The 127,907-nt window shown below is 36.8% G+C and overlaps 3 protein-coding genes and 2 long non-coding RNA genes across 9 annotated transcripts; 2 read left to right on the forward strand and 3 right to left on the reverse strand.

The window, feature by feature from the left end:
- The first annotated feature begins 10,470 nt into the window (after positions 1–10,470).
- On the forward strand, positions 10,471–15,885 carry LOC127835147 (uncharacterized). Its single transcript, XM_052361452.1, has 3 exons — positions 10,471–11,707; positions 12,496–13,493; positions 14,040–15,885. The coding sequence occupies exons 1-3, from the start codon at positions 11,373–11,375 to the stop codon at positions 14,378–14,380; spliced, it is 1,674 nt and encodes a 557-aa protein (XP_052217412.1). The 5' UTR covers positions 10,471–11,372; the 3' UTR covers positions 14,381–15,885.
- Positions 15,886–20,973: 5,088 nt separating this feature from the next.
- LOC127835148 (uncharacterized) lies at positions 20,974–24,375 on the reverse strand. Its single transcript, XR_008028381.1, has 2 exons — positions 24,054–24,375; positions 20,974–22,888 (listed from the first exon to the last, which is right to left on the reverse strand). It is a non-coding gene; the product is annotated as an uncharacterized LOC127835148 (long non-coding RNA).
- Positions 24,376–25,088: 713 nt separating this feature from the next.
- Positions 25,089–82,730, reverse strand: LOC127834030 (integrator complex subunit 6-like). The gene is made up of 19 exons (XM_052359589.1): positions 82,468–82,730; positions 82,283–82,360; positions 75,900–76,049; positions 73,725–73,814; positions 70,146–70,335; positions 69,170–69,343; positions 68,420–68,634; positions 67,230–67,382; positions 62,347–62,479; positions 60,826–60,920; positions 54,004–54,114; positions 51,645–51,724; positions 51,081–51,230; positions 50,540–50,646; positions 48,087–48,232; positions 38,636–38,753; positions 35,071–35,202; positions 31,550–31,822; positions 25,089–30,874 (listed from the first exon to the last, which is right to left on the reverse strand). Exons 1-19 carry the CDS (start codon positions 82,576–82,578, stop codon positions 30,693–30,695), a joined length of 2,688 nt encoding a protein of 895 aa, XP_052215549.1. The 5' UTR covers positions 82,579–82,730; the 3' UTR covers positions 25,089–30,692.
- On the reverse strand, positions 48,240–50,449 carry LOC127834031 (uncharacterized). The gene is made up of 3 exons (XR_008027770.1): positions 50,230–50,449; positions 49,672–49,857; positions 48,240–49,609 (listed from the first exon to the last, which is right to left on the reverse strand). It is a non-coding gene; the product is annotated as an uncharacterized LOC127834031 (long non-coding RNA).
- An 18,695-nt stretch (positions 82,731–101,425) lies between the features above and the next one.
- On the forward strand, positions 101,426–126,087 carry LOC127834684 (peptide methionine sulfoxide reductase MsrA-like). 5 transcript variants are annotated; one of them, XM_052360707.1, is made up of 6 exons: positions 101,426–101,534; positions 110,775–110,911; positions 114,357–114,452; positions 116,820–116,884; positions 122,066–122,194; positions 125,069–126,087. In XM_052360707.1, coding segments are annotated over exons 1-6 (762 nt in total). In that variant the 5' UTR covers positions 101,426–101,532; the 3' UTR covers positions 125,402–126,087. The 5 variants fall into 5 exon arrangements, with proteins under 5 accessions (XP_052216667.1, XP_052216670.1, XP_052216669.1 ...); XM_052360710.1 differs by having other exon boundaries at positions 101,502–101,610; XM_052360709.1 differs by lacking the exon at positions 101,426–101,534 and adding an exon at positions 106,007–106,123.
- The last annotated feature ends 1,820 nt before the right edge of the window (positions 126,088–127,907 follow it).

Genomic DNA, 127,907 nt, shown 5'->3' on the forward strand with positions numbered 1-127,907 from the left:
CTAGTAAGAAAGGTCTTATATTAAACTTAACTTTCAAATGCCTCAAAATACGTATCTAAGAGGTAAAGGGTTAAAGGGCAGACATTTGTTTTAGATATCAGGGCCACTTCATAACCTCACAACCTCATCAATAAAGCATATTCATGAGACATTACTTACCCTAGGTTGATAAAAATTCATCCAAAAACATCATTTTTAGCTCCACTGGCCAGAGGCCAGCGGGGCTTATGTCATGATCCTGTGTCTGTCGTGCGTGCGTGCGTTAACTTTTTCTTTAAACATCTTCTTCTCCTAAACTACAAGTCCAATTCTGATAAAACTTCTCACAAATGTTCCTGGGGTTAACCTCTTTCAAATTTGTTCAAATTATGCCCCTGGGGTCAAATTTGACCCCGCCCTGGGGGTCAATAAATTGAGCATATGCTTATATAAAGCCTATTTTGTGCAAACTTTAAAAATCTTTTTGTCCATAACCATTGGGCCTATTTCAACTAAATTTGGTATGTATTAAAATCTTTAAGTTCTCTACCAAGTTTTTTTTAAATTATGCCCCTAGGGTCAAATTTGACCCTTCCCCGGGGGTCACAAAAATGAACATATGCTTAAATAAGGCCTATTTTGTGCAAACTTTAAAAATCTTCTTGTTCATAATTATAGAGCCTATGGCTACTAAATTTGGTATGTAGTGACATCTAATAGTCCTCTACCAAATATGTTCAAGTTATTCCCCTGGGCTCAAATTTGACCCTGCCCCAGGGGTCACAAAATTAAACATATGCTTATATAAAGCCTCTTTTGTGCAAACTTTAAAAATCTTCCTGTCCATAACCATTGGGCCTAGGGCCACCAAATTTGGTATGTAGTGACATCTTCTAGTTCTCTACCAAGTTTGTCCATATTATGCCCCTGGGGCAAAATTTATGTCTCGAAGGCTCCCATTAAAAATTTGTTCAAGAAAATTTGATTCGTCAAAAAACATGGCCACAGGAAGTCGTTGCACTTTGCATGTGTATGCGTTTTTGCTATTTATTCATTATGGGATGAATAAACTACTGGTATTTTCTTCTCAAACTAAAAGTTTATCAAAATACACTTGGAATAACTTTTAATTATAAGAGATAAATGCATACATGTCGAGCGTAAAAGGTAGACCAACATCTTAACTATTCATAAATGTTAACCCTTTACCAAACGACACATTTTGGACTGTCCCAAATTGAAAGAGATTGCAGACGAGAAATAATATTGTAAAGGACTATTTATAAATTGGCTGGGTGGGGTTGAAATCATTGTGATAAAAGGAGAAATTTCTCCTTTTTGAAACCGGAAGTCCTGTTTTCAAAACAAAAACAAACTCTTCAGAAGGAGTTATGGTCTATTGGAAGGTCGAGAAAGGCATTTGGTACTTAATCATCCCATATCTACAAAGAAATTAAATGTATATGAAGGAACTTTCATTAATCTTGTAGAACATGCGTAGATTTGATCTTCAGCATCTAAAAATATGTGAAATAGAAAGAACGACAATATCTTTTGGAGAGATAAATGTACCAACGTTATAAGAAAAGGACCTGTGCGACAATTCCCGGGTTTTTAGTCTGTTTAGTTAACACCGTAGTAACGTTTTCCATATATAAAAATGCTCACCCTTCCAACTTTAAGCGCCCAGTGGGACGAGGGATAGAAAGAGAAAGTCACATGCTTGAGTACATTTCAACCCATGTGCATTGCACGCTTTTTTCGCATAAAAAAACAGTGGAGCGATACAGGGCCATCATGGCCCTCTTGTTTTAATATAAATATGGATTCAAATTATAATAAGGTAGTCCAAGAGATGGCTATATCCCCCACAAGATTCCTTTGACATTTAAATGGTTACCTTGATTATCAGACAGCGTTATTGATTCCTGACTCGTAACATGTTCTGATTGACATGAATTTTTTATGAGAACACTTCATAGGGTATTGATCATAGTAAGCTGAGACTAAACACAAGAACCATGATGGTCCTTAAGGGCTCAACTGAGTTTGGGGTAAACCTATTGTAGAAATACAATCTGGTGACCTTAATTTTGAACACATGTGACTTAGGCTAGGTATTGTCCAAACAAAAATCGGACCAAGTTTCCTCAAGATTGAGTCATAAATGTGGCTTCTAGTGTGGTGACAAGATTTTTCCTTTATTTGACCTAGTGACCTATTTTTTGGAAAAAAATGACCCCAAAAACAAACTTCACTTAGATACTGTCCAGATAAACATTCTTATCAAGTTTCATTAAGATAGTCATTAATGTGGTCTCTAAAGTGGATATTTTTTTTTCTAAAAGGTGACTTTGACCTAGTCTTTGGATGACCGAGATCCAAATTCACATAAGATTGAATCTTAAATGTGGCCTTGATAACAAGGTTTTCTAAGATGTGACTTGGTGACCTTGTGTTTGGATGCACCCACACCTGCATACAAACACAGCCTAGATATAGTCATGATAAGCATTCATTCACAAGTTTCATACAGTTTGAGCCATAAATGTTGCCTTTAGTTATCATGTTTTTCTCTGATTTTACGTTATGACCTCATTATGTGACGCGCATGATCAAGATTCATCGTTCCTAAAAAAGTTGTCAATCTGTTGCTCTGGTATCCTTCCTACCATTGAGTAATTAAGTGGTAATTAAATTGGATGCGTTTCAATTCTCTTTTATTATGCCCCCCTTCCAAGAAGAGGGGGTATATTGCTTTGCTCATGTCGGTCTGTCGGTCCGTCCACCAGGTGGTTGTCAGATGATAACTCAAGAACGCTTGGGCCTAGGATCATGAAACTTCATAGGTACATTGATCATGACTCGCAGATGACCCCTATTGATTTTGAGGTCACTAGGTCAAAGGTCACGGTGACCCGAAATAGTAAAATGGTTTTTGGATGATAACTCAAGAATGCATACGCGGCCAACAGGGCGAACTCTGAACAATATAATTGAAGCAACTGGTCTGTAATCCTAAATCTATAATTATCAGTCCAATGAAACATCATCCTTTGAGTAAAATAAAGTGGATCAGTAAAAATATTATCAGAATATGTTGTTTTTTTTGTATATTAAATATTGTGTTAATGTTTAATTTTGTTGATTAATATAAATATAAGCAGGACAGGGGAGGTAATACACTATTATATCTCTCTTATATACAGGGGAAACAAATGCAATAAATTAAAATTTCATGTTTAATGAATAGAGGATATCACCCCCCCCCCAATTTTTTTAAACATCATCTAATAAATTACCACACCCCACATTAAACCCCCCTCTCCGCCCCACCCCCCTACCCCCCACCCCCCTACCCCCCGACCCCCTATTTTTTTAAACATCTAATAAATAACCCCACCACACATTATACCCCCCTCTTACTCCCCCTACCCCCACCCCCCCCAATTTTTTTTAAACATCTAATAATTTACCCCACCCCACATTATACCCCCCTCTCACTCCCCCCTACCCACCACCCCCCACCAGCCCCCCCCCCAAATTTTTATTTTTTTAAACATCTAATAAATAACCCCACCCCACATTATTACCCCCCTCTCACCCCCTACCCCCCCCCACCCACTTACCCCCCCCCCACCCCCCACCCCCAATTTTTTTTTAAACATCTTATTAATTACCCCCCATTTTTTAATTTTTTTTTTAAACATCTGATAAATTACCCCACCCCACATTATTACCCCCTATCACACCCCCACCCCCCCTACCCCCCACCCCACCATTTTTAAAAACATCTTATAAATTAACCACACCCCACAGTATAACCCCCTCTCACCCCCACCCCCCTACCCCTCCCACCCCCCAATTTTTTTTTAAACATCTAATAAATTACCACACCCCACATTATACCCTCCTCTCACTCCCCCCCTACCCCCCACCCCCCAATTTTTTTTTAAACATCTAATAAATAACCCCCACCCCACATTATTACCCCCTCTCACCCCCACCCCCCAATTTTTTTAAACATCTAATAGATAACACCCTACATTATTACCCCCTCTCATCCCCCCTAACCCCCCCCTACCCCCCACCCCACACCCCCCCCCATTTTTTTTATTTTTTTTAAACATCTAATAAATTACCCCCACCCCACATTATTACCCCCTCACACCCCCCTACCCCCCCCACCCACTTACCCCCCCCCCACCCCCCACCCCCAATTTTTTTTTAAACATCTTATTAATTACCACACCCCACATTACACCCCCCCTCTCACCCCCCCTACCACCCCACCCCCCCTACCCCAACATACCCCCCATTTTTTTTAAAACATCTAATAAATTACCACACCCCCACATTATTACCCCCCTCTCACCCCCCTACCCCCCCACTCCCCTCACCCCCCCACCCCCAATTTTTTTTTAACATCTTATAAATTACCATACCCCACATTATACCCCCCTCGCACCCCCCCTACCCCCACCCCCCTTACCCCCAAATTTTTTTTAATTATTTTTTAACATCTAATAATTACCACACCCAACATTAATTACCACCCCTCTTACCCCCCCACCCCCCCTTCCCCACCCCCAATTTTTTTTAAAACATCTTAAAAATTACCACACCCCACATTATTACCCCCTCTCACCCCCTACCTACCCCCACCCCCACCCCCCATTTTTTTTATTTTTTTTTTAAACATCTGATAAATTACCCCACCCCACATATTAACCCCCTTTCATTCACCCCCTACTACCCCTTCACACCCCCTACTCCCCCCCCCCCCCAAATTTTTTTTATTTCAAACATCATATAAATTTCCACACCCCACATTATTAACCCCCTCTCACCCCCCCCACCCCCCCCCTAACCCCACCCCCCACCCCCCCCATTTTTTAAAACATCTTATAAAAATTACCACAATCCCCACAGTATAACCCCCTCTCACCACCCCACCCCCCTACCCCCCCCACCCCCCAATTTTTTTTTTTAAACATCTAATAAATGACCACACCCCACATTATACCCTCCTCTCACTCCCCCCCTACCCCCCACCCCCCAATTTTTTTTAAACATCTAATAAATAACCCCCACCCCACATTATTACCCCCTCTCACCCCCACCCCCCCCAATTTTTTTTAAACATCTAATAGATAACCCCACCCTACATTATTACCCACTCTCATCCCCCCTAACCCCCCCTACCCCCCACCCCACACCCCCCCAATTTATTTTTTATTTTTTTAAACATCTAATAAATTACCCCACCCCACATTATTACCCCCCTCATACCCCCCTACCCCCCCACCCACTTACCCCCCCCCACCCCCCCACCCCCAATTTTTTTTTAAACATCTTATTAATTACCACACCCCACATTACACCCCCCCTCTCACCCCCCCTACCACCCCACCACCCCCTACCCCAACATCCCCCCCATTTTTTTTAAACATCTAATAAATTACCACACCCCACATTTATCCTACCCCCTCTCACCCACCCCTACCCCCCCCACTCGCCCTCACCCCCCCCCCACCCCCAATTTGTTTTTAACATCTTATAAATTACCACACCCCACATTATACCCCCTCGCACCCCCTACCCCCACCCCCTTACCCCCCAATTTTTTTTAATTATTTATTAAACATCTAATAATTACCACACCCAACATTATTACCCCCCACCGCCACCTTCCCCCACCCCCCAATTTTTTTTTAAACATCTTATAAATTACCACACCCCACATTATAATACCCCCCTCGCACCCCCCACCCCCCTACCCTCCTCTCACCCCCCACCTCCCCTACCCCTCTCTCAACCCCCACCCCCCCCTACCACCACACCCCCTACCCCACCCCCCCCCCCTAATTTTTTTTTCTAAAACATCTAATAAATTACCACAACCCCACATTATAACCCTCATCTCACTCTCCCCTACCCCCCCACACCCCCATTTTTTAAAACATCTAATAAATAACCACACCCACATTATTACCCCCCTCTCACCCCCACCCCCCTACCCCCCAACCCACCCATTTTTTTAAACATCTAATTAATTACCCCACCCCACATTATTACCCACTCTCTAACCCCCCACCCCCCCCATTATTTTTTTTAAACATTATAAATTACCCCACCCCACATTATACCCCCCTCTCACCCCCACCCCCATCCCTCCCCTAAATTATTTTTTTTAAACATCTAATAAATTACCACACACCACAGTATACCCCCTCTCACCCCGTCCCCCCTACCCCCCCCCCCAATTTTCTTTTTTAAAACATCTTATAAATTACCACACCCCACATTATAACCCTCCTCTCACTCCCCCCTACCCCCCCACCCCCCCCCCAATTTTTTTAAACATCTAATAATACCTCCCCACCCCACATTATTACCACCCTCCTCACCCTCCAACCCCCCCACCCCCATACCTCCACCCCCCCCCATTTTTTTTAAACATCTAATAGATAACCCCACCCCACATTATTACCCCCCTCTCACCCCCCTAACCCCCCCCCCCTACCCCACACCCCCACACCCCCCCCCCCCCCACCCCCAATTTTTTTTTATTTTTTTAAAACATCTAATAAATTACCACAAACCCCACATTATTACCCCCCTCACACACCCCCCTACCACCCCCCCACCCACTTACCCCCCCCACCCCCAAATTTTTTTAAACATCTTATTAATTACCACACCCCACATTATAACCCCCCTCTCACCCCCCCCCTACCCACCCACCCCCCCTACCCCCCACCCCCCCCCCTCCCCCCATTTTTTTTAAACATCTAATAAATTACCACACCCCACATTACCCCCTTACCCCCCCTACTCACCCCCTCCCACCCCCCTACCCCCCACTCCCCTCACCCCCCCCCACCCCCAATTTTTTTTTAACATCTTATAAATTACCACACCCCACATTATACCCTCCCCCTCGCACCCCCTACCCCCCCACCCATTTACCCCCCCCAAATTTTTATTATTATTTTTTAAACATCTAATAAATTACCACACCCAACATTATTACCCCCCTCTTACCCCCTACCACCCCCCCCACCCCCCCCCCCCACCCCCTTCCCCCACCCCCCACCCCCCAATTTTTTTTAAACATCTTATATAATTACCACACTCCACATTATACCCCCGTCTCACCCCCCACCCCCCCCCCCACCCCCCCTACCCTCCTCTCACACCCCACCACTCCCCCTACCCCCCCCCCCCTCTCACCCCCCACCCCCCTACCACCAACCACCCCCTACCCCCCACCTCCCACCCCCCCCCAAATTTTTTTTTTAAACATCTTATAAATTACCACACCCCACATTATAACCCTCCTCTCACTCTCTCCCCTACCCCCCCACCCCCCCCATTTTTTTTAAACATCTAATAAATACCCACACCTCCACATTATTACCTACCCCCTCTCACCCCCACCCCCCCTACCACCCCAACCCCCCCCCCCCCATTTTTTAAACATCTAATTAATTACCCCACCCCACAGTTGTATTACCCCCTCTCTCAACCCCCCACCCCCCCATTATTTTTTTAAAACATATTATAAATTACCAGCACCCCACATTATACCCCCCTCTCACCCCCACCCCCATCCCTCCCCTACATTATTTTTTTAAACATCTAATAAATTACCACACACCACATTTTACTTACCCCCCCGCTCACCTCCCCCTACCACCCCCCCCCAAAAAAATATATATATATTTTTTAAACATCTAATAAATTACCACACCCCACATTATACCCCCTCTCACCCCCACCCCCACTCCCCCCCCCCCCATTTTTTTTTAAACATCTTATAAATTACCACACCCCACATTATACCCCCCTCTCACTCCCCCCTTGATCATGACTGGCATATGACCCCTATTGATTTTCAGGTCACTAGGTCAAAGGTCAAGGTCACAGTGACTCGAAATAGTACAATGGTTTCCAGATGATAACTTACATTAGGTCAAAGGTCAAGGTCACAGTGACAAAAAACGTATTCACACAATGGCTGCCACTACAACTGACAGCCCATATTTTTGAATTGTTTTTATTTCCTCTGTCACATGTTCAAGTCAATTATATATTGTAGAACACTTTTCATTTGGAATTTCAAACTAGGTTAGCAATTTCTTACTGACCATTGTAGGTTCCATGTCACCCTGAGATTAGATGTATGTATGTTTATGTGTTTATTATAAGCTTTTACTCATTTTCATCTAGTTTTGTACATTTGAACTCATCAATATGCTCACATGTAAAATGTAGAAAATTCAGTATGGCTTTTCTGGTAAATGTGGGTACTCTTGATTGTGAAGCAGGACCTTTTTATTTTCACTTGTGACCCTTTTGAATAATTCAGTCTCATGTATAGTTTTAATTATTTTTTTGATAAACCAAGTCAAGAATATTTCATTACCCTTTTTGAATTCTTCGGATTCATGAAAAGTTCTTCATAAAGTCTTAAAAAAGGAAAAAATATTCAATATACCTTTTTTGAACCACATACTTTTTTCAAATTCATGAAAATTTCTATATCAATTATTTACCCAAATATTTCTTTTTTTTTTAATCATTACATTTTTCAGATTCATGAAAAAAACCTCATTAGTTCTTTAAACAAAGTCAAGAATGTCTTATGAACAATTCATGAACCACATAATCTGTTAAGGCGCATGAATCATTCATCATTAGTTCATGAACCAAATCATGAATGTTTCTTGAATAAATTATGAAATCGTCTTGTTCATGAACCATTCTTCACTGGTGCATGAATGTTAGTTCACGAATCATTCATGAACTTTAGTTCATGAAGTGACTCTCATCAATTTCATGGATTTATCATGAGCTGTTCATGAACTGTTTGTAAAGTTCATTAATTATTCATGAATTCACGAATTTCATGCCACAGGGGTTTACTTCCGGTCGTGGGTTATTTAACAACAAACACTATAGTAAACGAATTATTTCGATTCTAACACGATCTTTACTAAAGATTTATACAATGTATATTATTTTTCTTGTGTACTATTTTATGTGAAGTTCCGACCATAAAAATAACTTTCGGCTGTTTGGTCGATCAGATCCGCGACTTTCATACATTGCCGGGTTATTACGCTGGTGGAAAATGTATCGGCATGTTTTGTTATTTACAGCGCGTGCTTTCAGTGTATAAGGTCCGCCCACAATTATTGCAGAATATCCGATTTTCTTCTTTGTTTGTATAAAAGTTTACTGTATCATGCATGAAATGCACAATTTCCACGAGGATAACATCGAAGTTTTCAACTTCGAAGTAACTGTCAACGATTTAATCGTGGACGAGTACACATTTAGGAACGATAAGTGTGCTACATTCCATATATTAAAGTAACCCATAATTCATTTCGGCATAACCGACTGATGACTTCTGGTTAAACGTAAACATTTATTCTTCTTGCGCAATAACGAAAATCAACTTCGGTGAATACAGTATGTATCAAAATAAGCCAGTTAAATTATCGATTGATATTGACACGGGGGTTATTCACACATGACAAGTACACAATTAACCGCGCAAATCTTCGCTGCTTGGAGTCGGGGTTATACTCGTCGGCTGACGTGCAATAAACTGGACCCGACCGGTGTAGCTGCAGCATATGATTTATCCCACCATATTCGAGATAAGAATGTATTTAGGGTGCGTTAGCATCTGCACTGTGTAATCGATTTCATGACATGGGAATTTTAGCAAACAGGATCAGACCGACCGTTTCATGACCGCAATCAGTCTAGGACCGGCAAAACCGAAAAAAATATGATCCCTGATTATAGCGATGATTTAACAGAAGTGCATAATTCTCTGTCACCTAAAAACGTATTTAATGGAATCTTTTCATTTGATCTATAAGTAAACCACAAGTGACCTGTTGGAACTTGTATATTAGACAGCCTTTTTGCAGCAGATACAACCAGCTACTGGTTAAATTAGATATTACTAAACATAAGGTTTTAATATAAATATACATTCTCTGTTGGAAATATTTTGAATGATCAAAACTTAATAGTCAAAATTATGTGCCTAGAAATGAAATATTTATGTTTCATTTAGTACTGTTATTCTTCTGAAGTCCACCTTCTCTGATTAATTTAGTTCCTCTTGTCTTAATGTTAGCACCTTAGGGACCATGGTTCTCATATTTGTAATTTTCATGTAACTAATATTCTTCATTTAACGACTTAAAATGTTTTATTGCTGGTTGATTTGGCAATGAACATTAAAACACTAGCTTTAAACCCAATATTGGCCTATTAACACATTTAAGTAGTCCACAGATGAACGAATCTTGTTTATACTCATGAAATCAAGTTGACCAGGTTATGGACTGAAAACATTCCTTGAAATGAGATACTTCCTCTTTGTATGCACACATAAACCAGTTGTCACTGCCTTGGGTCGGTATGGTTTAATCTTACCCTACTTGTCACATGACTGGTGACGTTAATACTTTGTTTGTTGTAGAAATAAACTTGCCAACAAACTTCAGTTGATATTTAGTTGACTTTATTTGTTTAGCTGAACATTGTGTTGATAGACATTGGACAATATCTAGATTGGTGTGTTTTATTAAGTGTAGTAATCAATGAGTTTTACACAGTGCCTGTCAACTGGACAGGCTGATGGAAAAGTAAGCCTGTCCGGACAAAAATTCACCTGACCGAACAGAGTGAGTTTATAACTGAAGAATTTAGGAAAGTTTAACTCATATTTATTGCAATGTGCAGCCTGTGTGGACAACTATAAGTAATTGATTTTGGGACATATAACATCAAATCATTATGTGTTCTTATGCAAATGTAAATCACTGTAATTTTAAAATATGTGATTCATTCAAGCACATTTCCGTGTTATTTCATGCGTTCCGACGATACATAAAGCAAAATATTGCTTACATGTATATATGATGATGACAACTTCAAATTTGACAATTTCGATTTTTTGTATAAGCATTTTTTTCGTGTGTAGTTTTTTGTTACAACCTTTGTAATTGGATAGATGGTTATATGTCGGAACAATGAAATGGACGTTTTCGAAAAACAACAACAAAGGGAGAGTACTCTTAGGAACAAGTAACGCGTTATTGTTCTTAATGACAAAAAGGCTAGAAATTCACGTAGAGTGATTCCAATTGGATGTAATCGTTCTTATGGCAAGTACTAGACTTTTCGGTATTTAGTCATATTTTGTTTGGCCTGTCACAAGGACCGGCAATATTAGAAACTTCGCCGGACCGTAAAAAAATTCGCCGGGCAAGACCGGAGGTCCGGCCTTTACAGGAAGCCTGGATACCTTTTTATTTATACCCGAGTTCTTGAGATAAAAAGCGTCAGTGGTCTACAAAATGGCGACTTTTTTGCAATCCTCCATTGAAAAAGGATCTGACATTGTCAAAGACTTCTTGTGTTCGACCTGCGAAGAGGCGAAACTTGAAGAATCGGCTGATTATTATTGTGAATCTTGCGTAAAGTTTTACTGTGGAATATGTATTCACTTGCACAACCAATTGTTTAAGAAACACACCCCTCATGGAAGGAGTGATATGAAGAAATGGCCTGTTGCCAAGAAGGTGGAAGATTTCCTTTTTAAATGTGATGTTCATAAGGAAGAAAACTTGGCAATGTTTTGCAAAGAGCATAGCATGCTGTGCTGCAATAATTGTGCTTTCCTTAATCACAGGTATTTTATCATTTGTTTTGTTGTTTTTTTAGGAGAAAAAGCGTATGGTTTTTAACTACGTTGAAATGAACTTAAAAACTTATCCAAAAATCAAGTTAATGATATGAATAAAACAAATGTTATTTAAATAAACAGCCATTTGCTGTGCAATTTATATAGTAGTTAACTTTCTTTTAAGCATATTATTATTTTAGTCTAATCAATGATTAAAGTAGATTTTGAAAATTACATTTTCAGGGGTGAATTCAAATTTTCAGGAGTCAAACTATTTAGATTTAATTTGTTTCTGTTTATTTGTCAAATGCCCTGCAAATGTTGTTTTGCATAAACTTAATTAAAATACAAGACAAACAACACAATTGTATGATAAAAATATATTTTGGGGTTAGCTTTTTGGTAATGTATGCGTCAAAATGATGCAAGGGAGATTATGCTTCATTTGAAACCCCTGCTTATGGACTCAAAACTTGGTTTTAGATTACGAAAATGTTAATATTCGCTTCAGTTAAGTTAGAGGTAAACCAAACCAGTAAGATGGTCCTGCTTTAACTGGTGAAATGATAAACTAACAGCCTTAAGAGATAATAAAAGCCATGATATTTGGATAAGTTAATATATTGTAAAAAATAAATAAAAGAAATAATCATCAAATACATAATTATGGATAATAAATGATTTTTTTAATTACACATTTACCAGATTTGCATTGATTAAGATGTAAAAATTAGTACTTATTCTTCATTTATTAACTATTTGTTTTCATTAAAACTGAATCTGTTTTCTTACAGGCAATGCAAAACAGTGATGCTTTTATCGGACTTGGTAAAAAATACCTCCACTGACCTCAAACAAGTATCAGTTACTATCCAAACTACTCTGGCAAAACTGAAGAAGCTTCAAGACAATCAGGAGGCTAGCATTCATTCTGTGCAAAGTTCATATGATGAGCAGTTACACAAAATACAGGAAACTCGGCAAAAGATACTTGCAGCCTTAGAAATGCTTGAAAAGAAAACATTGCAGGAAATGAAAGATACACTGACCAAACTGCAAGCCTCTCTCAAAAGTGATGATGACAAATGTTCCACACTTGGAAATGAATTAAAACAACTTAGAGACGCTATTCAGGACATAAGCGATAAAAGCAAGCAAGAACTATCTTTTATAGCCAGCATTAAATGCAAGGACAAAATACAGCAGTTTGAAAAATATCAAAAGAAGAACTTTGCTCAACTAAAATTGTCAATAACTTTCCAGCCTTATAGTGAAATAATGCAGTATCTTTCCCAGTTGTCCGGTCTTGGGAAGATTGAACACTATGCTCAGTCATTGACTGCAGTGGGAAATGCAGACCAAATCATAAGGATTGATGGAAAGTCTGAGTATGATGTAGGCGTACAGGGTGATTCAACTTGCTGTATCAGTGACATATGTGTTCTCCCTAGTGGGCAAGTCCTTGTTGTAGACCAAACTAATAAGAAAGTCAAGCTGTTGAACAAGCAGTACCAGGTTGTGAGTCACTATAATGTTTCTGATACGCCTTGGGACATGTGTCAGATCACACCCAGTGAGGTTTGTGTTACTGTTGGTAAAGAGGTCCAGTTTATCAAAGTCAACAACAACCAGCTGGTGAAAGACAGAAAGCTCAAGTTTCAACATAAATGTTTGGGTATTGCCTCCCACCAGGGAGACCTGTTTGTAACCTCTGGTACTGAACTATACAACTACTCGCTGGATGGTAAACTAGTCAGCAAACTTCACGAGAATAAGTCAAATACATATACAGGTAAGAGTCATATTGGATTTATCTCTATGATCAAGAACATATCATTATAGCAGCAAGACCCTCCAAATTCTGCAGTATTACTCATACAAATAGTTATTAATATATATTGACTGTCACTCCATGACATGTCTATGAAACGAAAGTGCATGGCTGTGAAAAGAATAGTTTTTGACCTGTTCTCTATATTTCGTTGATATCAAATAAACATGGTGTAATATGGTATGTAATTAAGATTGTTTCTTTATATTATATACTTATTATTATAAACTTAAATTTGTCTTTTATTGATGCAAACAACATACAAGAATTAAAAAACAATACTTAATCTATGAGATGATAATTTTAAGAGGTTGCTTTTGTAATATGTAAAAAAGTACTAGACAGGAAAGTTTCATTATTGTTTCTTTTTCTACATTATTTTCCTTAAGTGAAAGTAACAAACGCAACTTAATTCATGATTTTTTACACATACATGTATGCACTATGCTTGTCTGATTTCACTCATAATTATGACAAAAGATTATAATCATGTATTCTGTCTTGCAGTCTACAGTTGTGCAGTGAGCCCGACAGGTGACACGTTGTATATCACAGACTACAAACAGCATAAGCTCCTCACTCTGGCCAGGGATGGATCAGTCCTTTCCATCTTCACAGACCCTGAATTGAGATGCCCATATTGTGTACAGGTGACACCTGCAGGCCAGGTGCTGGTATGTGGATGGATGTCCAATACTATCCTACAGATTGACAGTAAGGGCAGTAGGAAGCTGGCCACTCTTGCTACAAAGATGGATGAGCTAAGGTCAGTCTGCTACAACAGCAACACTGACTCCATTATTGTGGGAATGGAAGATAACAAGATCCTGGTGTACAAAGTGAAATAGCTTATCATTCTTGTTTCTGATGTGTAATGATAAGTCATATAAATAACTATAAAGTGATATAAATTACTAAAGCTGCTAGTCATTAAGTGCTATGTTACACATATATATAGTTGATGTGTTGTAATAAGTCGAAATAAATGACAATAGCTGTTTGTGTAATAGTGTTATGTTACAATTCAAGAATGAATTTGAAGTGTACATACTTATTTTTTTCTTTAAATAATGTTATTACGCATGCTATGTTTAGAATGTGATATATTAGATTTGTAACAATGTATTGATTGATTAATTTTTTGCTCTTTAAGTGGCTCTGATATATTTAAGTCAATGGAATACTTATGGATCAATAATACAAGCGGATATTTTGTCATTAATAGATAGTTTTACATGAAAACAACTTTGAAATGCGTTGTTATTGTTTTACAGCTTGTATGATTGTTTTCCATCATTTTGCGCTTTGCTTTGCTAATCATAATTGTGTACCAAACCCCGAGTGGGTAGAGAAAAACAAGTAACTCTTTGTTTGTTTTGTATGATATCAGGCGAGGCTTAGAATAAAATAATGGTGAAGCTTGCCAAACCTTAAGTTGATTCTCACCAAGCCTGATATATTACAATACGATCAGGCAGTTATCTGTTTTTCTGTTCATCATAACTTCGTCTTCATTTTGAAAGAAATAATGACATTATCACTGAAATGCTGCATTTTTAGCGGGAATGAATATGATTTGTGATGTTTGACTACTTAATAATGACGTCATGAGCACTTGTGCTTAATACTTGTAAAATATGTTTTTTGCTGTGTTTGTAAATGTTTCTGTCAAAATATATGATATCTTTGTATCAAATTGTTGGTTTCGTTGAATCTGATTATATTGTACCAAAAATTGATAATCTAACAATTTCCTGTTGAAGTTATATAAAACAATATATCTGGTAGCGTTTTATCAGGCAGATATCAATGTAGTGTATAATAAAGAGTAAAAAAGAATCAATAATGGCCAAAAGGGGGATGATGTATTCAATTAAATGTGAAATCATAATGCCAAATATAAATCTGCGAGCAGTCACTCCAGCCTTGAACCAGTTATTTTGAAACTATTTCTAATCCGGGGCCGCAAAGCAAGACATGGTATTAAAGTTAATTCCTCAATCTGTTCGTAACACTTTTGAGTCTGCAACACTTTTGTGTCCGTGATGTTGTTCTTATACCTTTTCATGGATGTTCAAGAAACTTGCATCAATTGTTAAGGTCATGAAGCAAACAAAAGGGATAAGTCAGTCAAGCAAGGTAAAGTTCAAAGTCACACTTTAAGGTCAAAAGCCTGTCTATTTTTGTGTCTGATCGAGTTCTCCTATACTGCAGGGCTTTTTTCCTTTTGTGAAGTTCACAACTCAACTGTTCACAATTTTAAGAAGTTTGTGACTCTAATCTTCACACTTTTAGAAAGTTTGCGACTCATTTTTTCACAATTTTGAAAAGTTTGCCACTCAATTTTTTTCACAATGGTGGGATTCTGTTTGAAGCATTTGCATGAAACTTGGCTAAAAGGTGAAGGTCAGGATTACAGTCAACTCGTACCTAAGTCAACTAGCACGGTAGTCAACTCGCTCATTTTTTGGTCAACTCGCACAATAGTCAACTCATACCTTAGTCCAAATATTGACCTGTTAATGAGTTCTAGATGAGTAATTTATGCAAACACTCAAATGAAAAACACTTTCAGAGTTTAGTTCAATAAAAAAATCTATATTTAAAAAACACACACTTTATTGTATTCTTCATATATCTTTTTTTAAGATTTACACCAAAATGATTAATTTCAAGATAAATTAACTTTAATTGAATCTTGTGCCGTATACAACACCTTTTACACCATTATCCGTGTTGTGACAAACATTACAGCAAAACTGATCTATTAACATACCAAATAACTTTCATTGATTATATATATAATGTTTGGCAATTTTAATTAATGGTCGTTGTATATAACACACCTCTTACACATATTACCCTTGAAAAACACCGACCACAATTAAGTGTAAAAGAAACGTTAAAGGGACATTTCACAGTTTTTGGCATGTGTTGAAGTTTGTCACACACATGCTTTATATTGACAACAACATAACCCTCTAAATAATTCAATCGTTTGAGCTTCAACACTTTATAATATTTAGGTTTTTAAATCGTCAAAAGATGCATATAATGAATGTTTTAGAGCATGGTAAATTTTTAGTATTACTCAACTGTTTCCTCACAAATATCATAACTACAACGAATTTCTTTATCTGAAACATTTTTTTTAATTTTGCCAATTTACCAAAACGTCAGGTCGCTTTCATTTTGACAACCATATATTCAGATAATAAAAAAACATCATGGCTATTAACTTTAGTAAAAATATTACTGAAAACATTCCTATTCGCAATTTGAAGCATTATTGGCAAAACAGCAACAATACTTATTTCCAATTTTAGTCAAAACGCCACGAAATTTCCCAGTTCAAAGGGACCCGGCCCATTACCAAAATGGTAACAAATCCACTGATTTACACTTATAAACTAATGATCATAATATATATATATATATATATATATATATATATATATATATATATATATATATATATATATATATATATATATATATATATCCTACATCTATTTCTGAATAGTTTTTGGGGGTGCGAGTTGACTTAACAAAGTGCGAGTTGACCAAAAAAGACTGCGAGTTGACCAAAAAACGTGAGAGTTGACTACTGTGCGAGTTGACTTGGGTACGAGTTGACCGGCACCCGAAGGTCATTGAGACAGTGTGCAGCAGGTCAAAGTATTGTGTCCACTTGTTATATCCTAGGACATACAGAGTGGACACAAACCTTTGACCCTCTGCACATTGTCTCCATGACATTAACTTTTCATGCACATCCTTCAATCGTTTTATGCAAGCCCTTTTGTTCTTTGAAGCATTTTCATGAAATTTGACGAAAAGATCATGGAAAAGATTTGCAGAAGGTCAAACGTTTGTGTCCACTTGTTATATCCTTTAACTATGTAAGGATGGTAATGAAAAGTTTATGTCATGGAGACAATCTGCAGAAGGCATTAGTTAAATCACTTTAACTTAAAAGTCCAGACCACCTGAAGGTCAAAAGAGTGGCAAAGTGGAATATAGCTGTCTCTTGGACTGCCTTATTTCAAAAGGAAAGTGAACTTTGTTTAACCTGATAAAGTATAAAAAGACCCAACCTGAAACAATCATGAAATATATGATAATCAGTTATGTATTTTGGAGTTTTACTTTCACTTGATCATTTAAATGAAGTATTTATTTTTGTTCTAATAATTGAAGGTCTCGGTTTAAAAAAATCATACAGCAGAAAAAATCTGGTAACCTTATTCTGATTTAAAAAAAATATGGGTGATTGGTTGGTTTTGTTGATTTTATTTAGTGTTCTAAGCTTACAATCTTTTAACTCAATTCAACATCTAAAATTGAAATAATTGTACAGTTTCGTATCATACACGATCAATTTAAACAATGTTAATTTGGATGCATTTTAAATAGATATAATCACCAATAATAAAATTTTAATACAGCTGAGTTTTGAATAAAGGCAGACTCAGTAACAATCTCTACGCAGAGTTGTTGTTTCTTGCTCTCACATACAATCTCTGCCATCGCAAGAAAATCCTACCAGATTTGGTCGGATTTTATTTTTTATATCCCAAGATCGAATTATCAGGGGGTATATTGTTTTGGGCCTGTCATTATTGTATGTGTGTGTCTATCCTAAAACTTTAACATTGCTCATAAAATGAAAACTTTTGGGTCTATGTTCTTTAAACTTCACATGTGCATGCATCTCATTGAGATCTACAATCAAACATGGTTTGAGGTCTATAGGTCAAAGTCACTGTGACCTTTACATTAAAAATATAACCTTGTTTCTTAAATAGCTGCTGTGCGTCTTTAAAGCGGAGTATTGGGCATTGTGTTTCACAAACATAGTTCTTGTTATTGTTCTATTCGAGTTGCAATGCTATGAGGTAAAAATTTATTTACACTTATGTGTATCATGAATTTTGCTGGGCCAAGTATAAGATTGAGCGCTCTAAAATCGGTTTAAACCCCCAATGCTTTGCATTGACCGTTCCAAGGCGATGACCCCAGCTTTATTCTTCTATGTGTGTATGTTGCTTCATATTGTGCTGTTTCGTACTGTTTTGGCAATTGGTCACTTGCCTTAAATAAAGGACCAACAAATTGTATATAATAAGAATGCAATACTGCTCCAGCAGCTAGAGTTTCACTTCTTTATATTGGTATATAAATTCTCAAGATTGACATGCTGACCAAGATTGAGTCATACTTGTGGCATCTACTATGAAAACAAGGTTTTATAAGATTCGATCTGGTGATCCAATTTTCGTACACGCAAGATCAGGATTGAAACTCATCATACAATTTTTAAAAATTCTGAGCAAGTTGTATAAGCATTTGATAAAAATGTTGCCTCTAGTGCGATACAAGTTGATCACACACAATGCAGGTAAGCCGGACACGTGTAGTTCAATAGCCTACCATAAGCATTTTGTGCTTGGGTAAGCTAAAATATGTAAGGGCTTACTAATGACCTTCAAGTGTGACCTTGATCTTCAGCCATCATGACTGACTTATACCTTCGACACTTCTTCTAAATGACCATTAGATAGATTAAATTCGGAACTCACGCACTGTGGGTTTTTCCGATTTCTGAGCGCGCGCTGGAGGTACAAACATTTTCATTAAAAACAGTAATGTCCAGTAACGTCGATATCCGATTTGCTTCCCATTCAGTAGTGGATAATAAGTATTTAAATGACAGTAGTGTTGTTTCTTTTAGGTTATGTCAAAATTCAAGTCTTTTGTTGTTATTACTATAAATATTATTATTAACAAGAGATTGCCAAGCAATATTGTCCCCTACCGGTGAAACTCCACCATTGTCAGTAATTTTTATTTAATTTTTTTATTTGTTGCCATAGCAACCAGAATTCTTGACGTAGGAACAAAATGAAATGACGTGCATAATCTCCATATTGCCATCTATCCATGTTTCAAGTTTCATGAAAAAATAAGAAGAACTTTTTAAGTTATCGCAGGATCCAGAAAAGTGTGACAGACAGACAGAGCGCAAACCATAGGTCCCCTCCGGTTTCACCGGTAGGGGACAATAATTACACATAACAAATCTAATACTGATATACATGTATGTCAAACGTTTAATACAGGATTAAAGTCTATAAAATACACCGTTCAGATGTACAGCCGCCTATACGAATGGGTCCAGTAGCTAACATCCTTAAAAGACATGAAAAACAGACTTTGTCAGCAGTATGGTAATGAAGGAACCTATACAAACAGCTTGACATATGCAATATTTCTTCTGAAAAACATTATATTCATGTTCTTGTTTTTCTGCATGCTTTATAGATCAAAGATCTATTAATATACCATGTATAGTAATAGATCTTTGTATAGATATAGCAAATAAGTCATGTACGGTAAAGCTCGTTAGTGATGTGCCTTCTAATCTTATAAGGTCTTAGTCTTTAGTGAATAATTTTCTTTACTATTTAGATTAAAGAAAATCATCACAATAGACATATCAATACCGAACTGATATGAAACGATATATTAGTGCTAGTACTACGAATTGACAGAGGATAGTGAGTTTTTTTGTTGTTTGGTACTTGTAAGATTTTAAATATATTTGAATAGTATAATATATATACAATGGAGTCAATGTCTTGGTAGTTTAATTGAAAAACTTCCATTAAACCTGTATGCCCGTGCCTACTCACAGTATATGCAATGACATAGTTACGTGACCGAAGCTGTTTACATGTACATGCAGCATTATATCGTTTTACATAGTATTCTTACAAATTAAACACGATCGAGATTAGTTCATCTAAAGAAACAGGATTAAATCATGGCATTTTTATAAACTGTAACGAACGTTTGAGAAGAACAAGTGGTGTTTACGCTAGTCAGCTTTTATTTTTACCAACCCCGCGTGCTCAAATATTGGAAAAACCCAGACTGGAGAGTTCCAAATAACAACTATTGCAGCCACGTTTCAGGAAAACCCCTCAAAATCTGTGGATATATGGAGCAGATACAAAATGGAGGCTCAACCATTTGACCTCTAAATGTGACCTTGACCTGACCTATCGTGTCTTGTACAGTCAGTGTATCTATTCCGTCACACCTTACGCTTTTTCGCTGCAAATTTCTCACGTGCGATAGACACATTTCTCTGTTTTCGTATGATGAGAGACACTTTTTTTATCGATAATTTAAGACTTACTTGAATTAAATCGAGCACGTGTAAGTAGGTAAAACCACGCGTGTAAACCTGCACCCGACGTGTCCGTTTGCGATAGCAGAGAAACTATTCCGAATCGCATATCTATTTTTAGATGTGTGCTCTCGGGGGTCATCTCAAAATGATTTTTGACTGTCACTTTGAGCAGATTTTTGTACAAAAAGGTATCGAGACATTGTTACAAAATATGGGGTGTAAATAAAAAACACGATTAAGTAATAATTTTACAATTTTATTTCTAGCAAATCAACTGCCTGTTGAAATAACACTTTCAATGCTGGATATTTTTTGCGTGTCTTATCAACAATGTGTTTCAAAGATAACACACACATTCGTGTAGTTGAATCTTTGTTACAAACTGTCTCAAATCATTTTGGCTATTTTGGAAGGCTGAGCTAATTGGATGCAAGTGCTTAAATCCAGTCCATAGACACATTAATTCCAAATCTTGAAATGCAGCATTGAAAGGTTTAAAATCAATAACAAAATAAAAATATATAAAAATATATAATTAACAAACAAGACATAAAGGACTAGCATATTCATTGAGTATATTATCACATATTTTGTGGGGGAAAAAATGAAGTTCGGTGTCAACTTGTTACCAAACAATACATTTGGAATGTCCTAAATTCAATGAGGTTGCAGAAAAAAATGGAACTTTGATAGAGAAGGAAGAAATTGATTTGGTAGGGTAGAAATCATTATGATAAAAGGAGAAATTGCTAAAATGAGTAAATATTACTTTTATCCTAGTGATGTCCTATGTCATCTGCAACAAACATCTAAAATATCTTTATTGTTTGGTTATGTGTTAACTCATTCATACCTGTTACAATTTACAGCAACAATTTAGTTTAAACTTAATAATTTTACAACATTTGGGAAAAAGTTCTTACAGCTTAAGCCAAATATCAAGTCGGTATGTTAATTAGTGCAAAAGTGTGAATGAAATGAGCGAGTTTGACCCATGTATTTGACCTGTGCGACCTTGAAGGATGACCTTGACCTTGACCATTCACCACTCAAAATGTGCAGATCCATGAGAGAGACATGCATGCCAAATATCAAGTAGCTATGTGCAATATGGCAAAAGTTATAGCAAATGTTAAAGTTGGCGCAAACCAACAGACCAACAGACAGGGCAAAAATCAATATGTCCCCCAGCATATACTGGTGGACATAAAAATGTGCTGTCCATACATGCAGAAACTATTGAGTAATTAAGCGGACACTCAAATTATATTTATATCCACAATGACCTTGACTAAATTCTAAAGGGATTTTCATGTAAGTACCAGCTGTCTATACACAAAGTTTGGTGTTCATTATGCAAGGGTACTTAAGTTATTTAGCAAATCAAACTCTGAAGCCCACCCACACACCAGCTACAAGTGATCACATTATACAACCTGTCATAAATGACAGGCATATTCAAATGGCCACAAGTATATTTTGAAGTGAATCATTAAACAAACCTACAGGCAATTGTGGAGTACTGTATTGCATATTAGTATAACATATCATTTGACTCTGTTGAATGGCCACAAAGATTTTCAACTTTTGTTTACAGACACTGGACCAACCCACCGATGTGAATCCAATTCAGCCCCATACTTTGTACATGGGGTAAAATAAAAAAAACTAAATCCTTTTGTGTTCACCTTGTTGCACAATGTGATCAACTGATCATGTGAGAAAATACCACATGTACCATACTGTATTCATTTTTATTACAGTTCATACTGTATGTAACCTTATATGTTTACATTTATTAAAGGCAAATATTTCCTATGATATCATAGTTTATTTATACAGTACTGCGTGAGTATAACATACATTTTAATTTATAGCTAAGTTAAGTATGAAACTGTGCTCTGTATTCAATGAATTTGAAAATGGCTTTAGGAAGTTCACAACTAAGATACACACAGCAATCAAAATGGTATTTAAGTCAAAATTGTTATGTGTACCATTATAAGATGCACATTATACTTTGAAATATTTTTTACCGCATAACTATTTAATTGATTAAGATAATTAATTACCCGCTTTACAGATTTTGCTGCCTCTACAGCTGGACTACAATGTACTGATGATCTGTTTGTCTTCTGCTTTCCCATGGCAATTGTATCTGCAAATGTAAATGATATAACAAGTGTTAACCCTTTACAATGCAATAACAGGGTTTTACAAGATTTTGATGATGACACTAGATATAATTGTGATAAAAGGAGAAATTGCTCAAATTTGAGCAATTTCCCTTTTTATCAAAATGATATATAACCTTCTAAATCAACTTTGTCTTATTACATTACAACTTAGTGTGTTATCTGCAACCTCTTTCAGTTTGGGATGGTCTAAACCTAAAAATTAAGGTAATGCGGGCTACACAGAATGTTTCATGAACATTTAGAAATCCGCCAATTTATTTGAATTAATATTATAACTTTATCTTTATAATAATATCTGTCAGCATATACTCTTTAAATTTGTTCTGAGACAGCATACATTTAGCATTTCCCTAATGCAAAGAATATTATTCAATGCATTGGATAATTTGTGTAAATATTGTGACAAAATTATAAACTGCTCATTAATGAGCCTGCCGCAGGGATATAGTGAACACATTGTGACACACTGTGAATAATGAGACCAATTATTTGAAAGAATTCATCATAGCTTTTGTTTATAATAGTGTTCATACATGTATATGTGTGTGTGTGTGTGTAATCACATGAGCTTGAAATTCTATCACTACATAAAGTCTATGCATAAATTATTAAAAAAATACCCCACCCACCCCTCTTCTCTATATATAAAAAGACAAGCTGTCTTTTTATATATAGAGAAGAGGGGTGGGTGGGTGGGGTATTTTTTTTAAATAATTTATGCATAGACTTTATGTAGTGAAAGAATTTCAAGCTCCTGTGGTGTAATTCTGACAGTTAAGACAGTTTGTCTGACCACTGAAAGTTTATTTATTTTCATTACACATTTACAAATGGGAGAAAATATTGCAAACATTTTATTTCAAGGCATACTGTGCATGTCAACCAAGTTTAATGACGAACTATAGCATTAAACAACAGACCAAATCCGCAAAACATGCACCAAAAATGTTTGTCGAAGTTACGGTAATGTTTATACGGCCCCCGAGTTATGCATCCAGGTGGTACGGAATAGATACACTGACTGGCCTTTATATAATGGTGTTTATCTTTCTTAAATGAAGGTGGAAATGCATATTGATGACTGTAACGAGTAAAATATATATAATTCAAGAAAATAACACGAACCTTTTGGTAACCTCGGTCATTGAACAGATTAATGTTGTCCACCGACTTTTCAGACGTCCGAAAAAACGCGCCGGAAATTCAACCGATCTGAAGCCTCGTTTTGGAAATCCAATCGCTGGCAGACCAAGAGTTCATACATTTTGTAAACATCCATTCAGTAGACAAAGAAATAATTACTTTACATGAAACAACAGACAAAATTAAGTTTCTAAACATACTCTCTCCGTACCAGCCATTCAATCTAGAAATATGTCGGAATCGGACAGGAGCCGGAATAGATAAACTGACTGTACACATGATGACATCACCTCAGAGACCTAAATATTGTATTCAGGTTTCATTAAAACAATTTCATGGGTATTACAGATATGGATTGGACACAAAAAAGGATGTGCAAACCTTTGACCTTGAAGTATGACACGGACCTGGATCTGACTCATGCCTATTGGTTTAGCAAATGTTTATGAAAACCCTTCCAAAGAAAATGGAAATACAATTGTATGGAGCTGAAATTAAAATGGAAGCTCAAACCTTTGACCTCGAAGAAGCATCTTGAGTCAGCATGACGGACTCGTGGCCTCAACATTGTAGCCATGTTTCATGAAAATTCTTCCCTAGGTATAGAAGATTATTGAGACGCAACAAAAAATATAGGCTTCAACTTTTTACCAGCATGAATGACTCCAACCTTCAGCTAATCATCTCAATGACCTTCAGATATTACCTTCAAAGATATGGAGTGAACACACAAAGAACATTCCTTAATTTAACCCTTTACCACTTAGATACGTATTTTTTACGCATTTGTAGTCCCATAAAAAGTTAAATTGAATTAATGACCTTTCTTACTATATTCAAGTTTTAAAGGCTTCATTTAAACCCTTAGATACTAATGAGCAGCAAACAGCATAAAACCTGAACCTGTTCTGGTTTTAAGCTGTTTGCATATAGTCATTTTCACTTTGCCTCCGAGTGGGAAAGGATTAAATCCCCCACCCACTTTGCAATGGGTGATATAAAACAACAAACAGGTGATGGCAATTCGATTTGTTTTAATTCATGTTTCATTTTTATCAACTGTAAAAACAGCATTAACATGTACAGAGATTCACTGTAAAAGTGACATGCTAAAACAAGTAATTTCTAACAACAGACGCACTTAAAAAACATTTGTTCTAACGCACCAAGATCTGCACAGAAAATCTCATTTAAGTAATACTTTTTCATTTTTCCTAGAAATATTGGTTGACTCGCACAATTGCATTTTTTTAGCCAAGTTTAACTGTCAAATTCATGCCAAAGATGAAAGAATTTATTTTAAAAAAAACTTGGTAACTTAGTTAAACCAGGTTTTAACATTAAAGTCAACATTATAACCAGGGTGTTCAACTTTGTTTATCAACAAATTATTTATCAGTATTTCTAGTTGCAAAAACAGTCAATGCTCAAATAAACTACAGTGACAGACTTAATTTTATTTTGATTTATAAATTTAGCACAAATAATGTTATTTAAACATTTATGCAATTTAAACATGGTTGCTCTTTAAAAAGATAATTTGTTATTCTTCTCCATAGACAAGAAACAAAGTTTGTCATTAAAAAAAAACCCAGATGTTCCTTGTAACAATCATTAACAAATTTATAGAGAATTTAGGTACAAATATGCCATAAACAAAATGTCAAATCTTCATTTGTTAAAAAAAAAAACTTTCAATAATAATGTCTGTTCTAACAAATCACTGAAAATAAGGTCTTAACTCCAAAGTATAGCAAGTGCATTCATCAGTCACATTTACACTACATTTAACAATGGTACAATACAAAATGGGCATGAAAAGGGGAAGTAATGGGATGATTCATGAGATATCACAACCCTGCTTGAATGACAAATTTGTGTCGCAATGCTACACATATGCATGTATGAACATCTAAATGGATAATTACTTTGTACACAAATGTCATCCATGCAATTAGTTAACTAGCGTCTAAAATTAGATTGTTTAAATTTTTTGTAATATTGCAAAGTGATGGAAGTTAGTGCTTGCTTTTGTCATTGAAAAGACTTGTGCTTGGGTGACAAATTTATGGTTCAGTTAACAACTTTAAATCAACTTTATTATATGACCAACACTTTGAAAAGATGTTCATTCTCTTAGATCAATTTTATTACGTTCCTAGGATTGTCAGTAACAGTTCGAATTTATTTTCTAGAGTTGGCATGAACGAGTAGGTCAGACCATCAACAATATTAGACTCGTTCTTTTAACACCTGGCAGCCTGTGCATACAGTGTTGTCTCAGATTAGCCTGTGCTGTGGTCACAGTCTAATCAGGGGCAACACTTTCCTCTATATTTTTGTTTGAAGAGACCTCCGAAACGAAAAAATTCCACAAGAGAAAAGTGTCATCCCAATTAGCCTGTGCAAATGGCACAAGTCAATCTGGAACAACACTTTATACAAATACGCATTAAGCCCCGTTTTCCCATAGCAAGACATATTTTATCATAGAGGATTGGCATGAAATATGGTAGGTCACCCCACCAAAAACTTTTTCTTGATCTCATATACACAACATTGCACTTAGTTACCATACAACTTGAGTGGGGAGATGGATTATTCTTATCATAATGGATATATTACCTAAATTGGAGAGAACTATTTCAAACTTAATTTTAACCAGTTAAAAAGCAATTACAGCTACCAATAAAACAATTTAATAATAGCACTTTAACTATACAATTTCAATAGACAATATTAAAGAATATTGGATCACATCAGATCTCCAAAGTGTAACTAATTGGCTGATTAATAATATAAATGTATAGTTACTTCTTAGTTCTATGTACCCACAGATAGCGAGTTCTAAACAGTTTTGTTAAATCAAATGGAAGGACAGACATTAACACTTAACAATGCACACATGTTTACACAGAAACAACAACGATTGAAGCTGATTTTTCACTTAAAAAATTATCATAAAACAAAATCTCGGGTTCAAGTTAATTAAGGAAAGCGCAAAGGTCTAAGAACAGTTTTAACTGGGTTATCCAGGACCAAAATTCATAAAAGGTTAAGTGAAGGCCTGACATTAGTCTTCACCCATTGCATGCTGGGAAATTTGTCGTCTGCAAAAACGTCGTCTGCGGAATTTCTAAAATTAGCATTGTCTTTGATTTTTTTTCAAAGAATACTATCAGAATAGCAAACAGTTTGGATCCTGATGAGACGCCACATTTTGTGGCGTCTCATCTGGATCCAAACTGTTTGAAAAGACCTTCAAAATTCGGTTCCAGCACTGTAAGAGTTAACCCGCTCAGAAGTAAAGTGAAAATGGCTATGTGCAAACAGCATAAAACCAGAACAGCCTGCGAGTAACTCGTAGTGTGGTAAGGTTTTATGTTGTTTGCTGCTCATCAGTATTTTTTTGGTCAGATATGAAGTCTTTTAAACTTGAATGTAGTAAGAAAGGTATTGCGTTTCTGAGAGAGTTAACTTCTTGATGTTTATAAGAGATGGTGTATAGGCCGAATAACCTGGAAAAAATTAGCTTCAATCTTGTTTATAAGTATCATTATATGTACAATATCACAGTCTACAGTTAATTACAATAGTCCTAAACAAATACATCAACATTAAATAAAAGCATTACTTGTGAATGAATTCGGCAATGTATATGTTAAGCTGCAACTTACTTTTTAAAAGCCTAGAGTCAATGAAAAGCTGCAAACCAAGTTAAGTCCTATGCATTGATTGATTGCAAACTATTTCATCATCAGTATTGCAAGAAGGGTTGCACATTCTTAGAAATTTTGAGAGCAGTTCAAACAATCTGCACAATTAAAAAACAATAGCTGAAAACTTTGTGGTTGTCATTTAGCTTTATTTTTAATATAACCCAATTCTTTTTGTATTAACTTTTGGATTAAAATTTACCACGTATTTGTAAACTTATCAAACAATATGCATTATATGTCCATGCTTACGCAACTGCAGCGCGCCAACCATTATCTTAAAAGGGCCTGGTGTAAAAAAGGCACTTGTGCGAGCTGTCATTTTTTTTCCTGTTGCATATTTCAATATAACAAGTGTTATATATGTGAATTGAACATTGCTGCAAAGGGCAATTCAAAAGGGCAAGGTAGGGGTCAAAGGAGACCCCGCTGGGTGAGGGGGGGGGAGGGAAGGGGGCCTTGGGGTGGCCGATGATGACTTCTTCCTGTTAGGCAAACTCGAGCCCTACTAAACTGTATACGAGTAATTTGCCTCTTACTGGTCTGAACTGCAAAGTACGTCAAGGGAACAAACTTGTATACAATGTTATTGTAAATAAATAATTGGTTTATTAAATCCCAGCAAATGTGTATGCAATCATCTGTCAATATGTGCCTTAAATAAACATAAAGGAACAGTGGTAAACACTACAGTCGCTATTGTCGCCAAATGCAACAAATTGTAAAAAGTGGCGATTTTGTTTTGAGAATTTATTTGCTACAAGCATTAATGTAGATTGGTAAGGTGTATTACAAGAAATCTTGTTTGGAACATCACAAGAGTATATTTCTTCACTCCCTCATCCCATTTCGTACAAACAAGCCCCAAGGACATTTTTTGTTATCAAATCACTTATTTGCCTTTTGTTGCAGATGAGAGTGGCATGCTGTGAAAGATGATCTCCGACGTCACAGCCTCTGTTTCATGCTTGGTTAGGCACAAACACACTTCTTTGAAATCAGCATTACTGATTGATTAATGGTCTGAATTCTTTGGTTATTGTTTTGTTTGCAATATATTGATTTTTAATTCCAAATACCAATGCATATAAAGAGGTTACGCATCTTTTTTTGATGCGGAAATTTGGTTTCCTTTTTTCCCAAATCGAGGCTGAATTTCAGAATGAAACTACAGTGCCTGGATGTGATTTCTTAAGTTTAAAAGCCTGTCCTGAATCATGAGGAATTCTAACATGAATAGGTGCAAAACAGTTGCTTTTTCAACAAAAAATGATCTTGTTTAGGAGGATTTGGCACGCAGCAGGTTAAGCGTTATTTTGATGTCGTCACATTTTTTATGATCAAATGAAATCGTCAAAAATGTTGACACTAGTGAACTATCTAAAACAAGGGACAAAATTGTCACAAAACCAGGTTTTCATTGTGAAAAAAAAATCTGATAAAGGGAGAAAACTGAAACTGAACTTTTGAAATAAACAAACAAAAATTAACCCCCTTTGTAAGTTTTTTTTTTTTTTTTAATCTATTTTTAGTCGTGGCGACCTTGACATTGGAGATATTGACGTGATTCTTTCGTGCGACACACCGTTCCATGATGGTGAACAAATGTGCCAAATGATTTTAAAATCTCACAATGAATGACATAGTTATGGCCAGGACAAGCTCATTTATGGCAATTTTTGACCTTTGAACTCAAAGTGTGACCTTGACCTTGGAGATATCGACGTAATTATTTCGCGCGACACACCGTCCAATGATGGTGAACAAATGTGCCAAATGATTTTAAAATCTGACAATGAACGACATAGTTATGGCCCGGACAAGCTTGTTCCGCCCGCCCGCCCGCATTCGCCAATCTAATAACCAGTTTTTTCCTTCAGAAAACCTGGTTAATAATATGTTGTTCAATAAATAATTTATAAACAATTGAAGATGGGTTTAGGCTTTTTTATGGTGACAATGATGTCTAATTAGATTAGACAAGTGTCAAAATAAATTATTATGATGAAAAAAAATTGCCTCCCAACGCATTTCATGCAACAGAATTTAGTGGTAACAACTTTTTTTGTCCCAGTAAAACCCATGAAGAAACAGTCAAGCAGTACGGTAATACGGCAATATTCTGTGATTTCAAATTTCTTTTAATGAGTATGAATAAATAAATAAGCACAAAAATGTGTTTTTAACAACAGTAGAAAAGCGAAGCACTATCATTGTTCAAGGCAAAATTTGTCTTAAATATTTAAAAAGATCCAATTTTGGTATAACTTACATTTTCATTTTTTGACAAAGTACCATAATGATACAACTGAATATGATGTACAGAGTTCAGTTCAAATACATGAATATATCTAGTACTTCCTCATTATACTAAATAAAAGCTGCATTTCTTCAAATTTTTAAAGCCACCTATTCCTCATGGCAAATAAACTTCATTACCAAAATATATTTTTTCGTTCATTTGATAACAACAAAACATTACTCTCTTTACTGACAAAAACAAGGCGTCAATTATGAAACAATCTCAAAATTGTGTATCCTGATTTATATTTATGCAATTTCATGATTTTCGTCCTTATTCCTTTATATATTTCAGCTCAGAAAATGTTGTTTTTAAATACTGTATTTTATGGATTTGGTGGCTTAAACAAAATAAAAATCTAAGAAAAAAACAACAAAGTAAGCATTTAAATAGAATCATTTATGGGTTTAAAATAGTAAAGTGAAACATGAAAATGATGTCATCACAGATTTCAATGATGTCATCACAGACTTCAATGATGTCATCACAGAGATGGATAAGATGATGTAAGTTAATGATGTCATCACAGGTTTTGATGATGTCATAATGGAACACATGCGAACACAGTGGTAAATGACACAAACAACTATGTCTGCACAAATATTATCTGTGCTTGTTTTGGGTCTTCGAATGTTTAATAAGAGACTTTTCAAATTGTTGTAGTAGATCTATCAAAATCTTCTTTTTGAATCTTGCTGCCTCGTGAATTATGCATTTCACAAACGCGTGCTTCATTTCAAATGTCCCCTGTACTTTGTTCATATGCTCAAACAACAGATCATATTCTGAAAATAATTAAGAAAGACATTTTAACTACGTCTAAAATAGAGTGTTACATTAGGGCCATGCTCTGTGAAAAGGGGATTTAATGCATGTACGTAACATGTCCTTCCAGATTAGCCTGTGCAGTCCGCACAAGCTTATCAGGGACAACACTTTCCGCTTTTATGGTATTTTTGGTTTAAAGAGTCTCTTTTTAGCAAAAAACCAGTTTAGGCGAAAAGTGTCGTCTCTGATTAGCCTGTGTGGACGACACTTTACGCACATGAATTAAACCCCCCTTTTCACAGAGCACAACCCATTATATTGAAAGATTAGATATTGGGATGCAGTTTTTTAACAAGTGTGCCATTTTCCTTGAAGATAAAGATTGGTCACATTCTCTTCAAACCTTGGGACATGCTGGTCACTACTGAACAAAATCTTTAATTTGGTCAAGACTATGTTTTGACGTTGATTTGTGATATTGACCTAGGAACCTAGTGACACTGCTTCTCATCTGGCTTATCACGTATGCAAAGTGCATGTGAAAATCAATCCATGCTGTACAAAGATATGCTCCTGATAAAGTGCCTACGGTAAGTTTCCTAAATTTGACCCTTGACCTTAAATTGTGAACCTTACCTGGGGTCAACTGACATAATTTTGGGGCACAAGAAAAAATAAAAGTATGAACTTACTTTTCCCAGGTTTTCGTACTTCTGTCACAACTAATTGTCTTAAGTGTTCATTAAACGTCCATGGATTTGAATCTTTTTTAATAGTCACTTTGTCTCGTTTGTGATTTACAACTGGCTTTTCATCGGTAGGCGACTCAGGACTACTACGTCCATTTTCTTCCTCTTTCACATGATTGGTGAATGAAATGTCATGTGACTTTTGATCAACATGGTTAATCTCAACAGGTTCTGTTTTGATTTTCACCGTCACTTCTTCGACAATGGATTCCGAATCTGAAAACAAATATTGTTAAATAATTAAACATTAAGGAATGATAAAGCAGAAGAATGATTTTGGAACCAGGAGGAACCCCCCCCCAAAGCAGGTCAAACAAGAGATTGCAAAGCAATATAGTCCCCAACTGGTAAAACTCCACCATTGTCAGTATTTTTTTTTTAAATATTTGTTGCCATAGCAACCAGAATTCTTGACGTAGGAACAAAATGATATGACGTGCATAATCTCCATATTGCCATCTATCCATATTTCAAGTTTCATGAAAAAATATGAAGAACTTTTAAAATTATCGCAGGATCCAGAAAAGTGTGACATACAGACTGACTGATGGACAGAGCGCAAACCACAAGTCCCCTCCGGTTTCACCGGTAGGGGACAATAAAACTGTTCATTTGCATATAGATCCAAAAGTTAATGACTATTTGTAAAATAAGATTGACATTGAAAGGCAGGAAATCAGCTTAAAGGAAGAGAAATCAACCCCCTGATAAAGCATGTTGGTGTGCAGATGAATACAGACATAGGCGCTGCACATAGTTATGTGTATTTAAGCTTCGTCATCCAAAAATGGGTCTAATGCCATATTGGACCAGCATCCTCACAGTCTGGTAAGGATCTAACCTTTCCGCTATAAAGTCACGCAAGATTTTATAGTCCCATTGAAAAAATCAAATGACAGTCTCGTACAAACATTATTTTTATCATGTCAGCAGAGGAACAGCTGCCTAACCTCCTGGCAACCATGTATTTTATCAATAAATGTGGCCTATGGAGTGTTTACAAGGTATATGTTGACTATAAAACGCAGTACAAACAACAAACAACAGGTGATCACGAAAGAAAATAATGAGCATGGTATGTTCAGGTGCGGCTAATTGTAATACAATTGCATGTATTTTTTAGTTTACTGCTACTATATAAATTTTTAAACAGCCTATTAACTTACAAAAAAAAATATTTTTTATAAAGTATAAATACATGTTAAAGAAGAAAATAAGGGCTGTAAAACATGCATGCCCCCCATATGGGCATACGGTTTTTGTTACTGTTACCTTGACCTTTGAACTAGTGACCTGAAAATCAATAGGGGTCATCTGCCAGTGATGATCAATGTACCTATGAAGTTTCATGATCCTAGGCCTAATTATTCTTGAGTTATCATCAGGAAACCATTTTACTGTTTTGAGTCACTGTGACCTTGACCTTTTACCTAGTGACCTGAAAATCAATAGGGGTCATCTGCCAGTGATAATCAATGTGCCTATGAAGTTTCATGATCCTAGGCGTAAGCATTCTTGAGTAATCATCCGGAAACCATTTTCTATTTCAAGTCACTGTGACCTTGACCTTTGACCTTTTGACCCAGTGACCTGAAAATCAATAGCGGTCATCTGCCAATCATGATCAATGTACCTATGAAGTTTCATGATCCTAGGCGTAAGCATTCTTGAATTCATCCGCAAACCATTTTACTGTTTCGAGTCACTGTGACCTTGACCTTTGACCTAGTGACCTGAAAATCAATAGGGGTCATCTGCCGGTCATGATCAATGTACCTATGAAGTTTTATGATCCTAGGCGTAAGCATTCTTGAGTTATCATCCACAAACCATTTAACTGTTTCGAGTCACTGTGACCTTGACCTTTGACCTAGTGACCTGAAAATCGATAGGGGTCATCTGCCAGTGATGATCAATGTACCTATGAAGTTTCATGATCCTAGGCGTAAGCATTCTTAAAATTTTGAGTCACTGTGACCTTGACCTTTGACCTAGTGACCTGAAAATCAATAGGGGTAATCTGCCAGTCATGATCAATGTACCTATTTAGTTTCATGATCCTTGACAGATGATGACATACACAACGTTATATTAGTTTGGCTCTTTCTGAACACAGTTGGTAATAAAATACTGAATGCAGAATTTTTTTTTAATTAATTCACAAACAATTTCATCTTTTTTGGAACTTTTTTTCCTGGTGTCGGGAAAACTGAGCCTGTGCACTTTTCACAGGCTTATAAGGGAAGACACTTTCAGCTTTAACTAGAGCTTTGTCACAGACGTGACGTATACCCCCACATGCCGCATTGACACAGACTATTTTGCATGCTGTCTTCACAAAACAAGACAATCTAATTTATGGCGATTTTTAAGAATTATTATGCCATTATCATTTATAGCCATTTTGACCTTTGAACTCTTGAATTCTTTCATATGACATGCATTTCATTTCAAAATCTCACAATGAATGACAAAGTTATGGCCCAGACAAGATCATTTATTGCCATTTTTGACCTTTGAACTAAAACTGTGACCTTGACCTTGGAGATATGGACGTAATTCTTTTGCGCCACACACCGTTCAATGATGGTGAACAAATGTGCCAAATGATTTTAAATTCTCACAATGAACAACATAGTAATGGCCCGGACAAGCTCATTTATGGCCATTTTCGACCTTTGAACTTTTAAATGTGACCTTGACCTTGGAGATATCGACGTAATTCTTTTGCGCAACACACCATCCAATGATGGTGAACAAATGTGCCAAATGATTTTAATATTTTACAATGAATGACATAGTTATGGCCCAGACAAGCTCATTCATGATCGTTGAACTCAAAGTGTGACCTTGACCTTGGAGATATCGATGTAATTATTACGCGCGACACACCGTCCAATGATGGTAATGATGGTGAGCATATTAACCGAATGATTTTAAAATCTCACAATAAATGACAATAAATAATAATAAGTTATGGGCCAGACAAGTATTTGACCTTTGAACTCCAAGTGTGACCTTGACCTTTGAGATATCGACGTACTTTTTTCACATGACACACCGTCCCATGAAGGTCAACAAATGTTCCAAGTAATTTTTAAATCTAACGATAAATGACATAGTTATGGTTCGGACAAACTTTCATTTTAAAACACACTAAGTGACCCCGTGACCTAGTTTTTGACCTGGCATGACCCATATTCAAACTTGACCTAGACATCATCTAGATACAACTTCTGACCAAGTTTGGTGAAGATTGGATGAAATTTTCGAGACAGACAGACCGACCGACAAAGTGACTCCTATATACCAATGGTAATGGGGGTATAATAAAAATTTTAATTCAAAGAAAGTCTCTTCTAAGCAAAAATCCAGTCAAGGCAGAAAGTGTAGTCCCTGATTAGCCTGCGCAGACGGACTGCACAGCCATATGAGCCTGATTGTAAAAATGCCTGTCATCCTACCAGACTCTGGTTCTGACACCTCGGCTATGGGAGACAGTGGTGGCGTTACATCGTCCTCTACTTTCAATCTCACTGATGAACCTTCCAGTCCCGTCTTTAAACGTTTATACGAGAACATCTTCGGTAAAGGCCCTGATAACGTGAAACAGAGGTATATAATAATTCTTATATGATAAAAAAGTGTGCTAAACCTAAAAAATGCCATGTTCTGTAGTTACAACTATCTACACATGACAAAGCATGACTGTTTTGCACCTGTAAAATAAGGAGTTAGAGAGCTGACAAGGTTTTATAGGCAAATGTTGGGAAAATTCAAACACCATAATTAAACAGTACTTGAGCAATTTGTCTGGTTATAAAACTTGTCCGAGGTTTTATGCCTAAAAACATTTCATGATAATCTAAACATTAAATGATAATTAAACAAGAGTGCCAAACTGTCACAAGATACGACGCCCATTTGAAGGTTTTGGACAACTTGATAACTTTACCATGACCCATATTTGAACTTGACCTACATATCATCTTGACACAATTTCTGACCAAATTTGGTGAAGATCGGATGAAAACTACTTCAATTAGAGAGCGGACACCATGCTAAATCCTTGAATGCACTACACAATCCCTTGACCTAGTTTTTGACCCGGCATGATCATATTCGAACTTGACCAAGATATTGTCTAGATACAACTTCTGACCAAGTTTGGTGAAGATCGGATGAAAACTACTTCAATTAGAGAGCGGACACTAGGGCTGTCACGATTCACCGGTATACCGGTATATCGCGGTGCATGTCGTGAAAAAAATCGCACCGCGGTACGGCGTAGCCGCACCGTTTTTTTTAAATATTATTATATTAGCACATATATAAATACATTACATAATTATTTTGATATAGATATCGTTTTGAAAACTGTAGAAGCGATTCAAAAGGGCTAAATAAATAATCCGTTAATATCCAGGTCAAGCAAGCGCTTCCACTGGTAGATGTTTAACTTTCACGTTTAAAATACGGCAATGTATGGGTCCGTACCTTTTTTTGAATTTGGGTTAGATTTCCTTTGCAAATAAGTTCATAATTATCCAAAAGATGTTTACTCTATTTCTTATTTTCTTTCTTTAGAATATCGATCGTTCAAAGCATGGCACTTACAAATCATGTTATCTTAAGATTATGAATAAGTCGAGGAAGAATCAGAACGCTACGGATTTTCAATACTGGGCCTGCTGACTCCGCATTTTAAACATGCCCTTGAAGCGTTCGATTTACACAGGTCGTAGTCACAGCTATTGTAAACAACATGGCGGACATTTTAGAAAAAGACGCGAATAACAATAACAATAACAATGACTACTTCTATCAAGTTTATTACAGTTTCTTTTACAGTTTCAAGTCATACTATGATACCCGTGTTTTCTGATTATTGTGTTTAATAAAGTTTGTAAACTGTTTTCTTTACAGATACATATTCTGTAAAATATCGCGGTACGTACCGCGATACAGTGTTGCTGTACCACGATAAACCGCGGTACGCTCACGGCGTATCGTGACAGCCCTAGCGGACACCATGCTTAATCCTTGAAATGCACTAAGTGACCCTGTGACCTAGTTTTTGACCCAGCATGACCAATATTCGAACTTGACAAATACAACTTCTGACCAAGTTTGGTGAAGATCGGATGAAAACTGAAAGCTATTTGAATTAGAGAGCGGACACTGCCGTGGATGCCGACGCCCGCCCACTGCCCGCCAAGGGTGAAACTATAATATGTCCCGTTTGAAAAAGGACAGAAAGTAGAGAGAAGATATTATTCTTGATGCTAATGCCTGCATTTATATTTCCATAATATGTGCAATATCTCAAATGGGTGAATAACTATGATTTTTTTAAAGCAAATAAATGAAACCACTTAATTTTATGAAGACTGGCCGACCAACTGACATACTTACTCCAACCGACTAACTGACATACTTACTCCAATATACCCAATCTAAAACTGTAATAATTAAATTTGTGTCTTGTTCTGAGAAAATTTGGCTTAATGCATGTGCGTAAAGTGTCGTCCCAGATTAGCCTGTGCAGTCCACACAGGCTAATCAGGGACGACACTTTCCGCCTAACCTTGATTTTTGGCAAGGAGGGACTTCCTTGAAACTAAAAATACCTTAAAAGTGGAAAGTCTAATCTGGGACGACACTTTACGCACATGCATTAAGCCCAATTTTCTCAGAACACGACTCAAATACACTGCCCAAGAGTCCGTGCAAACTGCAGCCATGCATGTAAGAGCTACCACAGGAATCAAATTAAGCAATTCCCTGCAATTCCGGCACTAGTAAATCTTGAACAGACATGCTAAGATTGCCTGCAAGTGTGGCACTGGTAAATCTTGAACAGACATGCTCAGAATGCCTGCAAGTGTGGCACTGGTAAATCTTGAACAGACATGCTAAGATTGCCTGCAAGTGTGGCACTGGTAAATCTTGAACAGACATGCTAAGATTGCCTGCAAGTGTGGCACTGGTAAATCTTGAACAGACATGCTCAGAATGCCTGCAAGTGTGGCACTGGTAAATCTTGAACAGACATGCTCAGAATGCCTGCAAGGGTAACTCTTGTTGTACAGACATGCTTAGATTGCCTTCAAGTCCGGCACAGGTATATCTTGAAAAAACATGCTCAGATTGCCTGTAAGTGCGGCATTGGTAAATCATCTCAGTTTCAAAACTATTGACAAACATGTAACATTGTTGTGGTCTAATTATAACATAGGGTTTGATTGGTGGGACTGTTTGAGCCTCATAGTGATAAAAACAAGAGATGTGTTTGTGAGAAACACAATGCCCCCTATTGCGCCGCTTTAAAGCCATAAATTCGACCTTTGAGCTTGAACGATGACCTTGACCTTAAGCCACTCAAAATGTGCAGCTCCATGAGATACACATGCATGCCAAATATTAAGTTGCTATCTTCAATATTCAAAAATTTGTGACCAAACTCTAACGAATGTTTAAGTTTTAGGAACGAAAAATACAATGATATTTGACCTTTGACCTTGAAGAATGACCTTGACCTTGACTTTTCACCACTCAAAATGTGCAGCTCCATGAGATACACATGCATGCCAAATATGAAGTTGCTATCTTCAATATTGCAAAAGTTATAAAACTTTAACCAAGGTTAAAGTTTTGTGACACACACATACAATGACTGACTGACACAATGACAGACAGGCCAAAAACAATATACCCCTGATCTTTTTAGATCCGGGTGCATAAAAACTTGGCTTAATGCATGTGCTTAAGTTTTGTCCCAGATTAGCCTGCTCAGTATGCACAGGCTTATCAGGGACAACACTTTCTGTGTTTATGGCTTTTTTTTCTTCTTAAAGAAAATGCAGTGTAAACAGACTGTCATCTCTGATTTAGCCTGTGTGGACTGCACAGGCTTATCTTGGATGACACTTTACCCACATGCTTTAATTAAGCCCATAACGAGGCTAAAATAATAATTTGTGCTTGATTGATTACACATCTTCTTTTAATTTAGATGATTGAACCCACCAGGTTTGCGTTTCCTCTCGGGTCCGAGAGAGAAGGGCGAACTCTCTGGGACCGGTTTCTTCTTCTGGGACTGCTGACCGCCCAGCATGGAGTCTTCTGCTTCATCCACCATGATGTTCTGTGCAAAAGAAAAACAGAGTTTATACTTCTCTAGCTCATTCTGGCTGTGATTTTGGTAACACCTACATGTAAGGGTAAGAAAATAACCTTTAAAACAAGAGCACCGCATAACGGGTGCAAACGCTCGGCTGCGGGTGCAGTTTGGAATAAATGAAAGCTCGTCAGAATTTTTTTTTTTTTTTTTTAGGTCACAGTGACCTTTACTTTTAACCTAGTGACACCAAAATGGGTGTTGCATGTAGAACTCATCAAGGTGCATGTAGATATGAAGTTTCAAAGTTGTAGGTGGAAGCACTTTGATTTTAGAGGCAATGTTAAGGTTTTAGCACGGCAGACAGCGTAAGACACAACGAGCTGGCTATGACAATACCTTGGGTTTTTCTCCGAAAACAGCCGAGCTTAAAACTATTCATTTTTTAATAGATCCCACCGGCTGGGAAGTAACCGGTTTGGTCCCCACTGTGGGAGCGTTCTTTAGACCTCCCCAAATGACATCAAGTATTGGCTCTGCCCAGGAAACGGACTCTTAAGCATTTCAATACGCCTTAGGCTTTTAATGCAATTGAGTAAACTCAAATAGCTTTACACTAAATAGTTGCATTAAAGTAAAAAAGCTATTCGTTTAGCAATATTGGCATTGAAAAGGAGGAAACCGGCTGGAAGAAGGTCAAATCACACCACCATTCATATTTCAGATAATAAATCTATTGTAGGTAGTTAATATACACAGACACACACAAAATGTGAAGCATAAAACCATTTTTTTAATAGAAATACAAAAAGAAAGGAAAAAAACATGTTTATCTTAAAGTATATTTTCATAGTTTCTTGCAACACAAATTGCAAAATACTTAATGGAGAAAGAACTGCACCTTTTAGGCTGTTAAAGGCCTACTTAATGTTTATGGGAATTATTTCATATGTTTAAAAAAAAATTAAAGCCTTAATAAAATGCTAGAACTAAACAAAATATTGCACATGTTCTCCTACTTATTTCCCTATAAACATCCCTATAAACAAACGTTCGTACTTTCATCTTGGTTGAAAAACTACTTCAAGAGGCCGAACTTTCAGCGCTGAAGTCAATTTGAAGAAACACTTCTTCAGAATGAATTCCAAATAGCTTTTCTCACTGGACATTCATATTTTTTCCGCCCTCAAACATAAGATTCAATGAAAAGGTCAGAGCAATATTTGTTTCAATGTGACCAGGTCAAAACCATGATAAAATAAATGTATAAATTGAAGCAAGCAAATGATTATCGTGTTTACTCTTACATATACTACTAAAAATTTGCTAAGAATCACTTTATTTTCACATAATTTTCAATTTAATTTAATTAATTTAAATTGTTGTTTTGCAGGTTTTGATATAAGAATGTGTGGTTTTGATTTTCAGGGTTCTCAATAAGAGCCGGCCGCCGTTTGAAATCAGATTTTGGCCGGTTGAAAATCGCTCAGATTCTGAAAATTGGCAATTAACTTTTCGAAATTTGCATGTCTTTTTGGTAATTTTCTCCTTTTTGCTATTAAGCAAAGACGTCGCTTGATTATCTTCCTAAATGCATTACAACAACAACAACAACAATGAAAAAGGCGCAAATTGGAATCGGTTAAAAAACAGTCAAATATTTTGACATTCTTTTCATCACATGGCGTTTTTTGTTTCTTCCTGATTGCTTGCGTTTTTTTAGGTTAATGCAAAGTTTTTGTTGTGAAAGTTTTTTTAATTCAGTTAGGTTTCAAACTATGTGTCACGCAAAATGTGCATGGCAGACTGACAATCAGGCCTTTTCCGCCTATTCCTGTAGGGCCAAATTTCGGCCCCATTCCCTATCCAAAATTTAAGTTTTTTTCTTATACGAATAAAATGTCCCAATTGGAACCTTGTGCAAAAATAAACTTGAAAATTTTACAAAAGTAATAAAGAGCTTTTTTATTTATCTTTTGCTAGTTAAAAAAGCTAAAATTCATAAAATGCACAAAAATGCTCAAATTTAAGTGCCTTGTTGACCATTAAAATAGACATAAAATAGCCCAAAATGCAGGAAATCAAGTGCTCAATTTTAAATTTCCCCCCCCCCCCCCCCCCCGGACCTCCCTAGAAGGCCTGTTGGCTCAAATGTTATTGACAACCCTGGATTTTAATGTATTGATTTATCATTGATACATGACGCTGGCTGACTCTAGCTAGGGTTGAACTTCAAATTACACATACTATAAAAAGTGATCCTTAGCAAATTTTGAGTAGTATATATGTAAGGGAGACAACACCTTGTTTTAAAAACCAGGTTTTAGGTTTGGTAGTTCTTTCATTGTTTTTTTATTGCTGCTAAAACAAATTTTTAAAATAAAATTCATTTTAATTATTAAATACTTACCTGTTATCGTATGCTTATACTTTCCAAGGGGAAATAACTCATCCGGAATTTTAACTGGGAATCCGCCACCTCAATACCGTAATACAGGCCAGGTTAAACATAGTGCAATGCAACCTAGCCAAAAATCGGTAACCAACCCTCAATATTCTTTCAATATATATACAAAAAATATTAATCGAATAGCGGGGTGGGAGGTGGGACTTACCGATAACAGGTAAGTATTTAATAATTAAAATGAATTTTATTTAAAAAATTTGTTTTAATGTCATAAATACTGACCTGTTATCGTATGCTGATTTTGCAGCTGCGGTGGGAAGGTTCGTATATATTTTCCCAACACAGTAGAACCCATAAACAGGGTTATCAGCTAATGATATCAAGTAATCTTCGTTAAAACGGTATTAATTATGACTTCTCGGACAGAGTAATATGTCTATGTCGTAAAGAAGACACTACCGTTAGTGAAACCACAACAAGCCCAAACGTATACTAATTGTATTGTTGGCACTTCAGAAAACGAAGATAAAAAGATGACAAGGTGGTCGGATTCCTCCAGTAAACAGCTTAGAGCACGTCAAAAAGTGGGGTGTGATTAATATATGCCCACAAAACAGACAGAGCTCTTAATTCATGCGGTCAGATCCTAAAAAGGAATGAATCCTTAGACAGGATAAGATTAACTTTCCTTAGTCGAGGTCTAACCCCGAGAAATAGAAGCCGCAGACACATCTCCCCCCCCCCTTTTTTGGGGAAATGAAGAGTGTCTTTGAGAACCTCGAATGGACTTCTGACTAACACTGCTGAGATAGAACTTCAAAGCCCTGATTGCCCAAAGAAGTTTATCCTCATCTTCATGACTACCAGTTTAAGAAAACTTGGAAACTTGAAGGTAGAAGCCATATAGAGGACTTGATATTAAGCAAGGAATCCTGGCTGACACAACAAAGTGAAAACGACAATAGATCCAACTGGAATTGGTCGTATTCAACAGAAAAAGCATGAATTTCACTTCTCCGTATCGTAAAAGCCATAATAAGAAGGAAAACCGTCTTAAAATTATATTGGAACTGTTAATAAGCCTGATGAAAAAGGTTCATAGGGAGCTCATTAAGCATCCCAACATGTTACACAAGTCAAAACCGCTTAAGAAGGTAAAGGAACGAAAAACATAGTGCTGACGTTCCATAGTTTGGATCAGTTCCAAAATAGGTAAGACAGCACAGAGTTGCGATGACTTACACAAAACAAGGTATACGAAAGCATAATCTCTATCCTTTGATGAAGAAAAGAACAAATTTCTTATCATCAAGAAAAAGATGAGAAAAACCTCTATGTATCTAGCAGAGTGATTAAGGTAATAACTATGCTCTCAATTACCCAGTAAAAAATGAATTTCCATAGAACCTTTATACAGTTCTGATGGAATTATCCTTGCACAAGTAACAAGGATTGAAACTCTAACAGAAAAACGTTCTTCTGTAGAGATAACTAAAAGTTATTAATGGCCAGACATGAAGTGGCACATGTTTGGATCAGTAAAAATATGTCTCAGTGAGATATGATATTTGACCTGTGAAGAAGTTTCCTGAAAATAATTGTACAGGAGACTTCAAAGGTCGTAGAACCATAATCCCATGGTTCATTAAGTATATTTCATGAAATTATGGCAAAAACTCAGTTATTGCAAAAACTCACCAAGAAGGCAAGATATTCCAGTTTATGTCAATGGACGAATGTATAACAATCGCACACCCTGCTGGATCGATTTCTGTGAACTGCATTGTTGACGTTGTTCAGCATACCGGTATACACTGGGATATACGATCGCATAACGCTAATAACTAGCGTTTGATGATAAACAACATTCTTTGATATACTATGTACACCATGCAACTCGTCTGCAACTTCACTGCCGCGCATGCGCAATTACATTATTGAACCCAACGGAAAAATAATTCGAAAGAAAGAACTGCAGGACAAAAGGTCCAACAGGGCGTTGAGACGAACTGGTATGAGAAAGACGATAGAGAAAATTTGTTGTTCTTGCAAAGAACGAATAAGTTCCTGATTTCCAGTTACAAGGAGTGATAATATGATCACCTCCGTGTCTGTAAGTAAACCACGACCGATGTGTGATAGTTGAAACCATCACAAAGGAATCGTGAAAATGTGTTGTAAATGAAAAACAGCTAAAAAGAATTTTCGCTTTTCAAGATGTAGATGTGCAGGTGATATTCGTTAGGATACAACATAATTGAGAAAATCAAGATACGTTGTTCTATGTGATCGTCCATAACCTTATCTGCTCACATCTGTATAAGATGTAAGGAAGGTTGTGGTAGAATAAACTATATTCTTGCCAAGATAATCTTCTAGTCTAGACACCACTGAATAGTGGTAAATAATGACAAAAAGATGGAAATCTGTGCCATTAAATAATCCCGAGATTAATACAATTATCTTAAAAATAAAGCTGAAACGGACGTAAGAAAAAAACGTCTCAGCAGAAGGACCGGTGACCGGACCGGTAAATACCGACCGGTGACCGGAACCATTTGTCAAGGATGGGTGGGCAAAGAAACCATGGCAAGCCGAAATTTCCCACTCCAAACACACTTGAAAATTGGTAGAATAGGACAGTGTTTAACACTTATAAGTTTATGACCTATCTACAGAATATAGCCTCTTCTTGAACCAATAACAGGCGCCTTTAAAATCCTGGATAATACAGGTCGCGAAGTCATCGATTTGCGAAGTACGGAAATATGATTGATAGTGGTACCTCCGGAATCGGAGGTGTGATGGCAGAAAAAGGTGAAAACCCTAGGGGTAACCTTAAGCGGGTCCACGCTTGCCGGTAGAATGCATGGAAGTCTTAAATTCTGACTTGATTAATCCATTTACTTCAAGACTTCTAACCTGGACGAATTCCGAAAGGAATACGACCAGTTATAGGAAGACAGCCTGTTATGGCCAGAAGTGTAATAGAAGAATAACTTTAAGATGAGGTCCCTCCAGATCCTAGGATCTGAGTTCAATAGGTCCTAAGCCATCTACAAGACTGTAGCCGTCAATCTGATAGGCAATCCTATGTATCAGAACTCTTGTTGATTCCAGTAGCTTGAAAATATGCACTGCCGTAGGAGCAATAGAAAAGCAGAAGTCGATACAAATGTCGTCTTGCTAATCCTGCTAACGTCATTAATGTGTCCCAACTGTTCCGTGACACTGACTGCAAAGTCTGTAGCCGACAGGTAAAGGCGGTTAAAACAATTCATCCTTCGGGTCTCGAACATAAATTAATAGAGGTCAAATAGTAATGTTCGACCTCAATGCTAGTCTCCGAGCCCACTTCAGCCGATCTATCTGCAAGACCAGTAGTCTGCATGTAGCCGGTTGAGATAGAAGTACAAATAACAGATATAGCATGATTTGGTAACTGTCGCCAGTAGAACATCAGTATTGAAAAACACAAAAAGTCATGTAGATTGTTGAATCCATAAAATATAGTATTCAATACAATCATAGCCAGGGGTATACAACTATGTAATGTAGACGATACCCGTGATACTAAAAATTGAACGATGAAAACACAGTGGAATACCGGTAATTGGTAAGTGGTGACCGAACCGGACCGGTCAATGACCGGTAACTGTAGCCCGGTGAACGGACCAGTCATAATATGACCGGTGACGTTACCAGTTAAAGACCGAAAAATGGTGGAATCCATATGGTCTGTTATCAATGTCAAGCACTGCTCGGAAAAGAAGATCATGCCAAAAAAATCCAATATGATGGCGATGAGACATCACTTATTCTGACCGGTGATCAGTGATCGGTGATATGACCGATGAATGGTGACCGATGTCCGGTGATCGGGACCGGTATAATATAACTGCGTCAGAATGGAAATATCTGGTGCAGAAGAATGACCATCCACGAAGTCATCTGATAATGTTAACCGGAAAACAACGGTAGATTATCAGCATTAATAGGCATAAGTGTCCTTGTAGTCGTAGTGGAGAAAAGAACAGCTTATCCCGAAGCCTGAATGTTAAACGAACTAGTGTTCGTATACAACTACGGCTCGGTGACTGCAACATGTGTGGATGCCATAAGAAGAACCATCACACGTGGAATGGAGACATGATATTCCTAAAGGAATAAAATGGAGAACGTCGATATGACCATTAGGTTCATTAACGCCTACGTGAGAAGTGGCGACATCCATATAACTTCGATGCCGAAATATTGTTCGGCTACGCTGGAAATATTGTCTTCTACAATATTGTCTCCGTGAGCATTGACATGATCGCTTACGAGCGTATCAACGCCGAGAACTGCTCAATGAAGGAGAGGTATGTTCGATAAATATCCAGTGGTGCTCAATGCAGTCCGCTGATGTCTACGTGAAGGTTGACGACGTCCTCGTTTCCTGCGGTGTCGAGATCTGGATCGGCCGAGATGTGGATCGGCTGCGATGAGACCGAGATCTTCTAGAATAACGTCTCCGTGAGTGACGACGTGATCGCTTACGAGAGCCGCGACGATGAGAACTGCTCGACGAAGAAGAGCGTGTCCGATGTCTAATCCTTGATGAAGACGATGTATTCAACGAAGAATAGGAGAATAATTCAATGAAGAAGACCGAGTTCTTCTTCTTGACCGGTGACTGGTGTTATCGGTGGCAGGCCTAACTGATGACTGTTGACCGGTGACCGGAGCGGTGATCAATGACCGGACCGGTGACCGGACCGGACAGTTGACATGACCGGACCGGTGACATGACCGGAGCGGTGACATGACCGGACCGGTGACATGACCGGTGACCGGACCGGTGACATGACCAGTGACCGGACTGGTGATCAATGACCGGACCGGTGACCGGACCGGTGACATGAACGGTGACCGGACCGGTGACCGGACCGGTGATCAATGACCGGACCGGTGACATGACCGGTGACCGGACCGGTGATCAATGACCGGACCGGACCGGTGACATGACCGGTGACCGGACCGGCCGGTCAGACGTCGATCAATGGTCCGTGATCAACGTCCCCGGTCATATCATGACCAGTGTTGTCACCGGATAATGACCGTATGGCGGATGCCAAATGGTCCGGCATTGGTCAATGTCCTTGACCAATGCCATCGGGCAAAGACCGGCTGACGGGTGTCGCCATATGGTCTGATGTTGACCGACTGTCTAAGAGACTTAGCATAGTACGGTCGCGATCGTGCCCGATACCCGGTGACTGATACTGCAACTATCATCCATGATCTGCGAAGTCACCGGGTATTTATCCACTCTTGTTTCTGCGACCATCATGTAGTTGAATATATGAAAAACAAGAGCAAAGCATATTCAACCATAAACTGGTCACAGACCAGATTATCATACGGCACATAAAATCATTATTTGACCATAATGAAAATTATAATAATACTGCCGTAGATCATAAATTAAACAAAAGTTTAATTCAAAACAGATGAAAAATAAAATGACGATCAATTAGATTGTCATACGGAACGTTAAAATCATTATTGCACACAATGGCAAATGATAAACAATCTGTCAATAGAAGAACACGCTTTGCACGATCTCGTGACACATTAGAAGAACATGCTTTGCACGTTCTAGCAATGTATTAGAAGAGCACGTTTTGCACGTGGTCCTTCGCGCCTGAAAACACCCAGCATGGTAGAAATAAACCATTGTTCGATAAAAACAAGCATGGCTTACCTTTTACAAATGAAACAAAATCCATTAAATCCACACAAATTAATCCGAATGAGAAATAAAAAGATAAATAACACAATTTATCTATTCAAAACCCCAATCAACCAAGTGAAAAACAATATTTTAATTCAGAGCCGTAAAAGACACGTATACACCTGGTTGATCCGGAAAGAATATTGAGGGTTGGTTACCGATTTTTGGCTAGGTTGCATTGCACTATGTTTAACCTGGCCTGTATTACGGTTTTGAGGTGGCGGATTCCCAGTTAAAATTCCGGATGAGTTATTTCCCCTTGGAAAGTATAAGCATACGATAACAGGTCAGTATTTATGACATTAAAACATTGAACTAAGTCTGGCTCTTAATTTTCAGCCGAAAATCTGTGTCAACAATTTAACGTATTACCAATTGTAAGTTTTGTAAAGAAAGAATTGCAGCTAAAACAAAATCCTGAAATTTTTGTAGGCAAATATGCTCACTTGCAGCAATAAGCAGTTGTTTTTTCACAATTTTGGGGATGCTGCCCCGGGACCATTGGATTGGGAAAAAATGGCGTTGTTTGAACTAAAATTATGAACTTTTGTTTGGTCTTTATTGCTTACTAATACTTTAAAATTAAGATTGAGTATTTTCAATATTATATTTACTAAGGTTCAACCCAAAGAGCTGCTTAGGGAAATTTACTAAATATTGCATTTTATTTACACTTTTTTTTATTTGAAACCATCATTTGAAATTTTAGTAAGGCATTTGGGAAAATATAATTTTTGAGATTGGGAATGTGGCCAAATAACTGCCCCAATCTTGACAAAAAAACACTGGTTGGCTATTATAAAGAATTGCAGAGTTTGCCCTAAAATGAAAGTGCCCAACCTTGGCCAAAACTATGTGAGCGATTAAATAAACACATCTGCATCGCCCTTAACGCTTTTAGTTTGCTACACACTTGGCGCGTTTCATAAAAGGTACTTGTTTCCCTATTTTCAGCAGTTCCCTTTAAATGGATTTCCCTAGAATGAAATTGATCTACCTTATAAACTTAGATTGGATTTCCCTAGAATGAAATTGACCTACCCCCCTTATTAACTTTAAATGGATTTCCCTTCAATGAAATTAACCAACCTTATTGACTTCAAATGGATTTCCCTAGAATTAAATTGACCTACCTAATAAACATAAAATGGATTTGCCTGGAATGATATTACCCTACCTTATTAACTTTAAATGGATTTCCAAACATGTGGACCCTTGTGGGTGTGCTCTCCAGGGGTCGGAGGGAAGGAGACTCCACGTTGATCTTTTTCAGGTATTCCTGGTAGTTGCCCATCTGAGCAATGGGAACGCTGTGAAGCTCATCTACAAATGTAAAATGGAATGTGTTTATAAACAAGAGTACCGCATTACGGGTGCCACGCTTGGCTATGGGTGCATTTTTGAAGAAATGAAAGCTTGTCAGATTTTTTTTTTTTTTTAAGAGGTCACAGTGACCTTGACCTTTGACCTAATGACCCAAATATGAGTGTGGCGTGTAGAACTCATCAAGGTGCAGCTACATATGAAGTTTCAAAGTTGTAGGTGGAAGCACTTTGATTTTAGAGCCAATGTTCAAAACCTTGACAAAACGTTAAGATTTTAGCACGACGTGGGCGACACGACGACGGACACGACACAGCAAGCTGGCTATGACAATACCTCAGGTTTTGTCTGAAAACAGCCGAGCTCAAAATGGCTGAATGCAACCAGAATGAAACCATAACAGTCGGATAGTAACTGGCTGCCTGTTCAGGTTTTATGCTGGTTGCTGCTCATCAGTGTCTTTGTGTTGAAATTGGAGTCTTTAAAAATTTAATCTAGGAAGAAAAGTGTTTAATTCAATCAGATTTTCTTAAGGACTACACACAGATCAAAATGGGTGCATAAGATGCAAAAGGTTCATTGAAGTCTCTTCTACGAAGAAATAGTGTAAGTGGAACTTATAGTCACAGAATAGCCTGTGCGGACTGAACATGCATTACTGCGGACTGCACATGCATTACTGCAGACTGCACATGCATTACTGCAGACTGCACATGCATTACTGCGGACTGAACATGCATTACTGCAGACTGAACATGCATTACTGCGGACTGCACATGCATTACTGCGGACTGAACAGGCATTACTGCGGACTGAACATGCATTACTGCGGACTGAACATGCATTACTGCGGACTGAACATGCATTACTGCGGACTGCACATGCATTACTGCGGACTGCACATGCATTACTGCAGACTGCACATGCATTACTGCGGACTGCACATGCATTACTGCAGACTGAACATGCATTACTGCGGACTGAACATGCATTACTGCGGACTGAACATGCATTACTGCGGACTGAACATGCATTACTGCGGACTGAACATGCATTACTACGGACTGAACATGCATTACTGCGGACTGAACATGCATTACTGCGGACTGAACATGCATTACTGCGGACTGAACATGCATTACTGCAGACTGAACATGCATTACTGCGGACTGAACATGCATTACTACGGACTGAACATGCATTACTGCGGACTGAACATGCATTACTGCGGACTGAACATGCATTACTGCGGACCAAACATGCATAACGCTGGGTTTTCCCAAAGCGCGAAGCAAATATGTTTGTTAGCTTCAAGTTTGCAATAAATTTCCACTGAACATCAGACATAAAGAGAAATCACCTAGGGGACATCATTACCTGTATCCGAGAGCTTGGTTTTGCTTGAATACCATGGGAAATCAACAAGGGAACATCATTACCTGTATCCGAGAGCTTGGTTTTGCTTGAATACGATGGGAAATCAACTATGGGACATCATTACCTGTATCCAAGAGCTTGGTTTTGCTTGAATACGATGGGAAATCACCTAGGGAACATCATTACCTATATCAGAGAGCTGGGTTTGGCTTGAATATGATGGGAAATCACCTAGGGAATATCATTACCTGTTCCCCAGAGCTTGGTTTTGCTTGAATATGATGGGAAATCACCTAGGGAACATAATTTCCTGTATTCTAGAGCTTGGTTTTGCTTGAATACGATGGGAAATCAACTATGGGACATCGTTACCTGTATCAGAGAGCTTGGTTTTGCTTGAAAACCATGGAAAATCACCTAGGGAACATCATTTCCTGTATCCGAGAGCTTGGTTTTGCTTGAATATGATGGGAAATCAGCTATGGGACATTATTACCTGTATCCGAGAGCTTGATTTTGCTTGAATACGATGGGAAATCACCTAGGGAACATCATTACCTGTATCTGAGAGCTTGGTTTTGCTTGAATATGATGGGAAATCAACTATGGGACATCATTACCTGTATCTGAGAGCTTGGTTTTGCTTGAATAAGATGGGAAATCACCTAGGGAACATCATTACCTGTATCCGAGAGCTTGGTTTTGCTTGAATACAATGGGAAATCAACTATGGGACATCATTACCTATATCCGAGAACTTGGTTTTGCTTGAATCCGATGGAAAATCACCTAGGGAACATCATTACCTGTATCAGAGAGCTCGGTTTTGCTTGAATACGATGGGAAATCACCTAGGGAACATCATTACCTGTATCAGAGAGCTTGGTTTTGCTTGAATACGATGGGAAATCACCTAGGGAACATCATTACCTGTATCCGAGAGCTTGGTTTTGCTTGAATACGATGTCTGCAGGAAGTTGGTTCTCATTCGGGCAATCTGATCCAACAAGTTCTTTCTAGGAATGTCGTATGGGTTTCTGAAAAGAAAGACGTCCACTCGTTAACATCCAGCATTATCTCTTTATCTCATAATCTTTCACATCCCAGAACTCGATCAACATAAATGAGAAGTCCAAGACGTTTTTCAGTCTGACTTGAGGTATTTTCTTTCAGGAGTCTATATGAATTTTGAACAAACTTTTGTGGGGAGTTACTGCTACTGTTTTCATATTTTCAAATCTAACTCATTTGCCTATGTTTCACATCTTTATAATGAGGATGTGCATTGTTACTCAGTGTTTTATGGTAACTCATCTGAACTGCAGGCCATGTTAAGTCTCTGTAATGTAAATGTGTGTTATAGCCAATACTTAACGTTTACCAAATCTCTACCTGAACTACTGTGGCTTCATATCCCTGAAATGGAAATACGCGCATTATCCGCAAAGCCTCACGGTATTCCAAACTCTACCTGAACTGTTGAGGTTTCACATCTCTATCTGGGACAGCTATTGTGAAGGTGTTGTAGTCGGTGAGCTCCTGCTTTAGAGATGCCAGGTTCCCGCCTACATTCTTCAACAGCTGACTAAAGTCCTTACGCTGCAGAACCGAAGTCTTGCTTCTAAAAATTGACAAATATAAAGCTTCAGTAGACAAATAGAAAGCAAAAACAGACAAATAGAAAGCAAATGTGGACTAATAGAAAGCAAATGTGGACTAATAGAGTAAAAGTGGACAAATATAAAGCAAAAATGGACACAGAAAGCACAAGTGGTTAAATAGAAAGCAAAAGTGAACAAATAGAAAGCAAATGTGGCCAAACAAAAAACAAATGTGGACAAATAGGAAGCAAATGTGGACAAATAGAAAGCAAAAGTTGACAAATAGAAACTAAAGCAAAAGTGGATAAATACAAAGCAAAAGTCAAAGAAAATATTTTTTCAAATTGTTCGTCAATTCTTTTATAAGAATTATTTCCATTTACCAAAGCACCATTCCTACAAAGATTCACAAGCTTGTATCCCCATGTACGTACCTGGAGCAGACCTTGATACCCTCGTGTGACGGACCCTTTGATCCCACTGAGGCAACCAGACGGTCCATCTCCATCTTTCCCTGCAGGGATGAACATTACAGGTCAGACATTGGTCAAATCACATTGTGAACTTGCAGCATTAAAGTGTGAATATCACCGGTCAAAATATTTTGTGCTGTACGCTTTTCCCGACAACCATACTCGTACATGGACTATGGTAACCCGTACTAAAAACTTATTTGTCCCCTACCAGTGAAACCGGAGGGGCCTTATGGTTTGTGCTCTGTGTGTGAGTCTGTGAGTCTGTCACACTTTTCTGGATCCTGCAATAACTTAAAAGTTCTTCATATTTTTCATGAAACTTGAAACATGGACAGATGGCAATATGGAGATTATGCACGTCATTTCATTTTGTTCCTACGTCAAGAATTCTGGTTGCTAAGGCAACAAATAGACTAGAAATATTGCTGAAAATGGCAGAGTTCACTGGTAGGGGACCATATTGCTTGAAAATAGTCTTGTTTTTATATATACTGTATTTTTTCAGATGCACAATATAACAAGAGGGCCATGATGGCCCTGAATCGCTCACCTGACTAACCAAATACAATCCCAACCCAGATTTCATCAAGATAATCATTCTGACCAAATTTAATAAAGATTAGATGAAAACTGTGACCTCTATTGTCCATACAAGTTTTTTCTATAATTTGACCTAGTGATCTAGTTTTTGACCCCAGGTGGCCCAAATACAATCCCAACCCAGATTTCATCAAGATAAACATTCTGATCTAATTTTATAAAGATTGGATGAAAACTGTGACCTCTATTGTCTACACAAGGTTTTTCTATTATTTGACCTAGTGACCTAGTTTTTGACCCCAGATGACCCAAAGACAATCCCAACCCAGATTTCATCAAGATAAACATTCTGACCAAATTTCATAAACATTGGATGAAAACTGTGACCTCTATTGTCTATACAAGGTTTTTCTATTATTTGACCTAGTGACCTAGTTTTTGACCTAGTGACCAAGTTTTTGACCTAGTGACCTAGTTTTCGACCCCAGATGACCCAAATACAATCCCAACCCAGATTTCATCAAGATAAACATTCTGACCAAATTTCATAAAGATTGGATGAAAACTGTGACCTCTACTGTCTACACAAACAAATTGTTGACGGTTTTTCTATTATTTGACCTAGTGACCTAGTTTTTGACCCCAGATGACCCAAATACAATCCCAACCCAGATTTCATCAAGATAAACATTCTGACCAAATTTCATAAAGATTGGATGAAAACTGTGACCTCTACTGTCTACACAAACAAATTGTTGACGGTTTTTCTATTATTTGACCTAGTGACCTAGTTTTTGACCCCAGATGACCCAAATACAATCCCAACCCAGATTTCATCAAGATAAACATTCTGACCAAATTTCATAAAGATTGGATGAAAACTGCGACCTCTATTGTCTACACAAGGTTTTTCTATTATTTGACCTAGTTTTTGAACTAGTGACCTAGTTTTTGACCCCAGATCACCCAAATACAATCCCAACCCAGATTTCATCAAGATAAACATTCTGACCAAATTTCCTAAAGATTGGATGAAAACTGTGACCTCTACTGTCTACACAAGGTTTTTTCTATTATTTGACCTAGTTTTAGACCTAGTGACCTAGTTTTTGACCCCAGATGACCCAAATACAATCCTCACCCAGATTTTATCAAGATAAACATTCCGACCAAATTTCATAAAGATTGGATGAAAACTGCGACCTCTATTTTCTACACAAGGTTTTTCTATTATTTGACCTATTATGTGACCTAGTTTTTGACCTAGTGACTTAGTTTTTTACCCCAGATGACCCAAATACAATCCCAACCCAGATTTTATCAAGATAAACATTCTGAACAAATTTTACAAAGATTGGATAAAAACTGTGACCTCTACTGTCTACACAAACAAATTGTTGATGGAAGCACGCACACACGCACGCACGCACATACGGACGCCGGACATCACACGGTCACATAGGCTCACCATGTCACTTCGTGACAGGTGAGCTAAAATTGGCAAGTAAACATGCGAATAGTAAATATTTGTTATATTCTTTTGTATCTTTGTACTAGCCTGCTAGTCTTTAAACTAACAGCTAGTCCTGATATCCGCGGCAAATGACATGTAACTAAGCTGGTACACATTTACTTATATCAATTTATAATTCTATTGCTGAGCTGGGGGAAACAACACCTGTTTGATTCCCATGATTTCATACAAAATCACACCAGAGGATGATCAGTTATTTATATAAACACTGTTGCCAGCTTAGTCAGCAAATCTCTGGCTTACCAGATTCTTCAATTTCTTGAGGTAGGTTATCACACTGTATGAAAGACAGTTCTCAATGTTGTCCGGAACAAGGCCATGAATCCCCATCCGAACTAACGCTCGTTTCAATGGCTGCAAAATATACAAAATATACATACATCAGAACTAAGCTCGCTTCAATGGCTGCAAAATATACATACATCAGAACTAACGCTCGCTTCAATGGCTGCAAAATATACAAAATATACATACATCAGAACTAACGCTCGCTTCAATGGCTGCAAAATATACAAAATATACATACATCAGAACTAACGCTCGCTTCAATGGCTGCAAAATATACAAAATATACATACATCAGAACTAACGCTCGCTTCAATGGCTGCAAAATATACAAAATATACATACATCAGAACAAACGCTCGCTTCAATGGCTGCAAAATATACAAAATATACATACATCAGAACTAACGCTCGCTTCAATGGCTGCAAAATATACAAAATATACATACATCAGAACTAACGCTCGCTTCAATGGCTGCAAAATATACAAAATATACATACATCAGAACTAACGCTCGCTTCAATGGCTGCAAAATATACAAAATATACATACATCAGAACTAACGCTCGCTTCAATGGCTGCAAAATATACAAAATATACATACATCAGAACTGACACTCTCTTCAATGGCTGCAAAATATACATACAGCCTAACTAACGCTCACTTCAATTGCTAAAAACATATACTGAAAACAAAGGATAGTTTCAACATATTTATTTAAGCTCAATTGCATCAAAAGCCTAGACTTATTGAGCAGTTTTTTTTCGTAAAAAATTGGGTCCGGTATTTGGTCCCATCCCAATGGAAAAAAATAATATTTTTCCCAAATGGGACCTAAAAGTTCCCATCGAAGGTTTCCCAAAAAATAATATATATATATATTTATTTTTTTTGAATTTCAAAATTTTGCTCATTCCCCATCCATCAATATTAGTTCAACCAGGGGTTTTATCCAATTTTTGGAAAAGGGCCTGGCCTTTTTGGGGGGGAATTTTTTTTGCGGGAAACGCCAGATTTTGGGGAAAATAAAGAAAGTCTAAAATAATCAATTTAACATATTTTACTGTTTTTAAAACAAATTTATGGCAACAGATAATTTAATTATGCAAAATTTTTATACTTTCTACATTGGATCATGTTTACTTGTATAATTCTAGGTTTCAAAAAACAAATTTTTTTTTAGTTATTTAGTTTTCATATTTTCAGTATATTCGGAAATAAAATTTTACAATTTTGAATAAAATATTAATCTTATGAATGGATTTATACTTGCCTGATGAAATATACATAAGGATTATATCTCCGTTCAGCATCAACAAATCTGCTGTGCTAAAATTAGCACTCACGTCATTACAATCATCACGTGGTTAAACTCACGATCGAGTCCTATCCACCTGTAAACCCCAGTTTTATTTCTGGCGTAATATAATAACACCAAAATACTAGGGGAGGTGGGAGGAACTTGATCAGGCAAGTATAAATCCATTCATACAATTAATATTTTCTTCAAAATTGTAAAATTTTAAGTCATGATTTATACTTGCCTGATGAAATATACATAAGGATGATTACAAAGCAGTGCTCACCTTATGTATGCAGTAGTATTTTCAGTGTTATTCTTCTTTCTTTTCATCATGTAACACTGTACACATATATTTTTTTTCTCTTCTTATCAACAAAGAAGTACTTTTTTCTATATATAACACAAGATGTGTTTGTGAAACACAATGTCCCCCTATATGATGTTTGACCTTGTAGGATGACCTTGACATTGTGAAGGATGACCTTGACCTTTCACCACTCAAAATGTGCAGCTCCATGAGATACACATGCATGCCAAATATCAAGTTGCTATCTTCAATATTGCAAAAGTATTCATAAAATAAGCGATTTGGGCCACATATATTTGATCTCTGACCTTGAAGGATGACCTTGACCTTGACCTTTCACCACTCAAAATGTGCAGCTCCATGACATGCACATGCATGCCAAATATCAAGTTGCTATCTTCAATATTGCAAAAGTATTTATAAAATAAGCGATTGGGGCCACATTTATTTGACCTCTGACCTTGAAGGATGACCTTGACCTTGACCTTTCACCACTAAAAATGTGCAGCTCCATGAGATACACATGCATGCCAAATATCAAGTTGCTATCATCAATATTGCAAAATTATTCATAAAATGAGCGATTTTGGCCACATATATTTGACCTCTGACCTTGAAGGATGACCTTGACCTTTCACCACTCAAAATGTGCAGCTTCATGAGATACACATGCATGCCAAATATGAAGTTGCTATCTTCAATATAGCAAAAGTTATTGCAAAATGTTAAAGTTGGCGCAAACAGACAGACAGACCAACAGACAGACAGGGCAAAAACAATATGTCCCCCACTACTAAAGTGGGGGACATAATTACTGGTTGTTAAAATTCCACTGTACACAAGTTATATACAAATTAATTGCATATCAGCAATCCGTCGGAAATGAAAACTTAATTCCCATTTATACAAAAGTTACTTATTTAAAACTGCTGGTTCCACATTCTTTAAGTAGAACTTAACAAAAGTGGTCTTTTTTTCTAAAACAGATTGTAACGAAGCTCCTTAAAAAAGGGCCCAAGAAAGTCCTACATATCTTGGCGAGTGTGCCTTCACTCTTTTTTCTTTATCATCATAGGCCATCTGAATGACTTTCACTATCCATCTACTAATAGTCTGTCTGGATACTTTTTTATGTGGACTATTTATTGAAATAAAAAGACTGTTTTCTCTTTCATTTATATTGTTTCTATATTGATCAGTCTTTTTCAAATACCAATACAATGCTCTCTTGGGGTCAAGAAGCTTATTGTCTTTGAAACATGGAACAAATATTTTCGGCCTATTGATTTGGCCTATCTTGTTTACTCAAACTGTGTCTCAAAAATATTACACTGTAACTCCAATATAGTGCGGTCCGTTATAACACTGTGTCCAATATAACGCGGGGGGTCCTTGGATCCCGTTTTTTCTCCAACCTTCCATTTCTGATTCAAACCAATGTTATGCATCTTCATGTATTTTCAGAAACTTCAAAGATGGCGGCGATCACAGCCTGCTTGCTTTATCTGTCCGTTTAACCGATTTTAATCGATTTTAATCGATTAGAAGTTAAACGACACGAGAAAGCTAACTGGTGTTAATCTCTTGTGTAATGTCAATAAAGGTCAATAAAGGTGTGAAAACTTGCGAGTCAGTGTTTATTACATGTATTCTCTATCAGAGCGGCTCAGTGCGCTATTTTCAATAAGGTAAGTGCAAGTGGAATAATTATCAAATTAAAGTTATTCAAAACGATTAAAACATTTTTACTTTGATTTGATTGCAGTTTGTCCATATGAAAGGAGCGGCTGTGAAATATACTGCGCACAACTAGTATACTGCGCAGCCAGAGACTCGTGCAAGCAGAGAAAGATGACGGAATATTTCACATTTCATAGCGAATAGATGAATTACCTGTTAATGTTTTGTATGTATCGTGTATTGTATAAACTTTGACAGTGTTATCGTTTATTATATGCTATACATGCTTGATAAATAAAAAGATCTTTGTTTATGTTTAATGTTTCTGTTGTTTCTGTACGTGTACGAATAATAAATTAAATAATCCTAACGATTTATTTACGTGCTAACGCAGTATACTTAACAGAGATTCACTTCAATTTATGCCATTTATCAGAAAGTCCACGGAAAGCACGATTTTTACATGACGCGTATGACGCAATAAAACATTTCTTTGTACATGTGTCGTATTGCATTCAATCTAAATTTAAAGACGCTCGCCCAATTAAAGCTCTGTCCCATAATGCACTGTACTCTTTTTCTGAAAATTGGCGTCGGCATATGGATGTGCTTATGAATCTCATATTTCTCGTCATAAATGTTAAAGATTATTTTTTTCGTAATTGATGTTGTAATTATATTGGATTATCGGATGCATGTGCACATTAGAAAAGCGGTATGTATTACGTTATCGTTCGATTCGGTTTATATGCAAGTATTTTCGGATGACAACAGAGCATGGCAATACACAGGACCTATATTATAGGCTATACTTTACCTGTTTTTATATCCCCCTGCAATAAATTAGCTCAAAACTTATAACGCTGTCCGTTTATAACGCGGTTGCGTGGCTTGGACCCCGTCATCCGCGTTATATTGGAGTTACAGTGTAAGTCCTTTTGCTTGCACGGAGACAGATCCTTCGCCCAACCTCAGTGCCTGTAGATCCCCCGCTCTACGAATGCCCATTCGAGAAGCATGCTGACCTTAGTAAGCTATTTTCTCCAAGTCCTTTAATGACAGAGAACATAAAGACTGAGATTTGACAACAGTTTTCTGTCCATATTTTTTCTTAAGCAAACTTCCAATTATAGTGTCAATACTGGGAACAGCTAAAATATCTTCAGCTTCCTCTGATACAGGTAGAACAAACCTGTAATTGTCTTTATAAGCAGACAACTTTGCAGGCTTGCCTGTTCTCCAAGTTTCCTGTAGTACCGATATTTGACTGTTGTCAAGACTGATTCCTACAACGGACGAGTCTGCTTTTGTAGTAGCATCAGAGCCGAACATCTCTTGTAATAAGTTACAAGCCTTTACACCATACTTCCGAAAACGGTCATCTTCACCGTCCGAAAGTGATTCCGATTCTGACACATCATCTCCTAGCAAGTCCGTGCGCTCTCTGTGACCTGGCATCAGCGAAACAATGTCGTCCTCCAACTGCTGATATTGCTCAGGAGGTAAACTTACAAGTGGTATGCGCACTACTGTGTCTGCACCATGTGTGGCGGTCTCGGAAACCCCACTCATACCGGTGTCAGTCGGTCTCTGCCTGGTCGAACCAGCAGTATCCGATTTATTCAAAACATTCAGAAATTTATCTAATTTCGAGTCAATACACTCAAAACGATTTTTAACATCTTTTCTGAGTTCATCCAATTCTTTCTTACTTGCCCTAGGAATACGTGACGATTTCGGTTTCGTAGAGTGAAAACGATGTGAACGTACCGATTCTACCTCGGCTGAATCGTCCTTCATTGAAAATTCGTGTGTATTTCCTTGTCCAATAAAGCATTCGCCATATTAAAACACTTATTCCAAATAATAGCACATAACTATCCAACCTTGCACAAAACAAATGCACGTTTAAAAACAGAAAAACAACGATACACAATGAACGTGTTCCCATGCGGTGTTGATGCATTAACGCTGGAAATAAAACTGGGGTTTACAGGTGGATAGGACTCGCTCATGCGTTTAACCACGTGATGATTGTAATCACGTGAGTGCTATTTTTAGCACAGCGGATTTGTTGATGCTTACCGGAGATATAATCCTTATGTATATTTCATCAGGCAAGTATAAATCATGAATTAAAATTTTACTGAGAATGTCTACCAGACAACTACCACTTAACTATAAATAACGCAAGTAGATTGATCATCATCGTCACGTGGTAAACCCAGGCATGCAAATTGTGCATGCGTACTGAATTGTATATATTTTATAAATAAAATGTTCAATCTACTTGCGATATTTATAGGTGTATATCGTTATGTAACCCATTTTCGAGATGTACTTTCAATTTCACATCGCGAAAATTTATTACCAAATATACTGAAAATGTGAAACTTAACAACTTTTTTCAAGTAATGTAATATACCAGTCGTGATATTTTAATCAATATAAACTAATAATTTTAAAAAAATACGGTATTTTTTAACTTTTCTTTTTTTGTCAATCTGGATGACAGCCCCTTTAAGTACACCATATCCACTACAACCCTTCAGACTCCAGGCTTAAGTACAACATATCCACTACAACCCTTCAGAGTCCAGGCTTAAGTACACCATATCCACTACAACCCTTCAGACTCCAGGCTCAAGTACACCATATCCACTACAACCCTTCAGACTCCAGGCTGAAGTACAACATATCCACTACAACCCTTCAGACTCCAGGCTCAAGTACAACATATCCACTACAACCCTTCAGACTCCAGGCTCAAGTACACCATATCCACTACAACCCTTCAGACTCCAGGCTTAAGTACAACATATCCACTACAACCCTTCAGACTCCAGGCTCAAGTACACCATATCCACTACAACCCTTCAGACTCCAGGCTCAAGTACACCATATCCACTACAACCCTTCAGACTCCAGGCTTAAGTACAACATATCCACTACAACCCTTCAGACTCCAGGCTCAAGTACAACATATCCACTACAACCCTACAGACTCCAGGCTTAAGTACAACATATCCACTACAACCCTTCAGACTCCAGGCTCAAGTACAACATATCCACTACAACCCTTCAGATTCCAGGCTTAAGTACACCATATCCACTACAACCCTTCAGATTCCAGGCTAAAGTAAACCCTATCCACTACAATCATTTTAGATTCCAGGTTGAAGTACTGCCTGTTTACATCAACTTATTTATCTGACTTTAGAGTAGGAATAAATAATGTACATGGAACTGTTCTGTTCTGTTCTAAAAGCACTTTAATAATGTTGTTTCTAAATATTCAAAAGTTCATGAGCTGATTCTCGGAAAACCGGGCTAAGTGTATGTGTGTATTGTCCCAAATTAGCCTTCGCAAAGGAATTATTATGTAAACAAAAAACCAGTCTAAGCCAAAAAGTATAGGGACGATACTTTATGCACATGCATTAAGCCCAGTTTCCTCAGATTGCCGCTCTTTATTATGTACCCCATACCTGTGCATAATATCCCGGCATAGTTTTTATGTAGTTGTCAAACCGCTGCCTCCACTGGGGTGTTGGCTTTAATTTATGTACTTTCATCAATTCATCTGCAAACAATACACAGCAATAAGAGCTACAAGACGATACTGGTCAATCAAGGATTTGAGATACCCTTTGGAAAATAAAGACTCAATGCATGTGCGTAAAGTGTCGTCCCAGATTGGCGTGCGAACAGGCTAATCAGTGACCGCACTTTCAACCTAGACTGGATTCCATTAACTCTTTGAGTGCTGGAACTGAATTTTGAAGGCCTTTGCAAACAGTTTGGATCCAGATGAGACGCCACAGAACGTGGCGTCTCATCGTTCTGTGGCGTCTCATCAGGATCCAAACTGTTTGCTATTCTGATAGTATTCTTTGAAAAAAATCGAAGAAAATGCTAATTTTAGAAATTCAGCAGACAACATTTTAGCAGACGACAAATTTCCCAGCATGCAAAGGGTTAAATAACAGACTTTGTTTAAAGGAAAAATTGCATCAAAGCATAAAAGTGCCATTCATGATTTGCCTGTGCAGATTGCAATTTAAAATCTGGGGCAAAACTTTAAACACAAAGATTAAACCCTGTTCTCCCTGAAAATTGTATCTGACCCCTGAAATTTTCAAACCTGTGGTCCTTTCACTAATGGTATTGAAAATCTAATGAAATTCCTTAATTTGCTGCAAAACCTTGTACAAACCCATTGACCATTAAACTAAATGACGTATACCCCCACAAGCTGCATTGACACAGAATATTTTGCATGGTGTCTTCACAAAACAAGAGAAGCTAATTTATGGCAAATTTCAAGAATTAATACGCCTTATCATTTATGGCCATTTTGACCTTTAAACTCTTGAATTCTTTCCCATGAAACGCCTTCCAATGACTGTGAATAAAATTAATGTACAGAGTCATGTAAAAATCTCACAGTGAATGACAAAGTTATTGCCTGGACAGGCCCATTTATGGCCATTTTTAACTTTTGAACTCCAAGTGTGACCTTGACCTTGGAGATAGCGACATAATTCTTTCGCATTCCGTCTAATGATTGTGAACAATGTACGGAGTATTTTTAAAATCTCACAATGCATGGCATAGTGATGGCCCGGACAAGATCATTTATGGCTATTTTTGACTTTTGAACTAAAAGTATGACCTTGACGATATTGACGAAATTCTTTAGCATGACACACCGTCCAATGATTGTGAACACATGCACCGAGAAATTTTTAAATCTCACAATGAATGACATTATTATGGCCTGGACAAGATCAATTATGGCCATTTTTGACCTTTGAACTCAAAGTGTGACCTTGATGTTGCAAATATCGACATAATTCTTTGGTATGACACACCGTCCAATGATGGTGAAAAAATGTGCCAAATGATTTTAAAATCTCACAATGAACGACATAGTTATTGCCCTGACAAGCTCATTTATGGCCATTTTTGACCTTTGACCTAACAACAAAAGACTTCAAAAGCCTTACCTAACAAAGGCAAGAGTACTGAATAATTGTATGGCATAACAAACAGGTTAACACAGGTGAGAGAGCTACTGGCTTTCAGGTATCCAAACGGGTGTCCCACCTCGCTGTATTTGGCACTGTTACTGACAAAAACCTGAAAGCAAGAACATGAAACAGAAATAAATGAACAATCATTATTATTTGTAGGATATTATTTTTTTATTTTTGTCGATTTCTTTATTAATAAAATAAACTTATCGAAAATAAAAAAATGCAAATGGTTTTCCTCCGCACTCCAACTTTTTTGTTTTAACCAAAAAATGTCATGCACACAAATAAATAATATTCTCAGTATTTGACATTCCTAGCTTTTATCATTATACTTTTATGCGTAAATCCGTGCTAGTTTTTGATAAAAGTTTTACTGTCACAAGACATACATCATGGAAAACAATTTCTACATATATTATTTACCAACAAGTTCAATGATTAACTTATATAATTGCCAATACAATTCTTCCTACATTTAAATAAACACCGTAACAGAAACTTGATTTATCCTTTTAAATTTCAATTCAACCACAGCTATCTTTCACAATTTAAAATCAGACAAGTGACAAAATTGTCACAAAACCAGGTTTTCATTGTGAAAAAAAATCTGATAAAGGGAGACAACTCAAACTGAACTTTTGAAATGAACAAACAAAATTAACCCCCTTTGTAAGTTTGTTTTAAAATAAATCTATTTTTAGTCGTGGCGACCTTGACATTGGAGATATTGACGTGATTCTTATGTGCGACACACCGTCCCATGATGGTGAACAAATGTGCCAAATGATTTTAAAATCTCATAATGAATGACATAGTTATAGCCCAGACAAGCTCTTTTATGGCCATTTTTTACCTTTGAACTCAAAGTGTGACCTTGACCTTGGAGATATTGACGTAATTTTTTTCGCGCGACACACCGTCTAATGATGGTTAACAAATGTGCCAAATGATTTTAAAATCTCACAATGAACGACAAAGTTATGGCCCGGACAAGCTTGTTCTGCCCGCCCGACAGCCCGCCAGCCAGCCCGCCCGCATTCGCCAATCTAATAACCAGTTTTTTCCTTCCTGCACACCACTTTAGAAACGTATTATTGAAACAAGTACTGTAAAAACAAGAGGGCCATGGGCCCTAAGGCGCTCACCTGAGACCCAAAGGAACTAAACTATTTTGGGAAGGTGGAGTTCAAAATAATAAAAGTACTTCATACCGACGAGCGTACCTACCTACTTAACTTGCACTTTATACTTCGATTATTTAGTGTAAAATCTTCAAAAGAGGATGAGTTCTGAGCAGACAGGTGGTAGTACAAGACTTAGTGTGCTCTATTATTAAAATATGTTTTCACTGTTTTTGCAATCCAAGTTATTTATGACAGTGATACTCTGATTTTCAAGTGATACTGCATTTCACATATCATACATGACATTTGTATATAAAATTAATTAGAATAATGGTATTTCTGACTTTCACATAATACTGTATTTCACATATCATCCATGTAGACCTACATGACTTTTGTATATCGATCTGTAATCAGGGCTTCCGCTGTCGTTCGCCAAATTCGCCGTTGGCGAAAATTTCGCAAATTCGGCGAATAAAATTCTTGGTTGGCGAAAATGCTCGGCGAAACGTTTTTAAAATTCATCGAATAAAATTCTCGGTTGGCAAAAATGCTCGGCGAAACGTTTTTTGTCTGTCAAGTACCATCCCAGATAGTAAACTCTTTAAACCGTCGACTGTGCTTCAATACATCATCGTGTTATTAACCAGAAAATTTGATACGCAGTCTGCAGCAACACCGGTCAGAACCGGTCATCGAAACAAAGGAAACTTGCTGGTGCATTGTGTACTGGCAGTGACGTCACCATCTATGTATAGAACGCTTGCTGGTGTGAAATCTAAAGGTGTTATCGAACATTATGTCAATACCACGGGCCTGGCAAAAGCATTTAACAAAAAACTATTTCTTCACAAAAGCACATGAAATCTTGTTTCAACAGGAATTTGAGAGCATTTCTGTTAAATAGTTTCATTATTATAATATTTTGGGAAAGGTAAAGTTTGATTAAGAAACCAACAATTTCGGAAATAAAAAGTATACCATTCACTCGTTGTAATATATTTCGGATAAGTTAAATTCGGACATTCAAAGATACGGACATTTATGTGTTGGTTTGTTGTTGATAGTTTGTAAAACTATGTTTTATCATATTTCAGGCAACTAGAATGGATGATGGCAATTATCTGGACCTTTCTGTCAAGAAATATGCGTGAAAAACATTCATTTATTTGAGCCTAGAAACATCCACCACTTACAGAAAATGTTTTAACAACAGAAGCTGTCAAAGCTGATGTATACCATATCCAAATGACCAAATATAACTAACAATATGAAGTGAGAGGCTTTGAAAATAAAGCATCTTTAGTCTTGATCAACTTTTATGTTTTGCAAAGATTGAAATATGTGCTCAAGAATGAATATCTTTAATATAATGAAAATGTGCTTATTTTGTAAACAATGTGAACTGAACATGTGCTTATGATGTATGTATAAACTGATATTCTGTTATGTAGAATAAAAGTATGATTATTACATTGATGAATGTATATCTAGATCTATGCATATCTATAAATGTTTTTTGTTATAAACTTATATTCTGTTATGTACAATATTTTAAAAGGATGATTATAGTAATAAATATATTTAAGCTTCATATTGTAGTTATTTGTGTTCTTACACCCCTAGACTTTCACGAGGCGGTCCCAAATGCTTGGCTAAAACTTTGGCTACAGTTTCTAAAATTTGGCTACAAAAAAATCCAATTGGCTAAAATGTTGGCTAAAGAAATTTTTGAGCCAAGGGAAGCCCTGGTATCTATGATTTAAAATGAAATTTCATACTTCATTTAAGAGTTAATTTTTGTTAATTATTCACATTTGTAAGTGTTGTTTGTAAACAATTCCTCTACGCTTCTACTCTTTATTTACAACCAATGCAAAACTAAAATGCAATTTAATTGTGAAATTTATTCTCAAATACAAGCTGCATTTAATATCATAAGTAACGCAAATAGTTGGTTTTAAGTACATTTTCTCTATCTCTTTAATTCTTGAACAAAGTATATCTGTGATATGATATGTGTACATGTAGACACGATAGTTTTTTGTCAATAAATGTTCAACAGTAAAGTTGGAGAATATTTCAATCTATTTTTTATTGATCAATATTATTGAATTTTGACAACAGTTGTTGCCTAAGCTGTAAAGGATATTTTTCAGACCTGTTTACCCTACCGATGGCTTCTAAGTAGTATGGAGGGCATCTTTCAGTAGTTTTGGGCTGTTGTCAGTAGTTTTAACCTTCCAACCTCCAACCTTCCATTTCTGATTCAAATCCATGTCATGCAACTTCATGTATTTTCATAAATTCAAAGAAGCCGGCGATCACAGCTTGATTGCTTTATCCGTCCGTTTAACTGATTTTAATGGATTAGAGGTTAAACGACACTCCACAGCTAATTGGTGTTAATCTGTTGTGTAATGTAAATAAAGCTGTGAAAACTCGCGAGTCGGTGTTTATTACATGTATTCCCTATCAGAGCGGTTCGATGCGCTAATTTCAATAAGGCAAGTGCAAGCGGAATAAAGATCAAATTAAAGTTATTTAAACCATAACCTGTTTATGTTTTGTATTTATCGTGTATTGTATTTCATTGTATAAACTATGGCTGTGTGTGTTATCCTTTATTATATGCTACACATGCTTGATAAATAAAAATATCTTTGTGTGTGTTTAATGTTTCAGTACGTATACGAAAAATATATTTAAAAATCATGACGATTTATTTACATGCTAACGCAGTGTAATAGTTAGGACAAATGTTCTGACCAAGTTTCATGAAGATCGGACAAGATGTGGCCTCTAGAGTGTTCACAAGGCAAAATGTTGACGACGGACGCACGACGGACAAAAGCCGATCCCAAAAGCTCACTATGAGCACGTTGTGCTCAGGTGAGCTAAAAACAAATCAGAACAGACAAACAGACCAAGTTTCATGAAGATTGGACAAAAAATGTGACTCCTAGAGTGTTAGCAAGGTTTAACTATAGCCATATAAGCAAAACTGCCCTGCCCCCTGACAGCCATGTTTTTTTACCGATCCAAACTATTTTCAAACTCAACCGTCGTATCCAGGGAACAAATGTTCTGACCAAATTTCATGAAGATTGGACCCAAAATTTGACTTCTAGAGCGTTCATATGTTTTCACTATATACATATAGAGAAAACTGCCCCGCCCCCTGGGGGCCATGTTTTTTCACAGATCTGGACCATTTTCAATCTCGTCCTCGATATCAATAAAACCAATGTTTTGACCAATTTTCATGATGATTGGGCAAAAATTGTGACTCCTAGAGTGTTCACAAGGCTTCTCTATAGCCATATAAGGAATACTGCCCCGCCCCCTGGCGGCCATGTTTTTCAATGGACCGAAACCATTTTTGAACTCAACCAACATATCATTAAGACAAACATTTTGACAAAGTTACATGAAGATTGGGCATCAAATGTGACTTCTACAGTGTTCACAAGGTTTTTCTTTTTATGACCTAGTGACCTAGTTTTTGACCCAGCATGACCCAGTTTCGATTTCGGTCGAGGTATCATTGGGACAAATGTTCTGACCAAGTTTCATGTAGATCGGACAATAAATGTGGCCTCTAGAGTGTTCACAAGGCAAAATGTTGACGACGAACGACGCACACACGACGGACAAAAGGCGATCCCAAAAGCTCACCATGAGCACAACGAGCACTTTGTGCTCAGGTGTGCTAAAAATGTAGCATACCTGCCAACACGTGTTAATTTGCCGTCGCTCAAGTATAAACTGTGTGAGTGGTGACGGCTCCAGTTCATATTTGTCGAAGGGCAGATTATCGATGACCATAGGTTCACACGGTGAACAAGAAAACTGGACATTCGGATGGGCAGACCTGGGTGGCTAAAGAAAAGGATACAATCTTGTTAGCCCTAGTATTTATAAATAGTTCTTAGCAATATTATTTATGAATATTTCTTGTTAGCCCTAGAATTTGTAAATATTTCTTGTCAGCAATAGATTTTATGAATATTAAAAAAAAAGTTCAATTTTTCAAAAACTGTTTGGGAAAAAAAAGATTACAAATAACTTACTACTGCAACTTTTATTGTTTATTTTACGCTCTCAAACATTCTTAGGGGCTGTTCATTTCACTTTCTCTAACATTCTAAGGGGCTGTTTATTTCATATTCTCTAACATTCTTAGGGGCTGCTTATTTCACTTTCTCTAACATTTTAAGGGGATGTTTTTTTTCAAGTTCTCTAACACTTTTAGGCGCTATTATGTTTACATTCAATAAGGAAAACTATCAAAATAAAAACTAATATTTTTTTTAGTTCATTTTAAACAATAAGCACAAATTTCAGGAGCTGTTTTGTCTTCATTCAAAGAAAATAATCATTTTTTAAATTTCAAAACATTGCCAAGTTCATATTATATTCACTACCAACAGCCCAATGTTGATGTTTTCTGTTTTGTTATAATTTATACAAACATGGACACCAGACCAATAATAACCATTCCAAATCAAGATATGAGCAGGGCATACTGCATATGTTTAAAGTGTCATAACAGATTAGCCTTTGCAGTGTGTACAGTTTAATCAGGAAGGAAAGACACTCCCTTTAACCCTTTCAGTGCTGGAACCGAATTTTGAAGGCCTTTGCAAACAGTTTGGATCCAGATGAGACGCCACACAACGTGGTGTCTCATCAGGATCCAAACTGTTTGCTATTCTGATAGTGTTCTTTGAAAAAAATCAAAGAAAATGCTAATTTTAGAAATTCAGCAAAAGACATTTTAGCAGACGACAAATTTCCCAGCATGCAAGGGGTTAAACCAAAAATACCATTGATTCCACAGGCCCATATGGGTAAAAACTTTATGCACATGCATTAAGCCCCATTTTCCCAGATCCAGGCTCATATCTTAAACTCACCAGCATATTATTCGCGTTGTCCGGCCAGAAGGACTCTGGTATGGGCCAGTGACCCACTGAGTAGCCCTTCTGTGCCGACCTGGGCACCAGGATGAGTCTGCGCAGGTTGTGCCAGCTTGTGTTGCTAGGCAACTGAGATTGTGGCAATGCCAACAGCGCAGGTTTGATAGGCTCCTCCTCAAGCAGAATTATCTGCCCATTCATACTGAGATTTTCTGGAACAAGGTAATTGATAACCATACGTTTTTATAGTGAGATTTTGGGGGAAAAATGTAATCTTTTTTTTAATGTTAATTTATCAGCATGGAAACAAACCCAATCTTACTGAACCTTGTTTCAATATTACTTGTTTCAAAATGAACTTTAATTTAATGCAGACTGAGAGATCACAGGTCTCTTGCTAGCGTTCGCAATTGTTGCCAAAAGTGGTCATAAAATAATAAAATTGCCAAAACTAAGACAACTTCTCTTTATTAGATTGTTTTATGACAACATAAGTTGATTTTTTAACTTTTATCTTTTGACACAAAGTAAATGTTCATTACATAGCTTTTTGCAAAGTGTCAAACGCTTAAAAAAAAAAGGCAACAGTGTTTCTTTAATATAAATTTAAATAACAAAAAAAAAATTGGTAAAATCCTATGTATAATAGAAAGCCTTGAATCAACAAACAAACCACAATTCAAATGCTAAGCAACAACAAACATGCTCGTGTTTATCTACTATGTTTCAATAATTATTGCGCAATACCTTTCATACTGTCTACAATTAATCCATTTTCAGGTTTAATCAGATCAATTTGTAATGGCGGTGGATCCGGGCCTATTTTTTCAAACTGTATCACTACTCCATTCTGAATCTTTGATACCAAACTGTCTACTGCACCGTTAAGCATCTTCTGGTTGTAGATTGCATAGGAACGACCTGTGACGTAAATGAAATCATATCATAAATGTTTAATAACCATCTGCAGACACAGACCAGGTCCGGTGTTCGCAAAACACGTTTGCAAAAACATTCTTCAGAAACAAGATCATGTTTTTAATTCGTAAAATTCCAAAACTCTGTAGCTTGATTTTGTTAAAATAATTTCAAAAATAGTAAATATTGATTAGATTCTAGCTGGTCAACTAAGAAATCTTTGACTTTCTTATTAGATACAAATTCAATCTGAAATTTCATTTTAGTACATTATAAAGTAAGATTTTCCTACACGTACATGAAGTATAATGTCTTTTCTATTTAAAACTTAATTTTTCAACAACCAACAACTTTTTAAATTACAAATTTAACGACTAGATTTTTTTGCAAATTCCAGTAGTCCAAAAAAGCACAATTCCGATTTACATAGAGAGGTTTGCAATATTTTCTTAATATCCATTAATAACATACACATTCCAGCTTGCGGGATTTAATAGCTTATTTTGATGACAATAAATCTTTCGCAGTGTGTTTTTGGTCCAAATTCAGGCCAAAATTTGCCCAAATTCCCAATCAAAAAGTTTTACGAAATATTTTCCAAACTGACTGCCTAAAATTCCTGCCATTTTTTTCTTACTTGCAACATTTTAAGTTCATCTACCTATTCATCTAGTTGAAACCTTAATACTAATAATAATATATTTTAAACAATTATCCTCAACAAAACCACTTATCCAATTATTGTCAAAACAACGCTGCTCAAACATAGGTGAAAGTGTACACTGGTGCAAACCGCAACACTCACCTCCAGTGACTTCGCACATGATATCGAGAGGGTGGTTGGTGGCGGAGGGGATGATGGTGTTGCAGCTGAGGTCGATAGGCACGCTGCCCGGCAACCTCATCACGAGGCTGAAGATGCGCTGATCCCATCGGAACGGTTCCTTGGTCAGCTCGTGGCCCGGCACACAGGATGTGTTCATGGGAATGTTTAACTGGAAAGAAGTTGACAAGTGCTTTGTTAAGGAGACTTTCCTTCAACACTAGATTTTTGTTTAGAAGAGACATTATTTAAACGTTGAATTCCATCACAGCGGAAAGTGTCGTCCCTGGTTAGCATGTGCGGACTGCTAAATATCATATGGAATGACACTAAACCCACACTAATGAAGCCCACATTTTCAAGAAGAGGCTTTTAGGGATTAAACAAGTCAACTTTTACGTCAAATGACCCCTTTAATAGTATTTTTGAGAAGGAACCCTTGAGCAAATTTGTTGTCAAATGACTCGCACACAGGAATTGTTCATGGGAACATTTAACTGGAAAGTGTTTGTGGGAATGTTTAACTGGAAAGTGTTTGTGGGAATGTTTAACTGGAAAGTGTTCATGGGAACATTTAACTGGAAAGTGTTTGTGGGAATGTTTAACTGAAAAGTGTTTGTGGGAATGTTTAACTGAAAAGTGTTTGTGGGAATATTTAACTGGAAAGTGTTCATGGGAATGTTTAACTGGAAAGTGTTCATGGTAATGTTTAACTGGAAAGTGTTCATGGGAATGTTTAACTGAAAAGTGTTTGTGGGAATGTTTAACTGGAAAGTGTTTGTGGGAATGTTTAACTGGAAAGTGTTTGTGGGAATGTTTAACTGGAAAGTGTTTGTGGGAATGTTTAACTGGAAAGTGTTTGTGGGAATGTTTAACTGGAAAGTGTTCATGGGAATGTTTAACTGGAAAGTGTTCATGGGAATGTTTAACTGGAAAGTGTTTGTGGGAATGTTTAACTGGAAAGTGTTTGTGGGAATGTTTAACTGGAAAGTGTTTGTGGGAATGTTTAACTGGAAAGTGTTTGTGGGAATGTTTAACTGGAAAGTGTTTGTGGGAATGTTTAACTGGAAAGTGTTTGTGGGAATGTTTAACTGGAAAGTGTTCATGGGAATGTTTAACTGGTAAAAAGTTAACTTGTTTGTTGCAAAATTGCATAAACATGTAAATATGTTGAGGTAAGCTAAACATACTTCTTTAATTAACAATCAAAATACAAAAATACAAAGCATATGCTGTTATTTTCAGCTGTCTTTTGACTTTATTTATCAAAATGTACATTCAGAAATCTATGAAAAATTTGGAGAGCAACTCAAGGATGCTCTTATATAATGGTTCCCAACTTTTTAATCACATTCTTAATTAAATAATCTGGTCTTATAATAAAACAAGAGATGTGTTCATCAGAAACACAATGCCCCCTTTTGCGCCGCTTTCAATTTTTTTATTTTTTTACCTTTGACCTTGAAGGATGACCTATACCTTGAACTTCCACCACTCAAAATGTGCAGCTTCATGAGAACACCGCTTTGAAATTATTGTTTTTTTACCTTTGACCTTGAAGGATGACCTTGACCTTGAAGGATGATCTTGAACTTCCACCACTCAAAATGTGCAGCTTCATGATCTCGCCGCTTTGATTAAATTTTTTGACCTTTGACCTTGAAGGATGACCTTGACCTTGAAGGATAACCTTGTCCTTGAACTTCCACCACTCAAAATGTGAAGCTTCATGAGAACGCCACTTTGAATTTATTTATTTTTACCTTTGACCTTGAAGGATGACCTTGACCTTGAAGGATGACCTTGACCTTGAACTTCCACCACTCAAAATGTGCAGCTTCACGAGAACGCTGCTTTGAATTTATTTTTTTTTACCTCTGACCTTGAAGGATGACCTTGACCTTGTGCCAAATGATTTTAAAATCTCACAATGAATGACATAGTTATGGCCAGGACAAGCTCATTTATGGCCATTTTTGACCTTTGAACTCAAAGTGTGACCTTGAACTTGGAGATATCGACGTAATTATTTCGCGCGACACACCGTCCAATGATGGTGAACAAATGTGCCAAATTATTTTAAAATCTGACAATGAACGACAAAGTTATGGCCCGGACAAGCTTGTTCCGCCCGCCCGCCCGCCAGCCAGCCCGCCCGCCCGCATTCGCCAATCTAATAACCAGTTTTTTCCTTCGGAAAACCTGGTTAAAAATTGGGGGGGGGTTGGGGGGTGGGGGGGTAGAGGGGTGGGGGTGAGAGGGGGTAATAAAGTGGGGTGGGGTAATTTATTAGATGTTTTTAATAAAAAATGGAGGGGTGGGGGGGGTAGGGGGGAGTGAGAGGGGGGTATAATGTGGGGTGTGGTAATTTATTAATGTTTAAAAAAAAATTGGGGAGGGGGGTGGGGGGTAGGGCGGAGGGGGGGGGGGGGTAGGGCGGTTGGGGGGATGGGGGGCTTGAGAGGGGGGTATAATGTGGGGTGTGGTAATTTATAAGATGTTTAAAAAAAAAACAATGGGGAGGGGTGGGGGGGTAGGGGGGTGGGGGGGGTGAGAGGGGGGTAATAATGTGGGGTGAGGTAATTTATTAGATGTTTAAAAAAAAATGGGGGGTGGGGGGGTAGGGGGGGAGGTAGGGGGAGTGAGAGGGGGGTATAATGTAGGGTGTGGTAATTAATTAGATGTTTAAAAAAAAAATGGGGGGTGGGGGAGTAGGGGAACAGGGGAGTGAGAGGGGGGTATAATGTGGGGTGAGGTAATTTATTACATGTTTAAAAAAAATATTGGGGGGGTGATATCCTTTATTCATTTAACATGAAATTTTAACTTATTGCATTTGTTTCCCCTGTATATAAGAAAGATATAATAGTGTATTACCTCCCCTGTCCTGCTTATATTTATATTAATCAACAAAATTAAACATTAACACAATATTTAAGTTACAAAATATACAAAAAAAATCATATTCTGATAATATTTTTACTGATCCACTTTATTTTACTCAAAGGATGATGTTTCATTGGACTGATAATTATAGATTTACGATTACAGACTAGTTGCTTCAGTTATATTGTTCAGAGTTCGCCCTGTTGGCTTCGTATGCATTCTTGAGTTATCATCCAAAAACCATTTTACTATGTCGGGTCACGGTTACCTTGACCTTTGACCTAGTGACCTCAAAATCAATAGGGGTCATCTGCGAGTCATGGTTAATGTACCTATGAAGTTTCATGATCCTAGGCCCAAGCGTTCTTGAGTTATCATCTGACAACCACCTGGTGGACGGACGGACAGACCGACATGAGCAAAGCAATATTCCCACTCTTCTTCGAAGGGGGGCATTTAAGGAAACAAGTTAACCAAGGGCTAAGCAAATTAGACCTCAGGGTCATGATTTGAAAAGCAAAAAGTGTCATCCCTTATTAGCCTGTGCAGACTGCACGGGCTTATCTGGGACGACATTTTACCCCATGCATTAAGCCCTGTATTCCAAGACCAAGGATCACTTAGATATTAAAGCTTGCATGATCACGCGACTATTTTTGTGACTTCCAATCCTACCTCGGGCTGGACACCAGAATGGGAAGTCAACTTTCCGCCATCAGTGAGAACGATTATCACAGCAGGTTCTAGATAGTGTGGGCATCTTCCCTGTAACCAACGTGAAAAAACTGATCAAAACTGGGAATTCCTTGTGGGACAATCTTTCAATATGAACTATTTTAAGATCATTTATTTACAGGTGACAAAATTTATATTAGTTGAACTGTTTGTTTTATGGTGTTTACAATAAAAGAATAAATACACGCAAGGATTTTTCTCCTTTAGCATGGGCCTTCTCACTCCATTCTACTGTACCCATCCCCAAATTTATTTCTTTAAGACGATATAATTTCCACCAAATTTCAAGTTGACCTTGGAAAATATATTTTCTTTTCTCAGTAAAGTCGAAATACTATTCCCAAAATGGAAGGTTGGGCCCTGAAACCAAATCATGACAAAGCTACAAATGTGTAACAGACTCTGTGGCCCCCACAATATTTGTTTGGACACAGTTCCACAACTTACAACAGTAGACAACAAGATGTGTGTTTGTCAGAAACACTATGTCCCCTTTTGTGCCGCTTTGAATGTACCGAATTTTACTTTGTATAGCGCGCACCCATGTATAGCGCGCAGGCTGTTTTATTAATGCAAAAATGCAGAAAAAAATATTTAAAGACAATAAAACCACCAAATCGGACTGAAAATGGCTGCCATTTTAATATTGCACACAATCCAATAATCCGGGGCATTGGAAAGCTTAATTAAGCATTCAACATAGGAAGCGTCATTATGATTAGGAGCATGGGTTGCATAGCACTATACTTTTCTGACAATTTTGTAATTTTCTAGCAACAGATTAACAGTCCACGTGCATTTTGTGTAAAACGTGAGAAAATAAGAATTCATGTACAGTGTATCATTTTTCCTCGGGGAAAGCATGGGCTTTAAATTTGAATGCTGAATAAAAAATTTGTGGCGCATGGGAGACAGGACTACAGTTGTTGAGATATGACAGTATTGACGTAAAACTGGCAGTCTATTATGTTGGACAAGTTGGGTTATTGTTTGTCGCACTACAAAGACGTGAATGTGATGAACAATGAAGGCGCCAAAAACCTGGACCAAACTGGAAAACACTTAAGAAGTCCCTGTTCACACCTACGATTATCTGCAAAAAAGACCAAATACCTTTACCAGTCTAACATAAGCTGCCTAATCGGACAGAAAATGCCTGTAGAAGTGTATATACTTGACCTTTGACCTTTAAGGATGACCTTGACCTTTCACCACTCAAAATGTGCAGCTCCACAAGATACACATGCATGCCAAATATCAAGTTGCTATCTTCAATATTTCAAAAGTTATTGCAAATGTTAAAGTTGGCGCAAACAAACAAACAAACAAACCAACAGACAGGGCAAAAACAATATGTCTCCCACTATATATATATATATATATATATATATATATATATATACATGTATAGTGGTGGGGAAAATAAAAAGACAAAGGGCCATTATTCAGCCCAAACTGGTCACATTCACTGTTCCTTTCTTTCTTTATGATTGTATAATCATTAATGTTATTCAAGTGTGGAAGATTTGAGCGAGATCTACCCTGATGTTATTGGAGTTCCAAACACAACTCCAGTTGCGCAATACCACTCTATTGCCTCCCACTCTATTGAGGTATCATAAAAACCTTCGAAGTAACCTCATGAGGAACCATTTCAATGAAACACTTTACATAAGAAAAAAGTAAATAATAAGACAAGTTTGTCTACATTTTATCTTGGTAATCCTTTGTAGCTTATTTTTGTATATAATTCAACAGTCGAGCTTAAAGTATATTAATTATTAGTTTATTACACAAAAACGTAGCATGCTACATTTATTGCTTAAAAACCTGCAGAAAGGAATTAATATTTAAATACAGGCCTTTTGGCAGACAATTTTTGAGGAAAAGTTCCTGGTTTAATTTGAAAGCAGTTAAACACCAACTCATAAACAATTAGTGTAGTACTGTTATTTATAATCATATTAATATAAATGTACAATTGTTCCCAATTTCATGGTCTTATTACTCTCTTTTCCCAATCAAAAAGGCGCAGGCTGTAAAATATAAAGCAAAAAAGAAAATCACTGCACTTAACAAAAACAAAATGACAATAAAAAGTATGAACTCTCCTACCTGACCATATGTATCAATGCCCGATTGCATTCTATTTACGTTAAGGAGATCAAAGCAACTTTTCAAGGCATTTCCCAAGGATGTTACCCCTGTTGCGATAAGATTTTTCAGTTCCGATGTGAAGGTTGCATGACTTTCTTTCCATCCGGCCTGTTGAAAATATATAAATGTTCTTGTATAATCTGTCAATAAAAGCAACCAAAAGTCATAAAGAATTTTACAGTTAAATATTTGGATGTATAATTGTATGTGGTGACATTTGAGCATTAACACTTTACCACTTAGATACTTATTTTTACGTATTTGTTGTCCCTTAAAAAGTTAAATTTAATTTAAGATCTTCCTAACAGTATTCAAGTTGTTAAGGCTTCATTTCCAACCCTTAGATACTGATGAGCAGCAAACAGCATAAAACCTGAGCAGACTGCGAGTTACTTGCAGGCTGTTCTGGTTTTATGCTGTTTGCACATAGCCATTTTCACTTTCTATGCCCATGTACTTGTTTTATAAAAAGCTTCTGAAGAGAAATTAGAAACTCTTTTAAATGTTGTTATTCAAATATTTTTACAGCTTTGTAACTGACTAATGGGGTTATTTACCCTCGGGACTTCGGTTAAAAACCATTGCCCGAGCACACTGCTTAACATAAAACTCTGCATAAAAAGCCGAAAACGGCCATAAAATGGACAGCCCGATTTTACTGGGCTGTACCATTGGTATAAATATAAAACTTTGCAGTGTTGGTGCGGTGCCTTAATAAAAATCTATTGGTTTAAAAATATATAACCTTTATATGAAGCGTTAAAAAGACGCAGTGCTCTACAGTGGATAGGCCTAACGCGGTTAAAAAGCGGCGTTTTAATTGGTTGATGCGCTTATATAACGATGGCGCTGATTGGCCGAAATTTCTTATTAAGGATTGCCAGTAGGTCAATCAGTTTTAAAATAGATTTTCCCACGGCTGACTTTGTACTTTTAAGAAAAAGTAAACAATAATGGTTTATATGCAAAAATATAAATGAAAGAAAAAGAATGAGTTAATCCAAAAGAACTTGGAGTTGTTTTATAGTGTTAGATTACTATGTTTTTGTTACGTTACTGTACTTATTATTAATTATTATCATTCATATGATGTTGTTATTGTATGTTATTCTTTGTATTGTTTTTTAAGGAGGAGAGAGAGAAAGAGTAGCCCAATTTTTATAGGTAAAGATGGTGAAAACACACATACTGTTGTATGTGGCAGCATCATTACCAGACCCACTGTTCAGTATATACTGCAATGGGTTTGTTGGAGTCTTTAGACTTTGTGATCTGTGTTTTAAATGTTTGAATCCAAATAGGACTATTTTAATATATTAATTATAGAAAAAAGGAATACACAGATGTGTAATATGTTTGTGTAACAAAATAATAATATTTGAGGGTTTTCCAGATCACAAAGTGGTTGAACATTGCCACAATATGTTTACATGCATAGTCAAGTACCATTTTTATGTGTATGTTTAAAGTTTAAACTAAACGCCAAACAACAAGATCTAATCATAAGAGAGATATGTTTATATCTAAGAACATTTATTAATAGGGATGCCAGAGCCTGATTTAACAGCTCTCAAATGTAGAGTGAAGTTGCATGTGCAAATGCAGTTATATGAGAAGGAAAAGAAAAAAAAAACAATATATGATATCACATAGAGTGTGTAACTCTCAATTATATATTAATATTGCAATTGAGTATTGAGTTGTTAAAAAAAAATAAAAAAAATAATGAGTACAAGTTTATGTATGTGGCTCAATGTTGAACACTTGCAGACAGGGAATATAGCCGTAATGCTCCAACATAAGACCCTGTCTGTATGGAACTTAAGAAGGATTGGGCTATGGAAAAGAGAGATCTCCCCAGAGTGGCATTAAAACAATATTTAAAAGTGGGTTTAGTAATAAACCCTTATATGTTAAGGGCAATAACTTACGTGTCTCCAAACGGTCACCTTCATAGGGCCACATAAAAATTAAGGGTAAGACAATGTACTTTACAGTTAAAAATGAGACAAAGACAGCTAAATTTGTACAAGATGTACATTATTTACAATATGTACAGGACTATATGCATTTATATATTTAAAATACATGTTGCCACTCTGGAGGGTTGAAAGAAGGAGAGATTTTATGGAAGTGTAGGCCGATGTGGGTGGGGGAAAAGGAGAGCCAGCAGGGGTGGTGTCACTCAGTTGTACTAAGGGAGGTAATTGTGATGATGAAGTCTACAATGGTTGTTTCCCCTGGACCAGAGGGAGTGCACGGTAAATGAAAAATAGTTTGTATACTATTGAAGGAAAATTGATAATGGTAAGATGTAAAAATGGTTAAAAGACCATATTACCTAGATACGTTAAGATAAACCCAAAAAGCTCTAATCTATCCAATATTATTAGTATACTGATGATAACATTGGAGGAAATAATACTAAAGTACCTTATATGGTATCCAAAATGACGATTAGACAGTAAAACCGAGGCAATTTGCTATATAAAATAGCAATTTAATATAAAAATTAGGATATTTGCTATAAAAGTAGCAATTTTAACATGAGTTAAGACAATAATAATAAAATTAAGGCAATTTGCTATATAAAATAGCAGTTTTCACAAAAATAAAGAAATTGCTACACAAGATAGCAATTATAATAATCCTTAATGTACTCCAAGGTATAAGATTAGTACTTTCAACAAGGTTGACAATACTTTGTCAAAATTAGGATATTTGCTATAAAAGTAGCAATTTTAACATGAGTTAATGCAATAATAATAAAATCAAGGCAATTTGCTATATAAAATAGCAGTTTTCACAAAAGTAAGGAAATTGCTGCACAAGATAGCAGTTATAATAATCCTTAATGTACTCCAAGGTACAAGATTAGTACTTTCAACAAGGTCGACAATACTTTGTCCTAGATAGGGCTAAATAGGTGTTTATAATGGTATAAGGCCCTGCACCGTGCACTCCAGTCCGACATGGTTCTTCGAGTTTGAAGGGGAAAGGGTGGGGTGTCAAAGAGGAAGAGAGGGGGTGCAATGCAGCCAACAATCCCAGGTTACTGGACAGCCTCGTCCTTTCTTGTAGTAAGAAATGCCATAAAATATGATTATATTAAAAAACTGAAAAATGTAAATGGTGGACTAACGTCATGCTCTCATAAAAAATGTATTAAAATAAAGAAGACCAGGTCAATGCCATTGGCCTGATTTAGAAAGGGCGGGGTAGAACAATAAACCCATTAAAAACTAAAATAAAGGTTGTGTAAAAGCGACACAAATCCAACACAATTATTTGATTACATCAGGTTTGTGCAGAGATTACACATTTTTAAAAGAAAACAGTCACAAGACTGTATAATTAGGTGGGTGTTGGCTGCTCTCCCTCCCCCAATGACCTAGATTTTGTCAGTTATTTGACAATCTAGTAAGTATTTGGTGAGGGCAGAGAAGACCGGGCCCCTAGCTGCTCCCTTGGGGTCTAGCACGTTGGTAAGGTTAAAAACTAGTCCATGGGAGTGCAATGCAGCTTCAAGGTGGTCCCTCTGCGCCTTATGGTTAGGACAGTGTAGCAGCATGTGGGGCGCAGTGAGAGGTTCCTGGCACCTAGGACATGCAGGGTCTATACCGAGGACATACTTTCCTGCGCCACCGGGTAATAGGGTGGTTCCCATCCTCAGGCGCGTGATGGCTCTGTCAAGCACAATGCTTGCTGAGTATCTGTCAGGCGGCCTGAGGGTTTTCGCAGGTCTAGTAAAAGTATGTCGACGGGAAGACAAATTGTCGGTCCGGAGATTCCACTCGCCCAAAACAAATTTCTTTGTCAGGGAGTAGATCTCAGAAGGTGCCAGGGGTTCCCCAACACAGGGTTGGCATATTGACCGGTCAATTGAGTATTGACCGGTCCGGCGGTCAATACCCGGTTAAAACCGGTCAATACTGGTCATTACTGGTCAATTGAAAATTGTAGCATTTAAACATTACAAAGGAGCCATTTTGTATTAAATCAATAATTATTCTGAGTTATTTATTGTATAAAAATATTTAAAGCTGTAAAAAGTTACTTCTTTATTATTTATGGAAACAGCCTCAAATACATGAGGACTAAGGCAATATCTTTATCTCAGTGTATCACATCTGTTACTAAATTATTATTACTATTGTAGGTACCATAGCATTTCACTTATCTATTGATATATCTATTTGATAAGCAGATGGACAAACAGAACTCTTGTGTATTCTTGGGTTATAAATCTGGCCTCTTAGTTGGTAATAAAATGCATGCAGTGTTACGTCTCTGATATTGACGATTAAGCAAATCTGCCCTTTGGCTATTTCATATCACTCACACAAAAGAACATTACATTGTACTTGCTATTAATTTAATAGTTACTTCTAACTTGTTTCCTTTCTGTATTAAGAGGTTTTTTTCCCCTTTCATATTAAAAAGTTCAATTGGTATTCAATTGAATAAACAATCAAAGTTCTTGATTTTGCCAACAAATAATGTTTTCCAATTGTGGGTCTACTCTTCTTTATTATTCAATTATTTTTTTTCTTTTAATAATGATTTCTTATTATGTTTTTATATTCTTATATTAATAAAAAATAAAGTTTTTTTTCACTATTTTGTTTAAAAAGTATTTAAAGAAATCAATGCAAGAATACATGACAAGTAAGGATTGTGTCAAAAAGGTGCCATTTAAGGCCCTATTATCAGTTTTGGGTGCCCCAACCTGTATAGGTGAGAAGACTGTTAGAAGACTGTGGGGACAGTGGGGTATGTGGAACACCTCATACAGAACACAGTAATTGACAGGTTCTTGTTGAATCAAGCACAGAATTATCTGAGCATCATAATTCATTAGAATTGAAAAAAACTTCAATCAACCAGAAAATTCAATTGACCAACTTTGACTTATTTGCAAAATTTTGAGAGATTGGCCTACAAATTGCATGAACAGGTATAAAATAGTGGGTATTAATAGCTTAAGACATTATTGGCAACATGTCTGTTAAATTTATACTATCAATATTGTTTAATTAGGCATGGAATATAAATTAAAATTGGGGGTAAAGTTCAATCGACCAGTATTGACCAGTAATGACCACTTCGGGAGTATTGACCGGGGCGGTTTTAACCGGTAAAACCGCCGGTTAAAACCGAGGGCGGTCGATTGGTGCCAACCCTGCCCCAACATCTACTGCCCCCCTCAAGAGGCCCTCTTTGGCCCCCCTGTCGGCCTGTTCATTCCCACTGATGTTGACATGTGCTGGACACCATACTAATGTGACCTTTAAAGATTTATCTAGGCACTGTTGATGAAGTTCCAAAATGCTAGCTAACTTCATCAACAGTGCCTAGATAAATCTTTTAAGGTCACATTAGTATGGTGTCCAGCACATGTCAACATCAGTGGGAATGAACAGCTTTGTAACTTACTAGCAACTACATTTGTAAAGTATAATAGGAGACCCACATACAGACTATCAACCAATCAGAAGAGCCCGACTGATGAGAAACATTTACATGATATTGATGATTACATGGAGCTACATCTAGCCAGTGATTCCATGAAAGAATGTTGGTTTGTATATGTTGTTTGATTTTAATTCCAATAAAACTAATTTAACAACAGATTGACATATCAAACTATATCAAATGTGTGTGTTTAAGTTTTTTTAAGGTGTATTTATTAACAGGGTCATAATCAATGATGGGCATGCATGCTATAAGTCTTTACTGCAATTGTTGAGCACAGCTTTGTATTCATCTGATATGTTATATAGACTTTAACAATATTCTTATAACTAAATAAATAAACCTGTCAAATGATGTGATCCTATATAGATACAAGCTGATGTCACACAACTATATACTCATTATGGCTATTTAAAACCTGACAAAGAGCAAATGACCCAGGTTTAAAACCATACTTCCACTTTCATTTTATATTTACAAAATTTGCATGATTATCATATAAATATGTTGTATTTATGGTACATAAGTATATGAGTGTTATCATTATTTATTTATAAATTGTATTTTACTGCATTGCATTTTGTCTCAACTTAGAAAATAATGTTGTTTTTTTCATTTTAAAGACATTTGACCTGGGGTCAATCTATTTTTAGAACCTCATTTTCATTTTTCCCACAATGCACCATCTACGGGGAGATAGCAATGGCGAAGAACCTCGTCAAAACATTGCTCCGTAAATTTTGACGTATTTCGTGCGTCAGTGGACATAAAGCCATTCTACGCGTGCTGGATTTACTCCGTGCATGTATCGAGGAATTAAAACATCGCTTTGATTGTGGATTAAACGTTCACAAAGGCGTGTTTACCTTGATGTTTTGCGGAGGGTCCTCCAAAGTCAAAAGCATGTATCTATCCCAACGACTGTTCGGATCGCGCCCTCTGATCTAAATAAAATAATAATGCCAGTTAAAATTGCGTTGTTAATTGTTAATGTCACCGCAATGTATATCAATAAAATTCAATGCCGAATAGCGCGTGTGTGTTTGTTTACCTTCATAAAATTCTCAACTGAGGATTTAGCAATGTCGATCATTGATGTCCCCAAATATGTGCGTTGGTTCATAGACGCACTGGTGTCTACTAAGAACAAAATAATAGTCATTGTAAAGTAGACAGCCTTATGTTTATTTCCAAGTTGTTTCCGGAAGCCCAGAGGGCCTCAAATCGCGTTAAATCGTGTAAATTCCGTCCGCATTCGACAATGTCGCAGCCCGGTTTGGCTGCCTAAATTCAGCAGCTTAGCACGCCACGAAATGTGAGCACGTGACCTGGTCGCCATTATTGTTTGATTGGTTGATATTTTCGTTAGGGAGAAATAATGGTCAATTGAATCATATTTCTGAATTTAGAATGGGTATAGCTTATTGTTACTATTACGTTATGATTCTAAAATATATTAATATATTAAATGAATGTTAAAAAGAAAATGACATTATTTCATTATTATGATCATCCACTCCCGCAAAAGTGTGTCATTTAGTTTCAGTTCCGCCTGACCTAGTTTCGAGGGCGTATCGATTAGTGTAATGTTTACTTTTTTTTTTACATTTAATAATCTATATATTTAATTATGCGATTTTTCAGTCAAGTGGGTAGAAATACAAAAACACACACTACTCTGTTAATATAAGTAATGCATAAACACAATTACCACTCGTGTAAAAAAACGAGGCCCGATATATTCGAAAGGGTCTTCGTAATTAACTACATGTATTTGGCTCATGCTACATACAATAAATGGGACGGATCCGCCAAGCCAGCGTGAGTAGCGGATCCGTGGTCTAGTGGTAACACACTAGCTTCACAATCCAGAGATCGCTGGTTCGATCTTCCGCTGCACCTAACATACTACCTCGTCTTTCGCATGAGACGTTAAACCGAGGTGCAGTGTACTAGGTCCTATACACCGGGCACTAAAAGACCCAGGGTCACCTCTGGAACGGGGTGACTCCTGTATCTTGCACTATCCCCCGTAACCAACTAACACGTCTTTCGGGGGCGATGGCCATATGGGTGACAATCCCGGTGCACTCGATAAAAAACAACAAGCCAGCGTGCATTTCCCGAGTTGGGTAGAGGGGAGGCACGTGCAGTTAAAGGGACGTGGCGTTGTAGACAATCCCTACTGATATCTTAGCAATCAAAAGATGGCCATTGTATTTCATAAATTCGTTCGTTCGTTCATTTATTCAAACAACGAATCTTTTTAAAGTTTCTTGACGTAGAAGATCAATATAGTTTTATATGACTCGGTCTTATTAAAAAAAAGTATAACTTGTGACGTAACAACACCTGCATTTACGGAAACGATGAAAGAACATGCATGCATGATTTCAATATAATCGAGCGGTGTTTTGTCTTTTTTTTTTCAATTATGTTAACTTCGTTCAAATTTTATGTATATATTAAATATTTTTTAAATTATTCTTGATATTGCAAATGTGACGATTTACTTAAAAAGTTAATATTGCAGTGTTCGCAGTGTTTTCCATCGTTTACTTTTTTACAACCCGCATTCATTGGGGTCAATTGCTTTACTTTAAACTGCAATACGCTCAACACTTCAAACGCTAATTTACCACCATATAATAATATCTTTAATTAAAACGATAAATTTCGTGTATTGACAGACTCAAAGTTTCATAACGAATACCAGTATACTTATTTAAGAATTTTAATAAATCGCTAAACACGGTCTTTGTATTTTTTATTTGTTTTATTTATATTGAACGGTAAATTTATGAATAGATTAATGTTATGGTTGGTTAATGTTACGCACTTCATACCCAGATACCCATGTGCTTTCCGGGAAAGACCCTTCTTTACGTAGATCCGTGACGTCACTGCCTTTCCTGTTCATAAGACTTTATTATAGTTGTCTAAGTGGGGTCGCATATAACATCTGTTATAATGGCAAGCATTGGCAGTAGTCAGCCAGCTTCAGTTTTCCACGTCGGGTCTCAAAGGCGACAGTGAAAGATGTAAAGAGGCACAGGTGTGACGTCTGCATTTTTTATTCATATCGTTAACTCGACCCAGTAACTTAATTGTTCCCACGATTTAGTAACTAGTGGAAACGAAAAAGGGACATAGTACGGCTCTATTGGTTATTGTCAGCTCGGGTAGTGCTTAAATGTACATCGGGTACCCTTAAGTATACTTAAATGTACCCCGGGAACGGTAACGGTAAAATTACTAATAATTAAATGTACCCTGCAAATGTTGAATGTTCCCAAGTTTTATTCCCGCCAAAAATCCGATGGCGTAAAACGCTCTACGAAATACGAAACAAAAATTTCCTGAAACAAAACCTGCCTCAACATGCTTTTTTAGTATGAGTTTCGATAATATAGAGGCCATTTCATTTGGGGAAAAAGGCCGACAACGAACTATTCAGCATTATTATTCCCCGGTTCGTTTTAATATATTTTCCGTACCCGGGGTACAATTAAGTATACTTAAGAGTATCCGGGGTACATTTAAGTAGTACCAGAGCCGCCGATGACCAATCGAGCCCTAGTGAGTCGTGCAAACGAGTAAGAAATTCTGGGTTTTAGTAAGTCTTGAGAACGTCTAAGTAAGTCGTGGAAACAATGATAATTACCGATAACTAGTTTTTAACTATCGATAACTAGTGGGAACGACTTAGTAAATACGTCGTTGGAGCGAGATAACTAACTAGCACATGATATCGACACACTCAACCAATCCAAATACATGTTGTTTAACCAAATATCTTTCAAGAAACATGTGTATTTATAGATCTTTGGTTTAACTCATGTATCAAAATGACTCACACACTGTGGCTAATATAATTTTGGAGGACATAATTCATAGTCGCGCTTTTAGATGCTTTTTAAACGGTGTGGATTCTTATGCCGTTAGCACTGTTTCAGATTTTGAAAAGGGCAAAATTGAGGTGAAATGTGTTGAACGTGACAATTGCTATACCTGTAATAACGATATAACATAAGGCTTGATTGGTCTCGATTGGTCATTGTCGGCTCGGGTACTACTTACATGTACCCCGGGTACTCTTAAGTATACTTACATGTACCCCGGGTACGGTAAATATACTAAAACGTACCCGGGAAATTTCACGCTAAATCGGTCGTTGTCGGCATTTTTTTTGTTATTATTATATTCACATTTATGTATATTTTCAGTTAAATGGCCTCTATATTTTCGAAACTCGTACTCAAAAAGCATGTTGATGCAGTTTTTTTTAAGAGAAGTTTGTTTAAGATAATTGGTAGCGCGTTTTACGACATCGAATTTTTGGCGGGCATATAACTAGGTACAGTCTAAAATCGACTAGGTACGATTAAGTATATTTACCGTACCCTGGGTATATGTAAGTATTCTTAAGAGTACCCGGGGTACATGTAAGTAGTACTCGAGCCGACAATGACCAATCGAGCCTTGCTTGGCGCTATACGAGCATGCGGGGTGTAGACTTGGGCATGCGCAGTACAGATATAAGCCATTATTCAACACTACTAATAGGTTACCTCGATCCCACGAGTTGTTTGTTCTTTGTTGTTGTTTTTGTTTTTAACAATTGTTAAGTCTTTCCACGACTTACCATTGTCGTGCCCATGTCCTACTTAAATTTAAACACTTGACCGGCGCATTTGTATACCTGACCCGGACATTGGTTCCTACATTTTTTCCCATGGTATCACTAGCAATTCGGGTAATCGTTCCTACGGTATGTCGACACACCGGAAATCGTCCTAACGTTATGATGATACCCCGGACAATTGTTCTTACTTCATATTGACACCCCGGACACTGGTTCTTACGTTATTTTGATAGCCCGGACACTGGTTCTTATGTTATGTTGACACCATGGACAATGGTCCTTACGTTATGTTGACAGCCCGGACACTAGTTGTTACTTTATGTTGACACCCCGGACACTGGTCCTTACTTTATGTTGACACCCCGGACACTGGTTCTTACGTTATGTTGACACCACGGACAATGGTTCTTATGCTATGTTGAAACTCCGGACAATGTTTCTTATGTTATATTGACAACCCGGACTTTGGTCCTTACAGTTCATTGGCAGTCCGTACAGTGGTTTATGCATTATAATGACATTATGAATATTGATTTATACATTATTGCTGACCCGGACATTCGACTCTATATATTATTTAGAATTAATACTGGATTTCTTTATCAACTCAAACAGGAGAACTTCGATGGGTTTCAGATAGGAACTTAATGTTGTCAATCATGAAGGGATCTGATTTTGTCAATCATGAAGGGATCTGCGTCATGTAATCGAAGTTTGCAACTGTTCACATGTTTGACCTGAAATCAAAGGATACAATTACATGTAGCTAAATTGAGCAAAGACTATGGCATTAGTATTCATATTTAAATTAAAACGTGTGTTTCTTGCAAATTGTGTATCCGAAAATAAACGGGTTTAATACCGATAATGTCCTCTACGCCAACGGTGTATTCAGGTTCAATATTCCATTGAAAACGTGTTTAACCAATAATCGTTACCTACAGTGGTAGTATCAATCAGTGGGTAAATTTGACACCTATCATGTGCGAGCCGTGTATCATGTTGACAGATTGGTGTCACATTAAAGGCAATCAAGGCAAGGCGAAAATACAGGGAAGTCACTGTATTAACCTTTGACCCAACGAAAAATTATCCTCTGGGCAATTTCTCACTCGGTCTTTTGAATGTGATGTTATTAAAATAGCGTGTGTTTTCTTTGCTATAAAAATGCTGTTTCGTAAGCATGAGAATGACCATGGCCGGTAAGCGTTGTGGTTGGTACACGGCGACTACACGCTCTTCTCGCCTATGCGACCCCGTGTTCGATCCCCGTACAAGGAACCATGTGGGTTTTGTTAGTGGTTTACCATACCGGAAAGGTGGAGTATAATCATGGTACTTCGCCACCCCCACCCCCCACCCACCCTTCCACCCCCACAAGACAATTCCGCGCCAAAAGTGAACAACGTTCGTCAGGTCAGTAAGTTAACTCATTTATGCCTAGCGTCTAGAAAAAAGGTCTTGGCAAACAGCGTAGACCCAGATGCGACGCCGCATAATGCGGCGTCTCATCAGGGTCTGTGCTGTTTGCTTAAAGGAATTTCTGTAAGAAAAATTCTAAATATAGAAATAAATATACTAGACATCCTAATTTTGGAAATTAATTGATCCAATTTAGAAGGATGGGAAGAGTCCACTAGGCATAAATGGGTTTATTTAGTATGAGCGCTTGGATACACTCAAAGTCCACAGATCTTGCAATCTACTGCTTACAATGCACACAAGCTGTATCGATTTCTAGAGTTGACTGTGAAACTGTTGAATCCGCTTAAAAAAATGCAATCGTCGTTCTATTTGACTTGACATTTCTTTAACGCCTTACTACAAAAAGTGTATTGTATTGAATTACGTGTTAATGTGCATGAGTAACATTGTTTAATTTTAGATTGCACGTTTACTATTTCGCGCAGTTTTGGTATTTACACAAAAACTAAAATTCCATTTATACATTCTCGGACCAACTGGCGAGAAAATAAATCATGAATATATTGGACAATTACTCTGCTCGAGAAAGGTCAGAACCGGGGGTTAAACAGCTATGCCGATTCGAAAAACAGCCTGCTAAACACCAACCTAGTCCCAATCAATGCTAATTTTTCAACGTTAATTGCGTACGCAATTTCAATTTTGCGAATTGCACTTGCATATCAGACTTAAAGGGGCCTTTTCATAGATTTTGGCATGCATTGATGTTTGTCATTAAACGCTTTATATTGATAAATGTAAACATTTGATCTAAAAAGCTCCAGTAAAAAAAATAACAATAAAAAAAAGAAAAACAAGTAACCCTCAACTGGGCTGACCTCTGGATTCTTGGAGTAAAAGTCTACCGCTTAGACCACTCGGCCATCCGTGCTCATGCAATGATGGATGTTTTTTATACTTTATATAAGCAATCCCCGAAGTATCACAAAATAAAACGACGACAACAGAACTCTCCAAAATTGTTCAATCGTTTCGCGTTGGAACGCTTTATAATTTTCAGGTTTTAAATCATCAAAAGATGCATATAATTGACATTTTAGAGCATGGTTAATGTTCAGTATTACTGTTTCCTCACAAATATCATAACTAAAACGAAAATTTGCGATTCTGAAACAACTTTTTTTTAATTTTGTCAATTTACCAAAACGTGAAAAAGACCCTTTCAATGATAAGCGATTGACATATAGCATAAACCGATTTGCTAATAAAATAAACTATATGTGGTTAATGAAATGCGACTAAAAGTAACAATTAAAGTTATAAATATTTTTCAACACGAACTAATTAACAAACTTCAAATGCAATAAATATACAATTTAACAATACAAAATATATGTTAAAATATACACTGTGTGAAATCATTGCAGCAATTTTGACATTTCTATAGGTTCGTGGGTAAGATAAAGAAGTTGGTTTATCAAAATGCAAATAATCAGAAATTATCGAAATTCACATACATTTTGAATATTAATTGTATTTAAATCCCACCATTTAAATAGCTGAAATAATATAACATGAATTTGATAAATATGTTGCTTTAAGTAAATTTCAGTAACACGAACAAGGGTAATATAATTATGAACACGTATACATTATTGAACGCATTTTGGAAATGACTCACAATACATATTCTGCAGACTTTCGCTTACTCATATTTCCTAGTGTGCACTAAAAGCGCAAGTTTCTGTCGACGTACGTAACCAAATACCCGGTTCGTACGTAACCAAATACCCGGTACGTACGTGACCAAATACCCGGTACGTACGTAACCAAATACCCGGTTCGTACGTAACCAAATACCCGGTACGTACGTAACCAAATACCCGGTTTGTACGTAACCAAATACCCGGTACGTACGTAACCAAATACCCGGTACGTACGTAACCAAATACCCGGTTCGTACGTAACCAAATACCCGGTACGTACGTAACCAAATACCCGGTACGTACGTAACCAAATACCCGGTTCGTACGTAACCAAATACCCGGTTCGTACGTAACCAAATACCCGGTACCACATCTAAAATCCGTTTTTACGATCTTTTTCATAATAAATTAACATGTATCGAAGGAGATGTATTGTAGTGTATAAATGATAATCAACATTCAATACCACCTGTTTAGAACTGTTACTTAAGCTTGTTTTACATAAACAATACTGGTATTTGTAGTATGTGTTATATTTAGGAGATTAGTTTTGTTCTGTACTTTATTACCACTGCTTTTTTTGGAAATTGTGTCGCGTGTTCGGGCTATGTTCAAAACGTCAATCTTAAAGCAGGTCCCTTTACAGACAATCGTTGACAGGTCCGTTCAGATTTAACAAAATGATCGGATGATTAGTGCCCATGGTGAAACATTTATGAGGATGTATATCTATGCCTGGAAGAAATATAAAATAGTCCTTAACATTCCAGGCTCGCTTCTCAACTAGGTGACCCGGGTTCAAGTTCCGCTCCCGGCAGCATGTGAGTTTGGTTGGTGGTCACCATACCGGACAGGTGGGGTTTCCTCCGGCTTCCCCCCAAAACACAAGACCAAACCAAAATTGAAAGCACAACTGTCAGTGGCAACGAAAAAGCTGGAAATTGCATATACAATTCAAAATTCGTCCCAACTTTCCAATCGAGAACCCTCGGACAATTCCGCCATAACGGCGACGGTGTGGTGTAGCCCACTGTCCGAAGCGTTCAGATTGCCCAACTTTCGTGAGACTAGTAAGTTAATACGGTAGAAGTGATGGGGCACATTTCGGGCCCACACATAATGCAGCCTATGGCTCGGAATGGACCTCATAAATCTTAAAATACACACACTCATATTCCAAATGAGATTTAGACACTTGTACCGTATACTGTATGCATGTTAGCACTTATGATTGAACAATATTCATTACGCAGACAAAGAGCCGCCAAATTGTAATATTGTTTCAATTGTAAAGAGTCAAAAAGCATTCTCACTGAAATAAAATTGTTGCTGAAGCAAATAGCGCATTTCATAAATGCTGCAACCTGCATACAGAATTTATGTCAGTTAAATGTTCGCCTCAAATATAGTTCTTGAGATTATTGTCAATCCATTTCTTTTCCAAATATCGATCGACCAATCGGCCCGCCATTTTCCTCGATAAGCTAAATGTTGTGTCTCGTAATATTTTTATGTGTGCATTCTTCGAAAAAAAAGCGTAAATACAAATGAGCTGTGCAGTCCGCACAGGCTAATCAGGGACGACACTTTCCGCCTAAACTAGATTTTTGCTTAGAAAATACTTTCTGTAAACAGAAAATATCATACAAGCGGAAAGTGTCGTCCCTGATTAGCCTGTGCCGACTGAACAGGTTAATCTGGGACGACACTTTACGCACATGTATTAAACCCCTTTTTCACAGAGCACGGATCAAATGGTTTAACGGTGTCAATGGAGTTTAAGTAACTCAGGGAGTCTGTAGCCAGAGTGATTACCGGTAGTTGGATGCGTTGAATTTATACCACTTCAATAGCCAAAACTTGATCTTGACAAGTGCGATTGTCAGCTGCCATGTGTTGAATTACCGAATTTCCCGTTATAAAACGTTACCTTATTTAATTATATGACCCATATCATTTTTGTGAACCACTTGTGTCCCGTATAAAGATTGATAAATTCCATAATAAAATATTAATTAAATTATGTTTATGTGTATAAACATGGGGATTTCCAGTACCCGCTCTGCGTAACTAAAATTCGTGTTATAAATCACTACTTTGTGTCAAAAACAAGTGAAAACAATGTTCTGTTAATATTTCATAAAATGCATCGATAAATGCCACCGTAGAAATGTTATTTATTACTAATGCCACATTAACAAGTGCTAACTTGGGATATGTCAGCATGTGCGAGCGTCTGCTACTGACAGCTTCAATTTGTAGCAATACCGAAATCCGCGTTATAGGACGATGATTTATTTCAGAAAATGACCAAACTAGTTTGCTGTTTTGCACTTCAATAATAGTAATTGATCAATGTCCTATGAGTAATATCACGTATTTCGATTCACGCTCAGCGTCGGAAAGCGTGTTTGACTTACCAAAATCTCAGTTATAAAACGCTACTTCGTGTCTAATACATGTGAAAACAATGTTTTTTAATAAATATGTTTGTGAATAATTTCGGTAAATTTCATGGTAGAAGTGTTATTTATTAATAACATCACCACATAGTAACATGGAGGATTCCGGTACCCCCGAAAGAGTCTGAGAGCATGTTTAACCCTTTACCACCTAGATTCGTATTTTCACGCATGTGTAGTCCCTTAGAAAGTTATATATAATTTTTTAAAGGCATTTCTTACTAAATTTAAGTTTTTAAAGCTTCATTTCCAATCCTAAGATACTGATGAGCAGCAAACAGCATAGAACCTGAACATACTTTTCTGGTTTTATGCTGTTTGCACATAGTCGTTTTTACTTTGCTTCCGAGTGCGAAAGGGTTAGCTAACCGAAATACCCCTTTAAGATAGGTAGATCTAATGTAATTTATTATATTTTTATTTTATTTTTTTTGCGTTTGCAAATACATGTAGATAAATGATACAAAACCATTTTACCAGTTTTAAAAATGATGAAAAGAAATTTGCGTCAAAGTCATCACGAATGTCGTTTTATTTATAAGTAGGCTATATACGCCAATTTTTTGTTATCTTGTCGATGTTACCTCAAGGTCACGTGATTAATTGGCGCAGCGATCGTCTGCCAGGCTGAATGTTAATGGGCCCGAGTTCGCGTAGTTCAGGACATACGCCTTCCGTTATTTGTCCCCAATCTGAAAAGATCAGGATTTATTAATCTTCTGTCGGGCCTCACAACACATGCAAAAACATTGCCTTAAAATTGCAACAACTTTATTTTTTTAATTACTGGAAATAGTAGCTATGATTACCAACGAATCCGAAACATGTCCATTTGTGTTTGACGAAATTAATGAGTCATCTTCGCAACCAATGCTGCATTGTGGTCGCAGCACCCCTACTTAGTTTACACATTAAACTCGCGATTTTTTAAAAGTAATTTCAGCTATGAATAATAACTGTTATTTCCATCTATTTAGTATGTGTGTGATTTTTTTACTTTATGCATACTCAGTTTTTCTGTGGTGGGGAATCGAACTGTCTTGAGAAAAAAACCTTCATATCTGGCATCGTGACCAACAATCAATTAGTTCGCATACGCAGAGAGAAGGGATCAAATCCGGGCCGCCCGGGTGAGAAGCGTGCGCAGCAAACACCAGATGTTGTTTACTGCTGAAAACGACCGACACATAAACTGAAAAAAACAACAAACAATTGCAAGCTGTATATATTTCGGAAATAAAGGACGAGTGTAAGATACGAATACAAGAACAATAAATTCATAAAATTAAGGTATTATATGTGTTAATATGAGCTCAGGATTTATGGTTTTCTACTAATATTTTTTAAAAGGTGTTGCTTCAGTTACTTTGTTATTTAAATATTAAAGATGTAAAAAAACACGAGGAAATTCTGTTAATGCGACCGACAGGTAGACACGAGTGCCGCAGTGCACCGTTCGATGGCTTTTGCTTCATAATTGTGTTCACCAACGAATGATGCGCTCGTGCTGGTAATTCTCCTGCTTAACGCGCTGCTCATAATTACAGGGAATACATATTATTGCGAATGGCGGGCCTTATCGTTGGTGATCAACTAAAGTACATATATTTTGACCGCGTATATGTCACAAGCAATAAGCAATTCACATTTGCCCGACACGAAATACGTTGAATACAAGGTTTTTGCATATGTCTTCTGATTTCGAGCTATCAGAAATATGCATTTCTGTTAAATATTTGGGCCGTGTTCTGTGAAAAGGGGGTTTAATGCATTTGCGTAAAGTGTCGTCGCAGATTTGCCTGTGCAGTCCGCACAGGCTAATCTGCGACGACACTTTCCGCAGAAACAAGATTTTTTCTAAGAAGAGACTTTCTTCAAACGAAAAATATCATAAAAGCGGAAAGTGTCGTCCCTGATTAGCCTGTTCGGACTGCACAGGCTAATCTTGGACGGCACTTCACGCACATGCATTGAGTCCCCTTTTCACAGAGCACGGCCCATTGGCATTTCCACAGCATGTGTTTGCAGGTAGTTGGTCGACTTTCGCCTGAAGATGCAGTCAGTTCCTGGCTTTGAGAAGTACCTTGGTAGTTGTATAAAAATATACCTTCATACTCATGTTTCAAGGTTTGAAAAAATACATTGTTCTCGATAATTGTTATCAGTCTAAAAGATGTATCAGTCTAAAAGACATTCATATCTTTGTATTAATGACGTCCAGTCAATAAAAACAGATCTGTACTTGCCATATGTCATCAATTTGTTTGTGAAAGCTTTGCCGTAATAAACTTAAAAAGTATACCGGTACGCATCTGAGCCACGTTCTGTGAAATCCGGGCTTAATGAAAGTTCGTTAAGTATCGTGCCAGATTTGCCTGTGCAGTCCGCACAAGGCAATGTCTGCCTAGACTAAATTTTCGTTTAGAAGATACTTCAGTAAACCATGAATGCGGAAAGTATCGCCCGTACAATCCGCACAGGATTATCTGGTACAATACTTTACGCACAAGCATTAAGCCCGGTTTTCCCAGAGCGGAGCGCATTGCTTTCCGGAACATTTTTTTTATCCCCCCCTGCATTCGATATACACTTACGTTCACTGCTTATTAAGCATTTCGAGTTCAAGTTTGACCTTGATCCTTAACCTGGGAACCTAACCTTGAATTTTGCTCGCGAAATAGTCGTAGGATGTTGAACATGTGTTGATTTAAAGTGTTAATGGGCTTTTAAGTTAGCGCCAAGATTGTTGCACGCGGCACGTCCTTGTGATACGACCATCATTTGTGTTGATTTTTTTTTAATCCCACCATGCAATATTTTTTTATAATTATGCCCGGACGCAAAATATTGACACAACCGACCAACTTATCAACCAACAAAAAGCAGCTTATCAATGTGTATCCCCCACCCTTATGTTTGGGTAGGAACACAATCATATTAACCCATTTATGCCTCGTCGAGTCTCCCATCCTTCTAAATTGGACCAATTTATTTCCAAAATTAGGGATGTCTAGTATATTTATTTCTATATATAGAATATTTCTTACAGAAATTCATTTTAAGCAAACAGCGCAGACCCTGATGAGACGCCGCATCATGCGGCGTCTCATCTGGGTCTACGCTGTTTGCCAAGGCCTTTTTTCTAGACGCTAGGCATAAATGGGTTAATCTAACATTTATACCAGCATCTTATTTGAAGTGTGTTAATGTTAAGTTTTTACAAGCACATCGGTTGTGTTTCCTTATAAGATAACTGTTGATGTATTCGCGTTTGCAATTTGAATAAGCAGTTCGTGAACGAGCATAAAATAATTATTTACTTTTGAGCCCATGGCTGTATGGGTTTTAACTAAACGAAATTGGTCATTGAATTGAAGCTCGCCGGAGACGGTAAGTTAAGTTCATTGTGTAAATGTGGATTGTTTGCCTATTATGCATATTATTTGGGTGCTTCATATATTTTTTGGTTAAACGTTACTACTACTTATAGAACTACCATCACTTCCACTGCTACTTCTACTGCTGCTGCTTCTTTTTTATAAATCTTATAATGATTCCTTATTCGTTATAAAGGACATGAATCAAATCCGCTGCCATTTTTTTTATAAAATCGGTTAATCAAGCCTTCTCTGTTGTTTATATGTGTGTGCGTGTGCGTGTGTGTTCGTTTCGAAGTTTGTTAGGTCCCTCCTGCCATGTTTTGCATTTTGTGAGTGCCCGGGGTTTGCCCCAATACTCTTACATAATAAACGTTTTAACTAAATTTTGAAATATAGCTGCAATGTCCATCGATATTTGTTTTCTTTACTGAAATATATATTTAATTTGTGTGTAGTCTTTTGTTGGGTACAGGGGGGGGGGGGGGGGCTAATTACCCGGAGGCAACTCGCAATCTTCCGAGAACGGGATTGAACTCGGGAGGCCCGATGAGAAGCGCGTGTACTAACCACTGCGTTGAAAACTTATCATCCATACACATACGGAAGTATTATCCATAAAATACATAATCAATCGAAATACTTCTATCCGTCTCCAAACGATATATAGTTTAATGCAGAACAGTATTATAACATAATAACCAAAAAGCTCTCATCCATGTACACATGTATGTTTAAAAAAAGTAGAAATCCGGTCGGTGTATCCCATAAACGAAGAAATCAGCCTTAACCGGTTTCTACCAAATGTACGAAAACCATATACGCAGCTCTATATCATACCTGATCACATTTAACCGAGGACGCATGCTTTCATCGCGACACAGATAGATAGTATCGTTGGCATAATTTATTTTTTACGCCAGATTTTGTTCATATAGACGGTTTCTCATTAATTAGGTGCACCATACCTGATGAACTTGCAAAAAATAATACGAGAAAATTGTTCATTAAATGTATTTCAAATGCTAGAACAAATCATATTCTACATGTACGTAAAATTTCATATGCATAACTCAAAGGGTTTATGAGTTATCGGTATATAAAGAACACTACCAATAGAGCGGAAAAATGTTTAAATGTCCGTTACAATACACCATCAAATGTTTAGGTTGGTTTATAACGTTTAATAACCGCAAAAACGGTGTCGATTATAATATGCAATTCATAAAACACATGAATTTAAAAAAACATTAACATAAAAATCATTTTTGCCAATGTTATTTTAATGTATACCTTTTGAAAATCTACCTATGAAAAACATTAATTTCCTTTTTACATGCTTTTCTAAATATTATGGATGTATAATTGCGTATTAACTTACTAAGAGTAGATACAGGGCTAAGAATATTGGTTAAAGAAAAATACGTCGATATTTTAACATCATTAACATTTCATGACATATCAAATGGTAGTCTATAGTATACACAGCATTTCAAATGTAACGACCATTTTTGTAACGGAAATTTAATAAAATATGATTTTTGAAACATTTATAAAACACATTTATAATTTCATTGAACAAATATGAATGATAATAAGAACTGACAATTAACATTATTTGAGGATATGTTGCGCTAAATTTACTCATAAAATATGTATTTTTATTTTTTACACATTTATTAATTTTTAATATCATGTAGTTTTTTAGTTTTTGAGTCTTTTTCTTACACATCTAATATGATTATATGATAAAAGTCAGACTAGTGCTAAACATTAATAATACTAAAACCAGTTCTGTATCGGATTGGGTTTCTTTTATAATTTATGTTTATTATTGCACTTGTTTAAAGCACCACGTAACGGAGATTTTTTGAGTAACGGATATTTTGTTCAGTAACCAAAGTCATTATTTATTGCTTGCCTCATACAATATCTTAAAAAAAGATTATAACTTTTTAAACGGTAATCTTAATGACTAAGAAAATATCAACAATCAACGTCAAATAAGTCAGGTTGACCCTTCATACTTGTAATCACCCTAACAATTTTGCATGTGAGCTTGAAAGTTTTGTTCAACAGATTGTAGAGCATCGTCGTCAAACTTGAACATTCTGTTGGACCTTCCTGTGGGAACTGGTGGAGGCATGGTGCAAAGAATATCTGTTTTGACAATCCATAACTGGTCTTTCTGGCTGGACCACTGAAACGACTGCTTCTTCTTTTGCACAAAGTTAATCTCAACTTCTCCGTTGGCAAGATCGCACACTTGCCCAATATACCATTTCCCCTGGTATATAGCAGCAACAAAATCATCCTTTTTGCACTCTACCTCAGATGGTGTAAGGTTTTCAAGAGGCCTTGAACTATTTTCAGCTACAAAATCATCCTGTTCGCACTCTATCTCAGATGGCATTGGGTTTTCAAGAGGCCTTGAACTATTTTCAGCAATAATCGTATTACTGTTGGTTGTTGGGCTTTTCATGTCTTCTTGGGTTGACGCCTTTGACCATGAACAACCCATTTGTCCTGTTAAGCAATCAGCACAGTAGCAGCTGGTATTCCGATATAATATCTTGCAATCACCCAAACCAACCACAGCATGCAGCTTCATAGTACCGGCTACCGACTTAATACTTTGACTGGCAACAGATACCGCTCTTGCTTCACAAATATCCCGAGAAACAAACCGGAAATTGACATTTGTCATATTCGATGTCTTGCCCCAGTTGTAGAAATCGCGCGCATCGCTTATGACGCACCTGCCGCTTCTGCTTGCCTCATCCGCCATCCGTTTGCTTGTGCCTCCTAATCCATCGCATGGACCTTTGCCATGCCCGCTTTCAAAGTAATTCCACCGGGCATGACATCCATATGTTTCAAAGTGGTTGGCAACTGCATTAAAAATATATTTGTTGCGGTACTGCGATGACGGCGAGTCGCTCCAGTAATGAACCATCTCCAGTTGCGGATCAATCAATTTCAACTCTGGAATGAGGTCATCGATGAAGGCCAACACTGTGGATGCTTTGTGTGAGGCCTCATCTGAGACTGTTACGAAACTTTTATGCAACAATTCACCATCAGCATTCTTCCAATATTCAACCATAGGGTGCAGTGTAACGGCTGACTGATTGAAATAGGCACTCTGCACTTCTTCGTGAGAACGACAGGTGTAGTTTTCTGCAAAATCAAGTTGTACGATAAAGTGATGTTCTGGTAATGTTTGCTTCAACAGTTTTATTTGTTCATACTGAATGTGAACTCTTTGTACATGTTCTTTAAAGTCACCTAGCTGTGTAGTTGTGTCATGAATAAACTTATCTCTGGGTACAATGTTTTCTACTATCCGCGTCACGGTCCGTTTTCTGCCTTTATTCTCTGTTTCTACACGCGTCCACTGACTTACCGACACCTCAACTGGTAGCTTCTTCATCAATATATCTTCAGAAATCTTTGTTTCAACAACTTTTTCTGGATTTGCGACAATCTCAATGTGTTTTCGCAGGGCCTTCACCAAAAGCGATGCATTTTGGTGTTTAAAGCATAAACATGAAACCCTTGACAGCATTGCTGTTTTATATATGTAAGATGGTCTAGATCGGCAAAATGTTGCAAAGGAAATGTCATTTGATGAGTTTTCTGCTTTGAATTTCAGATACAAATTTTTCAGGTAATCAGTTAATATATGCACCTGTTGCTTATATCCTGTTGCAGTCTTCTTTGCGTCACTTTTACCTGGTTGTGTGCGACTGTTGTCTTCACGCTTCATGAAGTTAATTACCTGTTCACGAGTCTTTTCAAGCTTACTCAGGCGCTTCTTAATTCCAATCTGATGCACTTTGCTATTGACTCTTTCTAGTTGATTTCGCCCAAGTCCGGTTTTCAAAGACAAGTATTTAATTGTTCTGTACTTTTTGGCTATTCTCCCGGCTACTATATTGTAAATTGCTGCTCTCTTATCTCTCGGTGTGTTCTTTTTTGACGCCCTAATTTCACTTACTAATACATTACTTAGCAGAATGGGACGCCTGAGTTTCTCTTTCTGTTCAGCAGTCAGATTTGCGGCCTCCATGTCTCGTTCTGTCTGTTTACTCGGTGTCAATTCAACACTTGGTACATGCTAAGTACTCTCAGTACTCTTTCTGACTCTCTGCAACGCTCTTTGTGTACTTTTTAACTTCGTTTTAAGCTTGTCTCTTTCTTGCTCAAGGATTCTTACTCGGGATACTGCAGCTGATCTATCTCGTTTCCACCGTTTCAGTGCTGCCTTTTGCCTTCCTCTGTTGATCTCGTTAAAATCTAATCGAACTAGTAATCTTCCGCGATCAGTTTCATTTCCTCCATTTCTAGTGTGGCGTTCGTCGCTTGTTTCTAATCCGGTGTCTTCTACACTTCCCCGACTTTCATAACCACTAGTTTGGCTACTGTCTTGATGTGCTCTTTCCGCCCGCTTTCTGGCATAAAACTCTCTTAAATTGGCCCGATTTCTTCTATTTCTTTCTTCTCGGTCTCTTTCTGACAACTGATGAGACGACACATAATTGCGCCGCTTTCGCTCCCTTTCCCTCTTTAAATAGTCTTCCTTGTTTTTCTCTTTCAGTCTCTCGCGATATGCTTTTTGAATTTCGGCTCGGCTTTTACCCATGGTTGTTGCTGAAAGTATAAAATTTCCGTTACCGAAATTAAATGTCCGTTACGCTATATGACCCTAAAAAAAACGTTAAAACAACTATAATGCGTTTTAGAAATTATCTCAAAACTTCAGTTGATGTATTTATTGTCGTCTGACTCCAGTTATATGAATATTTATTTTATACTGAAGACACATGTACTGATATTTGCTATGTGTATCATCGTTTCCTTAAAAGCATATGAAAACCACAATGCACGCAACACCTTACTCAATAAAATTGTTAAAAAAGTTACCTATGACATCTTTTTCACAAACTATAAAAGACGTACGCATATGCGAGTTGTTATTTAAAAAATAATTGAAAATAACATTTTACCAAATCTCCGTTACCAGACCATAACGGAGATTTTATTAAATGAACAACATCATTGCAGCCACTGATATGAAATACGGGTACAAATAACATGCATATACAATGGTTTAAACATATTTCTTCACAAAAAAGACGGACGTTATACTATATACTACACAACAATTAAAATATGATATATAATACATGGTATACTCACAATTGTAAAAATTCTCGCCTTCAGTGAACCTGAACTTTTCCGAATTTCCACAGTGTACTTTTATGAGAAACTCTAATAAAATGTCTACGTAAAAGATTTCGATGACATCAGTTATTACATCATCAAATACGTCATATTAACTCTGCTTTTGATTTTCGGTATCGGATATTTTGTATCGGAGATTTAAGTTGATGACATCAGTAGAAAGAAACACAACTTGAATCTGCAAGTATGGCGGTTATTAATTAATAAATTTAAACTTACAGCTATATGGTTGTTTTCATTGGCAAAATTAGCCATTGCTCTTTAAGTTCATCGATATTTCGCCAGTCACGGAAATTTTCCCTTGTACACGCGGAAATCATATTACTTAAAATTTGACTTAACAAAATAGAACAAACGGAAGCCTAGTTGTGTTCTATATTGCCAGTAATACAGTTGATAAATTATGTATGCCATTTTAAATAAACGGTTACATTTTAAGTTGATGTTGATTATATATTGGCGACGACTTTTTGCAGTAACGGCAATTTTCAGCAAAAACATTGACGTAAGCGACAAAAAATAATTGTGTAATTTTTATAAATAGAATGACAAACAACACAAACTACTTTATATGAAGTAAATTGAATATAACTGCTTCAAAGTCCAACTAAGTAATTGAAAACTTGCCGAATTTAAAGTACGATGAACGTTATTTCATTCGAGAATTCAAGTGTGGCGACAGTAACGGAAATTTAAATTTTGATATAAAGCTGGTTTCATTTTGGGTCTAAAAGCCTTAAAATCAATATTTAGCGTAAGCAACACTTGATACATGTCAATATGGTTAATTTGATGTGTTGATATTTCTTTTGATAAGACTTGTATAGTGTCTTTACAGCGGCGACGCAGTGTGCACCTAATTAATGAGAAACCGTCATAACGTTCCTCAGATAGTTTCCCGGATTCAGCAAACCGATTTTTTAAATACAAAAAATGGGAACAAAAGCTTCCAAGTAAGTCGGTCGTTTATATTTTATTGGATCGCACTATCGCATTGTCGCCTTCTGGATTTTAATGTGTAACCACGATGGCACTAACGGTATTCCATAGTTTACAGACAAAATTGGAAGTTTTAGAACAGTTTTATTTACAGACATACAACCGCCCCTTTAATACACAAGGCATTACCCCTGTTACGGGCCTCACACTCAATGTTGGCGTTCGTACAGGCGCTTTATCCGACTCGCGTAAAGCGCTTGGAGGTTTGTTGACATGATCGGGTCATGAAAACATTTTGTTCTGATTACACAAGTTATGTAAGTAATGTAAGGTATTGGTTATTCTTTGGGTAACATCTGTTTAATTCTGTTTGATATTTGGAGTTTGCCTGAGGTTTGTTTCAGTTGTAAAATTAAATTGTCATTTGATGGTATTTGTAAATTGTAGTTCTTTTCTTATTTTGAGTATCACAATTTTTTTAGACAAATTTGAAGAAATTGAAATGAACAAAGCACGAATTGTAGGTAGTTGCAATAATCCAACTCCCAGCTATTGACCCTCCGGGTCTGGAAGTTGCAACTGGTTTCGCAATTTACCATAGCAAAATCCCCGCCGGGATTTCAGGCGGAGATTTATTGGTAGAATTAGCAACATAAACTATTTTCTGGCATGAATTAACACAAATAGATCGTCAATATATCTATAATGAGCAAATTAAGATAACTAACATGATGTGGTGTGCTCGCAGAAGAAAGATTTTAATCAAAGTTTCAAACACGTCAAGCGTAAATGTAAATGTCAACTTGTTTGCATATCGAACAGTTTTTATTAACCAAAAGAAAAATTAAAGGAACGCATGCGGTGTGTTTACAACATGTACTAATAAACGGTTTACCTATGCTTTTCTCCGAACATACAATTTATGTTTTTAAGAAAGGTTATTTTCAAATATTAAATATTTGTTTTAAATGGACAGAAATTTTATATATAATTTGTTCAAATTTTAATTAATACTTATGTTAATTGTATATGAATAGCGCTCAGACAACAGACATTAGGAAGAAACAAAAGGAACGATGACCCTTAGATCTGCCGTAAGGGAATTATAACACAACAGCATCTACAGCAGCAACATTTATTAGCTCTAAAGCATACAATTGCTTTTAGCCATAAACAAAATAGAAAATAACAAAAGTGTAGTGCATGGATTATAAGAATTATGAAAACTAGGAATTGATAGAAGTTACAAAAAGTAATCACTGATAAGTAACATAAGTTGTATGACTTTCAATTGATAATGACTTATTCATCAGGTACTTTAATAAGGTAAGACATAAATTAAAAATTCACTTCTTAGTAACATAAGACTTATCACTGTAATATTGATATTGAGTGTAATTCATTAACTTCTGATATAGACATTATTATACATTATAACAATAAGTAAAACACTGGAGCATGATTTAAGAACAATGATTTATATAAAACAACCCATTCAAAGTGTAACTTGTATTCATACATATATTCGAACACCATATATTCATATGTATAGATACATATCATAATCAGGGATTTCCCCAGGCGATTTTAGCCCCGCGGACTAAAATGCGTGCGCTTGTCATTTTCACAAGAGCTTGCAAACTTTAATCCGAATGCTGTCTACATTCGGCCAACGTTCAATCAAAACATGCACGCTCTTATCAGCGGTGTGTGCATAAGGGGCATAGGTAACACGTATGAACGATTTACGGGTCGTAAATGGGGATCGATTATGGTCGTAATATCATAATAATGGTCGATAATGATCTATTATTACCGGTACATGTGGAGGTAGAGCAATTAAAGATATGCTCAAATTGTTTGTTTGTTTTATTTAAATTAGTTTAAACCTATTTATTTTAGCTCGATTGCATCTAAAGCCGTATGCTTTTATAAACGCTCTCGAATCTGTTTCCTGGGACTAGAACCAGTACTTGGTGTCTTTTGGGGGAGATCGAAGGAACGCTCACAGTGAGGTTTTAACCCGTGACTTCCCGATCGCTAGGCGGACACCATATCCACTACGCCACGGCGATCTTTTAAATATTTTAATTGTTAACGACTATTGCAGAAAATAAACAAGTATAAAGAACTTGCTTCAAAAATAAACCGTAACTGATGTGTGTTGCGGTTGTGCGTAATTTAAGTTATGAATACAATTAATTGGAATCAAACGTCTTATTTGATTGCTCCCGACCATTTTAAATTTGTTCACACTATTTTCTTAACGGCGACTATAACTTCACAGTACCAACATTTAATATATTCAGATACAATATATACATATATATAGTTTCTTTCATATTTACGAAATTCGCTATATACCTAAAACACATTTTTCTTTAGTCTCTGTGCATGACAGAATACAATCTAATAAACGACAGGAAATTGGAAGCAAGATTTTCCATTGGTCACAGAATGTTTTTCAATCATTTTTTTGCTTTCTGTTTATTTTGGTTGTTATTTAATTTTATAATATATGTCTTGACTGAAATGAACTGAGGACAAATACATAATTATTATGAAATTTTGTGTTTTAGTAGCTCCAAAGTAGTGTGGATTTTGATTTATAACATTTAGAAAGTATATAAAAAAATCGACACCAACCGCCTGCCGCTGTGCCTGACCAAATTTCTGGGGAAATGCCAGTACATATATATTCTTCGCTTGTTATTCTTGTCTGTGTATCATTACATTCTCATCAGTGACAATTATCAAATGAAAAATATCTCCAAAACACCTATCACACCAACACATCCGCATTTTGCACAGCAACTCGAACAACACTGACAAAGATCACACTCACATACAGAACAATTCTTTTAAACGCAACCTTCCCTAACGCATAACTCACTTTCACCCATCTCTTTAGTTAACAAAGTCTTTAATACTGACAGCCTCAAGCACTCAACACTCTTAAACGTCTCTCTCAGTCCACTGTCTCCCACTAACGAACGACCGTAGGGATAGACAACTGCAAGGGACGGTTTCCCATCCCGGCCTGCCCTCCCCACCTCCTGCCAATATGACAAAGGATTTCTTGGTGCACCCCAGTGGACGACTAGACGAACATCCGCAATGTCAATCTGTAAATGACCAGATGTTAGATTTGTATTTTCAACACGGAACATAATGCCCACGTTATCGACACATAATAAGTTCACCAATGCATACATACGCATTGCCCTGTACGCCATGAATTAATCGCTCTGTACTCAATCAATTTATCAATAACTTTATAATTAATTCGATAAATGAAGAGACTTCGATTATCAACAAGGTTCATGTATTCAATGTACCACATCTCCATGCTGTAATATCTAGATCAAACAAACACGTTTCGTCAATCTATTTACAGGAAGCTCGAGTAGTTGGTCACATTATTAATTGTCCAGTAACTTACCCCCAATCCAAAGGCCACAGTCGCCACCACGATCTTCACACTTCCATCCCCGGAAAACTCGTTCAGGATTCGATTCTTTGATAAGTCGGTGGTCGAAGCATGGAACATCTATTTCAATTTGTATTTCAATACATGCATATACCAAAACACTCATATGGTAAACAAATTAACACATGCATTACCGCCTTTCAACTTTATGTACGTTTTCAATGCGGACTCGAAATATAAAATGATTTAATTAAACAATAGTCAATTATACTCGATTGGTTATTGTCGGCTCAGATACTACTTCAAGTACCCGGTGTAATTAAAAAATATACTGCAAAGTATGTGGGGTACAGAAAAAATATACCGGTTTTAAAAAGTATTCCGGAGTATGACCGGGTGCGTATTTTCCGTATCTGGGGTACATTGTAGAATACTTCTGAGTACTCGGGATACTTTTAAGTAGTACCTGAGCCGACAATGACCAATTGAGCGTAAATTATGTGTGGTGTCCCTCGATTGTGGTTAGGCTTTCGCTTTCAATAAGCACGATCACACACAGGGAAATATATGTAAATTTATCAGCTGTATGTGTGTATATGGTACCCCAGGTACTTTAAAGTTTACTACACTGTTCCCGGTGTACGGAAAATATACTAAAAGAACCCCGTCGTATTGCCGGGTGCCTTTAAACGTATTATTCGTACCCAGGGAACATTTAGTTTACCTAAGGGTACACGCGGTACTTTAAAGTAGTTCCTGAGCCGACAGTGACCAATTGATTATGTGTGGTGTCCCTCGATTGTGCTTAGGTTTTCGCTTTCTGTAAATCTTTTAGCTGTATGTGTTTATATTTCATTATAACAATGCATATTCATTTCTTTGTTCTTTCTTGTTTTGTTTGTTTAGTTTCTTTTATGGTGTTTCTTTTTTCCATTTCTTTATACTTTGTGTGTGTGTGTGTGTGTGTATGTCTGCAATATTTTCTATGTATACATGTATATTAAATAATCTAGCCTAATAGCCGAAAACAAATGTGGAATATGTTCAATAAATATTTTAATTGGTGCAGAAAGTGTTTCATAGCATTTCAACCCTCATTCACTTAGTAAAATAGTAAAAGTTACACCAACACCACATAATATCTTTATTTTAATAACAACTTGTTTACAATGCAAACATACGCCCGATATTATTCAACTTACTAACGGAACATGCCACTTATCCGATCGCAGCGAAATTACAGTCATAAGAATGTGTCCTAATTCAAACTACAATGTTATACACAATACAATTTCAACTGCTACCATAAGACCAGATCGTCAGATACCACTGTGAAAACAATTTGTGCAGTGTAACCCTTTCTTTCCCTTTGCTCTAATCGACAATAGCAACTTCCGCCATAAACGATTTGATATCAATTTTATGTTTTGAGCATTTCTCAACAAAGTAGACGCAAATTGATGTCGATTGTAACAGGTATTGTGTTTGTAACAATGTATTAGGTTGATTTAACTCGATTTTATGGACATATGTGTGACATTATTTTTTTACATTGATTTTAATTTTACAAAGAAGAACTATGAGCTGTACGTATGTACTCATAAAAGCTCAGAGCATTCAAGAAGAACTAGAATTGTAGGGGGTACTCGGATGTTTCGCCCCCAAGACGTTTCCGCCCTCGTCGTTTCGCACCTGGTCGTTTCGCCCCCCAATTGGCGCAATGTTCAAATGTTGAATGTTTTGTCGAGAGTTTTAATATTCTTACACCATGTAAATTGTTAATTAATTGCGACATTTAATTATGAAACGAATACTTTTTTCAAGATGCTTTAGACCATGGGTAGATGGCTTTTTCCCAGTTTTTTTATAGGCACAGTGGCAAGGCAGCACGTAGTCGTAAGTTAGTGGGACGCCCCCTCTTTTGTGTCAATTTTTTATTACTTTCTAGGTGTTAAAAAAATCAACACTACATGTACTTTAGATTTGTTAAATTGCATTACTCCTGCCACAAATTGTTATATATCTGCAGTGATTTTTTTGCCCAATTTTGAAAAGTAACGGTACCTGAGTCCAATGGGGAAAATTGTGCGCGAAAAAACCCTGAAATTGGAAGAATTCGCGTCGTGAAATCTTCATATTGGGTTATTGGAGTATTTGATTTTTTTGCTCCCAAATACTTTTAAAATGATAACAGAAACTAAGTGGTGTCAAAATGTCAAATAAAATTTTGTAAAATAAAACATGATGAAATGAAATTACTTTCAAGTGTGTTTAATTAAATGTTAAATCTGAAACTCTTAACAGAATTTTACAGTTCACATCATATTAACATAATCATTCCAGCTACAAATAAACAGTTCTCCTGTATTTTGTGTTAATGCTTTGTCCTAATTAAAAAAATTGTACCTTATGTACCATGTATATGAGGGTTGTCATATTTGATTGCTGAACTGTAGAAAAGAGAGCTGTGAGATTTTACGTTTAGTTAGAACATTTGTATTGCATTATAATAAATTATGCCAACTTGTTCTTTCAACTAAAAACGAATCCTGTATTATGCATCTAAACTTTTACTGTTATTGAGAAAGGTCAGTATGTTGATAATTGCTGATTTTCTCTTGATGTCTACACATGTACATTGTAGGTCATCTCCAAGCATGATTAACACTATTTAAAGTCTATTATGTGTGCATGGATTGTTTGCAAATGTTGGAAAATGAACATTTTTAGAATAAAGAATGATTGGTTTCCTAATTATAATGTGTGTTTTAAGTTCACAACATGCTTATTGTGTGCTTTTAAGTTTTATGATAGCGCGTACTCTGAGTCTGATATCGAAATTCGAGGGACCCGGCGAGGGACCATTAAAATTAAATGGCATGTGGAAAGCACTGTCATGGTATCTATGATGATGATGCTGCTGCTGCTGATTATAATGATGATATTGCTGATCATCAGATGACCTTTGATCCTATATGTAATAACCTGAAGTGTCAGGAGCTGAATGTTATCTCTCCATTTGATCTTTAATTGATTTACAGGAACCTATTTAATTTTTGCTGTTTCTTGTGCAGGAGAGATAACATTTTGGCAAACTGGGTTCTTCCAGTAGAGTTACCGGCCATACAATTGTCTTAGATTTCAATATGTACATAAACTTTATTGAACATTGGTCATTATGACGTGCCTAGAAATTATATATTTATGTCTCTTAAAGTACAGTGACTGTAATTCAGAGTTTTTTTCTCACAACTGATTGCATCAGATAACAAGAACCACTATTTCTGATGTCTGTTTTTTGTTTGCAAGTCCTTGTATAATCAATTAGTAAAAATATAATATTTTTATCTCATCATTGGAAGTTTTTTATATCCATGGCATGTCTGTATTAAACATTATTAAACATTTTACATTCTAAGCACTTTAGAGGCCAGATTTATGGCCAATCTTCATAAAAATTGGTGAAAACAATTTACATTAAATCTGTTCTGTGGTATATGATATCTCAGTTATGTTAGGTCAGGTCAAAATTAGCTCAGTTCTGGAACTCAAAATACCTTTGAAACACTTTTGATGTCAGATTTTGTTGGAAATCATTATAGATTACTTTTTTTCAAATCATCATAAAGTTGCAAAATATATTATTTTATTGTATTGATATCCATGCAGTGTTTTTTTTTTATGAAATATTCGGCGTTATTCGGCCCCATTCCCTTATCTATAGAGTATATATTTTTCCCCCAAATATTTGAAAAATTCCCCTCTCGGAAGTATAATTTAATTTTAATCAATACCTCATTTAAATACGTCTTTCTTTACAAATTTATATACTATAATTGTCCTGAACTGCGGCATCAGCGTGTTTACTTTCTTTTGGCCTTTTATTCCTTTACTGCAAACCGTACGTAGTTCACTATCATGACTTGCGCTTAACGACATCTACCACAAACCGTACGTAAAATAATATTTTTTTCTCTATGTATGGTGAATTTTAGTGTCAAAACTTAATTTTGTACTGTTACTTGCTAAGCATTTAAATTTCCCCCTTTTCCCCTTTTACGCGCAAATTTCCACCCCTCAGGGGACCCGACCCCTTTCCCCCAAAACTGAAAAAATACACTGCCATGTCAAGTTCGCAATAACTGTTAAAAAAAATTCACTGCCATATGGTTGGTCAATTTTTCCTGTGTGACTTTATTGAAACATTGTGAACAAGCAAGAAATTTCATTTTAAGCGAGGCTGTTTTCGGAGAAAACCCGAGGTATTGTCATAGCCTGCTCGTTGTCCGACGTCCGCCGTCCGGCGTCGTGCTAAAACCTTTACATTGGCTCTAAAATCAAAGTGCTTCCACCTACAACTTTGAAACTTCACATGTAGATGCACCTTAATTAGTTCAACACGCAACACCCATTTTGGGTCACTAGGTCAAAGGTCAAGGTCACTGACCTCTAAAAAAAATAAAAAATTCTGACAAGCTTTCGCAGCCGAGCGTGGCACCCGTTATGCGGTGCTCTTGTTACCCAATCATTATGTAACTTGCTCATACCTTTTGTTTTGATATTATCATAGTTTGATTGGAAGAGTTGGAACATTTTCTGATAAAATACCTGGTGATGCATTTTCGTGGTACAACGTAATATATCAGACTTTTATTTCATGATTTCAAAACAGTTGACGTACCTCTCTTTTTTAATAAACTTTAAAAGAATCAAACTTTGACAGAACATTTGTTCCAATAATGTCACTGTATACTGTATACATAAAATCTGTGTCTTAGAGGTAAAAAAGCTTCGTCAGTCGCAAAATGTATTACCGTACAAAAATTTCTCAAAAGGAGATAAGGTCAAAGATTTTCTTTGGGTCTCAGGTGAGCGCATGAGAAACTTTGGCCCTCTTGTTTGAACTTCCTTTAAAATCATAACTTGAAATGATAAAATAATAAATTGTTTGCTATGCTTTTCACTGTTCATTTGTTAGCTACCCTTACTTTGATGACATTAACAATTCGCCAGGGCTAAAGTATGCATTTCAAAAATTTACATATCTTCTCTAAAACCGCAAGATAATTAAGTTTCATATTTGCCCAGAGTTTTCCCTTTAATCAGTTGGTTTTATCTATAAAGTTAACCATGTCCTAATAAAAGGAAACTTCTGCACTAACATTGCCATATCTTCATATTGATGTTGAGTGTTGTTTAAACTGGGAAGTAACATGTGGTGAGCTTAATATGCATATTTACAATAAAAATGTACATACTCCATTATTTTTCTAATCTCTTTAATAATAATAATAAGATAAATATTTTGATACACAGTATTGATTCAAATCAATTTTAACTTGGTGATGTGTGGCATGTTGTTTTAAGCAAGCTGTGACCAATTATTTATTCATTGTTAAAATTGAAGGAGCCTTAACAATAGCATTCATTGAAATACTGGCACCTTGTACAGCATTTAGGAAATTTACATTTAAGAGAACATTTATTATTCACTTTATTATTGCGATTTATTCTCATATTTATGAATAAACTGCTATTTTATAGAAACGAAACATGCACTCATATACCATACTATAATTGATAGTCCCTTTTTTGTTTATGTGTATTTACATGGAATTCAGGCATAGGGGTTGTCAGTGGCCTAAAGGGGTAGCAAGTTGCCTAAAAGGGTATTAAGTTGCCTAAAGGTGTAGCAAGTTGCCTAAAGGGGTAGCAAGTTGTCTAAAGGCCCTGTGGGAAGGCGTTCAGAAAAAAACAGACTTAATTCCAATCATAAAGTGCTAAAATCGTCTATCCAGTGTCATGTCAAGTCTTGTTGTTTTTAAACTTTAAATTATTCAAATAGGCCTTATTTTCTTGATTTGCGGAAATGGCTTGGCCTTCCATTTTGGCAGAAAAATTATCCACAAAACTAAGGAAGGGGAAACAATTTCCAAAGTTAGCTTGAAATTTGGGAAAAATGGCATCATTTTAAAGAAATTCTTTTTTGGGAAAAGGTGTTTCTCTTTGGGGAAGGGACCTTTATAAGGCCCTTGTTAAAAATTTAAAAGGACAAAAAAGCTCTTCACAATGAGCAGAAACTTACGAAATCAGAAGTGTTAGCCCTAATATGGTTAAATGTTTCCAGGGGAGTACTGTCGCGGTTACCGGCCTCAGCTCGCGTCCTGATCTTGGTCCAGTCATTCCTTCGGTTCCAGCCAATCCACATGGGAGAGACCATGTCGCGTCCTTCTACAATGCCAACACCACAAAACGCTCTTCCTGGTGAGTCAACTTTAAAAGTGGGCTGGTGTTCATTAAATTTCTCAAATTGACATATTTAACTCTTCACCTCTCAGAGACACACTTACCCGGTAGACCCATTTGTAGTCCCTTAGAAAATCCTATTTGATTAAAGACCTTTCTTTAAAAATACATTTTTTAATGGCTTTATCTGCAACCCTAAGATACTGATGTGCAGCAAATAGCATAAAACCTGAACAGTCTGGACTTACTGCTAGGCTGTTTTGGTTTTATCTGGTTGCATATACCATTTTTACCATGCTTCTGAGTGGGAAAGGGTTAAAATTTGCTGGTATTCATTGAAAGTGACTTGTTCACCATCATGGCATTTTGAAAAATTTAAAGAAATAAGAAAGCTTTAAGTAACATAAATACTGAAAATCAATGAATATTTCGCAATAGCCAAACTTTCAACGCTAGATGTGGTATGATAACAATATATTTCATTTTAATTTCCTGCAACAATATCCATTCAAACGGCAAACGAACACTTACATGGTACACGAACATCTGTTAAATATAGTTTGCAATAAAGTTTGGATTGAAAAAGACTTGCACCACACTCTTGGAGAACCAGGCTTAATGCATGTGCGTTAAGTGTTGTCCCATATAAACGTTCGCTTTCTACTAAGGATAATAAAGAATTACACTTTCAGCTTTTATGGCATTTTTAGCTCACCTGAGCACAACGTGCTCATGGTGAGCTTTTGTGATCGCCTTTTGTCCATCGTCCGTTGTCTGTTGTGCGGCGTCAACATTTGCCTTGTTAACTCTCTAGAGGCCACATTTATTGTCCAATCTTCATGGCATTGGTCAGAAGATTGGTCTCAATGATATCTTGGATGAGTTCCAAAAATGGTTACGTTTGCTTGAAAAAAATTGCTGCCAAGGGGCGGAGCATTTTTCATTATATGGCTATATATGGCTGTAGTAAAATCTTGTTAACACTCTAAAGGCCACTTTTATTGTCTGATCTTCATGAAACTTGGTCAGAAGATTCATCCCAATAATATCTAGGACGAGTTCGAAAATGATGCCGGTTGGTTGAAAAACATGGCTGCCAAGGGACGGGGCATTTTTACTTATATGGCTATATATGGCTATAGTAAAATCTTGTTAACACTCTAGAGGCCACATTTATTGTCTGGTCTTCTTGAAACTTGGTCAGAAGATTCATCCCAATAACATCTTTGATGAGTTCGAAAATGATGCCGGTTGGTTGAAAAACATGGCCGCCAGGAGGCGGGGCATTTTTCCTTAAATGGCTTTAGTAAAACCTTGTTAACACTCTAGAGGCACAATTATTTTCCGATCTTCATGAAACTTAGTCAGAAGGTTTGTCCCAATGATATCTTGGATGAGTTCAAAAATGGTAACCTTTGCTTGAAAAATATGGCTGCCAAGGGGCGGGGCCTTTTTCCTTATACTGCTATATATGGCTATGGTAAAATCTTGTTAACACTCTAGAGGCCACATTTATTGTCCAATCTTCATGAAACTTGGTCAGTAGATTCATCCCAATAATATCTTGAACGAGTTCGAAAATGATGCCGGTTGGTTGAAAAACATGGCCGCTAGGGGGAGGGGCATTTCTCCTTACATGTATATGGCTATAGTAAAATCTTGTTAACATTCTTGAGGCCACATTTATTTTCCGATCTTCATGAAACTTGGTCAGAAGATTTGTCCCAATGATATCTTGGATGAGTTCGAAAATTGTTTTGGTTTCTTAAAAACATGGCCACCAAGGGGCGGGGCATTTTTCCTAATAAGGCTATATATGGCTTTTGTAAAACCTTGTTAACACTCTAGAGGCCACATTTATTGTCCAATCTTCATGAAATATTGTCAGAAGATTTGTCTTATTGATATCTTGGATGAGTTTGAAAATGGTCACGTTTGCTTGAAAAACATGGCTGCCAAGGGGCGGGGCATTTTTCCTTATATGGCTACATGTATAGTAAAATCTTGTTACCAATCTAGCGGCCACATTTATAGTCCGATCTCCATGAAACTCGGCCAGAAGATTCATCCCAATAATATCTTTGACGAGTTCAAAAATGATGCCAGTTGGTTGAAAAACATGGCTACCACGGGGGCGGGGCATTTTTCCTTATATGGCTATTGTAAAACCTTGTTAACACTCTAGAGGTCACATTTATTTTACGATCGTCATGAAACTTGGTCAGAAGATTTGTCCCAATGATATCTTGCATGAGTTCGAAAATGGTTTTGGTTGCTTTAAAAACATGGCCACCAGGGGCGCGGCATTTTTCCGTATATGGCTATATATGGCTATAGTAAAACCTTGTTAACACTCCCAAGGCCACATTTATTGTCCAATCTTCATGAAATTTGGTCAGAAGATTGGTCTAAATGATATCTTGGATGAGTTCGAAAATTATTATGTTTGCTTGAAAAACACGGCTTCCAAGGGGCGGGGCATTTTTCCTTATATGGCTATAATAATTGTAAAATCTTGTTAACACTCTAGAGGCCACATTTACTGTCCGATCTTCATGAAACTTGGTCATGAGATTCATCCCGATAATATCTTGGACGAGTTCAAAAATGATGCGTGTTGGTTGAAGAACATGGCTGCCAGGGGGCGGGGCATTTTTCCTTATATGGCTATAGTAAAACCTTGTTAACACTCTAGAGGCCACATTTATTTTCCGATCTTCATGAAACTTGGTCTGAAGATTTGTCCCAAAAATATCTTGTTTCTCAGGTGAGCGACTTTGGGCCTTTCAGGCCCTCTTGTTTATTGAAGGGGTTTTGTTAAATGATATATACCTTTATATGATTTCTAGCACATTTTATCATTTGAAAGTATTTAATACAAGATGTGAATTATTAATTCTGCAAACTGCATAGGCTAATCTGGGATATCACTTAACCCTTTCAGTGCAGGAACCGAATTTTGAAGGCCTTTGCAAACAGTTTGGATCCAGATGAGACGCCACAGAACGTGGCGTCTCATCAGGATCCAAACTGTTTGCTATTCGGATAGTATTCTTTGAAAAAAATCGAAGAAAATGCTAATTTTAGAAATTCAGCAGACGGCATTTTAGCAGACAACAAATTTCCCAGCATGCAAAGGGTGAATGCTCATGCATTAAGCCTGCTGTTCCCAGAGTGTGGCTCGGTTGGAATTTTTAACCCTTTCCCCGCTCAGAAGCAAAGTGAAACTGGCTATGTGCAAACAGCATAAAACCAGAACAGCCTGTGAGTAACTCAGGTTTTATGCTGTTTGCTGCTTATCATATCTAAGGTTTGGAGATGAAGCCTTACAAACTTGAATCTAGTAAGAAAGTTATTAAATAAAATAAAGCTTTCTAAGGGACTTAAAATGCGTGAAAATACATATCTAAGTGGTTAAGGGTTCAAGTGAGGGCGATCTGGAATTCATTTATACGTGTTTCAGGAAGGGACGAGGTAATCAAAGTAGCCCCTAAGCATGTTGTAAATGGAAACCCAACCGTGCCTCCATTTCCGGCAGAGATCCAGACTGCAATGTTTGGTAGGTATTAAATCAGCATCAATGTAAAACCATTAATATATAGCTCCACAATAGTAGTCCCTTGTTACAAGAGGCAGGGTAATAAGTATGTTATACAGCAGTGTGAAAATGATATTACTAATGATATATACATGTAAAGGGACTTTGTTGATTTTGATGTATAACCAAAGTATATTCCACAAGTAGTTATATAATTTTTGTTCATAAGTGGCATAGCCATTAGTGTAAATATACTATCAGCAGAACCATTATTGAAATAAATATTCAATTATTCACTGAAAACAACGTGGATTTTTATGCTAGTGGCAGCTACTGTCCGTCCCTACCAGGTTCACCATGAATGACATGTCGGGTCTAATATTAATTATGCTCTCTACCAAGCTTTGATACTTAATAGATGACATCTGAAAACACTCTCAACATAACCTTTTCACCTGACCTCCGTTTGACCTTGATGTTGACCTTTTTTATGCCCCCCACCCACTATAGTGGGGACATATTGTTTTTGCCCTGTCTGTTGCTCTGTTTGTTTGTTTGTTTGTTTGTGCAAACTTTAAAATTTGCCATAACTTTTGCAATATTGAAGATAGCAACTTGGGGGAAAATCGCTCATTTAATGTACACTTAGCAATATTGAAGATAGCAACTTTATATTTGGCATGCATATGTATCTCATGGAGCTGCACATTTTGAGAGGTGAAAGGTCAAGGTCATCTTTCAAGGTCAAAGGTCAAATATATGGGGACATAGTGTTTCACAAAAACATCACTTGTTTTTACTCAAACTTTTTCTTAAGGACCAAATTATTGGTGTACCCAAAATGATGTGTTTTATCTTACATCAATACCACTTTTTTCAGTGCTTTGATTTTTGCATTGATGATGACTTTGAACACTTTAAACTCAACCAACCTACCTGACCTGATTTTGCCCTTGACAGTGATCTACTTTTGGAATAAGACTTACTCTAAAGGTCCAAATTAATGCCAAAATGATGCATTTAGTCTTCATCAATACCTCTTGCTACAGAGCTTTGATACTTGCATGGATTGTATTTATAAACACTCTGAACCACCTTGCCTCACCCGATTTTGACCATGACATTGAACCTTAATTTTATATTTTGGATTAAGACTTATTCAAATGGGCCAAGAATTGATACAGACTAGGCTTTGGACAGGGACATCAGCTTTTACTGAAGACTGCATCTTGTTATTTTATTCCTAAGTAAAGTGAATTCACAAAAATAAGCCGAAAAGACTTTATGTTGTACGTTTTGTTTGTTTTAAACCTCATCAAATTGTGTGAGGACATACATCATAAATGAGTATATTGGGAACAAAGTGTTATAATATGTTCGTTAAGTGTAGCTTAATGATAGATTTGTTGATATTTTTCACGGATTTACATGTTTGTGAATAGACCGCTGAAATAAATGGAAAAATATTGCAATTTTTATCTGCACTGATTTCCACTGCAGTAAAAATGTCAAAAAGCTTTTGTTTTTCACTAAAACTTTGTTTTTATACTAAAAATGTTTCTGTATTCCACTGAAAAGGATATAATTAAAAAATGTGTTCAGTTACACGTAACATTTAAATATAATGATTATTATCAGGTTTAAAAAAAAGCAACATGTATACATATATATGTAACAGAATGTTAATGGGATGAATTAAGTAAATGCAAAACTAATTTTCAGAAAAATTGTCTTTCAAAAAAGTAATATTGACCTTACACCATGCAGATAGCATTATGCACTTTGAGTTTTTTGTAGTCCCTTAGATAAGAGTTTGTAGTCAGGTAGAAAATCAAATTAAATTTAATACCTTTCTTACTAGAAATAACTGTTAAAAGCTTAATTTCCAAACTAAGGTACTTATAAGCAGCAAACACCATAAAACCTGAACAGACTGTGAGTTACATCCAGGCTGCTCTGGTTTTATGCTGGTTGCATCGGGCCATTTTCCGTATGCTTCCGAGTGGTCAAGGGTAAAATGGATGTTATTATTATCCCCCGCCATAGGCGGAGGGATATTGTTTTGGCGTTGTCCGTCCGTCCTTCCGTCCGTCTTTCCATCTGTCCGTCCGTCCGTCCGGAGCCATATCTTGGAAGTGCTTTGGTTGATGTCATTGAAACTTGGTATGAGTATATATATGGAAAATAGGATGATGCACCCAAATGGCATTGTACACCATCTGATAATAATACAGAGTTATGGCCCTTTGCATCTTGAAAAAATGCTTTTTTGTGTGTCCAGGGCGATATCTTGGAAGTGCTTTGGCGGATTTAATTGAAACTTGGTATGAGTGTCCAGAAGAATATTGGTGGGGGATATTAATTCAACGAATTTGCTTGTTGTTTTAGGCATGGGCTGTTTCTGGGGAGCAGAAAGGAAATTCTGGAAACAACCCGGGGTGTTCTCAACACAGGTAATGGTCATCAACTCTGATATGATGGGGTGTTTAGCACATAATTTCACAAGATTTCATAAGCCTAGGTTTGGGAAAACTGGGCTTAATGGATTTGGGTAAAGTGTCAATCCAGATTAGCCTATGCAATCTGCACAGGCTTATCAGGGACAACACTTTCCACATGATTTCCTTTTAGAAGAGGCTACCTTTAAGTTACAATTTCCATAAAAGAGTAAATTGTTGTCCCTGATTAGCATGTGCAGATTGCTTAAACACTTAAAACCCAAAAAAACTTTTTTTTTTAATTTTTATTATCATGATTTTGTTTGACAGTATTTCATTTCACGTACATATGTTCATGAATCACATACAAAGGACCGATAAAAAGTAGCAGAAATTAAAAATACTTAATACTGTACGTGAGGGGCATGTTAAAAAACAAATCAGAGTGTTTACACTATCACAATCATTGTAACACATTCTCCAATTGAAATTTCAGCAAAAGGATGTCCTCAGATCAATTTAAAATCCAATAAATGTTTCGTACCAACAGTTTTGTAAACTAAATATCACAGCCTTAACATTCTTTTAAGTCTATATTTATGTTGATTGATTACATGTACTACACTTTTGACAGTGATTGCTTTCTTAAAGTACAGCACTTTTGATTGATGCCTTTTTTAAATGACATTGTGATTTTAGCTCACCTGAGCACAATGTGCTCATGGTGAGCTTTTGTGATCGCCTTTTGTCCGTCGTCCGTTGTGCGTTGTGCGGCGTCAACATTTGCCTTGTTAACTCTCTAGAGGGCACATTTATTGTCCAATCTTCATGAAATTTTGTCAGAAGATTGGTCTCAATGATATCTTGGATGAGTTGAAAATGGAAACGTTTGCTTGAAAAACATGGCTGCCAAGGGGCGGGGCATTTTTCCTTATATGGCTATATATGTCTATAGTAAAATCTTGTTAAGACATTTATTGTCTGATCTTCATGAAACTTGGTCAGAAGATTCATCCCGATAATATCTTGGACGGGTTTAAAAATGATGCCGGTTGGTTGAAAAACATGGCTGCCAGGGCGCGGGGCATTTTTCCTTATATGGCTATAGTAAAACCTTGTTATCACTCTAGAGGCAACATTTATTTTCCGATCTTCATGAAACTTGGTCAGAATATTTGTCCCAATTATATCTTGTTATCTCAGGTGAGCGACTTTTTGTTGCCCTCTTGTTATCCCCCGCCATAGGCGGAGGGATATTGTTTTGGCGTTGTCCGTCCTTCCGTCCATCCGTCCGTGCTTCCTTCTGTCCGTCCGGAGCCATATCTTGGAAGTGCTTTGGCGGATTTCATTGAAACTTGGTATGAGTATATATATATATGGATAAGAGGATGATGCACGCCAAATGGCATTGTACACCATCTGTTAATAACAGAGTTATGGCCCTTTGTATCTTGAAAAAATGCTTTTTGTGTGTGTCTGGAGCCATATCTTGAAAGTGCTCTGGCTGATTTCATTGAAACTTGGTATGAGTATATATATGGATAAGAGGTTGATGCACGCCAAATGGCAATGTACACCATCTGTTAATAATAGAGTTATGGCCCTTTGTATCTTGAAAAAATATGCTTTTTTGAGTGTAAAATATAACACTTTTGTGTCCAGAAGCATATTAGCGGGAGATATCAATTCAACTAATTTGCTTGTTGATAATGGTTTAACACACTTACTGTAACCTCCTAGAGATCTGCCCCAACAGGGCATATAAATAAAAACAACTTTTAATCAGACCAACACTGTCACAAAAGATTAATGAATGACATTACATATTTACTTTTCTTTATTGTAACACATGTCTTTATTTATGACTATATATGGGTTTAAAGTTTGTTTGAAGTGTATATATATATGGGTATCTGTTTTAAAAAGGTTTTATTTAAAGGAAATTAAACTTTGCGGTGGAAACAAATAATTAACTAATAAGATAAATAATATACAATTTTTCAACATACTTAGGTATTAATGCATTCAAACACCCCCAACTGTTTAGCTTTCCTGAGCACATAGTGAGCCTTTTGTCCGCCACACATCCTGCTATGTCAGCATTTTGCCATATTAACTCTGTGAAGGCCTCATTTACATCCAATCTTCATAAAACTTGCTCAGAATATTCGACCCAATGTTATCTCAAAACTTGGTCAAGTGATGTCAAACCTATGTCATTATGTCTGCTTTGAAATGATTAGTGTGTGTGGTTTACATAATCAGAAACAGACAATTTATCATGAGCGAATTAAGTGATACAGTTTAAAAATCAAAAAAGATAAGTAAGGTAGCGTGTATAAAGAATGTGCAACAATTTGATTATACCATATGCTGGCAAAAAAATTTGCTGTTGTAAAAGATCTGAATCATAGGCTTGCTATCCATAGAATGTGGACCCCCAGGAACAAACCTGTTATGAGCATGAAGTGTTCACAACGTTATAAAATAAAACCAACCCTACAACTGGCAGCCATGTTTTTAACAAACCTAGTTTTATGATAGTAATTGGGTTATTTATAACAAACCAAGTTTTATGATATTAATTGTGTTTTTTTAGCAAACCAAGTTTTATGATATTATGTGTTACAAATGTGATTTCTAGAGTGTTTTACTTGTTTTACTAGTACCAGATAAGGAAAACTGCCCCGCCACATGGTAGCCATTTTCTCAATGGACTGGAATCAAATCTCACTCAACAGATAAATCATAACAAAAAATGTTCACTCCAAGTTTCATGAAGGCTTACATGTAGCAATAACTGTGGTATCAAGAGTGTTCACTTGCTTTTTAGCTCACCTGATTGCTTAGGTGAGCTTTTGTGAACGGTCTTTGTCCGTCGTCTGTCCGTCCACATTTATTCTTAAACACTCTAGAGGCCACATTTATTGTCCAATCTTCATGAAACTTGGTCAGAAGCTTTGTCCCAATGAAATCTTGGTCAAGTTCGAAACTGGGTCGTGCCAGGTCAAAAACTAGGTCACTCAGTCAAAAAAAAGAAAAAACTTGTAAACACTGTAGAAGTCACATTTCATGCCCAATCTTCATGTAACTTTGTCAAAATGTTTGTCTTAATGATATGTTGGTTGAGTTCAAACGTGGTTCCAGTCCGTTGAAAAACATGGCCGCCAGTGGGCGGGGCAGTTTTCCTTATTTGGCTATAGAGAAACCTTGTAAACACTCTAGAAGTCACAATTTTTGCCCAATCATCATAAAAGTTGGTAAAAATATTGGTTTTATTGATATCTCAGACGAGTTCGAAAATGGTCCAGACTGGTGAAAAAACATTGCCGCCAGTGGGCGGGGTATTTTTCTTAATATGTATATAGAGAAAACAGAGTCTAGAAATCACATTTTTTGCCCAATTTTCATGAAATTTGGTCTGAACATTTGTTTCCTTGATATGTGAGTTGAGTTCGAAAATGGTTCCGGTCAGTTGAATAACATGGCTGCCGGAGGGGGGGGGGGCAGTTTTCTTATATTTATATTGTAAAAAAAGCTTGTGAATACTCTAGAATTCACATGTTTTGCCCAATCATCATGAAACTTGGTGAAAAGATTGGTTTTATATATATCTCAGATGAGTTCGCAAATGGTCCCGATCGGTAAAAAAACATGGCTGCCAGGGGGGGGGGTGGGGCAGTTTTCCTTATGTGACTAGAGAGAAACCTTGTGATCGAACACTATAGAAGTCACATTTTTTGCCTAATCATTGTGAAACTTAGTCAATACATTGGTTTTATTGATTTCTCGGACAAGTTGGAAAATGGCTCAGATTGGTGAAACACACTTTTTAGCTCACCTGATTGCTCAAGTGAGGTTTAATGATTGGTCTGTGTCTGCCATCCGCCAGTCCACATTTGATTTGTAAACACTCTAGCATTCACATTTCTCAAGCATTTTATAGCAAGTTGCTGAAAGATCGCAGTCAAGATTGATAATGAGCAAAATCACATAATTAATGCCACAATTATTGCCTTTAGATTGTCCAATTTTTCATTATATTATACAAAATCCTTGTAAACACTCTAGAGGTCACAATTTTGTTTCAGATTTTATGAATCTTGGTCATAATAATTATTTTTATGTCCCCCACCACTATAGTGGGGGACATATTGTTTTTGCCCTGTCTGTTGGTCTGTCTGTTGGTTGGTTTGTTTGCTCCAACTTTAACATTTTGCCATAACTTTTGCAATGTGTAGCTCATGGAGCTGCACATTTTGAGTGGTGAAAGGTCAAGGTCATCCTTCAAGGTCAAAGGTCAAAAAAATAATTCAAAGCGGCGCAAAAGGGTACATAGTGTTTCTGACAAACACATTTATTGTTGTAAGCAAAGTTTGATGTTTGGTAAGTGGGGTCAACTCAAAAACATAGGTCACTAGGTCAAATCTTACGAAAACAAAACACTCCATACGCCTGAGTTTTGGTTCAATAATGATGAAACTTGACCATGATGTTTGTCGTGACAATATCTAGGTCAAGTTTTGCGTTTGGTTAAGATTGAATGAACCTACTCCTCTCAGGTGAGCGAACTATGGCCATCTTGGCCCTCTTGTTGTTTGATATGACCTAGTGACTTTGTTTATGACCCCACATGACCAAATTTTATCTTGGTTTAGATATAATTGGCATTGGATATCATGTTCTGAGAAAGTTACTATATGATTTGGCCAAAATTTTGACTTCTTGAGTGTCAACAAGGTTTCAATATAGCCAAATAAGACAAATTGCAAAACCCTATGTTGGCCATTTATTAACAGACCAGAACAATGTTCGAACTCGACAGATATATATCATTTCAACAGATGTTCTGATCAAGATACCGGTACATGATAGTTGGACCTTATATGTGACTTCTAGTTTAACATGCTTCATTATAACCATAAAAGGAAATCTGTCCAGACCCTTGCAGCCATGTTTTTCAACAAACCATATTCATTTTTTTACTGAATAACATTTTTTATAATAAACAACTGCTGATAATTTTACAAAGGGAAAACATCCAATAGCTCATTGTTTGTTAGACAAATAATGATAGTAAAAGAGAAATTCTTATTGTTCGCTAGCACTTCCAGGCTCTTGTCTATTGTGTAAGACCTAGTATTTGGTTGTCCTTGACTGTCAGACTACTGTTTAAATCAAGCCAAACATTTTCAGGTTGGCTACTCTGCTGGTTACACGAAGAATCCGACGTACAAGGAGGTCTGCACTGGATACACAGGCCACAATGAAGTGGTTCGCGTCCAGTTTGATCCCAACAATACCTCTTTTGTCGAACTCCTCAAGGTAACCGTTGTGTTGGTTGAGACATTGACAGGAGTCACAAAACATCATAAATTAAACTAATTTCAAAAGAAATATTTATGAAAACTCCCTTTACAGCATTACCTCCAACAAAAATCCCAAAGATGTCTGAATGTATTATATTTAATTGAAAGATTGGTTAATTTGGTCAGTATGTTGGAGCTCTAAAATTTCAATAGTTTTCAGCAGATTTTTACCAAACTTCATGAAAATAATGTGGGTATACAATTCATGGCAAAAGTGCAAAGAGGAATTGTTTAATAAAGGTCCTTGAATGATCTAAATTGGCATTTTAGTTAGCTTCAACAGTTTAGCTTAACTTTAAAACTAAATTAATACCATAAAATGTTCTGACAATTTCCTTTTTAGCTTTACCCCCAACAAAGCTGTCTGGATATATTATCTGTACATGAAAATTTGCTTATGTTGGTCAGTTTGTTGGACCCCTTAAGTTCTTGCTCTCAAAAGTCTATGGTTTTGATCAGATCTTAACACATATTCATGAACATGTTATGGGCATTCAATTTAGGACATATTGCCTCAGGAATTGCGAAGTTACGGCCCTAAAATTATCATTAATGGGCTTTTTGAGTTTCAGCAGTTTAGCTATTCATTCTGGAAATGCTTTCAATGTTGCCAATATAACACTGGAATATGTTTTGAAAACTATTAACTTAAAGCATCTTTCAGATGTGTTTATAATCTGACAAAACAACCACTGGTTTTTAGCTCATCTATTTTTTGAAAAAAAAAGAGCTATTGTCATCACCTTGGCGTCGGCGTCCGGTTAAGTTTTGCGTTTAGGTCCACTTTTCTCATAAAGTATCAATGCTATTGCATTCAAACTTGGTACACTTACTTACTATCATGAGGGGACTGGGCAGGCAAAGTAAGATAACTCTGGCTTGCATTTTGACTGAATTATGTGCCCTTTTTATACTTAGAAAATTCAAAAAATTTGGTTAAGTTTTGTGTTTAGGTCCATTTTATTTCTGAAGTATCAAAGCTATTGCTTTCATACTTGCAACACTTACTAACTATCATAAGGGGACTGTGCAGGCAAAGTTATGTAACTCTGACTGGCATTTTGACAGAATAATGTGCCCTTTTTATACTTAGAAAATTGAAAATTTTGGTTAAGTTTTGTGTTTAGGTCCATTTTATTCCTTAAGTATCAAAGCTATTGCTTTCATACTTGCAACACTTACTATCATATGGGGACTGTGCAGGCAAAGTTATGTAACTCTGACTGGCATTTTGACAGAATTATGTGCCCTTTTTATACTTAGAAAATTGAAAATTTGGTTGAGTTTTGTGTTTACGTCCATTTTATTCCTAAAGTATCAAAGCTATTGCTTTCATACTTGCAACACTTACTAACTATCATAAGGGGACGGTGCAGGCAAACTTATTTAACTCTGACTGGCATTTTGACGGAATTATGGGCCCTTTATACTTAGAAAATTGAAAATTTGGTTAAGTTTTGTGTTTGGTCCACTTTAACCCTAAATTATCATAGATATTGCTTTCATACTTGGAACACTCGCAAACTATCATAAGGGACAGTAAAGGACAAGTTGCATAACTCTGGTTGTCATTTTTATGGAATTATGGCCCTTTTTTGACTTAGTAACTATGAATATATGGTTAAATTTTGTGTTTAGATCGACTTTACTTCTAAAGTATCAAGGCTATTGCTTTCAAACGCCAAATACTTTCATGCTATCATGAGGGTTCTGTACCTGGTGAGTTGAATTTTACCTTGACCTTTGAATGACCTTGACTCTCAAGGTCAAATTATTAAATTTTGCTAAAATTGCCATAACTTCTTTATTTATGATTAGATTTGGTTGATACTTTGACAAAACAACTCTTACCTGACATACCACAATAGACTCCACCCAAACCGTCCCCCAAGCCCCCCGAATCCCCCTTCCCATTTTTTTTCTTAAAGATCATCTAATAAATGACCACAACACCCTAACACTATACCCCCCCCCCCTCCCCGCCAACCCAACCCCCCCAACCCAACCCCCCCCCCCCCCCCCCCCTCCCCAAAAAAAAAAAAAAAACGTTTTTTTTAAACCGGGTTAAAAAACACAAATATTTTTTTGTATTATTTTATTTTTGAAATACTGTCCAACGATCCCACCCAAGAATCCCCCCCCCCCCAAAAAAAAAATTGCATTTTTTGGGGGGCATTTTTGGAAGACAATGTGACCACACTCCCACTCTTTACACCCCCCTCCACTCCACCCCTGCCTTCCTTTGTGATTGAAATTGAGATAGGTCCCTTCACCTTTAAAAAGAAAAATAGATGAGCAGTCTGCACCCGCAAGGCGGTGCTCTTGTTATAATAAGGCACAACTTATGTCACCAATGCAAAATATAAAAATAATTTTGTGACTTGTGGAGAGTAGCAAAAGAAAGAGTGCTATATTTCACGAATAAAATGCTGGCAACATTTAATTATTTACTTGTTGAAGCGACAAGCCATGTTTGAAAGGAAGCACACTTCATTTGTTTTAATGTCTATGCAAACCGCTGTCTTCATAGACTATAAAGACAGTGGTTTGCATAGACATTAAAGACTATTAGTGTGTATACTTTTCATAACATGTTATGGTAAAAGCTACCATTTTCAACAATATTTATTTCCAAAATCATAATGATTAAACAATTTATTAAACAATCATGTAATGTTACTGTATGACGTTTACATTACTTCCTATGTTTTTGTTCAACTTGATACTACTGATGAAGGCTATGGTGGTTACAAGTTTAGTATTTCAAAAAAGAAAAAAAGTAACATTAATATTTAATGTTTATGATTAAACAACGAAACACTATATTCAGGTGTTTTGGGAGAACCACAATCCAACTCAGCTTAATCGTCAAGGAAACGATCAGGGCACCCAGTACCGCTCTGGAATCTATTATTACAGCGACGAACAGAAAGAAGAGGCCCTGGCAACTAAAGAAGAATATGAAAAACTCATCCAGGCTAAAGGATATGAAAAAATTGTCACAGAAATCTTACCAGTTGCTGAGTTTTATTATGCAGAAGATTATCACCAACAGTATTTACATAAAAACCCGAACGGCTATTGTGGATTAGGGGGTACAGGGGTCAGCTGTCCTATTGGATTAGGAGTCGGCAAGAAAAAGCAGGGGAAAAGTGACCTTTGATGAAATATATTTATTTGTTTAGAGACTTATTCAATATATACCAATCAGACTCTTTTCGACATGCAATCATATAAATATGTTTTTTTTCTCAATAATTCATAAAGGTAAAGCTATTGTGAATGACTATGTAGTATTTTACCCACACACAGGATATTAAGTGCAGGCATGGGGGTATATTAAAGTCGTTGGTTTTCATTGTTTCTAGATTTGATAAATCAAATGCTACTTAACACTTTTTATATTTAAATAATGTTGGTACTCTTGTGTCATATCATAAAATACATGTATGATTTTGATTTCAAAACACTCAATGTCCACATAAATAACCCTTTTCAACTTAAAATGAATTAGCTGATTTTTTTCTGGATGATTACTCTAGATTGTCTTGATATATGTAAGTAAAAGTATGTGAATATACATACCATTTGGGAATACAATTTTAGGTTTGGTGTTGGATACAAAGCATTAGACTTTGACAGAATGATTGCTCTTTGTGATACAAATACCCTCCCCCCCCAAAAAAATTATTTCAAGACAATTATGAAAGGATTAATATGTTTAAATTATTTTAATGAAATGTAGGTGAAATATATGTTTGTAAAATAAACTATTCATTTTGATTATGTACTTGGACACCAAGTTGATCTAACATTGGTTTTGTGTAAAGAATAAATGTACAATAAGTATGTTTGTAAGCTATTTGTTGGAGTTACAATCCCGTTTATAACATATTTTGCATTTGATATTGAAAACATCTATTATATCATATGTGATATAAAATAAAATGGAACTAATTGCTAACAAGAGGGCCAAAGGTGCTAGGTTGCTCACGTGAGGACCTTAATAACAAAGAAGTGTTTGTGATGTATGTGTAATAAATGTTTCTTTTCACCTTACTTTTTTATCTGGAACCATTTTTGAACGGGACTAAGATATAAATTAATAAGAACAAAGGTTTTGATAAAGTTTCATGCTGATGGAGCACAAACATGTGGTTTCTTAAGTGTGCACAAGATTTCTCTATAGTCATTTAAGGAAAACTGCCCTAATATCCCACTGTAGCCTGTTCCACTGGTAGACCAGAACCACTTTAAAACTCAGTCGGGATATCATTAAAACAAGTATACTGAGCAAGTTTTATGAAGATTGGACAAAAAATGTTACATAATTCTAGAGTGTTCACTATGTTTCACTGTGGCCATTAAAGGAAGACTGTCTCCCCCACTGGCGGCCATATTTTTCAACAGACCGGAAGCATTTCAACTCGGTCCTTATATTGTTATAGCCCTACAAGAAAAACTGCCCTGCCTCCTGGCGGCAATAATTTTCAACGAAATGGAATCATTCTAAATTTGAATCTGAATGATAACTTGAAGTTACCAAGTTTGACTTCTATTCATCAGGGAGTGCTCAATTAGCTAATATGAGCAGGGCAAATGTCCCACTTGGCAATATTGCAGCCTTAAAACACTTTGTAGATGTTGTAATCACAGTGCTGTCACTAAGAAAATTCCAGTAAAGAATGGTGTACGGAAATAAGGAGTTTTTAAATTTATAACTGACGTGTATTTATTGGTGGCTCTTGGAGATATTGTTCACTGATTTTAGCACAATGGTTTAGGGGACGTAGTTCTCAAATTGCTTAGCCCTGATAGTGCGTTTTGGTCTGAGACGTTGCGAATAGTGATTAATATTGGTAGCTCGTACGTGCCCTTCCACTACTTTGTTCTGGAACGTCTATCTCTGGTGGCGTCGCCTCTTTTGTAGTGTGGGAAGATTCAGATTCTCCAACATGGCTGTTAAACATTCATCTTGTCTGGATTTGTAATCACTGGAGATGAAGCAAGCCGCAGATTGTTTGCTATAGTTTTCATATGTCGCCTTGCTGGTATGGGTGACATAATGGGTCCCAAACAACGATCAGGTACTTCAGCTTTGATCTGATTAGCGCTTGGTATGCGGTTTTCTGGCAGCTTTGGGGGCAGTATCTGAGGTTACGTCTCAAGAAGCCAAGTGGAGAGTTAGCCCGTTTAGTGATGTTTCTTATGTGGGTTTTCCATTTCAGATACTTGGAGAAGGTAATGCCTAAGTATGGGTTCTCTTGGACGTTTTTGAGGATTGCGTTCTCAACAGTGCAGAAGAATGTAGATTTGGATTTGGTACTGAGTAGATAACACTTATTGGCGTTAAACCGCATTTCCCATTCATGGACCCGTTTTTGTTGTCTGTTAAGGTATTCTAGGAGGAATCTATGGTCTTTGATTGAGTTGTTATTCGTCTGCAAATAAACGTATGTGAGACTTTACCCTTTCTGGCAGGTCATAAATATGGCAGAGAAACAGCAGGGGACCTTTTACATGCCTTGAAGTACACCGGAGACTACGGTAGAATGACGGGACTTCTCTCCTTCAACCACCTCACACATCTCTCGGTGGGCTTACATTTGTTTATTCAATAAATTTGTCATGGCAGTTGGAGTCACCAGCTATGCTGGTTAGCCGTTCCT

Source organism: Dreissena polymorpha, chromosome 6 (assembly GCF_020536995.1).
Source record: "Dreissena polymorpha isolate Duluth1 chromosome 6, UMN_Dpol_1.0, whole genome shotgun sequence".
In the NCBI taxonomy this organism is placed as follows: Eukaryota; Metazoa; Mollusca; class Bivalvia; order Myida; family Dreissenidae; genus Dreissena; species Dreissena polymorpha.

What these genes read in the sequence shown, in the direction of transcription:
- LOC127834684 (XM_052360706.1), top strand. An exon ending in ACCACAAAACGCTCTTCCTG is followed by an intron (nt 110,912 to 114,356) that starts GTGAGTCAACTT and finishes TACGTGTTTCAG; the next exon opens with GAAGGGACGAGGTAATCAAA. An exon ending in GATCCAGACTGCAATGTTTG is followed by an intron (nt 114,453 to 116,819) that starts GTAGGTATTAAA and finishes TTGTTGTTTTAG; the next exon opens with GCATGGGCTGTTTCTGGGGA.
- LOC127835147 (XM_052361452.1), top strand. Translation starts at nt 11,373, where the DNA reads ATGGCGACTTTTTTGCAATCCTCCATTGAAAAAGGATCTGACATTGTC. An exon ending in TGTGCTTTCCTTAATCACAG is followed by an intron (nt 11,708 to 12,495) that starts GTATTTTATCAT and finishes GTTTTCTTACAG; the next exon opens with GCAATGCAAAACAGTGATGC. An exon ending in TAAGTCAAATACATATACAG is followed by an intron (nt 13,494 to 14,039) that starts GTAAGAGTCATA and finishes TCTGTCTTGCAG; the next exon opens with TCTACAGTTGTGCAGTGAGC.
- LOC127834030 (XM_052359589.1), bottom strand. Translation starts at nt 82,578, where the DNA reads ATGACTATTATTTTGTTCTTAGTAGACACCAGTGCGTCTATGAACCAA. An exon ending in ATTCTGGTGTCCAGCCCGAG is followed by an intron (nt 70,336 to 73,724) that starts GTAGGATTGGAA and finishes ACTTCTTTCCAG; the next exon opens with TTAAACATTCCCATGAACAC. An exon ending in GGTATCAAGGTCTGCTCCAG is followed by an intron (nt 51,231 to 51,644) that starts GTACGTACATGG and finishes GTCAATTTTTAG; the next exon opens with AAGCAAGACTTCGGTTCTGC.